The sequence below is a fragment of the Cupressus sempervirens genome, chromosome 11, assembly GCF_028749045.1.
Source record: "Cupressus sempervirens isolate cs-2001-9-10 chromosome 11, ASM2874904v1, whole genome shotgun sequence".
Lineage (NCBI taxonomy): Eukaryota > Viridiplantae > Streptophyta > Pinopsida > Cupressales > Cupressaceae > Cupressus > Cupressus sempervirens.
Genome location: NC_143128.1, coordinates 405,504,910 through 405,649,088, shown reverse-complemented (window position 1 = coordinate 405,649,088; position 144,179 = coordinate 405,504,910).

The following is a 144,179-nucleotide window of genomic DNA, read 5'->3' as shown; positions in this document are numbered from 1 at the left end:
AGCTAGTGCTAAATCGTTCATGCAATTCATAAACAAATTTTCTAGAATGACGTGGATTGTCTACTTAAAAGAAAAGTCTGAGGTATTCTACATGTTCAAGGTGTTCATGTCTAAAGTGAAAGCGAGATAGAAAAATCTTTGAAATTCTTGAAATTAGATATCACTTCACAAGAATTCATAAGCTATTATGAAGAGAATGACATCAAAAGGTATATGTCTTCTCCCATAACATTGTAACAGAATGGTGTTGTTGAGATAAGAAATCAAACAAGCGTAGAATTTGCTAAAAATCTCATGATATAGAAGAGTATTGCACAAATACACTTGAGAGAAGCGAAAAGGACAATAGTATATAATTTAAACAAGACACATGTAAAGAAAGGCACATAGAAAAATCCCTATGAACTATGGTTTGGAAACTCACCATCAGTGAGTTACTTTAAAGCTTTGGGAAGAAAATGGTGCATCAAAAGGGACGAGTACCAAGGAAAGTTTGAACCTAAGAGTGATGAGGGAATCTTCTTAGGATACTCCACAAAGAGAAAAAATTACCATTGCTTGAAAATAACAACAAAAAAATTAGTAGTCTACAAATGTAAAAGTAGATGAGTTCTCATAACAAAATGATGAAGGAAGAAGCAAAGAACTAGAAGATTATGATCAGTTTGTGTAGACACCACTAATTGCACCTATAACAAAAGAACTTGTTGAAACTACATAGGAACAAGAATATGTAGAAGTAGTTCAGTCTAAAGAGCTAGTGAATGAAACACCAAGAGAAGAATCAGTGCTAGAAAAATACGTAAGGAGATACCACTCAGTTGATCAAATCATTGGAGATAAAGATGCTAAAGTGATGATGAGGAAAAGGGAAGATAAAGTACCGTTATACTCTCACAAGTTGATCCCAAAGGCACAAGAGAAGCATTGAAGGATGAAGATTGGACTGATGGCCATGGAGGAAGAAATTGAGTAGATATAGAAAAATGAGACATGGACATTAGTTCCTTCACCAAAGGACAAAAATGTCATTGACACAAAAAAAGAAGAAGAATGGGGAAGTGATAAAGAATAAGGCCAAACTTGTCGCAAGGGATATGGACATGAAGAATGAATTGATTATGGAGAAATCTTTGCACTAGTAGCCAGTCTGGAAGGAGTCATGATACTTCTAGCATTTTCAACATACAAGAAATTCAAAGTCTATCAAGTGGATGTAAAGTCTTTGTTCTTGAATGGAGTTCTAGAACAATAATTATACATAGATCAACTCAGGGGGTTTGTATTAGAAGATAGAGAAGAAAAAATATGTAAGTTGAGGATAGCCCTATAAGGACTAAAACATGCACCCTATCCATGGTATGAAAAAATTCACTTATATCTAGTTAAAATTATGTGTGTGAGAATGAGTGACAACAACAACATCTATCTAAAAGAAGAAACATGAGTTGGGATTCTAATATTATAAATATATGTAGATAATATCATCTTTGGAGGTGATGATAAAAGAAGCAAGGAGTTTTCTGAGGAGATGAAGAAAGAATTTGAGATGCCATTATTGGAGAGATAAAATTCTACATTGGACTACAAGTTTCTCAATTAAAAGATGGGATCTTGATAAGTAAAACAAAGCATGTAAGGGGGATTGTGAAGACCTTTGGGTTAGAGGAGTTCGAATTGGTGGGAAGCCTAATGTTGACTAGTTGCAAACTATCAAAGGAAGATGAGAGCCCAGAAGTGAATGAAACACTTTAGTGATCCATGATCAATGAAATATAGTATGAGGTGCATAATGGACCAAACATTACACCAGATGTAGGGATAGTGGTAAGATTATATTACAATCCTAAAGAATCATGCATGGTTTAAAGAGAATCTTTAGATACTTGAAGGGCACTAAAGAATATGGTTAATGGTATCCTACTAAGGAACCTTTAAACTTAGTGTTTGAACACATATGTTGTTTGAGCATAAAATGTAGATGCCAAAAAGAGCATGAATAGTGGTACATTCTTTTTTGGAGGGAGGCTAGTAGCATGGGCCAAGAAGAAAACAAAATTGTATTTCTTAATCGATAATGAAAGATGAATATGCAGATCAATAGTAAACTATACACACTATTATGGATCAAATAACTATTGGAAGGTATTCATGAAAGGGTAATGGAACTAGTGGTAATAAAATGCAACATAAAAAATCCATCAACATATCACTGAATGTGATAATGCATTCAAAGACAAAACATGTTGCCATTAAGTATCACTTCTTGAGAGAGGAAGTACAAGGGAAAGAGGTTAGGTTGGAATATGTTCCAATTAAATAACAACCAAAATACATATTTACAAAACCTCTTCAAATGAATACATTTGAGTATCTTAGAGGGAACTTAGGGGTCATACTCCTATCATGCCTAAAGTAGAGCAGAAAGATCAGACATCAATCCATGATCTTCCAAGATTAAAACTTATACTAGATTGATGATCAAATTGAGACTACTTATAAGGGAAGTAGTCACTTTTTAATCCCTTTTTAAACCCATTTTTTCTCATTTTCTGTTATCTCAGATTGGTTTTAACATATGAGTGACAATATACTTAAGTCATTTACTTAGTTCATGTTGAACAAGTAATACATGCCAAGCATAAGTTGCCAGATAGTATATGCCAAGTGAGAGATATACAGTATTAAAGATATAAGATAGTTACAAATGATCTATCCTTATATAAGGAGATCAAAACTCGAAAAGGGTAATTTAAAAGGTAAATGCTATTTAATAATACTAATTAATTATTCAATGAGAATGCAAAAGTGCATAAAGTGAAATCTTAAGAAGGAAGAAAAGGTAATATAATAAATGAAATAAAATTAACCTTTTTCTTTAATACCCCCTTTAAGATGAGCAACAATACAGCTACAAACAATGCAGAAAGAGCAAAGAAACTACAAATCAATATAGATAGAAAACTTGGGTCCCAACAAGAAGGCTTGATGAGGAACCCAATCACAATCAATTCTCTATGAAATAGAGAAATAGAGAAAACCTAGTGGGAAAAACTCTACTATGAAAAGAGATAGAAAATAATACACAAATGAAACATCTCAAGAGAATCTCTCAAGCCCATAAGTATAATGAAAGACTCCATGATAGAATCTTGAGACTCCATAGCCCCTCCAGAATGGCAGAACTCATGTGTTGATGAACATACCAATGTGACTCCAATCTGAAGGAAATAAAGGCAGTGGACAAGGATGATAAAACCCAAGGTGTAGTTGGAAGTCCTAGCTGATGCTCAAAAGAGAAAGCATGAGAATCCTAAAATGGAATCTCCAATGGAGGTGGAATATCAGGTGTGCTAAATCTGTCATCTGAGAGATGTGTGTCCTCTAATATATCCTCAACAACTATAGTAGGTGGCTTGATGAATGAAGCTACAATAGTAGGTAATTCTGAAGAGTAATCCTGTGTAAGAGATGGAATTTGAACAGGAGGTGGAGGTGTAGAAGTCACAACACTAGTCTCAAGAACAATACATAAGTTCAAGCGACTTGACTTAACCTTAGTAGACTCTCATGAAAAAAGAGAGCGAGTCACCGATAGTGGAGATGGTGGACCAAAATGTGAGAATTAATATAGGTAGGAAGCACGATCAACAGTTCTTGTAGTAATAATATTGCTTGTATCACTATCTTTGATGTGCACTAAATCTTGTGCAAACTCAACTGTCTTTCCTATCCCACTATGTGTAATCTAATAAATAGAGAGAAGGCTAGAGGACAAAGATGGAGCAAAAGGTACATCATGGAATGTACCATAATCAATGTCAATAGAACCTTTTTCACATATAGTCATAACAATGTTGCTCCCCATCAAAATGTGTGGAGTAGGAGAAGCCTCAAAAGAAGAGAACAAATATTGAGAAGATGACAGATGGTGTGAAGCACCTGAATTCAGTAACCATCTAGAAGAATGAGGAAGAGTAGTTGCACATAGTGTATGACCCTTTCCTATATCTCTACCATCTGACTGAAATGATGATGACAAAGGTCTATGAGAAGCATAAGGAATATCAATGTTACTCTTCTGAAGGAGGGCTATCAAATTTGAAACCTATTTGGCATAGCCATCTAAATTCTTCTCATAGCAATGTGACTTATCATGATTAGGCTTATTACAATAAGCACATTTTAGTCTTTTTGGCTTTGATTTACCCTCCTTAGGAGTAGGTGGTTTTGATGAAATGTGAGTGCTGGAATCAATCTGAGACTCTGTACAATGAGAATTCTAAGTCTTCTCCATCATTTTTGAAGATGGTTGAGCTACCAATGCATGAGTTTGTGAGCCTGAGAGAGAATCCAACTGAGAGAGCTTAGCTTTCTCTCAAGTCAAATGACCACAAAAAACCTTAAAGGATGGCATGGAGAATCTATTACCCAAAGCATCTTTGGTGGAATAGAAGGTAGAAAAAAAAATTTGAATGTTTCCACGAAGCTTAAAAAGAATCAAGTATATACACTCAGTGATAGTTGTTGTCTTTCCAAAACCCTGCAATAAAGATCTTTGCTAATTAAACTTCATCAAGAAGTCCTCAATAGAAAGAAAAGAATCTGGTATAAGAGAGGCAAGCTCTACCTCAATTTGAAGTGCCCCAAACTCATCCACTATACCAAACAAGCCTTCAAGCTTGGTCCACATAGCTAGAGGGGTATTGCACCCATCAAGATGAAATTGTAGATTGTTGGAGACCTATAAGGAAATCAATGCTATTGCATCATCCATCTTGTTCTTATGCTACATGACCTCAAAAGGCCTCTATAAAACTGGCTACACTGCATCTAAATAAGACCACAACTCTTTTGATTAGAGAAGCCGTGTCATCAAGGTCTTCCATGTATGATCGTTATGAGGGGTCGGAAGTTCTAGACAAGAAGAGGTCTCCACCATTTTTTTAGAAGGTGTTGAATTTTTTTTTGAATGTAGTTATGGTTTACACAAGTAAATAACATAAACAATATGATAAAACACCCCCACAATGCAAAAAAATGAACCCTAGCTACTCGAAGGAATGCATAAATGAGAGAAGAGCAAAAAAAATTCAGATATGAATCACAAATACCTATTTTTTGTAGGCCAAACAATGACCAAATGCTGAAAGTACCATGTCCACTCAATATTACTTTCAACTGATACCAGATCTAGAAAGAAGACAAGAAATCATGCACTTAAAAAAATAACACTTGAATATGTGTCCATATGAGCTCGAATAAAGCCTTTGAAGTTGCAAAAATCAAGGTTTATGATTTTCATAAAAAAATAGAAATAGAGATCACAAACAACCTGAACCAATGTGTAAATTACAAAATTCTACCCCAAAACAAAAATAATTTCTTGGAAAAAGGAGTCCGTTTGAGTGAGATATCGTTGTTTGAAAATCACCTCAATAAATTTTTTTTCCTAAATCGCTGCCATCGCACCTCCAAAAATAAAATAAAAATATCTAAAAAATGCCAAATCTCTTATGTCAAACTCTCTTTCTTCTTTTTCTCGAAATACTGAACAAGCTACAATCGATCTGGCTCTAATACCATAAAGGATTTGAGAAATACACAATACAAATCCACAAAGTCCGAAGAATACCTGCATGTAAAATCCTTTCACAAAGAAGAAAAAAACAAGAGGCAAGGGTTTGCTTTGAAAATATGCAAATTGTATTCTTAGAAATGAAAAAGATATAACTATCCTTATAGAAGGAGATCAAAACTTGAAAAGGGTAACCTAAAAGGTAAATGCTATTTAATAATTACTAATTAATTATTAAATGAGAATGCAAAAGTACATAAAGTGAAATCTTAAGAAGGGAGAAAAGGTAATTTAATAAATGAAATGAAATTAACCTTTTTCTCTAACATCTTGTGAGCCTTTAACAGGGCAGACCTTTCACAGGGTAGATCATGTTTCATAATCAAACATTGTAGCCTTCATTGGATACACTTTATTACTGCAATAGTGGAAATTTGTGGGTGTCATCCCTACCCTAGTTTTACCTTCTCATTAGAGGGTTTCTGGGTAACCAAATATCTTGTGTCATACATGTGTTGAATGTTTATTTACTTCCAAGTTATGGATGTATAAGCTTAATTTGATATTTCAGTTTACATGTATAGATTGTGAGATGGATATGTGGTGAATGATTTTAAGTTTGAAGTTTTAAGTGTTGATTCACCCCTCCTCTTAGAGTTTACTTTTTCCATTGTATTTCTAATAATTTCCTTCTAGAAAAAAATGAGCTCATTTTTTACAGGCATACTGACCCCCTCAACTTATTTTTTTGATTATTTTTATTCTTCGTTAATTACTTTTATTATAAGTATTTATAATCTCCTTTCATTTACTTTTATTTTTTTCTAGAAATCATTAACTTTTAAAGTAGAAAAAACATTAACAAAAATGTAAATATAGGTACAATACTTGGAAACATAAACTATAGGTACAATACAAAAATGTAAATTATAGGTAGGAAACAAAAAAATTAACATTAGGTAAAATAATAAAAAGTCTCATTGGGAAAAAAGGCTAAATTGTAAATCCTAAACTTAGAAAGCCTAAAAATATTGAAGTTCTCGTTCCTCTCCTCTCATCCTCTCGTCCTCTCTCCTCTCATCCTCTATCTTACCTTTTTCCCTCCTTTTGTCCCCTTTCTCTTTCTCTCTCCTCCCTTTCTCTCTTATCTCTTTCGCTCTCTTGCCTCCCTCCCTCGCTCCCTCCCGCCCTCTCTCTCTTTCTCTCTCTCTCTCTCCCTCCCTCTCTCCCTCCCCCTCTCTCCTCTCTTCCTCTTTTATCACTCTCTCTTTCTCTTTCCTCCATTCCTCTTTCTCTCTATTCTTTTACTCTCTCATCTCTTTCTCTCTCTCTCTCTCCCTCTTTTTCAATGTTTAGATGTTTATTTAAATTTTTGTTTTGTAGATGTTTATTTAAATTGATGTTTAGATGTTTATTTAAATTGATGTTTTAGATGTTTGGATGTATTTAATTTATATGCCACATAATTATAGTTAAGTGATGCATGATTAGATGCATTAGATGTTTAGATTGTTTAAAGATGTAGTTGCATCAATTTTTTAAATTTATTTTGACAAAATACTAATTATAAATTTTCATGTTGTACATATTAAAAATATTAACCAAAGTTTAGGGTTTGAATTTATTTAAACCCTATACTTGAACCTACATTTTACACTTATGTTTAAATAAAATGTTTGTCTAACCATAATATATTAAATCATTACCCTAATTCTAGTCTTAATTCATCTGCAATCTAAACCCTAGGTATAAATTCACCCTAGAATTTAATAATCAAACTCTAACCATAATCTTGAACTATAACTATAATTCATTTGTTGACCCTAACTCTAACTAAAATATTTCCCTCTTCTTGAACCCTGACCCTATTCTATCCTTAGGTCAACCATAAGAATAATTGAACTATATAACGCTATCCTAGTTTGAACCCTAACCCTAACCATAATCCAATCCTAACTAGTGCCAAAGTAACCATAACCCTAATATATACTCTCTAATTGAACCCCAACTAATGCACAATCCCAAACCATCACCCTAATCCTAAAACTAACTCTAAACCTTATATGCCTAACTATAATAGGTTAAATTTCAAACCTTATTCCTAATCACACTTCTAATACTTATCCTAATCTTGACCATAACCTAAAAATAATTTGAATCATAATCCACACCCTAACCCTAATCTTAAGTCTAACCATAGTTTTAACCGTAACCACAACCGTACTAATGTAAATCATAACCTTAACAATAAGCCATTCCACAACCCTGAAGATGTAATTATATTTATGTTAAATTAGATTTAAATATGAATTATATAACTCTATTCTAGTTTGAATGCTAACCCTAACCCAGTCCTAACTAGAGCCATAGTAACCCGAACCCTAATATGTACACCCTAATTGAACCCTAACTATTGTATACTCCCAAAGCCTTACACTAATCATAAACCTAACCATGAACCTTAAAAAATAGATAATAAGTTAAATTTCAAACCTTATTTCTAACCCTATCATAGATGCTAAATTTTAAATGTAAATGTAAACCATGATGTAAACCCATATCCATACCCTAACACTGATCCTAACCAAATTTCATGTCCATACCCTAAAATTATTTTTAAAACCTCAACCATAACCCTAATCCTTAATCCTTAACCAATAAAATGCATTTTTTTAATCCTTCAAATGTTTTAAAACCCAGAACGTTAATAATAAGCAATTTCATAATTTTAATCTCTCTCTTTCCCTTTTTGATACATTTGTAGTTATAGATGTATTATATTTATATGTTTTTAAAGATGTAATTATATTTATGTTTTAGATATTTTTTAATTAAACAACAATTTATATTATATATATATATTATTGTAATATACATATATACATACATACACACACACATATATACATATATATACATACATACATATATATATATATATATATACACACACATATATATATATATATACACATATACATATATATATATACATACACACACACACACACACACAAACACACACACACACACACACACACACACACACACACACACACACACACACACATTTATATACAAATTATATTCATGGATGACGTCTTTGGTCAAGACCTTCCCCTGCCCCCTCCATCTCAATCTCCACCCCCACCTCCACCTTTACACCATCCATCTCCACCCCAACTCCACAATGGCCTACTCCTCCTCAACCATCTATACTCGAGGATCTCAGACAGAGCATGGGGCGTGTTGCCAACTTTTAGTTTCTCCCTTGTCAAGTTATAGTTGTTGGTATTTATTGAGTCTTTGTTAAAATTACATGTCTAAGTATGGTCTAGGTGACTTCTCATCCATTCCCAAGGCTCTCACTTTATACCTTTTATGGGTCTCCTTTGCCTTGCCTCTACCTATTATTCCATGCAGGTTTCTTGATATTCAAATGTGTTTAGGGTCTAGGTAATTTAGGTTGGGATGAGATGTGTTTCAAGCATCTTCCCGATGAGAAGTAAGTTATTCTTGTTTTTGTATTTTCTATCTCTCTCTAGCACACCCATTTCTTTCAAATTATGAAGAATCCAGTTGATCTTCCCCTTGGACAAAATTCATCAAGGATGTATTCGAGGAAAAAAGCCTTGGTAATGATTAACAAGCTGTGCACATGATTATATCATAACAAAAAGATCCACGAAGGTGCAACTCAAAGCCAGGAAAATCTCAAGCTAAGTTTCTAAGGTAGAGATCTACTGTTATGAAGAAAGGCATATCTACAAATTTCCTGTTGCTCACTAATGGAAATGTAGTTATCTATTCTACTTCCAAAGCCATCTTGGCTGATGCCCAATTCCAAGTCTTCAAATATCAACATGATGAGCATAATGTTACGAGGAATTAATTTGAGCCCATAATGAATGATCCATGCTTAAGACCTCACCTTGTACTCATCAAGCTAAGATCAAAGTGAAGATGTTGCAAATTTTTCTCTCTCCAGAAAATGTTTCTCTTAAATGGGTTTTCCATTCCTTGGTAACAAAAAAGGCCACTTCTTTGAAGGTTTTGAAAATAGAAAGTCAAGTCATTTTAATAGTAGAATATTCTTTGGAGATGCTCAAAAGATGCTTACAGAAAAGTCAGCTAGGAAGGTGCAACCCCAATGGGCTTACAAAAAATTTGACTTGCTCTCTCTCCCTTGCACATGTGAAGTTGTCAAGCATTCCTTCATTTTGGATTATGAAGGGAAACAAGGCACTTTTCGCTAAATTGAAGTCCTTGTTTCGGTAAGTGGTTTTTAATGATAAAACTTTACTTTAAGTAAAGGCTTTCAAGGTTATGAGTTTTTATGTGCATGAAAACATAAATTTTAAATAGCCATTAGTTATGAAATTTAATGCAAATCCTACCATTATAATTGCTGGCTAAACTTAATTTCGTTCGTGTGGCATCAACATTTGGATTTCTACATCTATTTCATTGAAATTGCCTGAAATTTGTTTCCTCAAGTATTTTAAAATGACTATTTATCAAGAACTACATCCTATGAAATCATAGAAAATGACAATCAGAGCTGTAGGTTATGAAAAGGTTATAGGCTTGGAGAGTGAGTTGAAGGATTTAATAGATAAATCATTTAAGTTTTATGATTTAGGTGATCTCCATAGAGGACTAAACTCTTAGTCTATTCACCCACTCACTCAAAAGCTAAAAGAAAGTGGATTAGTAGAAGTGGCTAGATTTCCAATGGAAGTACAAGCTCCAGAGCTAATAAGGGAGTGCATAGAGAAATACAATCTAGAAACAAAGCAAATTGTATTTCTTGATCAATCCATCCTCCTCTCAATCAAACAAGATTTAATGTAGTTTGAGTTTGGTATCCCCATGAAGGAGGAGTATTGTGACATCAACTTTAGCTCCTCTACATCCATGTTCAATGAGAAAAAGACCCTTAGAAGGGAGAATATGCAAAAGAACTTGTTTCAAATGCCTCACTCGAAGAAGAGCAAGAAACCCAAGACCCTTTTTGGGAATAATCTGAAAAGCGAAGTCATAGATATCCTTGGCTTGTTGCTCAAACTAAAGAGAAAGGAGCAAATTCTAGAGTTTATTGAGTACCATGTCTTCCTAGTGCAAGCTATCTTTGTCAAAGGTCTACAAATTGATTGGGCTGAGATCATTTGTGAATGAATTTGGCCAAAGGATTCAAACATTTCTACATGTAATCTTACATAATCTATGCCTTGGCTAGACATCACCTATGGCCTGACCTTCCCAAAATTAAAAATTATGATGAACGTAAAAAGGTGTATGAGTTCTACCCGCACCTACATCTGCAAAGAAGTTTTGAGGAATATGTGGCAATGGACGATGCCTTTACAATGCAATTATGTAGGGAATTACAAGGCTGCCCTGAGAAAAGATTTTCACCATAAGCCATTTTAGCTATTAGTCAATTTGGATACTCATTCATCCAATATATGAGCTTCTCCTACCTACGGATAGGTGCTTTTGATGGCTTTCCCAAAATACTTCTTAGGTAACTAAAGGAAAATTTCATTCTTGTCAAATTGTTTCGACAATTCTTGAAGTGAACACCTTGTGTTCAAATGTGAAGATAGCTAGGATTTCCTTCCCCATAGTGGTTGGACCCTAATTTTTTGCCTCTAGATCCAATGCTCAAATCTAGTGAAGAATTTTGAAAGAAAAACCAAATTGATTGATTATGAGATACTCAAGCCTTAGTATGACCTAGTGAACTTTGTGAGAGATCATTTAAAGCTGGGATACAACTACAAATACATTTTAGATATTGAAGATTACTAGGCTGAATGTCTTAATGAGAACCAAACATGGGAGAAGTTTTGATCCTGACTAAGTATTGATGAAACTAAATTGTATAATGATTCTATTGATGTTTTTGACCTTGCAGATGATGGATCCTACATCCATCCCTCATCCTACAAGTAGAACAAAGGCACTCCCATTGTGTCTACCCCACTTGCAAGTCCAGTCATCGACACCATGGAGGTCCTGATGCACATAATCATCAAGAGGATAGAAAAATGAGTAGAGTGGACCCGAGAAAGGAAGAAGAGAATGAAAAGTACTGGTTCTACTATTAGAGTATCTTCTGGATCTTCTCAATCAACTACAAAAACTACCACCATGACTTCAACTTCACCATCTACAGGCCAAACTCAGTATATTGGCCAAGGTGGAGACTAGCTTATAGACAACAATGTGCCAATCAATCCTACTTGTAGAGTTGGCTCTCTTCCAAACACCAAAAAATTTGGGGAAAAGGAAGGGGACAAGGACAAGGAGAAGGAAAAAGAGAAAGAGAAATTAGTGGCTAAGTCAGTCTTCCCTATTCATGTCATCAATTTGGATGGAGATTTTAACCTGATAGATGGAAAAGATGCATCATAACAAGGAGATAATTTAGCACTCTCAGTAACCAAAGTCGCTACCTTCCCCACTGCTTCTCAGAGCAAGAAAATTCCCCTAGTCCCTAGGAAGCTATTTTATCCTACTACCCTGCAATCTTCAATCAATGTCCTCTCAACTGAGTCATGGTTGGATGAAACTATTTATTGAAAGAAGCAAAGGTATGAAGAAGTTGCCTCATTAAAGGATCTTATCACAAAACTACTTCTTCTCTACCACCCTCCAAGAAGACAAAGAAGCAGAAATTGATCGCAACATTGGTTACTAATCCTTCTACTAGCTGCATGATAGTGGAGATAGAAGAGACACAAAAAGAAGGGAAGTTCATGGGATTAGCATGAATGACTTCTAGATAAGAATAGTGGATCTTGGGATCCCCATTCATGAATCTAAGGTAAACATAAATAAGTCTACTAATGAGAAGATTGAGTATAGGCTAGAAGAGATGCAAGTGGCAAAAGAGGTCCTCAAGGACTCAAATAAAGAATTGATGGAGTATATTAGGTTTACACTTGGGATTACCTCAATAAGACAATTTGACTTGAATGTAGAGAAGAACAAGAATTTACTTATGAAGCTACAACAAGAAAGGAAATTTGGGCAAATTTGTTGAACATGGGTGGATCAGATGAAGGCTCAAGGTCCCCCATTATTTGAAAATTTGGGACATCTTCTATTGGACACTAACAAGTTTAGGGAAGCCACTTCCATCCATCAAATCACCATGTAGAAGGCAAAAAATAACTTGATAGAGCAAATGGCCCTATTGCAAGAGGTCATCGATATGAAGACCAATATTGTCATCTCTCACATGATCTTCAAAGTGAGCAAAGAGCCATTGTTTCATTAGAAAAAATCTTTGGAATTCATAGTGGAAAGCTCTACAAGGTTTGAAAATGAGCTAAAGTACATACATGACCTAGTACAAAAGGTCATAGAAAAGTTATTTGAATATTTGAAAGTGGTGCATACAGAGTCCTATGTTTCTGCCAATGGAAAACTAGTAGATATTGAGAGGATGAAGTCAAAGTTCCTAGCATTTATTGATGATGATACTAATCCACTCAATTTCTATATGTCAAATATTTAAGAGATCTCATTAGTAGAATCGATTGTAAGAAGGAAATCAGAGAAGTTCCAGTCAAAGGTTGCTAGAGTGGATGAATTGACAGAGATGAATGAATACTGGATGATTAAGCTGACAATATCATCATCCTAGGTGTCGAGGAGATAGATAGAGTAACAGATGCAATGAAGGCTTATAGGCTAAAAAAATTTCTCCTAAGAAGGCATGATACTTTGACATTCTTCCAGACATATGTCATTCCCTTCTCTCTCTCTCTCTCTCTCTCTCTCTCTCTCTCTCTCTCTCTCTTTTTGTAGCCTATTATGGTATTCTATCAAGTAGATTAGTCTTTGTAACAAACAATGATTCAATCATGTCCTATTTTTCATTTATTCCATTCAGAGATGCTCTGCATTGCAATCATCTAATGTAAATGGCCATTTTGAAAAGGCCTATATATGTAACTTTTTGAGAAATTAATAGGATAAAAAAAATTACTTGTGGTGAACCCCTATAGCTGGGACTGTACACTCGAAAGTGTCCCACTCTAAACCCTTCTATCCAAACGATTCCATGAGTTGGAATGCTTGGATGTCGGCTTAGAGCTCCCTATCCACGGAGTGCAAGAGAGTGTATTTCAAGTTCAAGGGCTCTCAGTTGAGCCTTAGGAATACTCTTCTTGCTAGTAAACCATGCAATGGGAGGTTCCAAAGACAAGATGCAAGAATGCAAATGTCTCAAGGAGTTCCTCAAGAATGAAATGCAAATGAAGATTAAGCTAGAATGAATATGAAAAATACAGCTATTCTAAGCATGGATGAGAGTGTTACAATCCAAATATTAAGCTATGTGAGATAGATTATTGCAAAATAGAAGCTAAACTAATATGCAACATGAATCTAAACTAAAATGCTATGGTATGAGAGAATGTAGACAAGAAATAGAAGTTCTCCACAAAGCTCCAAAGAAACCTGTTAGGAAACCTGCAGCATAACAATATTCAAAAGATGGATGGATTGAAGGGGAAAGCTCTCTCCCTTTTAAAGATGTATGGACGGTAGAGATCAAGATGAAGATGGTGGATGATCAACGGTGGAATTTGAAAAGAGGAGTGATCCATGTGCACACATAAATCAACCAATAGAATATAAGTTGACTTGTCATATAAGACAAAAGTCACAAAGCCTTTTCTTTTAATTGCAAAATAGAAAAAAGGCTTTATGTGTGCACTTTAAGTGGGTTAGAAGAATGGGGTCTTTTATTTAATTAAAAGGGGACATGTTCTTTTAATCAAATAATGAACTTAGGATAGCATAGTCAAACTATAGGTTATAATCAAATAAATTGATTATTAGCAATTTGGCTTAGGTAAGTGATTAAATTAATTTAGCCAAAATGTTGAGAAAGGGGCTAATAGTCTAGATGACCATTTTTAGGTGATTACATTTGCCCCTCTTTGACTAATGCGTGATCGATCTGGGAACACATTATGTCAAAGAAAATAGAAAGCCAAGTAGGCGATGATAGATATAGATGTCTAATTCCGAAGAGTGAAATGCAGAAATAGATAGCAAGTCCTGAATGCACAGCCTGATAGCAGTAGTACTGAACACTAGGAAGAGATGATGTTAGAATTCAAGAAGAATGCTAACACTTAGCAAAGTAGATAGATTGAGAACAAGTGAGAAGATCAAACAAATGCTCCTAAGCAGTGATAGAGTATTTCTGCCCCCTCGGGATCGAAATTGAAATGAGGTAAGGGGATGCAAAAATTGGCTAGAAATGAGAAAAATAGAATATAGCAATGTCCAAGATGACAGATAGATGATTAGAACCCAAGAATGACTATAAGAAACTGATAAAATGCCCCAGTTTGACTAGAGTTGACCTTGAAGGATATAGCATAAAATCAGGTCAAATCTAGTAGAAAGATGATTTAGATGTGAAACAGTGAATTGAAGTAGATATGAAGTATGGAAATGATGAAGACATGAAGAAATGAAGATGCCCCAGTGATGATTCAGAGATTAGACCTCAAAAGGTCAGCTAACTGCTTAGAAGAAAGTAGAATTTTAAAAGACAATTTTGACCATCAAGATGAACTCGAATTTGGATTTCGATCCCGAAAATGAATCTAGGACGTCAAAATTATTTAAGAGGTAAAAACTTTATATAATGTGATGATAAGATAGAAAAGAGATGAAGCGAAAGATTAAGAAGGTGAAAAGACATGAACAAGAAGAAAGTAAAGAAATATATGAAAGGAGTTAGCTGATATGTCCACAGAAAGATGAAGAGAGAGCTCTCCTCATATGCAAGAATGCAAGACTAAGCTAGAAAATGAACCTAAAATGCAAGCTAATATGAAAAGTGGTTTACCAGCAAGAAGTGCATAACATTTAGACTCTTAATTTCATCATTGAGCATTTATTAGGGACATCATGAGATCATACAACCATCACCAGTATAACTATGAGGATATGAATATGATCGATATTAGATAGGTATGTGGAAATCCAATCTAAGCATCAGAGACATGTAAGTCAAGATAACTACACGATTAGATTCCCTAAGTTTAATTTAGCAAGATTACACCTGTATCAAGGCATAAGCGCCAGGATAAACCCTGAGTGCGATCTTGCAAAAACAATCAAGGATGATACATTTATAAGTCAAAGTGTTGAATAGGACAAGCATGAATGCTTACAACACTATAGACAAACAAAAGTATACCCACAAGCAGAAATCAAGAAAATATGTCCCATGCCCCCAGTCTTCTAGTCAATGACATCCTTGAAAGACTATTAGGGAGGGAACACCTGGCAAAGAAATCATGATAGACAGCACACAAAGTAGATAAAGATCAGCATAGCTCAGTCGTTTAAGTGTTAAAGTGCGTGTGTGTAAGTCACTTGGCCATTTCTTCCAGACTTGATTCTGATAGTGAGATATCGCGACATCGGAGACCGTAGGTAAACTATCTGTAAAGTGTTAAAAAAACACTTGATGTCAAAGTGGGGGAAGTGTTGAGAAACACTATTTTGTGAGTTGTCAAAGAAACCCTAATCCACAAGAATACCTCAATAGGCTAAGTAGCTATGCCCCCAAGATGAGGACAAGAAACAATTCCAAGCTAGGAAATGTGTAGCAAAGTGGATGATTGAGATTGATAGACATAGGTGCAAGGGTTTCAAGTAGCGCCTGTTTCCAGGTTTTCACCACTTTGACAGATTTTTTTTTTTTTTTTTTTTTTTTTTTTGGTGATACATCAAAGTGAGGTTTTCACTAAGATGATCATTTTTTGATTTTTAAGATTTTTTCAGACTCATAGATGTATACAAGATAGCTGAGCAGCAAGCCTCTAAGTATAGAACTTCTTCAAGTGTAGGATGTTGATAGGTTCTGCAAGTTCTTCACCCTCTGAAGTAGACAACTGGTAAGCACCAGACCCAAATGATGTTGTGATAATGTAAGGACCTAACCAGTTAGGTTCAAATTTCCCTTTTTGTTCTCGATTTTGCTGATTTTTGGGATTCTCTCTAAGCACGAGTTCACCAACTTGGAACTCACGGGGGTGAACCTTTTTGTTATATTGTGCAGACATGCGCTTCTGATAAGCTCTCATGTGATCAAAAGCAGCCTTGCGCCGTTCATCCAGAGTCTCTAATTCCTGTACTCTCATAGCTCTATGGTCTTCATCGGTTATTAACCCATGTAAGGAGATGCGCAAAGAAGGTATTTTGACTTCTAATGGGAGAACAGCCTCAGAGCCATAGACTAGAGAAAAGGGTGTAGCCCCTGTAGGAGTACGAATAGAGGTTCTATAGGCCCAAAGTGCCGGATTTATTTGCAAGTGCCAATCTTTCCCAGACTTGTGAACTGTGCGGTGTAGGATTTTCAGCAGCGTTTTATTAGAGGCCTCAGCTTGGCCATTCCCTTGGGGATAGTAAATGGAAGACCAGTGTTGCTTAATTCCAAACTTTTTGCACAGCTGTTTTAAGTCTTTATTTTTGAATTGTCCTCCATTATCTGTAACAATAGAGGATGGGATACCATATCGACAAATGATGTGATTTAGTATAAACAGGGCAACATGTTTGCCTGTAGCAGCAGATAATGGTACAGCTTCAACCCATTTAGTGAAATACTCCGTTGCTGTGATGATAAATTTATGACCGCTGGATGAGCTTGGATGGATCTTTCCTACCAAGTCAAAGGCCCATTGTTGAAATGGCCAATATGTCACAGAAGGGATTAACTCTCGCCCAGGAGCATGTATCAAGTTACCATGGAGCTGACATTTCTGACAGGTCTTTGCATAGCGCACAGCATCAGCTTGCATGGTGGGCCAGTAATAACCCGTCCTAAGCAATTTTCGGGCAAGTGCAAGGCCATTAGAATGCGCCCCACAAATGCCATCGTGGACTTCAGCAAGTGCCTTCTCGGACTCTTCTAGTTCTAAACACCTAAGCAACGTTCCGTCTAGACCCCTCCTATACAAGTCACCAGAGACCAAAGTGTAGTGTGAGGCATTACGAAGGAGTTGGCATTTTTGGTTGCGTGTGAGGGTTTCCGGAATAACCTGATCACGTAGGTAGGAGAAAATAGCCGCATAGCGGGAGGAATCATGACCTACAACAGTGTAGATCACCTGGTTATCTGAAGAATCATAGGCTGGATGACACAATTCTTCCACCAGGAACTCAAATCGTGATTCATGTTCTTGTAATTGGAGGATAGATGCTAAAGTGGCCATAGCATCAGCAGCCTTGTTTTCTGCTCTAGGAATTTGTTGGAATGTTACAAAGGTAAAATAGTTCCTTAGAGCATCTATCAACTTTTTATAAGGGATCAATTTATCATCCTTGGTTTGATATTCATTATTCACTTGGTTCACAACCAGTTGAGAATCCCCATAGATGTGTAGCTCAGTTATTCGCCATTCAAGGGCCATTTTGATCCCATTTGTTAATGCTTCATACTCTGCAATATTGTTTGTACATGGGAACAATAATTTGTAGGATTTTGGGATCGTATAACCATGAGGGGAAACAAACAACACCCCTGCTCCTGCTCCATTCTGTGTATGGGATCCATCAAAAAACATTTTCCATGTTCTGTCAGTAATGTTCATGATTGAGGCATCTGGAAACTCAATTTGTAGAGGTGCTACATCTTCAAGTGGGAAGTCAGCCAACTGGTCAGCTATGGCCTGTCCTTTGATTGCCTTACGTTCAACATACTGAATGTCAAATTCGGAAAGAATCATCATCCATTTAGCAAGGCGACCAGTAAGTGCAGCTTTACTTAATAAATATTTCAAAGGGTCTATCTTGGCAATCAAGTGAACTGTGTGGGCCAACATATAATGTCGAAGTTTTTGGGAGGAAAAAACTACAGCAAGGCATGCCTTCTCTATACTTGTATAATTTAGTTCATAAGCCACCAAAGTTCGACTAATATAGTATATGGCTCTTTCTTTACCCGTCTCATCACTTTGGGCTAAGAGTGCTCCTAGAGAAGAATTCGTAGCTGAAATGTACAGAATCAAAGGTTTTCCCAGAATGGGTGGCATCAAAACTGGCGGTTTTGCCAAGTAGCCTTTGATTTGGTCTAAGCTTTGTTGACAGTCACTGTTCCAAATATGGGTAGATCCTTTATGCAGATTTTTATTGAAAGGTTGAGCCTTATCAGCTAATTGAGAGATAAATCTTCTTATGGATTGTAGCCGTCCTTGCAGACCTCTAAGTTGACTGATAGTCTTTGGTGGAGGCATATCCATGATAGCTTGGACCTTTTCAGGGTCAACCTCAATGCCTTTTGCTGAGATGATATAACCTAGCAATTTTCCAGAAGTGACACCAAAGGCACATTTTTTTGGATTCAACCTAAGTTGGAATTGTTCCATACGGTCCAATATCAAACTAAGGTCTTTGAGATGTGTGTCTCGTTTCTTTGATTTCACCAGTGTGTCATCAACATAGTCTTCCATGTTTTTATGCATCATATCATGAAAGATGGTTGTCATTGCTCTTTGATATGTAGCGCCAGCATTTTTGAGCCCAAAAGGCATGACATTCCAACAAAAGGTACCCCATGCACATGTAAAGGCTGTCTTTTCTTGGTCTGCTGGAGCTATCTTTATTTGGTTGTACCCAGAAAATCCATCCATGAGCGAGTACATCTCATAACCTGCAGTCATGTCCACTATCATATCGATGTTTGGTAGTGGAAAGTCATCCTTGGGGCATGCTTTATTGAGGTCTCTAAAATCAGTACAGACTCGTATGGATTTGTCATGCTTGGAGACAGGTACAATGTTGGAAATCCACTCAGCATAATCAATGGCCCTAATGAAGTTTGCATTCAATAGTTTTTCTAACTCTGTCTTGACCAGTAGAGCCACATGTGGATGCATTTTTCTTAACTTCTGTTTGACAGGCTTGACATCTGGTGAGATTGATAAGTGATGCATGATGAGATCTGTATCAAGCCCTGGCATGTCAGAGTATGTCCATGCGAAGTTGACCTTCTTGTCTTGAAAGAACTGAGCAAACTGTGTCTTTTCTTTGTTTGACAAAGATTGAGCTACATGGATAATCTGAGGACATTCTTCTGTTCCCAAGTTGATAGGCTGTGTAGGTTCGACTAGAACCGAAGATCTATCCTGGAAATAGCTTGGCAGACTACCAAGTACCTCATCCGCAGGTGCCTCAGAGAGGTTTTCACCATTAGATACGTCTTTATTTTTACTTTTTTGAGGGTCAGACACCGCCACAATGTGGTTTTCGCCATCTGATCGCTTATTTTTTCTTTTAATTTTTTGACTGAGGTACTTGATATCTGATTCTGTCATGTTAACCGCGGGTTCGCTGGTGGAAGAAATGACAGGTTCAATTGCGTTGAGATAACAAGTGATCTCATAGTCATTTTGGAAAGACCGTATTTCAGGTTTTTGATTTTGGATAGACCAATCTATGAGTTCTGGGTAAATTAGTGAGAGTGAGAGAGAAGTTTTAATGTGATTGATATGGAAGGAGTCATCTCTGGTGACCTGTGAAGTTGAGCCTATAGAAAATGTCGCAAAAGAGTTCAGCTCAGGAATAGTCCTAGAGGAACTAGCGTGATCCATTAAGACATGTTGTGAGTCAAACTCATCTGACCTCATACTAGACCATTCGACTACATTGGGTTGGGTTTCATAGGCATGAATGACATCCACCCCCAGCTCACAAGATGCATCAGAGAGGCTTTCCCATTCATACTCATGAGAATCTGTACTTTGACCCCTATTTATGAGATGAGCAATATTCTGCCTAATTCGTCCTCTATTTATGTCCTCAGAAGTAGACCCTTCTTGTTCCTGTTGTTGGGAGGTAGAAGCTTCTTCATTATTAGCAATAACTATGTCTTCTCCCCAAAGGAGGGAAGTGAGAGGAACAAAGTCTTCGTCTTGTGTAGTAGTAGCAATTATGGGAGAGTCATCATCCTCCGATTCACTAGACATGAGTAATATTTGACTACAGTTTGGTGTATTATTGTCTAGCCCAAAGCCTAGACCAGCGGTGTCTTGAGCATCATGACCTTGAGTGTGACTTAAAGGTTCAACTAGAGCATTCTTACAACCAGTTAAGGACCCGTGGCCCTGGTAGCCCATTTTTGTCAAAAATTTATAGCCTTTTCCATATTTTTTGGGAGAAATAGGGGTAGTCATTGTAACCTCCTCGTCTTCCTCTTCTCTGTAGATCCAGTCCCTAATGGCTTGTTCTTCCTTCTCTGCTTCCAGTGGTATGGAAGATTGCACAAAAGTGCCAAAAAGTGTCATAGCAGAAGCAGAAGACTTCTTTGCAATAATTGGTTTCCCATAAGACCGAGGGGAAATTGGTAAGGCAGCAATAGAGTCCAAAGTGTACTCGCCCATACCAAGGCTCATCATTTTCAGTTTTTGTTCACATTCTGTGAAAGATGGTGCTAGCTCATGAGAAGAGCGATTGTGCGGGACTAGCGTTTCAGCAGTAGATAATGTGTTGATAGACATGGAGTTGTCGCCGGGGACAACCACTTCAGTACCATTAAAAGGGAACTTAATGCACTGATGGTATGTAGAGGGTACTGCTTGCATATCATGAATCCATGGTCGTCCCAACAACAAGTTGTATGCAAGTGGTATGTCTAAGACTTGGAAAATGACATTCTTCTCAACTGGACCAACTCTGATTGGAAGTACAATTAGACCTTTAGAAGGCCTTTCAACCTCATCATAGGCCTTTATAGTGATCTTGCGCTTAGGATCGATGGCAAATTCAGACATGCCCAATTGTTGGATTACATTGAACGAAATGATATTTAACCCTGCACCATTGTCTATCAAGACTCGACGAACACGGGTACGAAAGATTTGAACTTCGACATGAAGAGCAAGGTTATGGGGATGACTAAGAGCTCGGTCATCTTCTTCAGAAAAGGTGAGATAGTGGGGCGAGGAGATGTGGTTCACCATAGCTTGGAATTGTTCCGCATCAATATCTGTGGGAACATTGGCAGAACGTAAAGCTTTCTCAAGGATATCCCTGTGCAAAGGAGATAACTCTAGTAACTCAAAAATGGAGATTTGTGCTTGTGTGCATTGCAGTTGGCTAACAAGATCATAGTTGGAGATCTTGGAAGTAATTGGTTTCTTAGATGATGAAGCATTTTTAGGATCATTAGCAACTTTTAGGACAACCTTAGATTGCCCCCTAGTGACAACGTTAAGTGGTTCACCCTGAGAAGATGAAGACTTAGCCACTTGGAGTACCACCTTGGGTCTAGTATCAGTATGATCTTGAGGAGTGGATCGTGTCCTTAAGACCACTCTTGGTCGTTCATCTTTAGCGTCATAATTTGGCCAGTTGTCATTGTTGGAGCTTGCCATACATATGTATTCAACAGGCTCAAGCATGCTTATAACATTATCAGTGTTAGTGTAAGCATAACTAATTTTGGCGTCATGATTCTTTTTGGCAGCTACCCTTGAGGTCTCACCCTTTTCGTATTCAGGTAATGGTTTTTGGAAAGCCTTATGATCAGTATTCTTAACAAGGCCATCTGTAACAACTTTTCCAGCTTCGATGAGGTCTTGAATTACATCTTTGAGTTTGAAGCAATTCTCTGTGTTATGTCCTTTACTTTGGTGATAGCTACAAGTATGATCTTCTCTCCACCATGGGGGTCTAACAGGTGGATCGTAAGGACGTGAGTTGTCTGGTAAGGTAACCAATTTGTTTGCAATTAAGGTTTTTAAAACCACTTCATAAGGTTCGACCATAGGTGTGTAAACACGTCGCTTCTTCACAAATTTAGAGCCTTTGTCAAAGGGTTGTGGTTTTGAACCTTCTTGTTGCTTTGCTGCATAGATGGCATTGGAAAGGTTAAACGCAGGCTCCTTAGTCTTAGGAGTGTCCACTACTCCATCATTGACAACATACTTGTTTTTGTTCCAAGGTTTGCCTTTGTCTTTATTGTTCCCATTGTTAATTCTATCCTTGTTTATGGTAATATCACCTTTTTTGATAGCAACATCCTCAATGCGATATGCACTTTCTACCATGGCGTTGAAGGATGTGAATAACTGTTTTCTTAGATCAAAGTATAATTCGGGTACAAGCGTGTTGACAAAGATGTCAATTTTTTCAGCCTCGGGCACTTGCCGAGGATACCGAGAGTATAAAGATCTCCATCGTTGAAGGTATATTGCAAAAGACTCTCCTGGTCTTTGTTTGATGTTGCATAAGTCTAGCACTGTCACAGGATGTTGAATGTTGTACGAATATTGCTGGATGAAACGTTGTGCAAGTTCATCAAATGTTTTAAGAGGAGGACTCAATTTTGTGAACCACTCCATAGCTTGTCCTCTTAGACTTCTAGGGAACAAACGCATAAGAAAGGTGTCTTCATGCATAAAGTCCATGCTAATAGCATAGAAATGTCTCACATGGTCATGAGGGTCACCATTTCCATCGTATTTGTCATACTTAGGAACCTCTATATCCTTAGGAAATGGTAGCATGTATAGACCCCTATCAAATGGAAGAGCGCAAATTGATTCAACAAATGATGTCTTAGGTGGCTCTTTTGAAGTTTGCAGTTGTGTAAATTGTTTTCTTAGTTCTTGTATTTCTTCCCTTAAGATTTCAGCCTCAGTGGGCTCTCGTTTTGGGATAATATGTTCAACATTAAAACCTTTAGGGAGTTTCCATCCCCTAGCTGCCATGTATCGGAAGTATTGGTCTCCATTTTCCTCTAAAGCTCTGAGCATTAGTTTTTGGGCGAAGCCATCTTGTTGAAATTTGATCACATCTTCGCTAGTTACTTCTTCATCACTATCATGATGAGATGGTTTAGGTGAAGGACATGCACTAGTGGCAACTGTAGGAGTCCTTGGAGGTGTGTGATTACCATCATTATTTTCAAAGGGATTTCGAGGACAAGTTCCTTTATATCCTTCGTAGCGTGCTTGATTGTCAGTTTCAGCTTGTTGATTTTCTCTCTCTGTAGCGTATATAGCCTCCAAAGTCTTTTGGGTTTCACGTGCTTGTTCTTCTAAGCGACGTTTAATTTCATCAGGATGCACCATTGTGACTATACCACTCGTACCCTCGGGTGTCTCAAAGGGTGTGCCAAAGGGATTTTCAAAACTATAAAGTGGGTTGTGTCGAACGTTAGCTGTTTGTGTTTGATCAAATTTGAGGTTCTTATCACAAGGTTGTTTGCGAGGACGTTTGGGTGGTGTTTCCAATTGTTTGAAAATGAAAGGCGTGTGGCTACCGTTACCACTTTGATATCTAGTTGTGACCGGCATGTAAAGAGTTGTCTTTGTTTAGTAGGACAAGAAGAGCGAGCCAAATTTGAAGCTTTTACGATCAGGACTAGTCACTTGTCAAAATGTGATTAGATGGCTTGTCAAACAGTGCTCAAGATCTTACAGCACGGGTGACTCGAGCCGAGCGGACGAGCGAGAAGCTCAATAGTGGATAGCTAGAAAAATAATAGCTGAATTTTGACAAGTGATTTATCAAGACGTTTCAAGACTTACATTCGACGGACTAAACCCATCTTTTCAACTTAGGATGAATTCTTCACACACTGATACGTGGCCAGGATCAATTTTTTGGCTTGGAGTTCGTTTCAATTTTGTCAATCAGATAGTTGTTTTAATCAGACAGCATTTCGTCTCAACTTGTATCAGTAAACAGCAAGGTTTGCAAACAGTAAGTGTTGTAACATGTCTTCAAAACAATTGATCAAGGGTAAAAACAACCTTGTCAATACGCACTTGGGATATCAGAACAGCCTTCCTAACAAATCTTTATCGGAATGTTTATGTTGCAAGAACGTTAACACTGGTCAAAACATCAAAAACAATAGCCAAGCAATCTACCTTAGAGTCATGGTTCATTACTCAACAACTTAGCCCACGCTTGATGCTCCTTCGCCTCACACCAAGTGGTTGCCCACAAGAGATATTGGCTTTGTCATGGAAATGCCATAAGCATAACCAAGGGAACACATATGGTGAGTGTAAATCTTGGGGTGATCCGGGTAGTCCACTAGGATCGATCCTTGCACCAAGAAGTTGAGCGGCTAAAAAAAGGGTAGTTACTAACTTAGAGTGTTTAGATAGGGCTTCCGTTCATAGTGTTCCTCTTGCTCCCAATTACGGGACACCTCACCTTGCGATGAGTAACCGATCTCGCGATCACAAGAGTACCTTAAGCATTCTTGCCTAGTGATCTCCCTATGGTCGAAATCCCATAAGCGATCACACTAGACGAAGATAAACACTACGTCTACCAAGGTTTTGTGTCCTTGATAGCCTTGAGTTTATAGTGGGTTGGAAGAGCCAGGTAATCGGCTTGTTCCCACTTGGGTCGTTCCTCTCAGGTTGTCCGAGAGCAGGCCCTCTAAAGGATTCTAACTACACAAAGTGGATCAAATTTTGGAAGTCAAGATTTCTGGTTCACCACAAGGGTGAAGAGCATACTCTCCTATTCTAATCATTTTCTCCCAAACACGCCAAGAAGATTCATTTACCCCTTGCTTTTGAAACCAAATGGCAAGTCAAGATTTCTGATTCACCACAAGGGTGAAGAGCATACTCTCCTATTACCAAAAGACTCCAATCACAAGTTTTATGTGCCTATGAAAAATGAACAATTATTCAATGCCACACATGAAAACAAAAAAGCAAGAAATTTGGGTTTTTATGCTTTGGGCAGCCCTGCAAACAATCGTTAGTAGCCCTTGTGCATTTGAAGCTTTGACATGCGTTCTTTTTATGCAATGTTTCAATTTTTTTTCACAAGGATGGCAACCTGAAATCACAACTTGTTAGCAACAAAAGTTAGTGTGAAATAACATAAAAATATGCAATAAAAAGTGGTGAGTTGCTTCAAAAATCTAATTTATCCTCCAACCAAGTACATGCAAAGAAAGTGCAAGTTAATCACAAATGCTTTCATTTTTACTCTTTGGTTTTGACCTAGTCAACAAGATTGAACTTTTTTTCTATGATTTCGTATCCAAAAATGAAAATGAAAAAAAGAGACCCCTGTTAAAAATCAGAGAGCTTTCCAAAAATGCAAGAAATTTTAAAAAATCTCTTCATTTGCTCCCTAGAGATTGATTTTGTCAAAACAGGCCAAATTTATCAAATCGAATTTTTTATTCTTAATACGATCTCAAAATTAAAAACACAAAGAAAGAACCCCCATTAGAATTCGAAAAGCTTTCTGAAAATGTAAGTTTTTTCAAAAAATGCGCTGATTTGCGATCAAAAATGGCTTTTTATGGAAAATAAAGAAAATATCATAACTTCCGAAAATCATGTCAAAATGCTCTGAAAATTGGACTGAAACATTTTGAGCATATACGCAACTTGCAAACAAAATTTCAGAACCAAATTCTAAGCGGTTTAAAAGATATGATCAAATCTTTAAACCAACTAAGTTTTTGGCCTTCAAACCAATTTACTTATGGCTTGGCCTTAAAACCAAAGTGAAAATTCTACAAAAGCATTTGATTAGACCCAATATGCTGCTGTAAAAAAACCAGAGATAAGAAATGAAAGCAAATGGAGCTGAAAATTTGATTCAAGCCCCACGGTGGGCGCCAAAAATGTACACTCGAAAGTGTCCCACTCTAAACCCTTCTATCCAAACGATTCCATGAGTTGGAATGCTTGGATGCCGGCTTAGAGCTCCCTATCCACGGAGTGCAAGAGAGTGTATTTCAAGTTCAAGGGCTCTCAGTTGAGCCTTAGGAATACTCTTCTTGCTAGTAAACCATGCAATGGGAGGTTCCAAAGACAAGATGCAAGAATGCAAATGTCTCAAGGAGTTCCTCAAGAATGAAATGCAAATGAAGATTAAGCTAGAATGAATATGAAAAATACAGCTATTCTAAGCATGGATGAGAGTGTTACAATCCAAATATTAAGCTATGTGAGATAGATTATTGCAAAATAGAAGCTAAACTAATATGCAACATGAATCTAAACTAAAATGCTATGGTATGAGAGAATGTAGACAAGAAATAGAAGTTCTCCACAAAGCTCCAAAGAAACCTGTTAGGAAACCTGCAGCATAACAATATTCAAAAGATGGATGGATTGAAGGGGAAAGCTCTCTCCCTTTTAAAGATGTATGGACGGTAGAGATCAAGATGAAGATGGTGGATGATCAACGGTGGAATTTGAAAAGAGGAGTGATCCATGTGCACACATAAATCAACCAATAGAATATAAGTTGACTTGTCATATAAGACAAAAGTCACAAAGCCTTTTCTTTTAATTGCAAAATAGAAAAAAGGCTTTATGTGTGCACTTTAAGTGGGTTAGAAGAATGGGGTCTTTTATTTAATTAAAAGGGGACATGTTCTTTTAATCAAATAATGAACTTAGGATAGCATAGTCAAACTATAGGTTATAATCAAATAAATTGATTATTAGCAATTTGGCTTAGGTAAGTGATTAAATTAATTTAGCCAAAATGTTGAGAAAGGGGCTAATAGTCTAGATGACCATTTTTAGGTGATTACAGGGACTACTGTGTATGACTCTGATTCTACTTATAATTTTGTTGTTCATTTATTTATAGTATAGTATTTAGAATAAGTATATTATCATTGAAAATTGAATGAATGCAAGTGAATTTGGTTTTATTTCCTTCATTCAATGGATTGCAAGCTTTACTTTCTTCAACATAAGCATTATTCTATTCTTTGTGCTATACTTTGTAGTTAATATGTGTTTTAGTTTATTGTATGAGAGGACCAAAAATTGATTAATGGAGTAGCTAGAAAGTAGACAATTTGGGTATTGTCAAATATCAGTTAACTCAACAATCTGAGAATTTCCCGTTCTATTATCCTTCCAACTCTCTTGCTATCATAGGCTGGATGTGGATAAAGCCAAGGACAACACAATGGAGCAGGATTTGACGAACGCCCAGGATCATAAGGCAGAAGAGCAACAAGAGTGCGCCGAAGCTGCCCAGACCATGCTCGAGATGGAGAAGTAGTCTGCTAGGTTGGGTCTCTGTCCTTTGGTTTTTGTTTCTCTTGGCTTTGGCTTTTCGTCTAGTCTCTATTTTTCTGGTTGGTTCTCTGGCCTTTTTAGTGGGCAGTTGTTTCGGGCTGGGCCTTTGGGCTTATTTTCAGCCGTAAGACTTATGTTTTGGCTGGGCATTTTTTCGCTTATTTTCAGCCTTTCTTGTTGTTAAACTTATGGGTTTCAGGACCCCTTAAAACCTATTTACCTTATCAAAAACAATCTGAGAATTTCCCATTCTATTATCCTTCCAACTCTCTTGCTATCATAGCTAATCTTGCATGTGTCCATCTTTGTAATTAAGATTAGAATATATTGCATTTGAGGAGTTAGTCCTTACTTTCGAATTGCCTAAGTTGTTTAAGGTGTTGAAAAATTTGGTCTTTTCCTCTTCTGATCTTTGGTTAAGAGCATACCCCCAAGACCCAAAAAAAAAATTAATTGCAAATATTGCATCCAAAATAGAGTTGTACCTTTCAATTTAGGGATCTTTGATAGATTATTGTTTTGATCCATTTTGTTGATTGACTGCTTTTTCCTCCATTAGCCATTGGGTATATTCAAGAGTCAAGGTATAATCCAAAGAATTAAGGGAGAAAATATATTAACCAATAATTTTTGGTGACTCTATTGGGGAACAAAATCATATGTCCTAAGTTTTCTTAGTAAGTCTATCTATGGCTTTACTAGATAACTTAAAATTTATCTTTGTGGCACTCAATTTGTTGAGTCTGTTGGAAATATGATGATAGGCTAAGTTGCTAAGAGAAGGGGGGGGGGGGGTGTGAATTAGTAACCAATAAAACTTAATCCTTAATTGGCAATTAATCCTTCATGTGAATTTTGATCTAATTCTATACATGAGAAACTAAAACATTAAAGCATTCGTAACATTTATGACACATAATTTTGGTGACCCAGAAACCTTCCAAATAGAAAGTAAAAATGGGGTAGGGATGATACCCACAAGCTTTAGTACTGCAATATATAGTTGGCCTATTAAGGCTTACAATGATCACTTCTGATGATCTGCCCTATTAGAAGCAATAAGGATTGCTAGGTCCACCTTGGAAAAAGATTTTCAAACATACAATGAAGTATGCACTTAGTAAAGAGATTTACACAAGACTGTTAGGTCTACCTTGTTAAAGGATTTAACTGATCCACCTATTAGGATGAAGCAATAGCTGATCTTTGATCTACAACTTGGTTTGTTGAAGGAGATTTCTCTGAGTGTACAAATCACCTTCCTATGATAGATAAATATTTGGTGTTCCTTATACTACTGTAGCCTTTATAATTCACTCTTCTTTCTTCTCTGCTTGTTACATTCTTCCACATCATTATTACTTTGGATGTGATAGAATACATTATGTATATACCAATCCAATTACAAAATTACAAAGTCGGCCACATTACAAGTTTACACAAATATTACAAAGTCGACCAAAGTGTAGAAACTCTGGTTTTGAAGATTGACTTGGTGAGGTTCTAATACTCGACATGCACTGTCAGTGCTCGACATCATCATGCACTTGGTAGATGTAGAAGCTCACTCCATACTAATCACTTCCAAGTAGTCTTGAACTCAGTCTGCACTAGTGACTTGGCAAATGCTGTGAAACTCAGCATATAAACTAAATCACTCAATTCACTATGAGCTCAATATAAACTAATTCACTTGGTTAACACTGAGTAGCTCAGTTAAAACTAGACTTGCATCACATCAAATGCAAACTCGGTAAGCATTGTACAACTTGATTTACACTGGTAAACTCGACATTGAGATACTTGGTTTACACTACTGATCATCACCATAGTAGTAACTGCTTGACGCAAACCAAAATCTATCCAAAGGACTTGGTAGCAACTATAGAACTTGGTAACAACTGAAATGCTTGGTTAACACTATTAACTATACAATATACTCAGTCTATACTCACAATTTGAGTAAGTGTATGTCACTAATAATAAACATGACTAGAATGTCAAAAATCTCCCCCTTTGGCATTAGTGAGAAAAATATTTATTAGTCAAAACTAAATTCAAGAATGTCCAAGAACATCTTTATCCATCACCTTATGTCTCCAACTCGATAGAGTATACCGTTTTTGAGATTTTTCAAATTTTTTTTTTTTGTAAGATATATATGGTAATGCTCCCCCATACATAATATACAGTATACGATACATCTTTTCACAATACATCTTCTCCCCTTTATACAATATACATTTTCTTTACAATCTACAATTTTATCTTTTTCTCCTTACATCTTCTCCAATCTCAATCTTTTCACAATCTTCTACTCTTTTCTCCTTACATCTTCTCCCCCTTTTAAACATTAATGTCAAAGATTTATACAATATATATTTTATACAATAATGCCAAAATGTGACAAGAAATCTAAATGCACCTTCAAAATAAGTGCTAAAGTCTTGTCCCAATTCTCCTATAACACCTTGGATGTGTGCAATGCAACCCGCATTTCTGCTGCCAATTCAATCATATAGTCTGCAATGGAGAAGTTATTATCATGGAAGAACATTTTTCAATGTGCAATGTGCTTCTGCAGTGCACCCATGTTTGGGAGAATCATGTTCTTAATATCTATCAATGTTGATCTTATTCTTGCCTCTTCTTTTTACAATTTTTCCTACATATCTGTTAGAAATCTAATCTTATTGAAGTGGGCAAAGCTTGAACTTGGGTCAAGTTGCAATTTTTGTGCACTTTTTTTTAGATCCTCATCAAATTTTGATAATTTATCTCTTATTTCCTTTGTGAAAATCGATGTATCACATAGTTTTCCAAAAAGTAAAGATACATTGATGTAGGAGGTCTCTAGAGAGCCTAAAATAGTAGATAGTTCTACTTGATGAATGGAAATTTGTTGAGCAATAAGTTCTAAAACTTTATTCTCAAACTTTTTCTTAGCTTTTTGCAATAATTTATCCTGTCCATCCAAATCTTCATTGTATTTATGGGCTGCCTCTGGTAACTAATATAAAATTGGTTGAGAAGTTCCAACCTCTATGCCTAGAGCCTCTACTAGAGTATTCTTAACATCCTTGATTATTTTGAATTCCTTGTCTCTTTCCTCTCTAAGCCTTTATTTCTTGGCTTTCTTTTGAAGAAGTTCTCCAAAAGTTTGCATCTGATCAGGATTTAGATTTGAGATGTTCCATTTAGGAATGGCAATCTCCTCATCAAGATCTATATCTTCTTCCTTTTCTTTGCCTTTTCCAAAAATTTTTGTGCTCGATTGAGGCTTGGTCTCAACTAGTCTTGCACTTATTACTTTCATACTAGGAATGAAAATAATTGTAGATATGGTAGAACTTGCTAAAAAAGTTGATACTGCACTCATTGTAGAAATACCTAATGTAGCCAAAATTGATGTAGAAGGAAGAGCTTGTTGCTTGGTAGATGAAGTGATTGGCACTCCTATAAATGAAGTATTGAGCTGGATTGGTGCAAAGATTGATTGATTGCTTGTGCTTTCAGTGTTGGTCACAATCAATCCTATTGAAGCTATATCTAGGCTTGTTTTTAATTATTTTTGGGAGAATGAGGAAGTGAGGCTATGACTAGTGTAACAATCTTTACTGGGTCGGTCTCCTCAATATCTTGTGCATCTTCATCAGTAGCTTCCTGTCTCTGTTCCTCTTCATCATCTTCATTATCAAAATGATTCACCTCTTCATCATATTTCTCTTCATCATCATCCTTATCACTTACACTAACTACAAAATCACTCATTTTGTGAAGAAGATAGACATTCTTCCATGTGTTTGGAGCATTCCTCACAACATGCTCAATATCTTTCAATAACACAAGACAAGTGTTGAATCTCAAAGTTCACTTTTCTTCATTTTTCTTCAAAGATTCCTTCACCTCCTTGTCATCCAAATTTGGCATGAATTTCCTTAGGGTCTACTCATATATATCTTTTGTAGTTTCCATGGAATGCTCCCATCTTGGCTTAATCTTGTTCATCAAAGAATTAGGAATCTGCTAAGTAAGTTGATTAGGTAAGTACTTCCACTTACCCATCTTGGATATTAACATATATTCTATTTTCTTCTGCTCCTCTACAGTCCTAATTTCATATTTCAATACCTTGAAATTTGTAATGCCAGATCCTGATTCTAACTATTTCATTCTTTCCTCAAAGGTGGGTGGAGACCTGTTGAAAATTATGTCTCCTCCTTTGTCTACTTTCTTTCTAGATGATCTCTGTGTGAACACAATAGTAGATTCTTTGGTAGGTTTGGTAATGATTATCTTACCTTTCTTTTTTAGTGGCTTTTCTTCCTCTAACTTTTCTTTATATTCTACTTCTTCATCCTCTCCTTTTCCTTTAGTTAATAGAAGAGTGGAACTGGTTTTCAGTTTGGCAATCCTCTTCTTTCCCTTTTTAACTGCCTAAGCGAGTTTGATTTCTAGTTCTATCCTAGCCTTTTCCTTAGCAAAGCTACCAAATAAGCTACGTTAGGGTCAACAAGATCATTTATCAATGCCTCAATTATATCTTTGGTTTCATCAATGTTCACCTCATATCCAAGAGGTTTTACCCCTACTATTCTTGGCCTAACTGCTTGAATGTACACCTTGTCACTATCAACCATGAAACAAACATCATCTTTATAATCCTCAACTAACTTCTTTGGAATCCTAAATCTATTATTCATCTTTTATTTAAATGTATCAAAGTAGTTGTCCATAATACTTGCATAATTCTCTCCCATTTCAACAATATACTCATGAATCTGATAAAGGACTGGTACATCTTTTCTCCAAACCATAGTACCTTTTGATGGGAAGAATTTCTAAACATAGAAAAATAAAAAAGTAAAGAGTGAAATGAACTTACATGGATTGTTTTTGGAAGTTCTGATGCTCTCCATGTTTTTGTTGAACTGGTTCAATAGTAACTTGGCAAGGTCAAGTGATAGGTTATTTTTGACCACCTTGTATGCCAAATCAACCGCTTCATAAGATACATTGTTCAATCTACTCAAACTATAGATTTTGTGGGTGATGACATGTATCCTGAACTTCAATTCCATGTTAGTGACATAGCTTATCTTCATTCCCCTTCCATCCCACTTAGCAAGGGTTTTCTTCTCCAGTTCAACCTAACCTAGGGTTTTAGTCATTTTCACCTTTGACAATATGGGAAGATCAATGATCCTGTGGATCATCTTCTTGGTTATCAATATTGTTTGATCTAACCATAGCTGACCATTGTGCGCATGATTGAGGATAAACCTTATCCATTGTACTTGGAAATCCTATGGCTAATGAGGAATGTGAGTTAAACCTTTTGTCTCAAGATGTTGATGTTTAGGTTTCAACAAACCATCAACACATAACTCCTTCAAACATTCATCAATCTCTAATGTACCAATATCTTGGATAGCATATTTGAAATGTCAATGGATATCATTAACTAACAATACCTTTGGAGGAATTTATGACTACGCTCAACTTGGATCTAGGGTTTTTACAACTACAAGAGTCAACTTGAAATTTAGTGCTTTCCATTCCACACCTTGAACCAACATGTTTGAACATCCTTTTTCTTTGCTGCTAGTGGATGCCATCTTCACTTGGTAGGGTTTGAGACAATATGAAAAATTTCGGTAACAATTCACTCAAATTTATTGAATGCTCTAAAGATCACTTTGCACAAATAGCTCTAAATAATTCATGGTGAGAAATGACTTTGATTTCACATTTTTAATCAAATTTTTCCATAAATGCTTAGTATGATTTTTTTCTTAAATGACAGAGTGTCATCCACTTCACTTGCATTGAATACTCAATAGTCTTCTATGAATCGATAACCACATAAGACTTAGTTACTCCAGACCTTGCTCGATAGAATCTGCAACCCAACCTCACTTGGTAAGGATAGTAACTTCATAGTGACTGCCATCTCTTACTCGGTGATCCCTTTGCATCTTGAATGCTAATATGGATCTTTTGTATTTGTCAACTAGAACTAATGTTAGATGCCTTCTTTAATATCCTAGTTCTAGTTCTCCTTTGAGAAATCAAGTGGAAGTGGTGGAGTCACCCAATTCTTGAGTGACTTGATCATCATTTCTCAAACTTGCATTTTCATAAGATTTTGGAACCTATTGCTGTCTCATCTTCTTTTTGATGTTATCAACTTTTGCCTTCTTTTCACCTTCAATTCTTCTAATATTCATATAGTTCTTGGCAAGATGACCAAGTTCTGTACAAATAAAACATCTTTTGGTAGTATCTCTTTTGCTTAAGTGATATTTCACACAATTCATTCCAATGTGTCCAAATTCTCCACAATATTGATATTTGCACCAAGTGTTGTAGTCCCAACCAAATATAACTTTTACAATCTATTATATTGGATTCAATATCTTTGTTTTGCATTCTAATGACTTGTGCCCATGCTTCTTACATTTGTGACATTTACCTTCAAATTTTGGTTTCTCTTTGCATTCATTTGCTCTATGACCATGCTGATTACAATTGTAGCATTTTTCATTGATTTTTTTTCCCATTGCTCCAACATTTGTTTGATGTATGACCTATCTTACCATAGTGACTGCAACTAGGTTTTTGATTCTTTTGAGCTCCTTGCTTGGATGATTCACCTTCTTCTATATATTCAATTCTTACTTTTCCTTTTTGTCTGTAATGACTTTGCTCATTCAATTGATTCATGTCTACATGAGATTTCATCATCCTTTCATTGGTTTGCCTTTTAGAGTTTAGATCATTTTTCAATATTTCATTTTATCATCTTAGATTCATGATTTCTTCATTTTCATTGGTGAGTTGATCAATCAAGTTTGTTTGCTGAAGGGATAGGTGCTAGATTCTATTTTGCTTTCCTTTTATCTCTTCTCTTATTTTGTTTTTATCTTCAATGACTTCACACAATCTTACTAACTAAATTTCTTGCTTTCTTCTTAGTATTCTTACTTCTTCTTGAAGAGTACTATTCTTTTCCAATAGTTCTTTGATTGCTTCATCAACTTCATCTAAATTTCTTGAATGGATGTCTTCAATTCTTTCTTCAATGTAGAGTGGATCATTCATTTGGATTGCAAGATCTTTTCTTCTTTTTAGGGATTGAAAGAGTTTCTCTTTTTCTTTCTTGAGTTGTCCAATAACTAATTCAAAATATAGCTTCTCATTCTCAATAGCCTTGTCAAGTTTGAATACCTCCATTGCCTTTGATCTTTGCTCAAGCTGTTAAACTTTTCTTTGAGAACCACAAAGCCCTGATACAAATTGTTGGAAATATTATGATAGGCTAAGTTATTGAGAGGGGAGGGGTGAATCAGTAACCAATAAAACTTAATCCTTAATTAGAAATTAATCCTTCATGTGAATTTTGATCTAATTGCATGCATGAAAAATTGAAAATATTAAAGCGTACATAACACTTATGACACAAAATTTTGGTGACCCAGAAACCTTCCAAATAGAAAGTATAACTAGGGTAGGGATGATACCCATAAGCTTTAGTACTATAGTATAAAGTTGGCCTGTTAAGGCTTACAATTATCACTTCAAATGATCTGCCCTCTTAGCAAGAATAAGGACTGCTAGGTCCACCTTGCAAAAGGATTTGCAAACATACAATGAAGTATGCACTCGGTAAAGATATTTACACAAGATTGTTAGGTCTACCTTGTTAAAAGATTTGATTGATCCACCTATTAGAATGAATTAGTAGCTGATCTCTAATTACAAATAGGTTTGTTGAATGAGATTTCTCTAAGTGTACAAATCACCTTGCTATGATAGATAAATCTTTGCTACTCCTTATACTACTGTAGCCTTTGTAATTTGCTCTTCTTTCTTCTCAACTTGTTACATTACTTCCATATCATTGTTACTTTGGATGTGATACAATAAATTATGTATATACCAATCCAATTACAAAATTACAAAGTCAACCACAATACAAGTTTACACAAATATTACAAAGCCAACCAAAGTATAGAAACTCAGGTTGTGAAGATTGACTCAGTGAGGTTATGATACTTGACTTCCACTATCAATGCTTAGCATCATCATGCACTCAGTATATGTTGAAGCTTAATCCATATTGATCACTTCCAAGTCATCTTGAACTCAGTGTATACTGATGACTTGGTGAATGCTGTGAAACTCAACATATAAATTGAATCCCTCAATTCACACTACATAGATTAGTCAATGCTATCACTACAAGATCAGTATAAACTGGCTCATTTGGTTAACATTGAGTAGCTTAGTTAACACTAGACTCACATCACATCAACTATGACTTTGGTAAACACTACATAACTTAGTTTGCATTGGTAAACTTGACATACATTGAGATGCTTGGTTTACACTGCTAATCATCACCATAGTAGTAACTGCTTGATGCAAACTAAAATTTGTCCAATGAACTAGGTAGCAACTATAGACCTTAGTAACAACTGAATTGCTTGGTTAACACTATTAACTATACAATATGCTTAGTCTATACTTATAATTTGAATAAGTGTATGTCACTAATAACAAACATGACTAGATTTTCAATAGAGTCATGCATATTAGCTCGTAAGGAGAAATGGTATTGCCTCACAAGAGAAAAATCTTGATAGTACAACCCAACCTTAGCTTCTAGGATGAGAAAGAAGACAAAATAAATCAACTAAATACTCTTGACTAGAAAAGTTGAAAGTCCCTTGACCAATAATGAAGAGTCAACTTTATGCTTGAAAGAGAAGAGGCTAATATTAAATATTGGGTCGAAAGAGTATTACAGGAAAGAAGATTGAGAGAAGCATGCCTATTGTTAACCAAGAAAGTTCATCCTACATCCTAAATATACCCAAAGTGTTCGTGGCAAAGGGAAAGTTGACCCAGTGTTCAAAGAATTGCAGAAATCTAAATTTCCAATATTGGAAGATCCTCTAAGAAGAGGAAGAGCCTGCTCACAAGATCCAATGTTTCAAAGTATCTATGGAGCTCTTTTTCCACCACCTCATCCTATTTCCCAAATACACAATAATTCATCTTTACCTCCAATTTTTCGTACTCAAATCCCATCATTGTGTAATGCTCTCAGTCTTCATAGAGTAGTTGCCCCTACTACTATCACCTTTCAACCCATACAAGTAATCCTTCCTACCTCAATGGCTATGCCCTGGGGTAATGCTATTGGCCCTCTTCAACTTGCAACTAATAATGGTCTACCTAGAGCTTCATGAAAGAACTTTCCCAAATTCAATTGTGATGGAAAAGTCTCTAATGGTGAACACATTGTGGCCTTCTTTTCTATGTGTAGTATCATTTGCACTCAACATGAAAATGTAGTAGTAAGGATGTTTGTGGAAACCTTTGTTGAGAACATAGCTAACTAGTTTTAACACCTTCTAGTAGGATTTATTACAAGCTAGAATGATATGCATAATCAATTCAAAGTACACTACAAGAGAACAGAAGATGAACTCACTCTATTGACTCAACTCACCCAAATAAAGAAGGAACCCAATGTTTCTATGAGGGACTTTATTGCAAAGTTCAAAAAGTTAGTCAATCGGATTATTGTTGTGAGTAGACCTAAAACATTTTAATCAAAAAATGTATTTCATTAGCTCCATTCCCCTTGATATCAGTTTTCAAATCATATGAGCACATGTGGCTAATATTTAGGTTGCTCAAACCTTGGCAATAGAATTGGAGGATGATCTAATACCAATCAAGAAATACAAAAGAGAGATTCAAAGTGGAGTTTTGATAAGCTTTCCTGCTAGTACAACTAATAATACTAAAGTAATGCTTTAGAATCTATCAAACAAGATGATTTCCATCAAAAGGAAAATGGGGAAGACTGTTCCCTCATTCCAACAACCTTATCAAGACATTTTCAAAGGCAACATGAAGGAAAACCATTACAATTACCATATGCTCAGCAAAAGATTTCCATTGAGGTAGCTCCCAAAAAGAAAAAAAATGTGTATAATTCACCTAAAAGTGGATGACAATGGTGATTCTTGCCCATAGATGAATAGATGCAAACAACTCACTACTAGTAATGAGATAATAATTTAATATCATGAAAGAGAAGATGATTTTTCTCCCCTAGCAATTCTGGAACATTTTTCTTGGAGTATGATTCAAATTTAGATGTTGGAGGTGATTTCTTCACCACTTTGGATGGAATACAAATGACCATGGCAACAAGAAGCTAGATAGAGAAAACTCGGTGAACTTTGTTCCTGCTTGGAACACAACTACTGGTTCTTCACTAGTTATAGCTAGAGCATCTACTTCCTCATCCTAGAGGAAAGAGTAGACAAGATTCAAACCAAATGGAAAGTATCATTCTTCATTTGATATAATTCAATACTATAAAGAAGTTTGTATTTAGATGTCTCCCCTTGATTATATGAAAACCCACCCTGCTAAATTAAAAAAGCTAGTAGACTATTGTACTATTGTAAAGGTGAGGCTAAAACTCAACCTCATGTTAATACTACTATTAGCAACGACCAACCCCAATTGAATAGTGGGACACTAAATAATGAAGAACTCATCTTACCTTTTCACTTTAAAGAAGAAGAAGTGTCAGTCTTGGCTACCTCTCCTAGTTAGAAACCTAATCCATTTTATGTGTCCTTATACATAAATGGTCATAAATTGAGTAACTATATAATTGATTCTAGAGCCTCTCATAATTTTGTGCCTTACTCTATTTCTCAATCTTTAGGCTTAACCTTGACCAGAACATTTGGACATTGATAATCCATGGAAACAAAACAAGTCCCCCTTTTAGGACAAGTAAAAGATGCACAAGTAGCATTATCCGCACACCCTGCAAAAAGAATGAAATTGACCATCCTAGTTGCTAATATTTTGGCTAGCTATGACATGCTTTTATGTATAAGATTTTGAAAAGATATGGGAGGGGAAATAAAAATGGATTGGTCTCATGCCATAATTCCTATTGGTAACAAGAAGATCAAGTTGAAACTTGAGGAAAAGGCTAAATTCATAGTGTTGAAGTTTAATGATCCTAAGGCCCAAATCCTATACCAAGAGATTGAATTTGGAAATCCCTTATTTTTCTTTGACTTCAATCATTCAGAAGAACAATTAGATCCTCCTAGTGATCAAGAGATTTGGACCTTGGATTTTGATGGCAGTTGTGCTACTGCTGGATCTGGAGCTAGCATGGTGCTTGTTTCCTTTGATGGAGATATAATGTAGCTTTCATACAAGCTATAATTTAAGAATACCAATAATACAATAGAATATGAAGAATTTCTATTGAGTATCATTTCTATGAAGAAAAGAGGAGTAAAGATCCTAGGAGCCCAAGGAGATGTAGAGCTTATAGTGAAGCAAGTCTGAGCTCCGTATACTATGAAAAATGCAAGGCTTTGAAGCTACAAAAATAGGGTTTGGGATGAGATTAAGGACATGGATGCCTTCTCAATACAAGATGTTCCAAGGGAGAAGAATGTAAGGGAATATTTTTTAGTTGCCTCATCTTTGCTTCTACTTCCACATCCAAAGTTCATAGATAACCAATACAAGGTTGGAGTTTTGTTTAGACCCAATGTTCTTGAAAATGCTGAATCATGGCAAATTTTCAATGATGACAAGAAAATTCAATGTTTTCTAGAAGGATCTAAATGATTCAATGACCAATACTTTAAAGGAAGTGAGAATTCCTATCGAGAATTTTCCCCTGATAGCAAGAAAGAGTTGGAGCTTAGTGTTGAACAACATAAAGGTAATAAGATTCCTAGACACCTCATTTCCCTTGAAAAAATATTTGATAGGCATAATGCATTTATTAGAAGGAAAAGGGGAAGAAAAGGGGGAACTTCTAGAGAATTTGAAGGAATAAATATTGGCACTAAATATAAACCTAAGATGGTTAATATTGGTATTAGCTACTCAAATAAAGAAAGCACTAGGGCTAAAAGGATGCTTTCTGAATACCAAGATGTATTTTCTTGGGGATGAAAACCTAAAGACCTTTAGAAATGGTGAGTTCAAGCACAAGATTCCCTTGAAGCCTAAAGCCACTCCTTTCAGACCAAAGAAGCATAATTACAACCTAATGGTATCAAATGCCATTTTTAAGGAGGTTCACAAGATGCTAGAAGCAAGAATCATATACCCCATACACCATTCAACATGAATAGCTAACATTGTCCCTATCTAGAAAAAAAGAACGGGGAGATCAAAATTTGTGTTGATTTCAAAAATTTGAATCAAGCTTCCCTGAAGTATAACTACACCTTTTCGAACATGGATCATGTATGCAAAAAATGGCTGGCTCAGAGAGATGTTAATGTTAGATGACTTTTTGGGTTTCAATAAGATAGAGGTAGACCCAGAAGATCAATTCAAGATAGTTTTCCCTTGAGGAATGTTTTCTTATAACAGAATGCCCTTTGGGCTCATTAATGCTAGAGCCACCTTTCAAAGGGCCACGAATTCATGCTTTGCTAACCTTAAGCATAAAATTATCATCATATACTTAGATGATCTGATAGTCTTCTCCAAGAAAAGAGAAAATAACTTGAAGGACCTAAAGAAAGTGCTAAGAATATGTAGGGAGCATGGGATTTCACTCAATCCCAAGAAGTCCATTTCCTATATTACTAAAGGAAGATTTCTAGGTCATATAGTCTCCCAAGAAGGCATCAAGATCGATCATGAGCATGTTAGAACCAACCAACAATTGAATTTTCTAGCAAGTAAATATAGAGTCAAGTCATTCTTTGGATAGGTGAACTTTCTGAGATGCTTCATCCTTGATTTTTATGAAATTACCAAATGCATAATTGGCATGATGAAGGGTAGCCAAAGATTGAAGTGGAATGACTCTGAGAGAAAAGATTTTGATGAAATCAAGGATGCCATAGCCAAAGCTCCCATGATGGTTCACTCAGATTACACCAAGGAATTCATACTATATTTCTATAACTCATCTCACACATTTTCCATAATACTCATGTAGGAAAACAAAGAAGGCATTCAAGCAACAATTGCTTTCATGAGTACTCCTCTCAAGGAGCATGAGTTGAGATACTCTTAAATGGAAAAAAATTCCCATGCAATGGTAAGAGCTCTCAAAAATTTTAGATTTGACATCTTACACTCACATTGTGTTGTATATGTGCCTAATTTGATAGTTGAGAATATTAACCCAACAAGAAATAGGGTGTAACATTAGAGGTGCATGGATAGCCAAATTCCAAGATTATGATATTAAGTTGAAGCCAAGAAAATTGGTGTGAGGAAATAACATATGCAAAGTGATTGTAGAAAACCAAGACTCAAGTCAAGAAGAAGAATCCTCAAGAACATTAATAGTTAGTCTCCAAGACCCTTGGTTCTCAAATATTTCCTATTTTCTCACTTACAAAGATTGCCCTGATGGACTGACATACATGCAGAAAATAGACCTCAAGACAATATCAACTAAGTCAATCATAAATGATGACCATTGTACAAAAGAGAAATCAATGGAACCTTCTTAAGATGTATGGATAAGCTTCAACAAGAAAGATTACTTCACACATTCCACAGTGAGGTTCGTGGTGGACATTTCTTGTCTACAGTTACAACATGCAAGATTCTGAGGTAGTGCTACTATTTGCCTAGTATGTTTAAAGATGCTTATAAGTGGGTGGCCAAATGTGATAAATGTAGGATGTTTTCTAGCAAGTCTCAACTAGCTACCCTGCCATTGAAGCTAGTTGTAATAGAAGGCTCCTTTCAACAATAGGGAATTAACTGTATTGCACCAATTAATCCTCCTTCTGCTAGTCATGTATACATTATCACTAATAGAAAATATTTTACCAAGTGGGTAGAAGAAAAACCCACCAAGAGAACTACTTCTAAAGTTGTCTATGAGTATATCAAAGAGAACATCCTAGTAAGATTTGGGGTGCTGCTAATGTAGTACCTACCCCTAGTTCGCATTTTTGTTATCATTGTCAAGCTCTTTTGGGGCTAGTCTCATGTTGATGGTTAGCAACACTATTTTGAGACTATCAAATATTGTGCTATGGATTTAGTTGATATGTGATGAGATTACTTAGACACAACATTTCATATATGCATGATGATTATTTTCAGTGTTTGCAGTTATTAATGATGATCAGTAAGATAGTTTACTATCACATGTGTTTTCTTATGGATACTTACCCCATACTTGCATGTGTATGGTGTGCGTGTTTGCTCTTATGTATGGCATTTCTGATGTGGTTAAGGAAGGGAGTTGTAGTCACCTGCTAGTTAGGATCTACACGATGCACCACTTCTTGCCATTGCCTGTTGAGTTTAGTATATATTGTGCTTGTACATGCATAGTTTTTATGCAGGTTGTAGGTACCGGGTATCGACTTTCCTGAAATGCCAAGATGAGCATACCCTATCACATCATCTCAATGATAAGAGAGGGGAGATAAATTCTCAAGTCCAAATCCCAACCCTTTAAGCCATTTGTCCTAATTGAAAATTAGGCCAAGTATTTGAATTGAGTATCCTCTGAATACGTTGAATAACGTAATTCATGATATAAACCCTTGGTCTGATTTTGTATGTATTTTGGCGATGATGGATTTTTGTATTTTACCTTGTGAGTCTTTGATGTATTTTCTATTAATTAGGCCTAATTAAAAGATTTAATTAATGGTTTAATTTAATGGAAAATTATTATGATATTTTAATATTTATTTTATTTAATTACTTGGTAAATTAATTAAATAAAATAATTAAATTTGAAAATAAAAGTTATAAGAAATGTGACAATATTTATTTTAATAATAATATATTTGGAGTTCATTTTTAAATAAATGACTAAATAATAATATTATTAAAGCTAATAAATATTTTAGCAATTAAGTTTTGAAAATGAATTTAAAAGTGGAAAATATATTTAAAATTATTAAAATATTCTAGATTTCATGTGATTAAAATATAAATATATTAAGATTGAAAAGTGGAATTATTAAAGTTAGTGCATGAGATTTAATAAATGAATAAATTAAATTGGAAAGAGTAAAGTAAATATTATATTAATTATTGTGCATTATTTTAATATTTGCTCACATAAGAGTTTGCAAATTCTTGAGAGTTGTCATGTAGACAACATAGGAGTTTGCACTCTAAGAATGCACAAGTTGTCTACACTTAGGAGTTAGCATTTTATTTGAGCACATGGTGTCTAAAACCTTATGACTCATCTAGAAGGTTGGAGTAGACTCATGCTTAGTTGTAATGCTTATCTTCTAGTTTTTTCTAGACACATTCTAGATGCATCTTAGAGGCCTTTAAATATAGGCTCTCCTAGTGTGTTTGGACAAGCTAAAAATGGAAGCTTCAAAGTTTACATGCATTTGAGAAGCTCATATGCTTCTACATGCTCATATATTTCTATATGCTCATACATTTCTACATGCTCATATGATTCTCCATGCTCATATGTTTCTACATGCTCATATGCTTCTACATGCTCATATGTTTCTATATGCTTCTAATATTTTTTCTAGCACTTCTACTCACTTGGAGATTTTCGATTGGCTTGGATCTTGGAGGAATTGCGAATGACGGAGAAGGAAGGGCTTTTCTATGGACTTCTGAGGCATGGAAAATTAGCATCAATGTCTAGGTGCACTCGTGATATTCGCATATTCTCTTTGCACTATCTTTCTTCCTATCTTCATCGTGTCTGTTATATGTGTCTAAATACACTCCATGAATGAATCCTTAATCTTGAAATTGGAATCAAGATATGTGTCTATTTGGTTGCAAAGAAAAAAACAGAAAACCTTAGTTCCAAATGAGAAAGAATTAGATCTAAATCAAGTTTGGGTTCGAATTAGAATCAAATTGATAAATAGATTTGAAAAGGGTTTCTAAATCTACAGTCAAACCTATTAGAGAAATTAATGGATAAAATTAGAGAACAATTACCATCCTTAATTCATTGAAATGAAAGCCCTTCTGGTGTAAAAGTAAATATATGTTCTCTTTGAAAATACTAATTTGCATAAATGTATATATATACATATATATGTGAATGTTTATAATTCTGTATGCTATCCTCCTGTCGCCACTAGACTTCCTGTTGTGATGCGATTCTAGATTTATAGTTCTGTATGCTATCCTCCTGTCACCACTAGACTTCCTGTCATGATGCGATTCTAGATTTATAGTTCTATATGCTATCCTCCTATCGCCACTAGACTTCTTGTCGTGATGCGATTCTAGATTTATAGTTCTGTATGCTATCGCCGCTAGACTTCCTATCCCAATGCGATTCTAGATTTATAGTACTGTATGCTATCCTCCTGTCGCCGCTAGACTTCCTATCGTGATGCAATTTTGGATTTATAGTTCTATATGCTATCCTCCTATCGTCGCTAGACTTCTTGTCGCGATGTGATTCTAGATTTATAGTTCTGTATGCTATCCTCCTGTCGCCACTAGACTTCCTGTCGCGATGCGATTCTGGATTTATAGTTCTGTATGCTATCCTCCTGTTGCCGCTAGACTTCCTGTCGTGATGCGATTCTGGATTTATAGTTCTGTATGCTATCCTCTTGTTGTCGCTAGACTTCCTGTCGCGATGAAATTTTGGATTTATAGCTTTGTATGCTATCCTCCTGTCGTCACTAGACTTCCTGTTGTGATGCAATTCTGGATTTATAGTTCTGTATGTTATCTTACTGTCGCCGCTAGACTTCTTGTCGCATAAGCTTTCTGTTCAGCCACTGCAGCAGGTTTGAATAGAATCTTATTACTATGCATTAGTTTTATATGATTTATTAACTAATCCAATAAAATTAAATTTAATTAAGATTAGTTAATAGTAGAAGAAGTGTAATTAATTATTAGGCAATCAAATTTCAAATAAGTGATATAGTTAGAATTTTATTAGAATGAGTTAAATATTTAAGTCATCAATTATTTTTGGGGCTTTTGAAATTATAAATCAAAGTTTTGAATTATGCAATCATTGTTTTGATAATATTGGGTTCATTAGAATTGCTATTTGATTATTGGAATTGATAGGGGTCTTTTTCAAACACCGTTTATACAAACAAAATATTATTAGAACAATTAGAAAATTGAGTCTAATGGTTGACTTTTAATATTAATTATTTAATGTATATTAAATATTATTTAATGTATATTAAATATTATTTAATATATATTAAATTATTAAGAGACGGTAATATATATTATGTAAAGATGTTCAACGATGATTATTTAAATTTAGAGAATGTAATGATATGGGATCTAAGATCTAATTGACAAGGAGTCATTGTTGCATTACAACACCATTGCTACGATTTGAATTCGTTATGTATTATTAAATAAATTATTGATATTCCTTAATGGTGTTAAGAGTTAGTTAAATATTAACTAAGGAAGTTTATGGAAGGTTCTCTAGATCGATTAATAATAGTTTTGATAAGTTTATTATTTATTAATGTTTGTTGGGTCTAAAAAACTATTAATAAATCATAATATAAATGGTTTAAATAGTTACCAAATAATCCGATTAGAGTTAATCTAGTAGAGATTATTTAATGATTGAAGTTTTGTAAAAGATATTAATTTTTGGATTTGGAGTATAGTTGAGTTTTAATGGATATTCATTGAATTGATATTATAACTATGATATTAATAATTAAGTTGTGGGATAGAGTCTTATTTGAAATGATTATCGATAATACGAATTTGTTAAGGGAATATTAGTATTCATTCAAGAAAGATGAATGTGGTCATTATAGTTTTATTAATAAGATTTCCAATATAACTTGTTATTAAATATTAACAAGTTATTATTATTGAACTATGAATATGAATATTTGTGTATCAGATTATGGTTGACCTTTAACTTACACATTATGGCTAGTTATTCATTGGGTCATTGATATGGTTATGTAATTATTAATTAAATTAATTAATTAGAGTTAATTAGATTTAATTAATAATTAAGTTATGTATAGAATTTTAATTAATATATCGATTCTTTTAGTAAAGTTGTAAAGTATTTACATCAAAGTTGACAAGTCATACCCTCATAATGACCTAAGATATTTTTAATGGTGAAGACTTAGTAATATCTAGTTGAGAACTATTAGAATGTAAAAAAGTCATGGATTGTGTACCTATGTTAATTGATTGATTTAATTTATCATTTTAATAAAGTTATAATCTTCTTATTTGAAGATTGATAATTGGCTCTCTTATAATGTAACGAATAATGATCCTTGAAAAGTTGAAGAGTTAATCAATTAGAATATGGATCATAGTTAAATAAAGAGAACACGTTAATTAAGGATCAATGATGATCAGTTTAATGAGTAAAGTATTTACCTTTAAGCTATTCTTAGAATATTGTTTTAAAATAATGGAAGAATAATGCTATCGGAGAAAAACGGGTTGACTTGTAGGTCAAATGATTAAACTTAGACACTTGAAGTATACTTGAAAAGAAAACTGAAGCTCTACACTTAATTCAACTATGTGATTTTAGTAAACCAAAACATGTGTTTGCATTGTGTATTCTATATGCTTTTTTGTTTTGAGTTTTGGGTTGACTAGATTGTTGACCAGTCTTAGGTTGTTACGAGAGGCTCGGGGGTTATGCAAATGTGATGGCATGTTGATCTTATTTGGTCTCGATCTTTATAAACCCAACCATGGTAATGTGATCATATGCTCTATGAAATGTTTGTATTTACTGATTGTTATTGTTCATCAGTCTTCATGTGTGAAGCTGAGTTATTTGTATCTGAGACACTTGAGCTAATCATTTTTGAGTCATCAATCAGTTATCCTTGGATTATTTTCTAGTCACCATGATGGGACTGAAATGTTGATTTATCTCTTGCTGATGTCATGTTGTGACATGTTTGACTCAACCATTTTGGAGTCTTCGATTAGTATGATTTTGAGATATTCTTGGTTGCTTGTTGAGAACCAATGGATATTGTGATCTATTTTGAGATATATTTTGGTTATTAAGAACTAAAGGATACTTATGATTATCAGTGACACCTTTAGTTTCCAATAGAGAACTGTTGTGGTCATGATTTTCTATGGATACTTTTCAGATGCTCATGGAGATTTGATGATTCTTATCATGGAGATTTGATGATTCTTATTGTGGATATTTGATGCTTCTATCATGGATATTTGATGATTCTTTTTATGGATTATCTTTTGGATTTTCTTTACAGTTGCTTGTATAGGACTGTGGTGATTTATGATTCATGAGCTTAGGGTAAGTTATCTACTTGTAATGTCGGGAAGTGGCTTGCAATGGGGGCCGAGGCCCTAAGTGGCTGCCAGGGTAACTCATTGTAAGTTTGGTTAATAAGTGATAACATTTACACACTAAATGGGGATTAAATGAGAATAAAAATATAATTGTTTTGGTTCTCACCCATGCCTTGAGTGCTTGTACAGACTAGGATGGAAATAGAGAGAACGCATGGTTGCGACCTTGCATTCCGTAGTATGCCTCATCAGTATGAGAGGATACTAGTGGCTGCATGAGATTAGTATGGACCTGTGGAGTTTAGCTAATTGCTAGGGTAACTTGTACGTGATAAATGCGATGACACTTTCCCGCTTACAGAGTAGGTTTCCTACATGTCTTTATGTGCCTCTGGGAATTAGATGTCAGTTTTGTGATTGGAACCTTTGAGTTAGTATACTTTTAGGATTCCTGGACTTATAGAGATTTATTCTTTGTGGTTTTGATAACCTATTTGGGACTTGAGATTATCTCCTCAGCACGGTGGGAGTGGACCACTTAGGTTCCACGCGATCGGGTGGTAGTGTATTTCCACTCTTATCATTTGAGATCCGTCCGAGACACTGTGGCTGGAGCATTCTTGGTTGGTATTTATCTTCATTCTGATCTTGGATCATTATGATAGATGATATACCCTATGATGGATGTATTTACTGGTATGTTTCTTACATTGATGGTTTGCATATGTTAGATGATGATTTATTATGCTTTACTTTGCATGTTAGATTACTTTTTGTATTTGATGTAGGATGTTTTAGGAGTGACATTCCTACTATGTTAGTACCGATTATCTCTTCGGTGCTTTGGAATGTTACGCATGGAGGGATGGCTAGGATCCACGATGGTCTAATGATGTTATTTACAGTTGGGAGGAACTGTGCACTTAGTTAGTTATGTTTGTGATATATGGTTATCTTTTATGATGGATATTTATATCTTCTATGATGATGTATCATGTATGGTTTGTGATTTCATTTAATTTAATTGCATCATGGATTAATATTGGATGATGATGTAGTTTATTTACATAGATGTATATTCTTTTAAGCCTTTCATACCTTGTAACATGTACAATGGATGATTGAGCAATCTAAAATGTAATTACAAAAAAGGACACTTGTAATATTGTTTAAGAACATTGGATGTAACATTGCTAAGGATGTGATATTAGATGGATAGTTATGATTAGATGTAATTCAACGTTAAGGGATCTTTAAAAAATTTAACTATTATGTATGTTATGTTTACTTTCATTTGAATTGTTGCTATTACTTATGCTATCATGTGGATGGTTTATCTTTCATGTTAAAAAATAAAAATGTTTGGAAAACTTAGTGAAATTCTTTGGATCCCTTGGTGGGGCATTATAGCTAAAGCTTGTCATGGATAATGTTATGTATTTTTCTTCTACAGAGATTGTAGAGTTCTACTTTGACAACAACATATACCTCACTCATTCATTCGATTATTTCCCTCAAGGGAATAGTAAAGCATAATCAAGAAATAAAAACTTGATCAATATCATGGAGAAGTAAGTCTCTAAGAATCAAAAGCACTGGCACAAAAGACTACATGAAGCTCTTTGGGAAGATAGGGTGACACCCAAGAAGGCCATCCAAATTTCTCCATTTGAGCTAGTATATAGAGCTGGAGCTAGCCTTCCACTCCTACTAGAACTATCCATCTATAAACTAAAACAAGTGATCAAGGATCTAGTATTCCATAATGGGTTGGAGAAGTGCATAATGCACCTAACTAAGCTGAAAGAAGAATGTGAGAAACTAGTTGATTACATTATAGAGCATCAGAGACATGTGAAGACCTTTTTTGAAAAGAAGGCTAGACCAAGGAAGTTCATGGAGGAAAATTTGGTCCTATTATTAGACAAGAGGCATAAGCCCAATGGTATGCACCATAAGTTTGACTCCATTTGGAAAGGCCCTTTCAAAGTCATGCAAGCAAATCGGAATAACTCTTTCATTTTGGCCTATCCCACTAGAGAGATTTTGTCATTATCCTATAATGGCTAGAATCTAAAGATTAATCAAGTTCATAATTGAAAGTCGGTAACACGTGAAATTAGTGTTAGTATAGGTAGGCTTTTTCTTTTATCTTTCCTTGCTTTGTTTTCCTTCTTTCCTAGGTTAGTTTTTCCTTTCTATTGTGTTGGTAGTTTAGTTTTTCCCATTCTATTTTGTCATTCTAGCTATGTTAAACTAGAGATTCTGGGCCCCTTCTCAGACATTTTCAATGCCTAAGTCCCTAGTCAAAGCCAACTATTGCTAACTTTTACTTTCTCCCTTGTCAAGTTAGAGTTGTTGGTATTTATTGAGTCTCTATTCAAATTGCATGTCTAAGTAGCCTCTAAGTGAATTACTTCTCATCCATTCCCAAGGCTCTCACTTTGTACATTTTCTAGGTTTCCTTTTCCTTTCATTTACCTATTCTTCCACATGCATTTCTTTCTATTCAAATGTGTTCAGGGTCTAGGTAATTTAGGCTGGGATATTGGGATGTGTTTCGAGCATCTTCCCAATGAGGAGCAAGTTATTCTTGTTTTTGTATCTTCTATCTCACTCCAACATTCCCATTTCTTTCAAATTTGAAGAATCAAGTTTATCTTACCCCTGGGTGAAGTTCATTAAGCATGTATCTGAGGAATGAATTTGTGGTAATGATTAACAAGTTGTGCACATGATTATATCATAATGGAAAGATCCATAAAGGTATAACTCAAAGCTAGGAATATCTCAAGTTAAGTTTCTAAAGTAAAAATATACTATTATGAAGAAAGATAGATCTACGAGTTCCTAGTTTCTCACTAATGGAAACATAGTTATTATGTTATGCTTCTGAAGCCATCTTGGTTGATGCCCAATCCCTAGTCTTTATGTATGAACAAGATGAGCATAATGTTAAGAGGAACTATTTTGAGCCCATAATGAATGATCCATGCTCAATACCTCACCTTGTTGCCATCAGGTTGAGATCAAAGTGAAGATGTCACCAAATTTTTCTCTCTGGAAAATGTTTCACTTAGATGGGTTGTTCGTCCCTAGGTAATGATAAAGAAACTTCTCTAAAGATTTTGAAAATATAAAGTCAAGTCATTTTAATAGGAAAATATTCTACGGAGATGCTCAAAAGATGCTTTAGGCAAAGTCATCTACAAAGGTGCAACCCTGACATAAAGAAAATTAGATGTTAAGTGCTTAGGGAGGAAAATGAAATAATGAAGTGCACAATCTATTAAAAGATCATTCCTCCCACTATGATTCTAAATCAAAGAAAACTAGGCTTACAAAAAATTTGACTTGCTCTTTCCCCCTTGCCGCACATGTGAAGTTGTCAAGCATTCCTTCATTATGGATTATGAAGTGAAAAAAGGCACTTCTCGCTAAACTAAAGTCCTTATTTTGATAAGTGGCTTTTAATGATAAGATGTTACTTTAAGTAAAGTAATAAGGCTTTCAAGGTTATGAGTTTTTATGTGCATGAAAATATAAAGTTTAAATAGCCATTGGTTATGAAATTTAATACAAATCTTGCCAATATAATCATTGGCTAAACTTAATTTCATTCATGTGGTGTCAATATTTAGATTTCTACAACTATTTCATTAGAATTGCTTGAAATTTGTTTCCTCAAGTATTTTAAAATGGTTATTTATCAAGAACAACATCTTGTGCAATCATAGAAAATGACAATCAGATTTGTAGGTTATTATAAGCTTATAGGCCTAGAGAGTGAGTTGAAGGATTTAACAAATACTTCATTTAATTTTTATGATTTAGGCAATATTTATAGAAGACTAAACTCAGTCTATTCACAAGATCACTCAAAAGCTAAAAGAAAGTGGATTGGTAAAAGTGACTAGATTTCCCATGGCAGTACAAGCTCTAAAGCTGGTAAGGGAATGTATAGAGAGATACAATCTAGAAATGAAGAAAATTCTATTTCCCAATCAGTCCATCTTCCTCTCAATCAATAAACCTTTAATGCAACCTATTTTCAACATCCCCGTGAAGGAGGAGTATTTTGACATCAACTTTGGCTCCTCTATATCCATGTTCAACAAGAAGAAGACCCTTAGAAGGGAGGATGTGTAGAGGAATTGGTTTTAAACACCTTGCTCGAAGAAGAGCAAGATGCTCAAGACCCTTTTTAGGACTAATCTAAAAAGGGAGTCATAGATATCCTTGCCTTGTTGCTCAAACTAAAGGGAATGGAGGAAATTTTGGAGTTTATTGAGCAACATTTCTTCTTGATGCAAGCTATTTGTGCTAATGATCTACAAATCAACTAGGCCCAGATCATCTATGATGAGCTTGCCTCATGGATGAATTCAGCCAAAGGATTCAAACATTTCTACATGTCCTCTTACCTATTCTATGCCTTGGCTATAAATCACCTATGGCATGGCCTTCCAAACATTAAAAATTATGCTGAATGTACAAAGGTTGTGAGTTATGCCATTACCTACAGCTGCAAAGGAGTTTTGAGGAATATGTGGTAGTGAAAGATGCCTTTATAATGTGATTATGTTGGGAATTACAAGGCTAACCTAAGAAGATATTCTCACCAAAAGCCATTTATGCTATTAGCCAATTTGGATGCTCATTCATCCAATTTTCTCCTACCTATAGATAGGTTCTTTTGATGGCTTTCCCAAAAGACTTCCTAGGTATTTAGAGGACAAGGTCATTCTTCTCAAATTGTGTTGAAAAATTCTCAAATTGAAGATATTGTGTTCAAATGTGAAGAAGATAGCCAAGATTTCCTTCCCCATAGTGCTTGGACCGTATTCCTATGCCTCTAGATTTGATGCTTGGAATCTAGTGAAGAATTTTGAAAGAAAAATCAAATTGATTGATTATGAGGTACTCATGCCTTAGTATGATCTAGTGAACTTTTTGAGAGATCATTTGAAGTTGGGATACACCTAGATACACATTCTAGATATTGAATATTAGTGGCTCAGATGTCTCAATGAGCACCAAACCCAAGAGAAGTTTTGGTCCCAACTGACTATTGATGAAATTAAATTGTAGAACGATTCTATTAATATTTTAAACCTTACAGATGATGACTAAAGGCTTGGAAAATATGTCAGCAATTTGTTCCTTTGTATGGACATATTCCAATCTAATCCTAGCTCCTTATCTTGCACCAATTCTCAGACAAAGTGATATTTTATTGCAATGTGCTTGGTTTTTGAATGCATCACTGGATTTTTAGATATGTTGATTGCACTTGTATTGTTACAAAATATAACAAGAGGTTCTTTGATTTCCACCTTCATGCCTTCCAATAATTATTTAAACCAAAAAATATTAGAATATTTTACTACTACTAAAACATACTCTTCTTCTGCTATAGATTGGGATCTACAATTTTTCTTTTTACTTGTCCAAGAAACCAACCTCTTTCCAAGAAAGAATGCACCTCCACTTGTACTTTTTCTTTCATCAATGTTTCATGCCCAATCTGCATTAGTAAACACTTTCAAATCCAATTTGCCTCCAAATTTGTACCATTATCCATAATCTTCAGTGCCTTTCAAGTATCTCATGATCCTTTTGATTGTCATCATGTGATTTTATCTTGGTTTTGCTAAAAATCTTGATACAATACCAACTGCAAGGGCAATATCTAACCTTGTATGAACTACATATTGTAATTTTCCAATCATAGATCTATACAATGTTTGATCTACCTCAATTGATTCATCATCCTTAGTAAGCTTTAGACCAGTGCACATAAGAGTTCCAAATAGTTCATAGTCTTCCATACCAAACTTTTTCAGTATCTCTTTGATGTATTTTGATTGAGTAATGTAGATACCATTCTTACTCTGCTAAATTTGAAGACCAACAAAGAATTTGATCTCACCAAACATAGACATCTCAACTTCCTTGTTCATTTGCTCTAAAAATTCTTTGCATAGGTCATCATTTCCCATAAATAAAGTGTCATCCACAAATATCTCTTACAAAAAAATCTTGTTATTTAGTCCTTCCTTGATATATAAGCTATTGTTATCATTAGTTCTCTAAAAACCAATCTAAATAAGATAGTTATGAAATATTTCATACCATGCTCTAGGGGTTTATTTTAGACCATACAGTGCTTTATGTAATTGCAGACCATGTCTTTCTTGTCTGGATCAAAAAAATATTTAGGTTGTTCAATGTAGACTTCTTCATCCAGTATACCATTGAGAAATGCTAACTTGACATCCATCTAATAAATGTTAAATCCTTTGTATTTAGTAAATGAAACTAGGGTCCTGACACCTTCCAATCTTGCAATAGGAGCAAAAGTCTCCCCATACTCTATTCCTTCTTCTTGAGAGTATCCTTTACATACCAATCTAGCTTTGTTCCTTGACACCTTACCATCTTCATTCAACTTATTTCTAAATACCTGCTTAGTTCCAATCACATTTTTATCTTTAGGCTTGGGTACAAGAGTCCATGTTTTGTTCTTCTCTATCTAATCTATCTCTTCATTCATAGCCTCAATCCAAATTTCATTTTCTAATGCATCTTTGACACTTCTAGGTTCAAAATCAGTAAGTAAACAAGTACCTTTTAGCTTACAGTTGATGCAGAATAATCATGAGAACATTGCATATGAATCAGTACATAGGGTACATTGTTCTTCATTTGGTTTGTGTTGTCAAAGAGGAAGAGTATATTGTCATATCTTTCTGAAATTTGAATTTGTTTGTGAAGAGTTTGATGTTTGAAAAGAAGCTATGTAATTCCTTCACAAAGGGGGATTACTGTACTTGAGAAGTTTGTGGAATGAAATCCAAGAGGGAGAAACATTCTATCAGAAAAAGACTTGTTCTCAAATTTTATTCTGCTATGACATGTTGTGCTTCCATCATTGCCAAAGACGAAGACTGTTGGATACAATTGATCAACTGTGTGTTGTCTTTGATATTACACAATTGTCATATCAGTTAATAGATAGAGTCTACTGAGTTCAAAAAGTTAGCAAAGTGAATTATAGAGTCTACCAAGCATTTCAAGAAGTTACACTATGAAGACAATTTCTACTGAGCTCACTTAGGCATCGAAGGATTCTGTGACAGAAGTTATTTTCTATCGAGCTCACAAGGTCATCAAAGGAAAATTAGTTCTTATCAAGTTCACTCAGTCTCCAAAGGATTTTATAGAGTTTGCAATTTTTATCGAGCTTCACTTGGTTAACACTGGAAATCATTTCTAGAGCAGTGTTTATCGGGTAGGGTCGACCAATGAAGGATTTCATTATTTTGGGAAATAATGTTTAATTGTTTCATGTAATGACTATAGCTAATTGATGTATTGTTTATTGGTAAATGTAACTTCTAAATGAGCCAACTTGACAATTTTCAAGGTATAAATAAAAAGTCAAGTTGTGAATTCTAAAGCATGAATGAATGGATGTATAAATGAGTGAGTATGCAAGTGATTTGATTGTGTGAAGAAGAAGGTGTGAGACAATTTTGGATTAGATATCCTTGAGGAGTAGCAAAGGTGTATTCGATCAGTAAGGATCTAGTGAAGTAGAACAAAGATTTGTATAAGCAAAGATTAGTTGCATCTCATTCAGGTCACTCATTGTTACTTTCTCACAATTGCAGCAATGAATTTTAAATCTCTTAATAGAGTTGGTTTAGCAGCCATTTTTGTAAATCCTCTAACAAGGTCACACCTAACAGTGTGTTTTGTAACCTTTAATAGGGATGGCTCCTAACAGGGCTCACTTTAGAAGAGTGAAAATTTGTAGCTAGTTACTTGGTGGTTTTTCCCATATTGGGATTCCACATTAAATGTAGTGTCTCTTGTGTTCATGTTATTTCTTTTTTCATGCATGTTAATAATTGTGAATGCTTAAAGATCAGTAATAAGTTAATACACAGTTCATCTACCAAGTTACAAGATTTTCTGTGTAGCTACTAAGTGAGAGCAGTAACTAAGTTTTAAGACATCTAAGGGATCTATGGATTTTTTTTTGTGGTAACTAATTCACCCCCCCTCTCAGTTACTCCATCTATATTTCCAACAAGATGATCTCAACAAAGGTGTGCAGAAGGTTTCTACACCTTAGGAGCCTAAATGAAAAATTATAATTAGATCAAAGATAGCCCAACCCCCAACTGTCAAATCAAAATGAAGTCAAGCAAAGAGGAAACATGTTAGTGCACCCAAGAAAAATATTCCTAAGAGGGCAAAGAGAAAATTACTTGTAGCAAAGGAGAAAGAATATCGCAAAGAGACTGAGTTTGATGATCTGAGAAAATTGTAGATTGTACCAAGAAATCCTCCTACAATTGTAGATAAGGTATGCCAAGAAATTATTGAACAAGCAAGTTTGATAGGATTCAAAGACACCAATTTTGATTCCTTAAATAAAGAAGATAAGGAAAAACTTGAAAAATATTTGATAGGAATGATGATACAATTTAAGACTAGACCTATAAAGATGGGAAAGGAAATTCTATAAAAATTATATAATAAGGTTGATGTTAAGTGTAAGTGGCCATTTTCTATTGAGATATAGGTCAGGGAGATCATCTTAGCATAGACAATACCAGATTTAGGGAAGACACACATGTTTAGTGCCCTAAAATATTTTGTGTAGAACTTCATGCCAAAAGAAAGGGAATATGAAATTTTGATGGAAAAATCTCATGAAGTTTAGAAGGAGAGTATTGATATATGGAGAGAAGCATTTGAATTTCTTAATATATCAGTCATCAAAGGAGATGAAGAGGTAGAGAAAGAAGGTGGAGAAGTCAATAGAGGAGAAGAGGATGATGTAGCAGAAGTTTTAAAACTCTTTGAGGAAATAAGATGACTTATAGAAGGGTGTGAATAACATGATGTTATCACCATTGAAGATATTTTTTATTCATCATCGCATGATTAGAATGTGTTAACAGAAGAAGAAATGCAAAATGTTGAACCTGGTACATCTCTATCTAGCATCAATCCAATAGTGCTCCAAATCATAGATTATCCAAGGATTGAAAGTGAAAAGACTGATAATGTTGAAGTTACATTAGTTACTAAGACTAGAAGTTCCAAGAAAAAAGGCAAGGCTATAATTATAGTTCCACAATTTACTTGTATGACTATACTTTAGAAAGAGATGAAGATTACAGAGGTCAAGAAAATAGAGTCAATAGAAGAGAATGAGAAATCCAAAAAGGGAGAAGATACATAAGCTCTTATACAGTTTTTGATTGAAAAATAATCATAACCATTGACTAGAACAATTAAACAATAGGTGACACCTACTCAATAGGAGTAGCAATATGTATCTAGATCAATTAATAAGGGTAAACAATTGTAGTTTTCACTACCAAGTGATACAACCCCATGATCTTAGATCATGACTTAATTAGAAGAGTTGACATATGAGTCATTAAGTCTAGATGAGGTAATCACTTTACCCATGTAGGACTTAAACAATTTGACATTGGAGAAAATGTGGGAATTGCAAACTTTGTTGAGTCATAGGGAAAAGCAAGAAAAACTAAGGAGAGAGAACAAAAAGAAACAAGTACTACATACTATTAAAGATTGTTTGTAGATGCATTTGGAATAATTGAGTTGAACAATCAACATCAAAATTTGGATCATTTAATGTATATAATTGACAAGGTTCGATCATACAATATTGAGACTAATGAAAAACTAATGTAATGGTTTGAGAGAAAATTTGAGCACAAAGTTGTGGAAAAATTCTCTAGATAACTTGTACATAGATTAATAGAGACTTCTAATTTAGTCACATAATTAGAAGCAATTTTAAAGACTATTCATACTTTTTATACTGAGCTTTATGATATTGAGTTCTTTACATTGGAGAATCAATTATCTATTGATATAATACACATTGACATGAGGGCATGTATAGTTTCATTAGGCAAGAATACAAGTTCAAGCTCACCCTCATACAATAAGTTAACATTTGGACAATAGAGGTTAGTCTAGCTAATAACTCAAGTTAGTGGCATGAGGTGCAAATTTATATTAATTCAATTCTAGTTGCTATTGCATTTGGAGATTACTCAGAAGGAAGTGTCCACAACATAAAACATCATGAAGAAAGACACACATTTCTCAAATATTGAAGCCCTAATTAATCTAGTTTCCAAGCTAGAAATTCAAATTCAAGCTTTAGAGAAAGTAAAAGAACAATGGAACAAAGGCTTTGCATGAATTTTGACAAATCATGAGAAATTCTTTAAGAAATATAAGATAGACCCAACAGACCCCAATCCATAAGTGAAAAAAAAAAGGGGGAAATAAGTCAATATCAAAAGGGAAATAACAGAAAATAAGAGTATTAGCAAGAAATAAGGGGAAATATCATAAATCATAGGCAAATTCATCAGATAGAGTAGTATCAACAAATTTATATTATAGATCCAAACTATAGTCTCGAGGGAGTAATTGTATGGAATAATAATTCATGACAAAGTGCTTTTTGGAACTAATGTGAAAGGAGGAGATTGTTGATCTCTACACCTAAGTTTCCTATTAGTGTCCAAATACTTAATCATTTATTAGGAGAGGTTGCACAATCATCACTACAACTAAGTCATCTACTAAAGGTTGAGGAATTTTTTATTTTTCATTACATGCCAAGCATGTTAGCTATAGTCAAGCATCTTAGTTGAAACTAAGTAGATATATAAGCCGAGTTTATACAATTTTTTTGAGTAAAGAAGAAAGATAAAGCATGTAGAAGATGAGTGCCACCATGAATGTTATTAAAGACTGAGCATCAGAACATTCAGATGCCAAGAAAATTGGTTTTTTCATATGAGTTTGTAATTGCATAGATACTTATGTAAATTATTTTTGGCTGACTTCTATTCAATATTTAATGATTGTAGAGATACTTAAGATGGAGTTTATGTGTCTTTATTGATGGTAGTGGTCTTGAGGAAATAAAATCAACCAATTATAAAATCAAAGGGGAAATGACAAAAGAGATAAATTATGAACCGTTGATTATGATCAAGAACATTTGAAGATTGTCTATTTAAAAAGGATTCTAACACTAGGATCATATGTAGAAGAAGATCGTGTGTGCGTGAATGAATGAGTGAATGTGAAAGCGAAGGAGTGACTAAGGAAAGAATGGAGAAGGAAAGGCTAAGTCTAAGAGGAGATTAAATAGAGAAATCTAAGTAGTGAAGAATATAATGGAGATATCAAATTGAGACATTAAACAAAAGAGATTTAAAATCAAATTTTAGAGAAAATTAAGGGTCTAGTACTAAATTAGTTTTAATAGATTGAGTTAGGGTAAATCTCTTAACTCAGTAATCCTAACAAATCTATGTCATATTTTAACAGAGTCTTTACTTGATTTTAAGTGTAAATTCTTTTAACACAGTATGGCCTAATAGTCTTAAAGCTTTTAATGGGTTAGTTCATAGGTTAGAACATCTATAATGATGAAACATTGTAACCGTAATAGGTTAACTTTATTGTTTCAATAGTGAAGATTTTTGGATTTCATCCCCACCCCAATTTTACCTTCACATCAAAGTGTTTATGGGTAACCAAATCATTTGTGTTATGTGTTGAATCTTTTCATGGATGTGATATTTTAATTTTTAGCATTACAGTCTTGATGATAGATATGAAATGAATTGGGTTTGAAATTACTAATTTGTTTCATAAATAAAAGTTTAAGATCCTAATTCACTACCTCCCCTCTCTCAATATCATGTTTCCCATTAAATCACTCCAACAATATCCATCTTTGTGTTTAACATTGGGGTGCACAATTGATCTTTGTGAAGAAGAAGGATGGGTCACTTAGGTTGTGTATTGATTATCGACAGATAAACAATGTGACTATTAAGGATTGATACCTACTTCCTAGGATTGATGACCTATTTGATCAGTTATAGGGTGCTCGAGTATTCTCAGAGATAGATATAAAGTTGAGTTATCATTAGTTAAGGGTTTTAGAGAGTGACATCTACAAGACCACCTTTTGAACAAGGTATGGTCACTATAAGTTCACTATAGTACTATTTGGCCTCATGAATTTTCTAGTTGTATTTAGGAGTCTCATGAATGGGGACATGTTAAATTAGACTGTTAGCAAGAAACATCTAATTTGAAACTAAACCAAATAGGACGCCTAAGTTAAATTCATGTATATATTAATGTTGTTTGAAGTTCCATTTAGATGAATTTTGAATTCATATTTTTAGGGAGACTTTAGAGGAATTAAAAATCATCCTAGAGTACTCTTTTAGTGAAATTAACTTACCTATATAATAATACCATTAGGTAGGAATTTATTTTTGATCTTCTTAATTCTTAAATCACTTTTATTACCCTTGAAATATTCCACTTTCCAAAAGTTGCAAAAATAGAAATGGTCATAACCAATTTTCCCTCATATGTGCACACTTAGTTTAATTTGCATTCATGAGGGGAGACTAAGGTGGAAGAAAGATTATCTTAGTTATTCCTAAAATTTATGTTGAGTAGTGGAGTAGGAATTTAGAGGCTTTTTAGAGGATTTTTTAGACTTGGTTGTTGTTCACCAGCTCTCTAATTTTAGAGACACCTAGGGTTTTGAATATTTCACAAGCTAAGGAAAGGAAAAGGGGCTCTTCTCAAACCTTATTTGCCATTTTCTTTGGATAAAGGTTAGTGCTCTTGCCATGAAGGAGACTTGTGAATGATTTTATTTCTTTTTGTTATTATAGAACAAAATTATAGTAGATGCATATTTTTAATGTAAACTATTCTTGATTTAGTATTGGGTACAAAAGGTTATCATTTCTTTCTTCTTCTTTTTGATTTGGTGGCTTATTATTACCAAGTCAAAAAAGACATCACTTCCCCTTGGGAGGTGTGAGGACTTTTCCCGACCCATCGTAGCATAGTGATAGATTATTATTTTGATACTCATGACTTGATATGTCAAGACACTATCAGATACACTGAACATATTATGATTGGAGTGAATATCTAATTTTGTCTTCATATTATGATTGGTTGTCTCCTGGTCAGTTTTAATTGTCTCCATGATCACCATGATGTATTGTAGAATTTGTAGTGGATCCCTTGTTAAGGGCCAAGAAAGAAATTTGAATTGGTATTGAAATTTAGTTATGTTGGGATATTTCTCCTCGGGATTGAAATCCTGTGTAAAATGTATTTTAAACTTATTGTTGAAGTGGCAATGATATCGAGTTTTCTTACTGGTTCTTTCCATGTGGAGCCTTTAAATTAGGTGGTTTAATAGAAAAGAGATTGAGTAATATTCTTGCAAGTGGGTCATTTAGTATTTCAGTTTATGCATGTGTGTATTGAAAAAAAAAATAGTTAAAAGGGTGAGATGCAATTTATGCAAATTTGAGTTCAATTATGTTAAGGAAAAAAAAAACTTATATGGTTGGAACTTCAATTCAATTTTGTGCTTAGTAGGAGAAGAAATAATCTTGCATTATTGCTTGAAAAAATATTTAACTCAATGATTATAATTAACATTAGGAAGAAAATCAATAATATTGCCTTGTTTTAAATAGATGCAGTTTGCTTATATCTAGTTAGAAGAGAAAATATTTACCTTCTTGTCATAAAAATAAATTGCATTGAAAAAAAACTAACACTTAGATAAAAATAACACTTAGAAAAAAATATTGCAATCTAGAGAAAAAAGCTCACTGGCTTTTGTATGGGAAAGAATTAAATCTTCTTTTGGAACAGAGCATCTTAAAAAGATTCTCTAAAATATCCCTCTTTCAAAGTAAAGAAAAGAAGAAAAGAATAAATATAAATATAAATACACAGATATAAATATCTTTTTCAAAAAATAATCCTATCCTAAACTATCAAAGTTGAAATTGCCAACTTTTCTTTAAAACATAACTTCCTCCATCTTCCCTAGGTGTAGGCCTATTTGACTTGGCTTGTATTAAATGTTTTTTAAAATTTTGAATTTGTGAGGGGTCGGTTCATGTAAATTGTACCTGCATATGAGGAAGGAAATTTTAAAGGTTTTAAAGTCACATTGACTTTGCTCAACATAATATTTATTTAAACTTTTATTAAACAAAAGCAACCCCAACTTCTCCCATACGTTCCTTCCTCAAGGAAACCTTGGGCAACATGTGGTAGACATGGGCCAGTGTGCCCTATCCTAGGTCTGTGTGAGAGGAATTTCACATTGTGTGGGTAGCTGGGGAGTTGGGATTATAAGTTCCCAAAATATCATATGTATTAAGGTGACTTTGGGCACCTTTTAAACCAAGCAGCACCCACCACATTAATCACTCCTTGGAAGGTGCCAGGATGTCATGTCAAGGGTTAGCACTTGGAGTTTGGGAAGATGCCACGTGGGTTGGCTAGTGGAGTAGTATGGGGGTAGTTGGTTGTTAGTGTAGGTTAGTTTATATTTTAAATTAGGTTTTAAATTTGTAGATAATTATGTTATGAAATTTTCTAAAATGTAGTAGATGTTAGTATTTTTTATGCTTTGGGGTAGATAATATTGTTTTAAGATGTTAATATTTTGATTAGTTAGGGTAGTAATTAAATTTTAGTTTTTTTTTTTTAAAAATGTTTTTAGATTAGCGGATGATAGATTTTTAAATAGAGTTAGTTAAAAAGTTAATTTATTATAACTCAGTTTTAGTTTAAGTGTTTTTTTTTGTAATCTTTTAAAATTAGATTTTAGTAATTTTTAAATTAGTTAATATTATTGCATTAAAGTAAATAATGGTTTAGATTTATTTTTTAAAGTTAGTATGTTCATAGTTAAGTTAAGTAGTCAGGTTATAGGAATGTCATTTAATTTTATTTAATTTTAATTATATAATTATTATTAGAAATGTTTAATTATAAATTTAAATATAATTGTTGAGAGTAAAATTTGAATAAAGTTTAGTTATTGTTTTTCAAAAATGAAGAATAATATATTGTTTTAGCATTAATGTAATAACGAAATAATTTTGTCGAACTTGAATTGATAATGAAAGCTTAAATCTAACAATCCATCCCTTCGCATTGATTTTAAGTCTAAGTGAAATGTTAGGAAATTTCATTTAGGAGAACCTGTTATGTCTTGCTAGGTACCTATGCTTTAACTTCCATAAACAAACTTATCAAAACTTGTGGTGGGATTAAACTTTAAAAAATAAAAATGTACGTGTATTTTTGCCCTTGTTTTGTTTTGTTTTGGGCTTGACATTTTGGTATCAAAGCTTGTGTTTCAACACTAGGAACCTAAAACCATTATGCTTCTAAACTTAAACTAAACTTTAAATTGTGCAGGATGCCTCCTATTACACGAAGCAATCTGCGAGGGATAGGTCGTAGGGTGAGACAAGGTAGAGCGGGACAAGAGGATGGACCACCACCACCTCCACCACCACCACCACCATCAAACCCAATCAAGATATTTTGGATGCCCTATAGACACTAATTGGTGTAGTCTAGCAAAGGATAGCACCTGTAGTACAACTAGGGCAATAGATTCCTGAAGGGGAAGTAGAGGGACCCGGAGGAGGCAGGGCCGATGGTAGAGAAAAGAGTAGCAGTCCCCCACCAAGGAAGGTAGAGGGATAGGGCAAGCATGAGGGTGAGTTGATACATTAGAGAGAACCACCACTTGATAGAACTTTGAGACATATAGGATATGATATCAAGGAGTTGATATGACTCGGGCCACCACTCTTTATGGTTATAGAGTCTACAGTAGTGCTTTGGATTACATCCTTATGGGAGTAATCTAAAGGCATGTCTAGCAATCCATCAACTCAGAGGAGATGCCTCCAATTGGTGACATTAGGAGGAGACTATAAGAGGAGTGAGGATGGATAGCCTCACATGGGAGTCATTCTTGTGGATATTTGGGGAGAGGTACCTATTTGAGCACTTCAAATAGAAGCAGATAGAGGAATTTCATTCTTTGTATCAAAGGGGTCTCATAGTAGCTTAGTATGAGAGCAAGTTTCTCGAGCTCCTTCCATATGTTGAATACATGAAGGACGAGAAACTCTATCAAGGTCTAGTCCATTTGGCATTCCCTACCACCTTTAGATAGGTAGTGGAGATAGCATTAGTTGTTGAGGATACTCGAGGTAGACAAGATTCATGAGATCAATCTAGAATAGAAACTCTACCCAGTAGAAACCCCCTTGGAAAGGGAATCAGAACTACACAGTAGGGTCCTCTAAGGGCTAATAGCCTTAGTAGTCTTCCAGGGGTGGATATAGTGGATCTAGCAAGTTAGGAGTCCTAAAAAAATCTAGATCACAGGGTGTATGGTCTTATAATTAAGGACCATGTTACACTTGTGGTGGCATGGGTCATATAGCTAGAGAGTGTCTGCAAAGACAGTCATCTGGTGGTCAGAGAGGGGCTTCTTCAGAGCTGACAATTGGAGATATGGGTAGATCCCATAGAGATTTTGTAGTAGTTGACAACTACCAGGCTGAGCATTAGGCCATAGTTATCGAGCCTACATGTATTATATAGGGCCATATGGTTGTAGTTTTATTTGATTTTGGAGCTATTGAATCTTTTATATCTCAATATATAGTGGAGCATTACAGGCTAGTGGCAATTATGCAGGATGTTAGTTGGGAATTAGAGTTAGCCTCAGGAGCTAGAGTGTCAATTATTTCCATGGTACATAATTTCCCGATTCAAATTGGAGACATGCCCATGATTTTTGATCTATGCATTACCCCTCTAGGTTCTTATGATGTTGTTCTTGGCATGGATTGGCTTTATGCCCATAGAGCCAAGATGGATTGTCAACAGAAGAGGGTGGAATGTGTGGGTGAAGATGGTATCTCTAGAGAGATCTTCTGAATAAAGAGATTGGTATCCCTTCGTATGATTTTTGCTATGTAGCTTAGATAGTGCATCCAAAATAGATGTTAGTTGTTCACTATCACCATTAGTGATAGAGAGGAAGATTCAGAGGGAAATCCATCCCTCAACAATTTTCCAATCTTGTAAGAGTTTGCAGATGTGTTTCCTTTAGAGCTCCTTGGTATGCCTCCACCTAGAGTAGTGGACTTTCATATAGATCTCATGCTAGGAGATGAGCCTGTATCAAGAGCACCATACAAGATGACTACTCATGAGCTCAGTGAACCAAGGACTTACTTGGAGGAACTCTTAGAGAAGGGACATATTTGACCTAGTGTGTCACCTTGGGGTGCACCAGTGGTCTTCGTAAAGAAGAAAGATAGATCACTAAGGTTGTGTATTGATTATTGACAATTGAACAAAGTAACCATCAAGAACCAATGTCCTCTTCCTAGAATTGATGATCTCTTTGATCAGTTGCAGGGTGCTCGAGTATTTTCAAAGATTGATCTAAAGTCAAGTTATCATCAATTAAGGATTGTGGATAGTGATATCCTCAAAACTACATTCCATATGAGGTATGGTCACTACGAGTTCACCGTGGTACCATTTGGCCTCACAAATGCTCTAGCTATATTCATGAGCCTCATGAATGGAGTATTATCTACTTTTTTGGATAAGTTTGTGGTTGTTTTCCTTGATGATATTCTCATATATTCTCATGATGAGAAGGAGCATGAAGAGCATTTGAGATAGGTATTGCAAAAGTTGAGAGAGAACCATTTGTTTGGTAGCTTGTCAAAGTGTGCATTCTATAGACCTGAGATACATTATTTGAATCATGTCATATCAGGAAATGGTGTCTCAGTAGACCCATCAAAGATTAGGTCCATCATGGATTGGCTAGCACACACCAGTGTCACTAAAGTGAGGATCTTTATGGGACTAGCAGGATATTACTATCGCTTCATTACAGGACTCTCTAGATTGGTACACCCAATCACATCTCTTTAGAAGAAAGGAAAGAAGTATGAGTAGATAGAGAAGTGTGATAGAGCTTTTTAAGAGCTCAAGAGAGCCCTCATGAGTGCACTAATTCTTGTAGTACCAAATCTTTCTGTGGATTTTGTGGTGTGCATCGATACATTTTTGGATGGTATAGGGGTAGTCCTTATGCAAGATGGATGACCTATTTCCTTTGAGTCTAGAAAGTTGAAGACTCATGAACTCAATTACCCTACTCACAATAGTGGTTCATGCTTTAGTGAGGTGGTGAAACTTCTTTCTAGGTCATAGATTCATGCTTCATTTTGATCACCAAAGCTTGCAGTACATATTTATTCAATTGAACCTTAATGCTAGGCAAAGAAGGTGGATGGAGTTCCTTTGCAAGTATAATTTTGATGTTCATTACATCAAGGAAAAGGAGAATTTGGTTGTAGATGCCTTAAGTAGAAGGCACCATGAGCTTTCATTTGTGACTACTTGCACTAATTTGAGAGAGAGAATCCTAAAACACTTACAAGTAGATGAGCTTTATGCAAAATTTAGTCAGATAGTGCATTCTTAGAGACCCTTGGAAGGGAAGTATTCAAAGTATACCTTAGAGTCCAATGAAATTTTGCATCATAGAGGATGTATGTATGTACCTTGCATTGGGGTTTTGCATGAGCTCATTATACTTGAAGCTCATAAAGCACCTTATGTAGCGCAAATTGCTAGTATAGTTTTGTGATGTCTCGAGTGTCAGAGGGTGAAGGCAAAGCACCGTCATCCTAGTGGGCTTCTTCAGCCTCATGAGATTGTAGAGTGGAAGTGGGATACTATATCTATGGATTTTATTATTGGTTTCCCCATGTCATCTTGTTGCCATGATGCCATTTTGGTGATAGTTGACACATTGACCAAGGTTTCCCATTTATCACCCGTGTATACTACATACACAGCACAAGACATAGCTCAAGTTTTTTTGCAGGACATTGTTAGAATTCATGGAATTCCCTATAAGATCATGTTTGATAGAGAATCACTGTTCACTTCATCTTTTTCGAGAGAGTTGTAGGTAGCATTGGGCACTAGGCTCAATTCTAGTATAGTGTACCATCCTCAGATCGATGGTCAAACCAAGCAAGTGAATTAGGTTTTGGAGGACATGTTTCACATGTATGTGATGGACCATTAGGTGAAATGGGAGAAATACCTACATCTTGTCAAGTTTTTCTATAACAATGGGCACCATTTCTCCATAGGTATGACACCTTATGAGGCTTTTCATGGAAGACCATGTAGAACACCCTTGAGTTGGGATAGGATTGAGGATCAAGCATCTATTGGTCCTTAGTTAGTCAAGGAGATGGAGCAACAGGTGACCCTAATTAGACAATGCCTGAGGAGGCATAGGATAGGTAGAAGAAGTATGCTAATGCGAAGAGGATAGATTGAGAGTATCAAGTTGGAGATAGAGTTTTCTTGAGGGTGCAACTACTGATGCAAAGAGGGTAGATCGAGAGTATCAGGTTGGAGATAGAGTTTTCTTGAGGGTGCAACCACACAAGAGTCTGATTCAATTCAAAAAGGGCTCTAAGTTGGCACCCTAGTTCATTGGACCATTTGAGATCCTAGAGAGGATTAGACTAGTTGCATACCATTTAGCTCTATCGCCTAGCCTATCATGCATCCATGATGTGTTTCACACTTTAGTACTTAGAGGATACATTTATGATGAGTCTCATATTATAGATTGAGACAATTTGCAGGTGGAGTTAGATGGGAAGTTAGCACTATATCCTATATGTATTATTTCCCAATAGACCCTAACTCTTCGAGGTCGAGAGTTGGACTAGGTTAGGGTCCAGTGGGTTTTTTATGATGAGGTCACGACTTCATGAGAGGATGCAACATAGATGCAATCTCAGTACCCTTATCTTTTTTATGAACTCTAGGAGGAAGTTCATGCCTAGTGGGGGAGGATGTGAGGCCTCACCCCAACCCATCGTAGCATAGTGATACATTATTATTTTGATACTTATGACTCGATATGTCAAGACACTATTGGATATACTGAACATATTATGTTATTTTATGTTGTGTGATGTTTTACATTCAGATATTTGATTTTGTCATTTAATGCTTTATGAACATGTATACAAATGAAGTAAGTGAATGTAAAATCAACACTTTGATTATGAAATTTTGATGACTGAGAATATGAGTAGAATGAGATAAACAATTGACTATTTGAAGATGGATGTTTTAATTTATGTGATTTCCCTAATACATTATATACATATATCCATGTGATTTTCTTGAGCTACTGATGTGTGCAATGAGTGTGCAAGATATTTTAGCTGAGAAATCTAATAGAGAAATAAAATTGAACTCTATGTACCATTTGTGGAAATTAGGGTTAAATCTAATGAAAGATGCAAACCCCATTGTTCATATTTTATTTGTATCATGGTTTGAATGAATGTATCATTTTCTAATCATTAAATGTTAATGTTTCATAACAATGTTTTTATAGTGTCACTTGACACTCGTGAATTGTATATGCATTCCAACATGATAGTTAGGGTTAACCAAATAACCTAAAGATCTAAGTCAAACTAAGTTAGTGACCTTTTGCTTCTTTATTTATAATTAAGATTAATCACCCCTAATCCAAATTAGTGTTTAATCTGTATTTTGAAGATTGTTAGAAGTTCTAAAATTTCCTAGCTTTTGATAGGTCCCTAGTTAATCCTAAAGGCCTAAAATCATGAAATCTAAGTACTCAAAGGGTATGGGTATGGGTTGGGGGCATTTTCCACCCCCCTAGCCCCTTTTGTTGACTTTTATGGTCACTCAAAAACCCCATTTTCACTTTATTGCGAAAATTGATAGTTTTTATCATGTGTTGGATGACTTTAACTCCACCTTGAGTTTAGCCTTAGGTCTAGTTGTGTTAGAAGCCTCTATAACTTTTGGACAAGTGGGGGAGTTATTTCTTTTATAGGTGGTTGAGTTTAGGATATTATTTAGGGGCTATTTTGATAGGGTTTTGAGTGTTCACCCAACCTCTAATTTTAGAGGGGAATTTAGAATTGAAGGAGAAGGAGAGGAAAGCAAGCTCATCTCATATTTGTGCATTTTTCATAACCCAATTTTTAAAGGTAGGAATACTTCACCTCATTTTGTTCATATTGTGCTTCATGTTTCAGTTTTATTTCTTATGTATGTTTGTGTATGTATTGAGTATGTTGGGAGGGATTGGAATTTTTTTTCTTAAATGTCTTTCCTTTGTGTTTTACTTTGAATTTTGAAGGGATTTTATGGGTGTGTTAGCATTACTCACCCTCAAATAGGGCAGAAGTGGCCATGGATGGAGGAAGGTCTTTAGTTGGACTTCAAAAATGTAGAGTCTCTTCTCACGACAAGAAGAGGGAGAGAGGGTAGGGTGTTATGGGCCCCCCTTGTCGACACAAACCATATATGAGTTTTGGTATGTAAGAATGGAAGAACAAAAGTTCTTGACTTATAGCCCCAAAAGGGCACCTATTTTGGTTTTGTGTCTGAAATCTCTTGTTGGAAAAATCCACCTTCTCCATGTCTGGTTCAATGTTGAACTTGTTGTGTAAATGCTGAGATGAGAGTGAATGTTTGATTTTGTCTTCATGTTATGATTGGTTGTCTCCTGGTCAATTTCATTCTCTTTTTGATCATCATGATGTATTGCAGAATTCATAATGGATCCCTTGGAAATTTGAATTGTTATTGAAATTTAGTTATGTTGGGAGATTTATCCTTGGGATTGAAATCCTATGTAAAATGTATTTTAAGCTTATTGTTGAAGTGACAATGATGTCAGGTTTTCTTACTGGTTCTTTCCCGTCAAAGCCTTTGAATCAAGTGGTTTAATGGAAAAGATATTGATTAATATTCTTGCAATTGGGTCATTTAGTATTTCAGTTTATGCATGTGTGTATTGAAAAAAAAAGTACATAAAAATGTGACATGTAATTTATGTATTTTTTAGTTCAATTACGTTAAGGAAAAAAAAAACCGATATGGTTGGAACTTCAATTCAATTTCATGCTTATTAGGAGAATAAATAATCTTGCATTATTGGTTGAACAAATATTTAACTCAATGATTATAATTAACGTTAGGAAGAAAATCAATAATATTGCATTGTTTTAAATAGATGTGGTTTGCTTATATCCAATTAGAAGAGAAAATATTTACCTTCTTGTCATAAAAATAAATTACATTAAAAAAAAACCAACACTTAGATAAAAATAACACTTATAAAAAAAATTTGCATTCTAGAGCAAAAAGCTCACTGGTTTTTGTATGGGAAAGAGTTAAATCTTCTTTTGGAATAGAGCATCTTAAAAAGATTCTCTAAAATATCCCTCTTTCAAATTAAAGAAAAGAAGAAAAGAATAAATATAAATATAAATATACATATATAAATATCTTTTTCTAAAAGGAATCCTATCCTAAACTATCAAAGTTGAAATTACCAACTTTGCTTTAAAACATAACTTCCTCCATCTTCCCTAGGTGCAGGCCTTTTTGAATTCACTTGTATTAAATGTTTATTTTTAATTTTGAATTTGGGAGGGGTGGTTCATGTCAATTGTACCTGTGTATGAGGAGGGAAAGTTCAAAGGTTTTAAAGTCACATTGACTTTGCTCAACATAATATTTATTTAAACTTTTATTAAACAAAAGTAACCCCAACTTCTGCCATGCATTCCTTCCTCAAGGAAACCTTGAGCAGCACGTGGTAGACATGGGCCAGCATGCCCTATCCTAGGTCTATGTGAGAGGAATATTGCATTGTGTGGACAGTTGGGGAGGTGGGATTATAAGTTCCCAAAAGATCATATATATTAAGGTGACTTTGGGCACCTTTTAAGCCAAGTAGCACCCACCACATTAATCACTCCTTGGTAGGTGCTAGGATGTCATGTCAAGGGTTAGTGCTTGGAGTTTGGGAAGATGCCATGTGGGTTGGCTAGTGGAGTAGAATGGGGGTAGTTGGTTGTTAGTATAGGTTAGTTTATATTTTAAATTAAGTTTTAAATTTTTAGATAATTATGTTATGAAATTTATTTAAATGTAGTAGATGTTAGTATTTTGTATGATTTGGTGTAGATAATATTGTTTTAAGATGTTAATATTTTGATTAGTTAGGGTAGTAATTAAATTCTAGTTTTTTTTTATTAAATATTTTTAGTATTAGTGGTTAATATATTTTTAAATAGAGTTATTTAAAAATTTAAGTCATTAAACTCAATTTTAGTTTAAGTGTTTAATTTGTAATGTCTTAAAATTAGATTTTAGTAATTTTTAAATTAGTTAATATTATTGCATTAAAGTAAATAACGGTTTAGATTTTTTTTAAAATTTAGTATGTTCATAGTTAAGTTAAGTAGTCAAGTTAAAGGAATGTCATTTAATTTTATGTAATTTGTATTATATAGTTATTATTAGAAATGTTTAATTGTAAATTTAAATATAATTGTTGAGAGTAAGGTTTGAATAAAGTTTAGTTTTTTTTTTTTTGATAAATGAAGAGTAATATATTGTTTTAACATTACTGTAATAACAAAACAATGTCGTTGAACTCGAATTGACAACAAAATCTTAAATCTAACAATCCATCCCTTCAAAAAACTAGCTGGAGATGGGAAATCATCTTTTCATTCAATGTGCTTACTCTAGGGAGGTTTGGGAGTTCCTAACCCAGGATTTTGAGATTAGCTGGTGTATGTCAAAAAATCTCTAGATTTTTTCAATCAATGGAAAAGTCTATTTAATTCTTCTATTTTGCAAGAATTAACCACCTAGATTCTGCCTCACTTTTGCTGCAGTATCTAGAAGGAAAGGGATAAGAAAATTTTTAGGGATAGAGAGGAGCCGACTCTTGTTCTTGGGAGGAAGTTTAATAAAAACATTAAGGACAACTATCAAGTTAAGAAGGGAGGAGATTTTGAAGTTGGTGGTAGCAAGACATATGAGGAAAAAGATAGGAAGATTAAAAGACAGGAAGCCAGATGGCTTCTTCCTCCAGAGGGATGGCATAAAGACAATTTTGACAGCACCTCAAAAGAAAATCTTGGTCCCTTAGGAAGTGGTGGAATAGTAAGAAATAATTTTGGAGAGGGAGTTGTGGCTTTTTCTCTTAAGTTGGGAATCCAAACTAATCATTTTGTAGAAGCCAGAGCATCATGCCAAGTTGTTAATATGGCTTTTGAAGTCAAAATAACTAAGCTTTGTTTAGAAGGGGATTCAAATAACATAATTAATTATATTAATAGAAAATCTCATCCTTCTTGGTCAATTTCCAATCTAATTGAAGAGACACGTGACACCCTTGCTAAATTTGAGACTGTCCACATCACACATGTGTTCAGAGAAGCAAATCCTATTACAGATTGGTTTGCCAATAAAGGTGTGCAATCTGACAAGTTGATTACATGGCAATTGGGAATAGATATTCTAGTAGAAGCCAAGAACCTTATTGACCTAGAAAAAATCCAGGGGTGTACGGTGGAGATCTAATGGTAATAATGAATATTAAAGGTATATTGGATATGAGTATGAGTCATAAAGGCCTTTTTGGCTTACTCAAGCAGTTGAGGCTTTATTTGTCTTTTTGACACATTTTGTGCATCAAAAATTTCATTTACTACTTGTGTTTAAGTAAGGGGAATTATCTTGGTGCATATCAGAGATACTATGCCAAAATCTTGCCTGCAAAGGATTTGCAGAGACTAGAATTTATGAGAATTGTTGGAGCAAATACTGAAGAGATGGTGGGAGAATGCTATAGAAAGGAACCAGTGGGTGAGCTATAGAAATGGAGAAAAAGGGGAAAATTTTAGAAAATTTTGAAAAAGGGAGGGGTTACTAGTTACGTTTCCAAACTTCATGGTTTTGATCCTGAGGTCACCGATAGTATGGTGAATTCGTGAAAAGATGGCAAGGTGAAAGTGAATGGTGTCTCCTTTGTGATCACTAAGGAGGTTGTCACTATGGTCACAGAGATTCCTATGGAGGGTTTCAAGTTTTATAGGGACAAGAAACTCTCTACCAATGTTGTGAAGGATTTTGTTGAAAGTACTGAGGAAATGAATGATCTGATCAAGAGCAAGACATTTTATGTGATAGAATACATCAAAAATATTTGGAGGTATGTGTTGCATGCTATCATTGAATATGTAACTCAAGACCCTAGGTTTGATCAAGTAAGAACTCACCATTTTTTTCTTCTTAATCATTTCTGCCATGATAAGAAAATTTCTTTCCCTTTCTACTTATTTAATTCCATGAGCAAGCTGTCACTAGCTTTAAGAAGAAACCCATTGTCAACCTGGCTCTGCATGAGGGATTGTTTCTTCTAATCCATGAGTACTTCAAAGCTCAGATGATTAGCAACAATCCTTCATTGGATGCGGATGAGGACAATGGTAGCTCTAGCTATTCTTCTAATTCTAATGAAATTTAGAGCATAAGCTTGAAGGAGGGGAATGTTTCTTCTAGAAACAAAATTAAGGGTCATATTAAGAAGCAATCCTCTAATGTTACCCCTAGGAGAAAGAGCCCTAGGGACCATGGCCAAACCTCTGGCAAAGAGGATATGGATTATAATGCGGATGAGGAGGACATGGACTTTGAGGATGAAGACAAGGAGATGAAAGAGGACCATGCCGGGGAAAATTGGAAGAGGGATAATGTAGATATAGTGAGGGTTTTGAATCAAGAACTGGATGTTTTGATTCTCCCCCTTTCCCCTATTCATCCCCACCTTCAATCTCATTCCAAGGAAAGGGAAAAGGATAATATCAGTGCTAAAGAGGGGGAAGTGCTTATCAAAAATGTGATGAACCTGTATTAATATGTTTTTATATTATGTATTTAGTTCAAGGATTTACAAAATTAATATAATCAATTTGCTTCTTTAAATGAAATTATTTTTTTGGATTACTTTGATTAAATGTCATTCAAGTGGTAATAAAATAATAGATCCATAATGTCCGAATTCCATATGAACATTCATAATATAAATATTATTATATTGTAAAACTTTACATTAATATATTAACATTATTGTTACAAGTATTATCTATGTTAAATCATTTAATTATTATAAACACTTTGAAAGAAACCATAATCAAATAATTATTATTAAATCTTACAACTTACACATGATTAATAAAATGCTTTATTTACAATGCATTGAATTATACAAATGAGAGAAGTTAAAAACAAACTTGAGACATGACTGTACCTACATGACTATTCAACAACATATATATATATATAATATTACTTTAGGGTTAGGTTATGAAGGCATAGGATATAGAAGTCTAGCAAAATGGAAGGAAGGAGTTGGAAATAAATAAAACAATAGAAATCACTTTTCCTCCATGAAGGGACTACATTAATATTGAGTACAGCCTTTTCACAGCCAAGTGTACAACAATACATACGAGTGACGTCAGGTACGTAGCTCCTGCACAGAATTGTTGTCGGGTACCTCCCTCATACGCTGGCTAATAAAATTGTTGGTATGAATATTATAAACCCAATTTCAATAAGTAGTCAAATGAAAGTAATCAATTTTAGATAAGGTGATTAATATTCAAATTGATATTAATTTTCAATTAAGGAATACAAGATTAATAATTGAATTGGCATTTTGTTAAAAGCAAATATTGGTATCATATATATATATATATATAGATATATATAAAATTATGAATGGCCTCAAGCATTACGAATTCAAGATTTACGTATCACATTATTATAAGTTTTTCCTTTCATAATATCAACCCTAATCAATATGCATAGCATGAAATTAGGTTAATACAAACATTTAAATGTACGTCACTATATATATATATATTTGTGTATTTGGATGCATATTTTTATGTACACAATGATGAACATTCCATATAATAATAATGTGTGAATAACAAATATTACTTCATTATATTCAACATTAATTCGAAAGATTACATTAAAAAATGTATTTCAAACTATAGCCCAGGAAACTTTGTTCTCATCTGAGCTATGACAGATAGGGAGTGGGTGGAGGGAGAGGTGGAGTAAATTTGAGCACTTGACGGTATCCTCCAAGGGGCCGCTTGGAGCTTGTTTCATGCGCCCTTTGCACTGTCAATCTACCATCTCCAGACAATCATAGCCAAAGAGAACAATTTTCCTGGTGCTATAGAGTGAAACTTTCTATAAATCAATTAAACTAATCAAATTATATTTCTCAATCCCTCCATTTTGAATATTAATAAGGATCTAAGGCGTGTTGAATAGAATGAATTCCTAAAATTTATTAAACTTTGAATAGCAGGTCAAAGAATTAAAAGGGGTCATTACAATTGGTATTAGAGCTTGATCCTGCCATCCTAAGAATATAGTAAATGACAAGAGGAGAAAAATGAGTGAGAAATTGTCCAATGAAATAAGGAATGTTATGGAATAGACAAACCAAACCTTAGCAGAGAAAATAGAAAGATCAAATCAAGCACTTCTTCAAGCACTGCAAAACATGGGAAATTCCATAAACAATCTTAAAAATAATAATTCTAATGGAAGGAACATAAGTTCAAATCATTCAAAAAATAATGGAGCTACACCATCTCAAGTACCCAAACCTCCTTTCTTACCCAAGGAAGGCCCCTCAATGGAAGAAGAAGGTCAAACACCCAATACTGCTATTGAAAATGCTAGAGCTTATGCCAATCTTGAACTAGAAATCAGGGAGTTAATAACATTCAGGGAATTTTGTGAAGCTGATAGGCAAGAAAGTCATAGGAAAGAAAAAAGACATCAGAATCAAGATTTTAGAAGTAAGGTAAATAAAGTGACACTTCCAAATTTTGACAGATCAGAAAAACTCACGGCATGTGCATGGCTACAAAAATTGAACACCTATCTCACCCTAAGTCTAATGATAGAAGAAGATGTGCTTCAATTCACAATCCTTCACTTAGAAGGCACAACTCATGATTGGTGGCATCGTGGCCTTGTCACCCAAGGACACCAAAATATTACTTCCTATGAAGAATTTTCTCAAAAACTCATTGAGAGATTTGATAGGAAGCATCCTCAAGAAAACTTTAAGAAATTAACTCAATTAAGGCAACAAGGAATAGTAGAAGATTATATTAAAGAATTCCAAAGGATCTCTGTCCAAGTCACAGGAGTAGATGATGAATGCTTTACCTACTTGTTCATAGAAGGGTTGAAAGATTCACTAAAAGGTCTAGTAAGTGCCTTAAAACCTTCATCCTTAGATGACACTTTGGAAATGGCATTAAGGTTGGAAGTCTCAAACACGAGCAACAAATCATGGAATAAGCCCACTATTAAAAATCACAAAAAAGATAAATCCTACAGAAAGTTCATTCCAACTAAGGAACAAGAGGAATTAAATAAAAAGAATTTATGCTTTAAATGCCAAGAATCATGGGAGCCAGACCATAGTTGCAAAAAGAACACTTGTAGAAATTGTGGAATAGACTGGGTGCCCGAACACAGATGTGGGAAAAAAGGCTGCATCCAAAGAATAGAAGAGGATGATGAGGAAGAAAGGGTGAGAAAAAGGGAAAAATTTGACAAAGGCAATCAAGAAGAAGCAGAGGGGGAAGAATACAGAGTAATAGCCACTATGACTCAACCCTCCAAAAATAGGGTCTTAAGAATTAGATGCACCCTTAATGGACAGAAAGTCATTGCATTGGTGGATAGTGGAGCATCCCATAACTACATTAATGAAGGACTGGTTAACAAAATGAAATTAAAAATAGAAAAGTTTAAAGGCTTTACAGCTGTTCAAGCCACATGATCATTGGTACATTGCACAAAGGTAATTCCACAACAAGAAATCACTTTAGGAAGAAAGCACACCATCAGAGAAGACCTACATGTGGTTGCACTAGACTTAGATATAATTTTGGGTAGTCCAGATGTTTTAGGTTCAACCTTCCAAACCTAAAAATCCATTTTGAGCACAATGGGGAAGAAATAACATTGGAAGGAATACCTGATGATTCCGCAAAATTGGTTCTTGCAAAAGAATAGAAAGAATACTATGACATGATCAGGGAGAATGGATTGCACAATGTTTAGCATTAAATAAATCAACTCCACAAGAATCTGTCATCCATATTGACATTGAACCTATCATTAAAAAACATCAAAGAGTATTTGAAGAGATTCCCCCAGGATTACCTCCCAAAAGAGGATTTGAACACATTATAGAATTGGAAAAAGATGCTAAACCAGTGATCACCACCCCTTACCAACATCCTCAAAAGTATAAGGATGAAATTGAAAAGGCATTCAAGAACTCTTAGCAATGGGACACATTCAACCCAACTCTAGTCCTTTTGCATCACCAGTAGTACTTCTAAAAAAGAAAGATGGGACAATGAGGATGTGTATTGATTATCGAGCCCTAAATAAGAAGACTATAAAAAATTGCTATCCCATTCCTAGGGTGGATGAACTCATAGATGAACTTCATGGAGTAGTATATTTCTCTAAAATTGATTTATGTTTAGGATACCATTAAATAAGAATGAGGAAGGAGGATGTGCCCAAGATGGCATTTAGATGTCATTACGAGCATTTTGAGTTTCTCATGCTACCCTTTGGCCTAACTAACGCTCCAGCCACTTTCCAATCATGTATGAATCATATATTCCAAAAACAACTTAGGAAATTCCTTCTTATTTTCTTTGATGACCTCCTTATCTATAGAAAAACATGGGCAGAACATCTCCAACACATTGACAAAGTCCTAAGTATATTGGACTCAGAATCCCTATTTGGAAAAGCATCAAAGTGCAAAATTGGATTAAAAGAAATTTTATATCTCGGTCATAAAATTAGTGCCAAAGGTGTAAGTGTGGATGAGGAAAAGATTAAAGCAATAAGAGAATGGTCAAAACCCAAAACTCTAACTCAACTTAGAGGGTTCTTGGGCCTATGTAGCTACTATAGATGGTTTGTGAAGAATTTTTCAAAATTAGCATCTCCTTTAACAGACCTGACCAAGAAAGAAAACTTCAAATGGAATGAAGCAGCACATGAAGCTTTTGAAATTAGGTTAATACTTAGGGTTGGGTTAATATTACTTTAGGGTTAGGTTATAAAGGGAAATGAAGCAAAAGTTTAGCAAAATGGAAAGAAGGAGTTGGAAATAAATAAAACAATAGAAATCCCTTTTCCTCCATGAAGGGACTGCTTTAATATTGACTACAGCCTCTACATAGCCGAGTGTACAACACTGCATGTGGGTGATGTTAGGTACGTAGCTCCTGCACAGAATTGTTGTCGGGTACCTCCCTCGTACGCTGGCTAATAACATTGTTGGTATGAATATTATAAACCCAATTTCAATACGTAGTCAAATGAAAGTAATCAGTTTTAGATAAGGTGATTAATATTCAAATTGATATTAATTTTCAATTAAGGAATACAAGATTAATAATTGAATTGGCATTTTGTTGAAAGAAAACATTGGTATCATATATATATATATATATTATTATGAATGGCCTCAAGCATTACGAATTCGAGATTTACGTATCACATTATTATAAGTTTTTCCTTTCATAATATCAACCCTAATCAATATGCATAGCATGAAATTAGGTTAATACAAACATTTAAATGTACGTCACTATATATATTTGTGTATATGGATGCATATTTTTATGTACACAATGATGAACATTCCATATAATAATACTTTGTGAATAACAAATATTACTACATTATATTCAACATTAATTTGAAAGATTACATTAAAAAATGTATTTCAAACTATAGCCTAGGAAACTTTGTTCTCATATGAGCTATGACATCTCCAGATAGGGAGTGGGTGGAGTAAATTTGAGCACTTGACGATATCCTCCAGGGAGCCACTTGGAGCTTGTTTCACGCGCCCTTTGCTCCATCAATCTATCGTCTCCAGACAGTCATAGCCGAAGAGAGAAATTTGCCTGGTGCTATAGAGTGAAACTTTCTATAAATCAATTAAACTAATCAAATTATATTGCTCAATCCCTCCATTTTAAATATTAATAAGGATCTAAGGCATTTTGACTAGAATGACTTCCTAAAATTTACTAAACTTTGAATAATAGGTCTAAGAATTAAAAGGGGTCATTACAAAAAATAGGAGAAAAGCTTGGAGGAATTTCAATGTTAGGACTTTGAAATTGGGAATTTATAGAGAAGCTATGAACCCTCATATTCTGGTGGAGAATCAGGAAGAGCCTAGGCTTGAAGAGCTCATTGATCCAACTATTATGGTCATCTTTGATAATGCAAGGGATATATGAATGAACCTTCTAAACAATGCTCATAACAACATGATTGATAATTTTAGATCAATTAAGTGGCTATGCCATAAGCTAGAAGAGGTTAGATAGAAGGTGTGTTAGTTGGAGGCCAACAATAGGAAGACTAAAAATGAGAACCAAGAGAATCAGAGTGATAGAGCTAGTCTAGTAGAGAGAAGAATAAAGAATCTTGAAAACTACAATCACAATTTGGCTAGTCAGATGATCTCTCTCCTCAATTTGATCAATGACAATATGCTCTCTTTAACCAGTGTGATCAAAGATAGAGGCTTGTTGGTACGTGAGGAAGGAAAGGATAGAGGAAGAGCTAGATTTGAGGATGATATGGCTATTGACATCTCCTTTTCTAGTTTGGACAAGGAAACAGAGAAAGTCTAGGAGTAGAAGGCCGAGGAGCACCAGAATATTTATGAAGCTACCCAGACCATGCAAGATTTTGAGAAGAAGAATAAAGATTAGTCCTTTGGTTCTGTCTTTTGTGTTTTTGTTGTTCTACTGCATTTTCATTTTTTCTTTTGCTTAGTTCTGCTAAAGACTGTCTTTTCTAGCCTTTTTGTTGGCCTTTTTTGTTGGTTGGGCTTCATTCTTATTTTCAGCCTTTAGACTCATTTTATCTGGCTGGGCTTTATTGCTTATTATCAGCCTTGGTTTGTAGCTACTTTTGGGTTTCAGGGTCCCTATAAAACCTATTTATCTTATAAAAAATAATCCATCCCTTCACATTGATTTCAAGTCTAAATGAAATGTCAGGACATTTCATTTAGGAGAACTTGTTATGTCTTGCTAGGTACCTATGCTTTAACTTTCAAAAAAAAACTTATCAAAATTTGTTGTGGGATTAACCTTTAAAAAATAAATAAATTACATGTGTTTTTTCCCTTTTTTTGTTTTGGGCATGACGTGAGGGAAGCATTGGCCTTGGCTAAAGGGTTTAGTTGGCTCAAAATTTGAGTGTAGAGTCTCTTCCTTAGAAGAAAGAGGGATAATGTGTGGAGTATGGGCTCCATATGCTAAATTTGTATTCTACACTTGGGGTGATAAGAGGAGAAATTTTGAGAAGAATGATATATTTATTGTGATCTTTGTGAAGGCATGGTTCTGGTATTGATTTTTTAGCCTTTTGAAGGCATATTATTCATTGTATTTGTCTTCTCCTCTTAGGTTTGGCACACCTTCACCCTCTTTTATTAGTTGCTTTAGTGACCCACTATGATGCTTAAAATAATGGGAGTTTATTATTGTATATGTGATGTTATGCATTATGAGTTTTTGTATATTTGTAACCTATTTAGTCTTGGTTCTCCAATCTTGGTGGTGGTCTCGTAGAGACCTAGGTTGGGAGGCAATCTCTCCATGGTTTTTCATTATTTTTTAGGTTTTATATGGATTAAAGTTGTGGGAAAAGCTTTAGAGTTATTTACCATATTGGTGTTATTGTGACGAAAGATTTATGATGTATTGTAAAATTTCATTGTAAAGAAGGAATCTCTATTTTGTTCATTCTCCTTATATTGCTATGTTACAAAGTTTTTAATGGAAGAAATGTATCCAATTTCTTTTGTAATGGGTTGTTGTTGTATCCAAAATGCAAATCCATTTTCAACGAGAATGAAATTTTTGAGCTCATTGTGAAAATTGATTTGCAATGAAATAAAGTATTATTTTAAATATTGTTCCAATCCATTTTAAATGGTTAATGAAATGTATAAGAATGTTTTTAATTTCATTATAAAATCTGGAATTATAAATGATATGCTTGAATTCAATTTTTACTTATATTAGTGAAAGGAAAAATAATTGACTGAAATCAACTTGAAATGTGCACAAAGGTAGATTTCATTTGAGAGAAAATGAATAGATTGTTAAATGTAAATCTTTGTTAATTTTGGAAAAATGAAGTTTAGGAAAATAGCCATATAAGTTTTAGTATGTTTCATTTCTAATTTTAAACTAAGAAATGCATTAGATTCAATTAAATAAATAAATTTATATAGTTGCATTTGATGTTATTATAAGATAGCATTATATTGATATTACTTTAGAAACAATAACCACAAGTTAGATAATTAAAAGAGTTCTAAAAAAATTATTGAAAAAAACAAGAGAATAACCCTGAAAAAAGTGCAAATAGAGACCTACATGTCTCTAAAAAATGTATAGGAAAGAAATAAATTCAACTAGGTAAAAGATTTATACAAAGGATTAATTAATTTCCTATTAAATCTACTAATAATATCTTAGTAAAAAGAAAAGGCCATCACATGTCAAAACAATAGATAAAAAAGGAGGAGGTTGAAAAAATTGGGAACTTGAAAGAAATTCCTCTACTCAATTCTTAAAATAGAAATTAATAAATTATTTTAAATATTAAAAACATTACTCCTACTATATTATAGGGTTCAGGGGTTAAGTTATTTAATTTAGAAATATAAACATTGTTACAAATTAATTTATTTAAAATAAAACTATGTTAAAAATATATTTTTATATAGGGGGAAGGTGGGTATCTGAGTGGGCCACACACACTTGTGTGACGATTGCCCATTCACATGTGAGTGAATCAAGATAACATATTAAACAAAATCTATTTTTAAATAATCATTTTGTGAGGAGGGGACAAGTCTCCCCCTCCCCCAAGGTGGGCCCCATGATAGCCTTGCCTGTCATGCAAACTCGGCCTATAGCAGAAGTCACACCCATTGTGTCCTAACTATGTTATATTATCTAATTTTTTCTATTGATTACTCACTCCTATAAAAGCCACATCACATTTAAGGAACATGATAACAATTATTTTAAATGCTTGAGCTTGAATTCTTTGTTGTCTAAAGCTCCCAACTAAGCAATTTTGTAATAGTCAAACTTTGTAGTCTACATTTTGATCATTTGGCTCTATTATTCAGTTTTGAGAAATGGTCCTACAAGTTTCCCTACTCTTCAAATCAACCCAATGATCATGGAAAATGTTTAAAATTAAAAAGAAATGTTTAGTGGACATTGGAGGTGCAAAAATAAAAGATAGAGGTTGGAAAACCAAATTAATTTTGGTCTTCAATTAGAGGAAATTTTCTTGGGATTATAAATCCATTAAGCAACCACTATAATATATTTCATGTCTTTGCCAAGTCAATGCTCCCTCCTTTGTGCAAACAATTTCATCTATGAATTTCAAGAGAGCATAAGTTTTTGTTTGAACAATGCTTAGATAATATACATATTTTGATCAAACAAGCCAATTAAAAATTCAGCAGTGAACTCTATGGTTTGCAATTATTTCACCCAAAAAGTAGGCCTGTCAACTTTGCTAAATTATAAAAGGAAGATTTTGGAGTTAAACATACAAAAAATTCATTTCTATAAAACTAAATATGCAATATCACTAAATAATTTATTCTATGCCCTAATGAATGCAATCTTAGAAAAAATAAAATTGGAATTAATAGCCTTCATAATTGATCCAAAACAAGATTTAGTGGTGACAAAGGAGTGGATCAAAGTTAGAATTTGTTCAAAAAAAGACATCTTTGTGGCTCAACCATAATCAATAGAAGAAGCAAAACAAAGATGATTGTTAGGCCTATCATAAACAAACCAAGGAAAAAAGAGAAAAGGTCATGATCATAAGAAATTATTTCATAGAAACTCAATGGTTTTAATGTAAATCTATAGGATTTTTTTAGTTTGAAATAACCCAAATCCAACAAAATACACATTGACAAAATGGTTGAAGGTAGGCTGCAAGGGTTAGGTAAGTATTCTATTTCTCTCTAATTTTTTAGTATACTTCCATTGTAATAATATTAAAAATTCAAAGATGTATTAATATATTCTCCATATTTTCTTAAAAGATATAGCGTAATTTTTTAAATTGGTCTCCCAATGTTGATCAAACTCATATTAGTAAAATGAATAAACCTACTTAGATTATAATAAAAAATCTATTAGTAGATTTAGTGCCTCTCCCATTTGACTTCTGTAAGTCATCCTGACGGATGCAACCTTGTTGATCCTTTGTTGTGATGGATCCTGATTATGACCTTGAATGGTTTACACTGTTGAGGTGATTGGATTTTTGTTCCTGTATCAGTTTCTCTCTTTATGCTTTTGTCTGATTATGAGATTATGATGTGATTTATGGTTCATTAAGGTTTGTGCCAGTAGTTACTAGGATCGATGTGGTATCATGAGGTTGTTCTATGATTATCCTAAGATGTGTGCAGAGATTGCACTGTGTACTATTACTATGCTACACTGGACTAGGTTCTTGTAGTAGTGGGTAGTCATGTTTATGACTGTGTTCGCTTATATCTTTTAAGTGCCTTTAAATGTTGTTTAAAAAATCATTAATAAATGCTTAATTAATTAGAAATGGATTGTTCATGTTGGATTATTTGGCTATGTGTTGCGGACATTTACCTTGTTATATTTTGATCTGAGAGATATTTTATTACTTATGTTATGTTTTACATTTGAGATGATCTAAGGGTCAAATATTATACCTTGATTTCAATATCATAGATTTTAGACTACTATGCTATACAGTTGATCATATTGCATGATGATGCCATTTTGAGATGACAGTATATTTTATGATGATATCTGGTTATCTAGTATTTGGACATATCTTTGATTATGTTATGTGATGGATTTAATGCTATGGTTATTTACTCCATTCTTGCATTGTTATGCTTTATGAGAATGTGAGTGATGTAAATAGATTATTTTAATATTATTAAATAAATGGTTAAATTAGGTGATTTAATGCATTTATTGTTTCAGCTATGTTATTATATGCAATTGCACTTGATCATGTTGTTTAGTGTGCAGGATTTATATCCCTAGCAATGGCACATGGAGTTAATGATTTAGCTATTCATATTTTACCAATGTCATCCTTGTTTGGTCGACGCATCCTTATTTTAATTTTTTAATTAAACCTTTCAGTGATTATTAAATCTGAACTCATTTACATTATGTGATTAGACTAGTGAGCTTGTCTATGAATTTAGAGGTTCGCATTGTCACAAAAGTTGTTAAGAAAAATTATGTGTTTTTGGGATTTCAAGCTTTTTAATTGATTTAATTTAATTTCTAGTAGCTTTTCCATAGATGAATTCCTATTTTTAGGAATAGCCTAATTTTGTTTGGGTCGATTCAGGGTTTAACTAGGTTGGCTAGTTATTTGCCCTAATTGATTATTCACTTGAAAAGTGAATAAATATCCTAAAAGAAATTTAATTCCTCACTTCTCACTTTTGAATTAGAAATTTGGAGAGTAAAACCCAAAATCCTCTTCATGAGGATTTACTATTTTGTTCATTATGGGAGCTACAGGCATGGGATCATCGCAAGGTTGAGCTTGTTGGATCTAGCTCAGGGAAACCTTGGATTGCCGCAATTTTTAGCTACTTCTATGAGCTATTTATTTTATGGTTCAGATTCCCATTTTTCCCTTTTGGCTGTGAGGTAGGGCTTTCTTGTTTTATTGTGTCTACTTTGTTTCTACTTCTATTTTTGGTAGCCATTTGTTTGGAGGATGAGAACTAGTGTTCCCCTCTATTTTTGTATGCTAGTTCTACCTAGTTGGGCAGGTACAAACATTTCCCTATTTTTTGAGATGAGGGTTTGGGGTTTTGTGCCTTTATGCTGGCCATTTTTGCATATGGTGTTTGAATTTTTTTTTTGGATTTTTGGGGTTTTTGTACCCAAAGGCCAAATGGATTTTAATTTCAAAGTTTTCCAAATTTTTGGGGTTTTTACGTCGTTTTGCATGCTACCCTATTTTCTCGAGTTTTCTTGGCATGACTTGGGTCATGGACCTGGATCACCCATTTGGATGTTACTTAGACCTTTATTGTACTTTTATATTTGCATTGGGATGCATATCACATTCATTTTCCTAATGTTGTGTTCGGTTGAGTGATTTTATACCTATTGTTTTGGTTTATTTGAACCTTTGTTATTGTTTCATGGGCACTAGAATTTATGTAGAATCCATACTCCCAGATTGAGGCCAATTGAGTGAGTTCATGATGTCTGTCTTGTTGCATCATTGGGATTCATGTAGAATCCATACTCCCAGATTGAGGCCGGTTGTATGATTTCATGATGTGTGGTTTTATTGTCTTTGGGATTTGTAGAGAATCCATCCTCCTGAGTTGTTTTTAGCTAAGTGATCTTTTGCATTGTGTTCTCATCTAGTCCTTGTGTTATGATCTTCATGATGGTGGTGTGCCACACATGAGTACATGCATGTACATTTTTCGGGTGACTTGCGAGGACTAATCTTCTATGGATTTGCTAGAAGTTATGATCATTGGGGTTGAGTTGGGAATATGCATGCCCATGGGCACTTGTCATAAGATGAGCATGGGTAGGGTAGGGTAGCATATGGAGGGGGCTTCTATCATTCATTCTAGTTTCCATTTCTTATTTGACTAAAGAAGTTTTTAAATAAGTGATAACTAAATAAAATGTGTGAGTGGTAATAAAACTTAAGATAATAAAATGTTGTGCTGAGCCATTCTATTGAGGGATGCTAAATCTGCATGATCCGAGTTTGGGCTTTTCAATGCCAAGTGACTCTGCATGATGTTAGCCCCTACTTAATAGCCTGTTGAGTGTCTGACCAGGACCTATACTTCTTGCATTATCTTAGGTTCTTGGTTATAGCCATCATACTATCTAGTGTGAGTGTTAGCCATGAATGTTATTTTGTGTGTTTGTGGTTGGATCATTATCTCCATCGGCACAATGGGTGTGGACTTATAGGTGCCATGTGGTTGGGAGGCATAGCTACCTTCACCACTGCTAGGGACCGGTGTACAAAGATGGTCTTTTCCCTACTGCAACTGTTGCTGGATATTCTCACTTGTTACTTTGGGTTCTAGAGTATGCTTTCTTATGATTTATGCTTTCACTGGAATGCTCATATATCATGTTTAGATGATGTTAGTTTCTTTGATGCATTCCCATATTATAATTTTTAGCATATGACTAGATGATGTGAATTACTATATTGGACTATCTATTGCTAATTGGTTTAGCATGTTAGATTTTTGTATTATGATGATTAGCATGTGATAGGAGATGTTACCTACTGGTAGGATTATCTTATGCTTTACCACTAGAATGTTAGATTTCCTTATGCTTATATTGTAGCATGTTTTAGTAGTGACATCCCTATTACAATAGTACCAACGATCTGATCAGTGGCTTGGGATGTTACACATGGGGGATGGCTAGGATCCATGATGGTCTTGTGATGCCATTGATAGTTGGGAGGAACTGTGTAATTAGTATGGTTGTTTAGTTATTGTGATGTTGCTTATGTTCACTACAATGTTACTTTTAGTACATTCTTTACTACTTGGTTTAGATGGATAGATGTTCCTCTTTCTTGTTCCTTGGCATATTGTTGATTATGCACTCAAGTGTTCGCTCCTCGATCTATGTGGATCCGATACTCCTTGGTGTGGAGGTTTTTTTTCCCATTTCATTCCTCATTTTGACCCTTAAAGTAGTTTTCTTTATTTCTTGGGCAACCATGTGTCAACATGGTGTAATACAATAAAGTGTCGCACACCTATTGGAGTTCTGTCATGCATCCCCTAATTCTATCACATGCCTCTTGGAGAAATATTGTGCGATACTTTCCAGTATCACACCACCTTGTAAGAACTATCGTACGATACCCTTAAAGTATCACACACCTTTGAGAGAAGTATCACCCAGTCCCTGAAAGTGTCACCCTCCTTCCTTAGGAATGTTGCGTGATACTTTCCAGGGCTGTATTAAAGTATCACTAGATTTTTGCAAAGACCCGTGTAGGCGAGTAGCGGGAACTTTTAGGTTTGATCTAAATTTTTTTGGGAGTTTCTTGGGGTAACCTCTTAGGAATTCTTTAGTCCTTTGGTGTTGCATTTTGAATTTAGAATGTGTTTGATTCAAATTCAATCTTTTGTTCTTTGTCTTTAGTCATTTTGGTCAGTAGTGGCATTTGGAGATTCGTTGGTTGTTGGGATGGTGGTTAAGTCTTCCATTGTGATCTTTGTGATCCATGTATGTTGCTATCATGTGCACTTACACTTATCAAAACAAAAAAAAATCTGGCTTGTATTTCATCCTTTTTTCCAAGGATCTCTGAGCAGGGCACTATAGTAGAACTTAATCATATTTAGATACTTAAGAGAATTGTTAATTTTGTAAGAATTTACCTAAGGAAAAGAATCAAAATTATAAGATCAAGAAGCTCAATTGATAGCACAAGAGAGATAAATGATATGATCAAATTAATAATTCAATATTGATCAAATGATAATGGGTAATCAATAATCAGATACAATGCATGTAGAAGTGTCTAAATACATAGGTAATGGATGTCAACTAGGAGTTATGCAAGTGATAAGAATAATAACTAAGTGCATGTCCACTAGAAGTGGATTATCCTCACTTGTGCATGAAATTATGCACATAAATGAGAGGATGAGAAGACAAAGGTGTATTACCTAAAGAGAGCCATGAGACAACAAGTGCTCAAATAGAGTGCTAACTCCTAGGTGTCAACACAATCACTACTATGAAAAAGGATTATGCTAAGTAAACTTAAGTAAAGTGTAATTACAAATGTTTAATTAAACTAGCAACCCCCCTTAATTACAAATTATATGAATGTACTTAAGATTAAAAAAGATAGATGATGGCTCTCAACTAGTAGGACATGTTAGGTACCCATTTATAATATACAAGTATAAAAGATATGCAATGCAATCCCTCATAAAGTATAAAAAACCCCTCCAAAAAGAGTGATAATTACAATATGATATTATGAGAGAGAAGAAAACCTCAAGCAAGGAAAATATATAAGAGAGAAGTGGAAGAGAGACTGAGTAACCCCACTCAATCTAGAATATACACCCGTGGTAGATGATTTAGGATCATTGTAGAAACTATGCCATGAGTGTAGAAAAACATACACCCCCTTATTAAGAATAGAAAAAAAGGTGTACCAATGATGCCTCCCCCTTATATAGGAAGAAACCTCAAAATGTATGAAATCTCTGAAACCTATGTAGGTGTCCCCACGTCAATTCCAAAAGGTTCCTCCTCCAAATCATGTGCACTATGCCATGCTACTGAAAAATACAAATTATGATCAATTGAGGATGAATTAAGAACATGTCAAAGAATACAATGTCTCTGCTAAAGATAAAGTGACCTCCTCATAATGTTATATCAAAGGATCTACCATTATGTCAACCTCAAAAGGTTGATCAAGGAGAGAATGAAGATGAAAGTCAACATGTTCCCTTACAACAACTAAAGAAGGATCATCTTCACCAAAGAGAATAGGAATGTAATCAAAAGTGTCTCCCAAATCTGAAATATAAGATTCCACAAACAAACCTACAATGTTTGTCAAGTCATCATCCCATAGAACTAAGCCTAGAAGAAAATGAATATCTAGTTGTATTGAATCACTAGAATACTTGGTTGTGTGAATGCAAGTATCATTAGGAAAAATAGTAAATGAAATCTCAATAGGAGGAGAAGAAATAAATAGCTCAAGAGCTTGATCACACCAACTAACTCTATATTTGAATTTCAAGGACTGGAATCTAGTTTTACAAAATACAACGATATCAAAATCCTAGTAGTATGAAAGCTAGAATTTAGGTACAAGAGGCACTTGTTTACTAGGTTTTCATCATGGTACTTGTACAAGGTGCCACAAGAAGTGGTTTTCACCACAGGATGGATTTATTTATCTTTACTTTTGTTACCAAGGCACCTATTTCCAAGTTTTCACCAAGGCACTGTTTATTTTATTTTATTTCTTTTTTTCTTCTTTTTTGGATTTTTAGAGTTTTTGGAAAGAATTCAAGCATTTCTCAAGTTAGATAGCATGCCTATAAGAAAGATAAGTTATGATAAGCCAAGGCCATAGCAAGGTACACTCAAAGATGCTTCAAGGTAATGGAAGAGAGATAGTAGAAAAGATATATGGAGGACAAGGTTTAGGCTATGGATGAGATAAATGGGATGGAAGGATAAATGGTGGAGGATAGAAGGTAGAGTGGATAGGGTATTGAAAGGGATGTTCAAGGGTAGAAGAAAAAGTGGGCAAGATCAATCATTGACACACACCTTGAAGGGTAGTGGAATGATGGAGGAAATATGGATGAAATACTATGAGGTTTAGATGTATGAGGTGGTGGAATAATTTTGGAGGAAGGTCGAGTATAAGGTTTTGAAACCTTTTTAGGAAGATTTTGGGAAGAAGATGGAGTGGAAGCCTTTGGAAGCTTAAATGTCAACTTTGATTTATTTTCAATATTCAAGTCCTTCAAAAGAAATTTGGGAATCCATATATCTTTTGATTTTTCATTAGATGCTTTGGAATGCATTTCTTCAATAATAGATTTAAGAACCCATACTTTTTTGGTTGAGCTCTTTGAATAGTGGACCTTTGCGGTCTCCTTTTTGTTTTTTCCTTCTTGACATTCACATGTCGATTAGAGGAGACATAGTGAACTTTTGAGGATGGATTCATGCACTTGTGTTTGAGTTGATCATCCAAATTGCTTCCAAAGGACTTGGGATTTATGGATGAATGAGGCCGATATGACTGATCTAGATGAAAAGGTGGATGTGAAGAGTTCAAGTATGTGCATCTTTGTTGATCTTGGGGTAGGGTAGGAGGAACGTGGAATGAGATAAGAGTAGAAGCAGGAGATGGAGGAACATAAGGTCTAAAAATAGACGGAAGGTTTGAAGGCTTTAGCTTAGATGGATAAGGATCAAGAATAGATTTAGGAGATGTGAACGGACCATGTGTATGGATATCAACATCTTTAGAGTGAGCATTATGACCAAAGCCATCAATAGATTTATGAGTAACTATTATAGGAGCAATACCTTTGACATGAGTATTTAAAGCTTGAGAATAGTTTTGAAGTGGATGTGAAGAAGTAGAATAAGATGAGATACTTTGATTTTGACAAGGATTTTTAGATGGCATAGGAAAAGTATTTTTCTCATGATCTTCAGTAATCTTATTAGGGATGGTGGAAGGAATATCATGATCTTGCCTACTAGAGGGGTATGATATGGGAGATGGAGGACTACATGGTTCTTGAGATGGAGGGATGACATCTTGAGGGATATGAGAGGGTTCTTGATCTTGATCTTTAGACTTTTTTAAATCCTCTTGACATGGATCCACTTCTAAGGACAAGGTAGGATGCAGAGTTTGCATGATAGGCTCTTGAAGAGATAGTGAAGTGCTAGTTGGAGTGGGAATAATGGGAGTAGCAATGAATGAAGGTTTTGGATCTTTAGTTTGAGTATTATGGGAGAGGCTTGTAGCCAAATAAAGATTAGCTTGGGTTTCTTTTAGAGGCAACCCTTGAGGGTACACATAGTCAATAGCAAAAGAATTAGGTGCTTTTTTTGGTAGAGGTATGTTGAAAATCTTAGACGCTTTAGAAGGTGATGGCATGCTGGAAAAAGTATAAGTTGCATTTGAACCATTGCTAGACATGGTTTCATGATGTTGATCCTTCTTGAGAGTAGACTCTTTAGTAGCTGAGAGCTTAGATTTTTGAATTATGCCATTGTCAAAGAGATCTTGAATTTTATTTTTCAACTCCATGCAATGTGGAGTTTCATGTAGATTATGTCTATGATATGCACAATAATTACTCATAAAGAAGACTCTAGCCAAAGTGACTTTAGGCAAAATAATGAGTTTCTTTTGAAGAAGTTCTTCCAAAGTTGATTCATAAGATCTTCCCAAAGGGGTGAAATAACACTTTGGTTTAGGTTCCCAAGGTTTTTCTTCAAAAATATTTCTAGATTTCTTGGGTATTTGTAGAATGTTTTGAGATGGCTTGGAATCAACATTATAGGAAGGTAAATAATCTTGCAAGGAGAATTTGTTTGATGATGTGTCATCTTCCTCCTTTAGTCTTTGAAGTTGAGTGCTCATTGATTGGATTTGTTTCTTCATGTTTGCAATAATTATCTCTTCTTCCTCACTAGGCATATTAGATTTAAAGCATTTGTTTTTAGCCATGTCCTAGGTTTAAGTGAACAACCACACATAAAAGGTTTGATAGGTTAGACTAAGACCATACCTAAATTGTCATCTCTATGTAGATTTTGGACTTTGAGTACTCAAGCACACCAAACACATCAATAATTCGATCAAGGCTTTCAACTAGGATATACAAAGATCAACTATAAGGTGTCCTCAATATACACAAGGTACATGAGGCCCAAATCTGTAGATGAAAGAAAATAATGCCACACAACTGGGAGGAGACAGTAACCCAAATCTCCACCTTCACTTCCCAAAGGTATAAAGTTCTTTGGAGGTCTCCAAGAGTGACAAGATTATACTTCCAAGAGAGGTGTCTTTTGATTCACCTCTCGATATTTATTATCCACCAAAACATAAGAGTTGAGATCATCCCAAGGGGTGATGAAATCCCTAAGCAGGCCTCCTAAAAAAGTAAAACAAGTCCACTTATTTCTTGTGCACTCAAGATCACTCAAAGGTGTGAGAGGAGTGAATACATAAGTGGCCTTGGGGTTTAAAAGACACTTTTTCTTTCTCAATGAATCTTTAGATTTTGTATTCTACTCTTGAAGAGACTCATGTTTAGCATGCAAGGTTCTTTCCAACTTACAGCGTCGCCAATGTAATAAATCAAGAGTTCATCAACAAAAGCCAATTAAACTTGTGAAAGTGCTATTTTTCTTGATATTTTCTCATTTACTTTCATCTAAAACTTCTTTTCTGACCATTCTAATAATTTGACATTAGTTTCTAGGTCCTCATTCTATACCTGGTCCACAATGTTGGGTAGTTGCTCCATGATGGGCTGGGTTTTGTTAGGTACTTACAAGTTGAATGCATCAAGAAATATGTCCTTGATTTCCACCAGTGCTTGCTTTTGCCTAAACTCATTTCTAAGTATTTCTTATTTCTTCCTCCTCTCTAGTACCTCTTGTACTTCATTTATCTATTGTAGATTCATGGTTCTTGAGTCATAATTAGGTATGACTATTTCTTCATCAAGTGCAGGGTCTCCATAGTGGAGTACCCTTGCAACCTTGGTAGAGCTTTAGCTTGGTGCTAAAGTCTACAATTGTCTTACATCAGTGCTAGGCTTCTTATTAGGAGTCCTCGAGGTAGGCAAGTTCACCAATGTTTGTATTGCCTCCTACTCCTTAGGGGTTTTCACTTCTTCTTTCTCCTCTTCTCTACTATCTTGATCAATGATGATAATTTGTGGATGTGAAACTTTAATTTGTGTGGTAGGAACATCTTTCCCTATTTGTTCCTTTGCTTGCTCCTTTGCAATTTTTGCCACTTTTAATGTAGAATCAACCTTAGCAATTTTGTCTTGTTCTTCTTGCTCTTTGGGTTGACCCATTGTAGCTGTGGGAGGTTTTGAAGATTGCTCTCATGCGCTTTCTTTCTCCCTAGTTATCTCTATGATAGCTTTATGCAGCTCATCAACACTCACCAAAATTAGATTTGTACAAAGTTGTGCTTGCAATGTAGATTGGTGAAGGATCTTTTTGAGATCCTCTACAATTAAAGGATTGATGTTCTAACCTGAGGTGTCAGGAACATCCTTTATAGTTACTATTTCTATAGGTGTTGTGTGTGGAGGACTTGGTGGTGGTAGTTGGGTGTCTTGGACACTCTATTCTTTCTACTTCTCTTCAATTGTTTCCCTTTCACCATGTGTCTCCTCCACTATCTCCTTTTCCATCTCTTTCTCTCCTTCATCTTTTTCTTTCTCTCTTTCTTCCTCTTTCTCATTCTCTTCTTCTTCTTCATCATTTCTACCCTCAAATGTGTCCTCCTACTCTTCTATCATAGTTGTCAAACCATATATTAGTTTTCACATTTTTGTGGACTTTTCGACAACATCTTCTATTTGATTCTACAAAGTTTTGAAGGCTTTGTATTTGGGTGCAAATTTTCTCCAATGCTTCTTACTAGCCTTTATTATTTGGCCTTTAGTAACATCTAGCATTACATGAGCCAATGTATACTCTCTTATTTCCTTCTCCATTTTAAAGTAGCAATACCATTTATTCTCAACTAATGAGCTTAGCTCCTCAGGCATTGAATTATCTAGTTCAAGTGGGGTGGTCTTGAACTTAGCCATCATAGTGTAGATGGACTCTTCCACTATGTTTTGTTGTTCCTTTGAAAACTTATTAAAATCTATGGTCTTTAGACTAGTTAAATCTACATTATCTCTAATGTTATTGAAAATATCTTCCGATTTAGATGTGGTAGAATATCTTACCAGTCTAAATTATTCTTCATTAGTCTTTGTTCTCTCTTCATCTGATTCAGGAGGTACAACATATTTTCTTCTCTTTTTTATCTCTATAGGTCCTCCTTGTTCTATTGCCTTCTATTTTTCTTGCTCTTTTACCCCTTGAGTTGTAGCCCTAGTGTCAGCCCTTATAGTTGGCTCAATTGGGCTTAGCTTTGTAGCCTTCTTCTTTCCTTTGGGTTGTGCAGTTGGTTGATTTTGAGCTTTTCTCTTCTTTGACTCAGCCTTTGGTGCTTCTTTCTCAACACCTTCCTCCTTATCTACATCTTCTCCCATACCTTGGGTTAGGGCAAGTTGGCCTTAATCTTGTTCTTCTTCATCACCCTCAACATCTTCATCATCTTCCTCTACTTCTTCTGCAGTGCCTTCCCCAAATTTAGCTTTCAGCTTTTTAACAAGCTTGTCTTTCTTTTTCAAAGTGGAAGTAGTCTTCAACTCCATATCCACTTTTGATCTCACCACATTATAAGTTCCAAAATATGGTGCATCCTTGTCAATTCTCTCTACTAATAATGTAGTTATTACTTCTAATGCTTCATCTATGCTTACTTCATACCCAAGAGGTCTTAACCATCTTACTCTTGGTATGGCTACTTGTATGTATGTATATACATTATTTACATGTTTCTCTACTATGGAAACTAGAATTCTGAACTTTTGCTTCATTGTCTTCTTAAAGTCCTCAAAATAACTTGTCATCAAGGTCTCAAAATTAGCTCCCATCTACTCTATGTATTTGTTGACCTGAGCTATGATTGACCTATCAGTTTTCCATGCCACTTTTCCAAAAGAAGGAAATTCATTCTAAACATAAAATAAAATACATATCAAAATGGCACCAAATTTGCATTGGGCTCCCTTTGTTCTCCTAATTGCTACTAGATTTTCATTGATCTGTTGTAGTTGCAGCTCTACAAGATCATATGTATGATCCTTCTTCAGTAGTCTGTATCCTACATCTATTGCAATGCAAGGCACATTGTTGAGGTTGTTGGATTGGTAGAATTTTTGTGCAATGACCCTAACTACAAAGTCAACTAGAGGGTATTGGATAATGTCAATTTTCATCCCTCTCTCATTCCATTTTGCACCTGTATTTTTCTCAATTGCCTCCCTAGAATCATTTCTAAGGGTCTTTTCCTGATCTAGGGTTGGGTACCCTGTCACTCTATGTATAATTCTCTTTGTGATTTTTATAGGGCCATCCTCCAACCATAAGCTACCATCATGCATTTTGCTCAACACTAATCTAATCCATTCTATCTTGAACACTATAGGGAATTCTAGGGCTCATGTTAGACCCTTCCTCTCAACAATTTTGTACTCTTCCTTCAATACTCCATTATCACACAATTTTTCATATGCCTCCCTCATTTCCATGTCACCTATAGCTCATATTTTGCAATTATAACATTTCCTTACATCTTGAACCATTACAACCTTAGGGGGTATGATGGATAGGGTTCCAGCTAGGTCATTCTTGTATACAAATTCTAGTATTGGATGGAAATTGGGTTGTCTAACCTCTTTGGACACTAATTGGACTTCAAATGATTCCTTCTCCTAAGTTTTTCTAAAGCTAGAAGCCATTTTATACAATCTAGGGTTTTAATACAAAGAAAACATAAAACTGCATAGCTCGGCATAGTCGTAAATACCTTAAAATAAATGGAATCATTCTTGGAATGCTATTGAAATCTTCTTATTCACTAGTTTCTCTACTTTGGATTCACTCTGCACTCTTTCTTGTCTTTTCTCTTTGTTCTTGATGAGGAAAAAATGATTAAAAATAAGATAATATACCCTATTTTCATCACATTTAATGCTTAGTGTGTTTACAACTATCCACTCAACTTCTAAAGGATTCTACATTACTCAGCTTCCACATGAATATTACTTACTTGGCTTTAACTTGAGATTTCATCTTCACTTAGCTTCCTCTACCAGCTCAGCTCCTAGTAATCATTCGGCTCCTATAGTCTTGACAATCAACTCGGCTTGTACTAGATTTGTACTCAACATCTAAGGAAAACTCGGTAACACTTGTGAAATCTTGAATTTTTAACTTTGCATCTTTGTTCATGTTGATCTATTATTTTTTAGTGCTCTCTTGTATAGGAACTAATGTATGATAAAACTTTGTAAATAAGTCCCTTATGCCTTTTCTTGCTTAGTTTGATGAACTATGACCACTTGACCTATTAGGTGAAGTGATCCCTTCATTGGATGTGCTACTCCCATTTTCCTTCTTCCATGTTTTGTTTATTTCTCCTCTAATCTATTCAACATCTACCTTCTCTTTACTTTTCTCATTCTTTGAGTTGGGTGCCTTTGACTTTGTTGGGCAATTCTTACTGATATGACCAATCTTCAAGCAATTAAAACATGTGGTTTGGCTCAAACATCTACTATAGTTCCCTCTATAATGTGTCCTTATGAAATTTTTAGGAATGTGTCCATATTCCTAATAATAATGATAGCTATACTTGGTGTTGTAGTTCCAATTGTAGTGATGATCATGGTTACCTTCCCTTGCTACCTAATTTGGTGTCCACATAGGTTTTGATCTACACTCAAAAGATCTATGTCCATACTTCTTGAAATTGTGGTAGTGATCTTCAAATTTTGGTGTTCTGATAGTCCTAGTCCTATAGTTATGTGCTTGATGTCCTTTCTTTTTACACTTATGACAATACCTTGCATTCTTAGGCTTGTCATGCTGATGGGTATTTTTGCTCCTGCATATATTAGAGGTATGTCCTTTTTTATCATATAAATGACAAGTAGGTTTAGTGTTCTTACCTAAGTTACTCCTTTCTTCTATAGTTTTGGATGACTCTCCTTGTTCAATGTTGATGTAACCTAGTCTTGAAGTGTCATTGCTAGCCCTTGGTGATTTTAGTAGCTACTCAAAGTACTTGATGGCCTCAATGGGTTTTTTGAAGCTTTTTGCAATCTCCTTCTCTCTTTTCAGATCATTTTTTAGTTGTTCATTTTGCATCTTTAGTGTAGAGATCTCAATGTCCTTGACATTTAGTTCATGATATGCATTCATCATTTGACTCAGGGTGTCTATCTAGATGTTTGAAATTCTTGCAAGCTCAATTGACTTTTCTTCTAGTCTATTGGAAAAGTTTCTCTTGTCTTCTTCTAGGATAGCCTTGTCTGCAATGGTTCTTTTCTTCTATTTAGTTACCTCACAAAGCATCATGGCTTGTGATTCTTGTTCAAGCTTGAGTGTTTTGAATTCTTCTACTTTAGCTCTATTCTTTTCCATTAGATCTGCTATTGCTACATCAAATTCTTTAGAATCTCCATTTGAAAATATATTTTAGGTGTCAATCTCCTTGTACTATGTGTCATTCTCAACTATGGCAATCTCTTTTCTTCTTTTTAAAGATTTCTTCAGTTCTCCTCTTGCTTCTTCCAAAGCATGTAAAGCAAGTTATATGTTAATTGCCTAATTCTCTATGATCTTCTCAAGTTTGTAGACTTCCATTTTTAGATCTTTTCTCCAAGGCTCCTTCTTGTGAGAAATGAGCTCTGATACCAATTGTTGGAATTAACAAGTGGGAAGATTTACTTCTAAGGGGGGGGGGGTGGGGGGTGGGGGTGAATCAGAAGTAACTAGCTTTAACCTTTTCAAATAATTTTAACTAAAACCATTAACATGCATCTAATTTATCTAATAAACATAAAAGTGAAGACATGCATGAAAATAGACAACACATAAATTTGGTAACCTAAAAACCCTCCAAAATGAGAAGGTAAAACTAGGGTGGGGATGACACCCACAAAATATCATTGCAACAATGTGTAACAGTTCAAGGTTACAAAGTTTGACCACTTCTAATGGTCTGCCCTGTGAAAGGCCTATCCTGTTAAAGACTTTACACTCTATTAAAAGTGACCTGGTTAAATGATTTCACTACCTTGCTAAAAGTAGGCCTAGTTAAAGGATTTTTGTACATTCACTTGGAATGCCACCCTATCAAAGGATTTACAAATGGCTGCTAGGCCAACCCAAGTCCATAAGATTTCCATATCTAATACAATTGTTAGAACGTATTAGAAAGTCTTTGACTTGATAGCTTTGCAATCTTCAATTTCTAATTTTAGATCCTTATTCTACTCTTATTGATCTAGTCCTTTCTTGATTTGATATGTCACTCTATGAGGTCTTGATACTCTGTTCTTCAATAACTAGATTCTGCAATGTTGCTTTGTTCTTCACTAAGTCTTTTACCCTTTTGTACTTCACTATGACTCACCCATACACTTCTATCTTGCATATCCTCTCTCTCTTGCATAATGAGGCTTTTTTCTCCTTTTAAAGATTTTGAAGAGTTAGGATTAGGTACGAATCTATAGGAACATACTAGTTGCTAATGCTTGGAACATATAGGAAAACTAGCTCACTCGACTCCTATAGCAATTCTATTTCACTTGGAAACTATAGTGACTTAACATCTATACTTTTCTTGGCACCTAAAGATTGCTCGACACTTGAAGTTCACTCGACACCTATTGAATTTTTTGGCTCTACATACATTGTAGCTCAACTTCTATATTAGACTTGGTATTAACTGATGAATTAGTTAAGTGTGTTGACACTCAAATGTCAAAACCAATATGAGCCCAACACAGTTTTGTCTATATGACAACTAATATGAATATGCAAACTCCTAGGTGTCTACAAGACAACTGATATGAAAATCAATTAAGCTAAGTAAACTTAAATAAAGTGTAAATAGTAAATACTTATTTACACCAACACCCCCCTCCCCCCCAAAATGTACTTAAGCTCACAAAAGTAAGATAATAATGCAAGATGGGTCTCAACTACTAGACCATGTTAGGTACCCATTTAAAAAGTGAAAGTGTAAAAAAAAAAAAGATGCAATGTAATCTCTCATAAAGTAGAGAAAGAGGAAAAACCACATGGGAAAATCCACCTCCAAAAAGAGAGATAAGTAAAATAATAGAAAATAAGAAAGAAGACCTCATGTGAGGAAAATATCCCTCCCATAAGAATGAAGAGATAAGTCAAGTGGCCCCCCACTAAAATATCACCCACCCCCAAGAGATCTCACAAATGGATGTACTTGACCTCAGTGAAGGGTTTGGTAAATATGTCTACAACCTACTCTATTGTAGGACAATACCTCAACTTAATGACCTGCTCTTGTATAATCTCTCTGATCTAGTGCATATGAACCTCAATGTGTTTGGTCTACTGATGTTGAACTGGATATTTTGAGATCTCAATAGCATTCTAATTATCACAATGAATTAATAGAGACTATGAAATGTTGAACCCAAACTCCTTTAGGACATGTCATAGCCATATAGCCTCTATAGATGTAGTAATAGCCTCTCAATACTCAACCTTAGTTGAAGAAAAAAAAATAGTGTTTTTGCTTCTTACTCTGCCAACAAATGGGGTTAGAACCAAGATGAAATATGTAACCTAAAGTAGACCTGTAGGAATCAAGATCTCCTACATAATCTAAGTTGTGTATCCAACGAACTAATGTCTAGTACCTAATGCATAGTGTATCCCATGTGTATGTGTAGCTTGTATGTAGTGCAAGATGTGTTTAACACCCTTCCAATGAAGCTCATGTGGCTCTTGCATGAAGAAATAAACCATGTCAACTACAAAACCTATATCAAGGTGTGTATGTGTCAAGTAGATGAGACTCCCAACCAACTACTTATACAATGTAGTATCAATAAGTGGAGTGGAACACTTGGCTTGTAACTTAACACCTAAAAGAAAGGGAGTAGGTGTAGGCTTGCAAATCACTCATGTGAAACTAGGAAAGTAAATCAAAAGCATACTTGGGTTGAGAAAGTGTAATCTCAGCTGAAGACTATGTGATCTCAATACCAAGGAAATAATGAAGAAAACTAAACTCTATCACAACAAATATGTCCTAAAAAGAAGTATTGATGCCAAAAATGATGGATGAAGTGCTACTTATAATGATCAAGTCACCTACATAGAGCACAAGTATCAAGTGTGATTCATCACTCTAAATAATGTAGACATTTGAATTTGAATGACACCTAGTGAATCCTGCTTAGAGTAGTCAGGAATCTATCTTAGCATACCAAGCCCTAGGAGCCTACTTAAGGCCATAGATAGACTTCCTCAACCTACAAACCATAGCAGAATCCTATATGAGGGTAAAAGCATAGATCTATGTCACCGATTTTGGTCAAATCTCATTTCTCTATCAAAATTCAATTTTTTTCAAAAACTAAAAATACCCTTTTATAGATCTCAAATTCAATATCATCATTATATACATTTTTGAATGTTTTGAAAGTTATAATATGTTATAATCTCAAAATGTTATAAGCTGATATTTCAACATTTCAGAATATGCTCCCTCAAAAAAGGAAAAAAATAGTTTATCATATCAAAAAAATTTCAAAAATATATTTATCTCTAGAGGAGAGAATCCTCTTCATGAATATGTAATTATTTTTTAAGAAGGTAGAGATTTGATAGGGAAGTTTTGATGGGAGGAAAAAACTGTTGGATTCTGATAAGGTCAAAGTTGAGTACTAATAACAAATAAAATATACATAAAAAATAATTATTTCTTTTTTTTTCACTAGCTATACATGTCATCTATAAGATATTTTCAAATCAGAACATAAAAAGATGATTTGCATATACTTGTTTGATGGGAACTAAACCCTATCTTTTTTATAGTTAAAAAAGGGACTTCAAAATAAAATAAAATAAATAAATTCTTACTCAAAAAAATTATAAAAATTATAGGCATAAAATTCATCAAATTCTACACATTTCATTAGTTTACATCATCTTCATATTTTAAACACAAATACCATATTTTTGTCATTTATGTTGAATTCTCACATTTTGATATCCCATTTCTTTATCAAAGGTGACATGGGTTTGTGCTTTTACCCATGAACCCCTATGGCTACTCCATATAAATATCTTCAAGAAGATCCTCATTGAGGAAAAAACTATTTACATCCATCTAATGTATAACCCAGACATAAGCTGCAATAATAGCTAGTGTCAAATGAATGGAGTTCATCTTAACCACTAGTATAAAGGTCTCAGTATAGTCAATACTAGGAACTTGTGAGAAACCTTTGGTAACAAGTCTATCCTTATACTTATCCACACTTCCATCCACTATAAACTTGGTCCAATAGATCCACTTACACTTAACCAACTTTCTTCCCTTAGGAAGAGGAACTAAGTCCCAAGTGTTGTTTTTCCATCAAGGAGTTATACTCTTCTTTCATAGCCTTGTCCCATTTAGGAACCCTTGATGATTCCTTAAAAGGATTGTGGATCTAAAGAAATGACTATATATTCTTGTGGAAATGATTTGTGTTGTGTCCTTGTCCTCCAAGTATATGAAGGATTCCCCACCAATGGACCTACCAAATCAAGTGTTTGTTGTACCTAATGAGGTCTAGTGGAAGAAGAAGCAGGAATATCCTCAAGTTCTTGTGGACCCTATGAAGGTGGTGTCCTAGGATTAAAATTTGAAGGAATATCATCTTCCAACTCAATATTATCACTATCGTCACTTTCCATGAAGGAGGAAAGAGGAGTTGAAGGAGCCAAACTTGGACAAGTCTCTTCAAAGTGAATACTCCTCTCAAAGAAAATTTTATGTGTTTCAAGATCCATGAGTTTGTATGCCTTAAGATGGTTAGGATGTCCAACAAATATACAAGGTTTATTTTATGGTTCCAATGCCTTATGCTTTTGTGGAGGTATCCTTTCCCATGTCGGACAACCAAAAACTTTAAATTGTTTTACACTTGGTTTTCTTCCACACCAAGCCTCCAAAGGTGTAATTCCATCCAAGACCTTATGGAATTTTTTTTTTGGATGTAATTGGCACAACACATGGCTTCTACCCAAAAAAATTGATCTAGAGACTTATGTTGTAGCATACAAGTGGTCATCTCCTTAAGGGTTCTATTATTCCTTTTAGAAACACCATTTTGTTGTAGAGTGTATGCAACTAAATGTTGAAGATCAATACCCTCATGAGTACAAAATTCAATAAGCCTTGAGTTCACATACTCCCTTCCATTATCTGTTTGAAGAATCTTGATGGCTTTCCCTAATTTCTTCTCAACTCGAGCTTTGAAGGTGATAAACTTTTCAAGCACTTCACTCTTATGAGTAAGAAAGAAGACCCAAGTGTAGCATGAAAAGTTACCAATAAAGGTGAAAACATAGTGAGCCTTTCTAAATGAAGACACTGGAAATGGGCCAACTACATCACTATGAACCAAATCAAGAACAATAGTAGCTCTCCAAGACTTCCCCTTGTCAAACTTCCCTTTGGGATGCTTTCCTACTTTACAATCTATACATGCACCCTCTAAATACTTGTCTTGAGGTGGACCTATGACCATGTTCTTGTTGCTAAGTTGTTGAAGGTAGCAGTAATTAACATGTCCAAACCTCTCATGCCATAGTCACTTTGTGAATTGGAGTGGTTCAAAAAGGCAAGGGAGGTGGACTTAGTCACAAAATGAGAAAAAGAATAAAGCCTTGAATCATGATTATCCTTTTCAATTGCCACCAGAGAATGATCCTTAAGATTTTTCACCACAAATAAATCAAGAAGGAACTCCACTTTGTTTCAACATCCATAGTGAGTAATTTGGTAGATTGAAAGGAGGCTGGTGCTAAGGTTGGGGACATGAAGAACATCCTTGAAAACTCCATTGTCTAACTCAACATCCCCTTTTCCTTAAACTTCCACTTGTGTGTTATCTCCCACATAGATGTAAGGTATATGAGATGATTTTAAAGAGGAAAAATGCTCCTTCAAAGCACCCATATGATTGTAGCTTCTGAATCAAGAACCCATTCCTTAGAATTATTTGTACTTTCTACTAAATCTTGTCCCTTACATTTTGAAGTGGATGAGGATCCCTAATCCTTACAAGCATCTGGTAGATCAGTTTTATGTTTCCTCATTATGTTTAGCAACTCATCAATTTTCTTATCCTTATACTCATGTTCATCATGACCATTCTTCTTACAATAGGTACAAGTTTTTTCTCCCTTTTGTTGAAGTTTCCCCCCTTCTGATTATTGTTGAAAAAAGACTTTCCTTATGATGAGGAAGACTATTGTGTGGAGGAAGATTTATGTGAGGAGGAAGATTTTTGTGTGTCATATTGTGGCTTAGCCTTCCACTATTTTTGCTTCTTGTTGGATGTCTTTACCACCTTGATTCCCTTAATTCCCCTTATTAGCTACCAAGGCTTTGGACTTGGAAGACTAGAGAATTCCCATACTCACTAACTTTTCATGTTCTAAGACCAACGTTCCTAAAAATGATTCAAATGAAGGCTTAGAAAAGACACTTCCCATTGCTAACTTGTGAGTATTATGACTTGAAACAAAAGTCACATATTTAGGAGGAAGATGAGTCATTACATGTTTGATCAACATTCCACCCTTGATGGTTTCACCACAATCCTTAATTTTTGTCCTATACATTTGTACTTGGGTAAGATAATCTTTTATGGTGTCAAAATTCCTAGGATCCAGTTTGAGAAGATTGTCCTCAATGGTGTAGGTCATATCTTCATCTACTATCCCATACAATGCTTCAATTTTATCCCAAACTTCTATTGGATTAGTAATGTTTTTGATGTGATATTTAACAAGATCTAAGATATTCTTTAGCAAGGTTCTTAAGTCCATTTCTTGCTTTGATTCTCAATCTTCTTTACAAGACTCATCAGCATCATCATCAGGTTTCTTTGCAACACTACTTACATAACATAGTAAACCTTTTTCAACTAATTGTTCCTTTACCTTTTCTTTCCAAGTACCATAATTATGTGGTGTTATTTAGAAAAAGAACCCATAATGGAAAAGGAAGATAACAATATCAAAGAAACTAAAGAAAACAAGACACACCCCTCCTTTTCACTCAATCAAATAATCCCCACTCCAAAAGAGATAATTTGGCACTTTATATTCACTGTGGGTACAATAGTCACTTGCCAATTTTGGGTCAAAGTGGTACTCTAATTTTTGATGTTTACAACTACCCTTTTGAGGCAAATTTAGACACTCAACAAGATAGCTCAAATGAAAATAAATCTCGAGCTTTACAATGATTATACAATGCAAAAAAAAGGCCTATTTCTAAAAGTGATCTTTCTACCCAAACAAAGCTACTATATTATTACAAATCTGGATGGTAGACAAAAATACATACACTTTCAAAAAAATAGAACCTAGAAATGTGTCTGGATGAGCTCAAATGGAGCCTTTGAAGTTGTAAAAATGAGGACTACCCAACTTCAGTTGCTAAAATCTACCAATTCTACATAATACACTCACTAAAACCAAAGAATAGCTACACCAATATGAAATTTAGGAAATATAGGCCAAAAAAATTGATCTTGATTTGCAGTCCGAATGAGTGAGTTATGGGCATTTGAAAATGTCCCCCCAAATTGAAATTGAATATGGTGAGGAGTTTGGTATTTAAGCACTAATTAATGTCAGCAAATATCTAAACCTAAATTTGATGGTTTGGGTCCTGACATGGAAAAAAGCATACCCCATGACATTTGTACACCATTCAAATTTTTCTTTACAAAAATTGATGAAAATGCAATTTTTTTAATAAATTACCAATTTTAGAAAATGCCAACATGTCTTTGCAATGTAGCAAGAAGTCCTTGTAAAATGTGTCCACTCAATTGGAGGGATAGAGATCAAAGTTCATTATAGGTGTAAAGCATCTACTAGTTGGGGCTGGGAATGATCACATGTATTTCTTGATCTCCACAATAGCTTTTGGATTGTAATGTGACCTCCACTTTGGGTTAAACTCTTTAGACCTATGTTTAGCTTAGCTTACTAAATGAGAAAGACCTATTAGATCTCATGGATGATTTGGACACCTATGTTGAGTTTGAATTAGATCCACATCTATAATACATGCAATGTTGGATGTGTGATAGAGATCAATGGCAAAACAACTATAACCTCAGACTGTGATCTTCACCAAATATATATATGATTGTAGCAAATCCAACCTACAATGATCACTGGAAAAGGCAATATAGGGGTCATAAAAAGTGTCTTTGTGTAATTTCCCCAAACAATATTGTCAAGTATAATGGTCAAAGAAGATTAGAGGCTTGTAATGCTAGAGATAAGCAGTGGACATGCTTAGGTATGCTTGAGTTGCAATGAATGTGTTGTCTTGAGTAGTAAATAAGTAGTTGTCCCAACCTACACCCTAAGTATTTCATGTTGGCTTGTCAATATGTGTGGATGAATGTGATCTCATAGATAAGAAGACTACCACGATAAGAGGGCTTTGCAACTCACTCTCAATGTCTTCACTTGTTCTTGGATGTGCTTAGATCGGGTCCAATGAAGATTGAATGAATCTTATTAGTAGATAAGAGGGGAGTGCCAATTTCAATCTATGCCATGTTTATAGAATCTATAACTCTATTCACTCTAGATTAAACTTGGTAATTGATATTAATCTTTGAGCTTAGACAAACACCAGTGGCCCAAAATATTTATGAGAACAATAATATGCCCCCAAAATGATAAAACTATAGAAATAAATTTCAATTTTTGAAATTTATTTCCAAATTACAGATTGGGTGAGTTACCGTACCAAGCCTCTAAATTGGTAAATTGGCTTTCCAAGTCCAATTTGCAAAAATAATTGCCTCATATTTGACTTTTTCCTAACATAGCAAAATTTATAGTCAAAATTCATTGTAATGACACCCAAATGCAATGGTAAGGTCTACTTTGGCTCTAGACTCTCTCAATTGAATGTTGATCCCAGATGTGAATCATGGCCCTCCCAAAGGTAAAAAAGTGATGCTCTTTAACAACTAGCAAATGTATGCTCCTATGACTATGATACCATGTAAGAATTTGGTATAGTTTTGATACTATGTAAGAATTTTCCTAAGGAAATGATGCAACACCAAGATCTAGAAGCACAAGAGAGACAAGTGATGATCAAATGAGAATCTCAATAATGATGAAATTAATAATGGATGAATACATCATAATAGTAATTGTATATAAAAGTTGTTAGAAATAAGGATTGCTGGGGGGGGGGGGGGGCTAAATTAGTATCTACAAACTTTAGTCACCAACTAGATATTATTTCTTACTTTAAACCATACATTACAAAGTAGTGAAGTAATGTTGAATAGTAATAGTAATCATGCACCAAGATAGCTCATAACACCATATTTTGTTAACTAGGGAAACCTTGGCCAAGGGAGAACCCTGATGGGGATGATACCCACTAGATAATATATTGATATATAAGTTTCTTGTTAGAGGATTGACCTTGGTAGGAGTCAATGAGAAAATTCAGTATAAGGAGTCCCTGTTAAGAGACTTTGATCCTCGTTAGGAGTTGTATTACAGTAGATGCAAGATGAGCCCATTGCCCAAACATGCACTTCCAGTTACAAGAAGAGCTCACTACCAAAATAAGTAATAAATTTTTTTGAATATAAGTATTGTAACTTCTTCCTTGATTGATCTCTAATCTTTAGCTTGATCTTGGATCACAAAATAGCTTATACAAAACTTTGCATATATCACTTTCATAAAAGTTTGCATACAATTAATCAACATAACTTCTTCAAGATAGCACAATAGCACACTTGATTTTTCAAGACATCCTTTGCATAATTACCATGCCTTTACACAAATTTTTTCTAGGTCAACTAAGACCATACTATACTTTTTCAACTTAGAGTAAACATCTAGGATGCTGGCCCTAATTGGACAAGTAATTATTTTGTAAACAAAATAATTCTTTCCTTCAATTATGTTGTCATGTTTCATTAAAACACAAATATATTTGTTCCATATAGTCCATACTAACTTCCAAGGTTATACACATCATCATCAACATGTATACAATCTCCATCTAACTTTTCTAGTCATAATATGACATCAACAACAAGTTATAAACAAAATACTACACTGTTGTATACCAAATTCATACTTAGACAATTTTTTGAGTACTAAAAGCTAAGCATCTTTATTTCTAAGGTTTCCTACAAGCACGCAAATCATGTGTTTCCATAAATGAAAATAATTACATATCTCCATTATCCAATTAAAATAGTCATCTAGGACTCTTGTTGGATGCTTTTTTTGAACAGTGTCTTTGGACACCTGAGCTAGTAAGAATGAGTTGTGGAGTTTGATGCAGTGAAGTTAGTTGCTAAAACCTTTAACATTGATGTCAATGGGGGAGATGTTTGGCATGAAAAATAGCATGTACAACATTATAGTTGGAAAATTTCAATACTCCCACATACAAGAAGCATTAGCATTTAGTCTAGACAACAATGGTGCTTTGATACCAATTGTTAGAAACAATATATTCTTTAAATAAAATTAACCATTCAATCAAAGTAAACAACAACCATAATAAGATGCACATAGACAATTAAACTAGGTATTTTAACTAGGGAAACCCTTGATCAAATGGAAAAAGCTAGTGAGAATGATGGCCACAAGATGATGTACTAATATAAATATTACTTATTAGAGGATGGACCCTATTAGGAATCTATTACAAAATTTAGTACATAGAGTCCCTATTAAGAGACTTTGAATCCCTGTTAGGAGATTCAAACCCTGTTAGGAGTTGTCCCAACCTTGTTAGGAGTTGTAGTACAATGTATGTGAGAAGAGCCCACTGCCCAAACATAATATTTTAATTACAAGAAGAGCTCACTGCTCAAACAAGTAATCTACTATTTTATTCTTCTTTTCTTTGTTCTATCAATAGAACCAATTACTATGAGACCTTGTAGACCAGGTCATAAACTTTGTATCTAAATATCAAACCTTGGATCACTTAACAAAACCTTGGTAATGAAGTTTTCTTCACTTTTGTACAACTCTGTTCAACTTTCCATTTCACTCTTACTATTACTTATCATCAATCAAAAACCATGCTATATGATAAAAGGAAATGTCCTTCCTTTATGTTGAGTCCATAATACAATTTCCTAAGTCAGCTATTAGACCTTCTTAATTAATCATTATAGGACTACATTAAGAACACATTATAATTAGTGATAACATTAATCTTCCACCTTGCAACTTGAATAACTTTCTGTGCACACAATATTATGATGAGTGATCTTAGATATGTATTCTTCATATCCTTAACCTTGATTCTCAAGATAAAAACTCTGCTAAGAGATATGACAAGTTTACTAGAACATGCCTCTTTAAACTCTATCTCAGAATAGACATCACAAAAACTTACATAACTTCTTCTAGACTCATTAGTTCTTCTTCTAATGTTAACTACATATACTATATACTTAGAATTATCTCGCACAACATTGGATAGTTATAATACTCAACTAACCATTCATACCAACTTGATCTTTCTGCTATTCTTCTATTAGATACCACAAAAAACTACTATGTTGACATCAATGACAAACTCAGTCATGAATATAACATATCATCATAGTAACATATCTACAATACTCCACCATAGGAATATCATCAACATTCATGCTTCCAATAATCTTGCAACAATCCCCCCCTTTGGCATTGATGGCAACATAGGTGAAAAACATCTAGTTCCAAGAATACCAACAAAAGATTGTTCATCTTAATTTTCAAATCCTCTTCATCAATTATTCTCCCTCATTGATATGCCTGAATGTGCTTTCTATTAAACTTTTATTCCATGTTGTGCTTCTCTCATACATACTATAATCATGCAAAACTTTTCCAATTTTCATGTTGTACATGTAATTTTTCCATGTTGTTTTTCATGCCAAACTTTTCCCCCATTGACATCAATCTCAAAGTTTTCAGCAACCAACATCACTGGATCAAACTCTACAACAACTAATTCTTCCTAGCTCAAGTTCCTAAAGAAACTATTCAAAAACAACATCCAACATGAGTCCTAGATGACTTTGTCCATAGAAAATACTCCCCCATATAGGAAGCATCAACATTCAGTCCAGATAACAATGGTGCTTTGTTATGCTGGATTGATGCACTCTTGCATCTTCTACTCATATGTATGAAGGGGCATAATCCAAAGCATACCTCAAAAATACTCAAAAATCTCTTTGAGAAGAGGCTTAGTGAATATATCTGCAATCTACCCTTTAATGCTTACATACTCCAATCTAATTTCCTTATCTATAACTTTCTCTCTCAACATGTGATACTTAATAGAAACGTGCTTAGTCTTTGAATGCAATACTAGGTTCTTAGACATATTTACCATGCTTGTGTTGTCATAATGTAGGACAATAAGTTCATTGATTTATATCCTTATATCCTTCAACATCTGCTTCATCCAAACAACTTGATTGCAATTTTTTGTTGCTGCAACATATTTTTCTTCCATTATACTTTGTGATGTACAATCCTACTTCTTTCTTAACCACAAAATCAATCTTCCTCCAAGAAAGAAGGCTCCTTTACTGGTGCTCTTTCTATCATTCATATTGCCTACCCAATCAATGCTAGTATAAGCACTTAGAGTAAAAATCATTAGATCTGTCATACCACAATCTGAGTACAAGAGATAGCACAAGAGAGACAAGTGATGATCAAATGAGAATCTCAACAATGATCAAATTAATAATGGATGAATACATCATAGTAGTGCTTGTATATAATTGAAACTAATATTACTAGGAGTCATACAAGAGATAAGCATAACAACTAAGAACATGTTCACCAAGAGTGGATTATCCTCCATTATGCATGACTGTACATGCAACAATGAGAGGATAAGAATACAAAGTTGTATCTCATAAAGGGATATAGAAGACAACATGTTCTCAATTGGAGTGCAAACTATAGTGTTTTCTACATGACAACTCATATAAATATGCAAAATCCTAGGTGTCTACAAGACAATTGATATGAAAATGCATTAAGCTAAGTAAACTTAAGTAAAGTGTAAATAGTAAATACTTATTCACACCAACACTATCAACTATTGTAAGAGTTTGTTAGCCAAGTCAAAACATCAAGTGCAAACATATTCTTGTGTTTCTTGCTAAGGAGAGCCACATCATTTGGCTTTTTCTTTTCAATATCTCTGATGCTTGAACATGCTTAAACTGACTCTTTGGTCTTAGTGCTCTTGGTCTTTCTATCTTCATGGTCTATATCCACTTACTAGTTATCTTTTTTTTGAAATGGTTACCTTGATTTTTTGACTACACACTGGGTTGAGAAATTTGTTCACTTGTCACCCCACTTGCTCTATCTATTTGGTTATTTGGATTCTTTCCAAGCTCTTGACATGAGTTAATAGTGTCATAAGTTCCTTAGACACCTTACTTGACAAGTCACTTTACTCTATCTTTACTATTTTGGCAAGTGAACACTCTACCTCTCTAGTTTGGACATCAATTTATCTTACGTCACCTTATTAGCTTCTTAGTCTCCTTCATGCTTGATTTTCTATCTACCACTATGGGCTTCAAACCTTGTACTACTAGAACTCAATTAAATCTAGATGATCATGATATTATCCATGCCATTAAAGAGTTTCAAGATTTATATGTTCAATACAAAGAACTGGAAGAGGCAAATGATCTTTCTTACCTTTATCTCTCTAAGTGCATAATAGCAATGAAGTCTAAACTTGAGAAAAGGTTAGAGGAGATGATTTCATTCTTAAATAAATATCCCTTAAGACCTTTATATACACATGAGTCATCTTCTTCAAGATCTACATATTTTACTTCAAGAGATCAAATGTCTTAATCTTATAAATCTAAATACCCTTTAGAGAGCAAGCAAGTGATACCTCCTTCGAGCCTATGTCAAGCTTTCATGATGAACCTATCTTTGACCAAGACAATGTTGAAGACATGGATGCATGCTATGCACTTGAGAATCAACAAAAATATCCTAGACATACTTTTAAGATGAGTTTTACTCCCTTGGAAGATTCTTATGAAATTATCTTGAGAATGCTCCTTGTTAATGAGCTCATCACATTGCCTAAGACTAGCTCATATGGAAGTCCATTCTTGGATATTTATTGTTCTTATCATCAACATAATGAGAATATTACTTTAGATTGCATTGAGCTGAACCATAAAATCCAATGTCTTATTGATGATGGGATTGTTGATACCTCTAATGACTCATGTAAAGAGAATACTTCTCTTGAGAAAGATCATGTTGATGTGCCTATGCCTAGTGATGGTCTTTGTGACACCCTTAGTTCTTTCAATACTCATGAACCTCTTAAAAATTCAAATCTTTCATAACATTCCTCCATCAAATAAAGAACCTAATGCTTTTCAGATAGACTATGCCTATCCTCAAGGGCTACCTCTAAAAGAAACTAAAGATAATCTTCACTTGGCTACAAATATTTTCCATGTTACTAATCCGAAAGATCTTCAACTTTCATGTGACGTTATGCTTACTATGCCCACTTCTAGCTAACCTCCCATTACCTCTTCAATAATATATCATTCAAACCTCATAGTTTCCCATGTCCTTAGAAGTGGCCCTATCTTAAGAGGATTCTAAAAAAGATAAAGCTATAAATGTCAACAAAGATCAAGATCAAGAACCCTTTCATCTCTTTCAAGAGGTCATTCTTCCATGTCTTATGTTTGATCCACCTTGTAAGTATGATGAAGACATCACTTCCACTATTTCCATTGGGATTACTAAAAATTATGAGAAAATTTCTCTTCATATGCTATCCAAAGCTACTTGTCAAGATCAAAGTGTCCTCTCATGCTCTAATTCTCCATGTCCACCTCAAAACTATGCTCAACCTTCAAATTCTCCTATCAAAGGAATTTCTCCTATTAAAGCTACTTATGAGCTGATTGATGGCCTTAGTCACATTTCTCACTCTAAACATGTTGACATCCCTACTCTCTATCCTTTGGCATCTCCTAAATCTATCATTGATCCTTTTCCAACTAAGATAGAACCTTCAAACATTCTTTATATATTGGCCTCATATGTTACTTCATCTCCTAAATTTTCCACTCCTAGCTCTTCTATCATACCTCAAGATCAAAAAAGACACTCATCATTGAGAATTTTTCATTCATCTATCCATCTAAACTAGTCACATCAACCTTATTCATCCATAAATCACAAGTCTTTTGGAAGTGAGAATAAACATAAGAATGCATTAAAAAATGAAGATCACTATTTCCTATCTAATTGACATGTGAATGCTGGGAAAAACATTCAAGAGACCACAAAGGTCCACTATTCAAAAAGTGAAACCAAAGAAAATATGGGTTCCTAAATCCATCATTGAAGATCTACATTCTAAAGTATCCAAAGGACAATCTCAAGCTATATGGATTTCCAAGTCTCTCTTGGATGACTTGAATATTGAAAATAAATCCAAGTTGACATTCAAGCTTTTAAAGGCCTCCACTCTATCTTCTTCTAGACGTCTTCCTAAAAATCTTCCAAAGCCTTCCACTCCATCTTCTTCCAAAATTGCTCTAGTACTTCATACATCTAAACCTCAAGATATTTCATCCATAATTCCTCCATCATTCCAATACCCTTCAAGGTGTGTGCCAATGTTGATCTTTCCCAATATTTCACCTACACTTGTGAAATTCTCTGAAAGTTACATTTACTTGCTATCCATGCTCATCTAGTTCTTCCAAGACATAAACTCTTATCCTTCATATACTCCTCCTTCTACCATCTCCCTTCCATTACCCTATCAACATCTTTGAGCATACTTATCTATGGTCTTGGCTTATCATGACTTATCTTTCTTATAGGAGCGAGGCTAATTATTGCCTCTATTTTATGATAGTTTTAAAAACTTTGTTGAACACTCTATTTTATTTTCATCAGGGCATTTGTGAACTTATGTTTACCTAAACCATTGATCAACCTATAGGTAGATAATATGTCATCTTTTTCCAATATTATATATATGATGCAATATTTCATATAATCATCAGAATGTGTGTTCTTATTTTTGAATTTTATTTGATAATGCTTATTTGCAAATATCTCTGCATTATAACTAACCTATTAGCAATGAAGCTGAAGGTGATTGGAAGAATTCAATGGTGAACGTTGAAGACAAACAATAGCATTCAAGGAGAAAAGGACATTGAGGTTTACCCATGATAGAGAAAAATCATAATGGTACCAAAGGACATGGCTATGAGTATGAAGGAGCTATGAAGACTTACTACATTCTCTAAATTTATTATTATGTCAAGCAGTTGTTTAGAATTTATTATTCCTGCCTTGAGCCATTATCTTTTCTTCCTGCCTTGAGTTGTTATATTTCTTTCTTTTTTTCTTGCAGATTTATAGCTAATTTGTTTGCTCTTCTATTTTAGAATAAGTGTTGATCTTCTATATATAGGGATTAAACCAATTGTGTTAGAGGTTAGAAGAGGAAAGTTTATGAAAACAAGTTGTTAACTTTTTCATTGAGTTGTTTTTACAGTTCTATGTATTGTTCCCATGTAATGAAATAGTTTTTGGTTTCTATCCTATGTTAGTAGATTAGAAAAATCCAACCAAGGGGGTCCACTTGGGAGGTGGATTAGATTAGAGTAGTATAGATTTATTTTCAAGCATTTCTACTATTGAAAGTAGAAGTTGTAAGTTCCTTCTTGTAGCATCATACTTTGTGAATATTCTTGCGACATCTATGAGAATAATTATAGTAGATGAAATGAGTTAGAATATATGTTAGCATTTCATTGCATTTTTAGTATTCATTTCAGTAAAGAGTTAAGCATGTTAGTTTCCTATAGCAATAGTGTAGATTCTTTTCCTTGCATTTTACTTTCCTACATCATAAGCATAATGACTCATTAAGAGACCTAGTGCACATACTGTGCCAATCATTTCGAGTATACATCCATGGGTTGACAAGATTAAATGCACCTCATAGTGGGAAAAATAATCCTTAGATTGAATACACTATTCCTAAGCATGGTCTTGAGAATGATTATTATACACATATTGTGAGGCAGACCAACCTATTTCTATAAGAAATAGAAAAAAAAAGAAAAAAAATGTGCCTTGGTGAAAACCACTTCTTGTGGCACCCTAGTAGCAAAAGTAAAAACTAATAAATGTGTGCTATGGTGAAAAATAATTTTTGTTGTCCCTTGGATAAGTACCATGATGGAAACCAAGTAAATAGGCATCATGCATAATTCTTTTGTCATCCATCTATTCCCTCTTCCTCTTTGATCTTGACAATGTTGAGCTATCCTTGTCTATTGGCTATCTTATCCATGAGATTCTCTATTGTGCTTTCCCATTCATTCATATCCTTCATATCTAGCTTCATTCTTATTGTTCTATCTCATTGCTATCCTATCTAATTGACCCCTTGGTCTTGACCACAATAAAGAAAGATATGCTTCTTAAGCCTCTTGACATATCTACTCTCTTGGATTACATGCTTTCATGCTATATCTCTTATTGCCTTACACTACTTATTCCATATGTTATCTCACTTGTTGGCTTCACTGCTCATCCTACATGCTATCTTTGTTATTTCTTTTGCTTATCCAAAACCTACTTCATATGGATATCTTTCCCTAGCTTGGGTACTCTTGAGGAGTCAGTCATTGAGGATCACTTTTACTTGCTTCATATCCCTTTCTTCTCCATCTCTATTTATCCACAAGCTTGTTGCTCCATATTCTACACCTTGCTAGACATTGGGACAATTTATGTTATCTTTGTTTATAACTAGTAATCTATAAATCAGTCTACAAATCCAAAAAAATCATATATGATGCTGAAAAATTCTTAAAAATAGAAAAAATCCTAAAAAAAAAATCATCTTAGTGAAAACCTAGTAATAGGTGCTTTGATGTGTCATAAAAAAAAATTTAAAAATTCAAAAATACAAAAAAATTGAAAAAAGTTCTAAAAACATTTTACCAAGTGGTGAAAACCTTGAAATAGACACTATTTGAGACCCTTGAACATATGCCTATTAGTCTCACTCATTCACTCTACAACATATTTCCTTGCTTGGAATTGTCTTGTGTCCCCGTCTCAGGGGTACAATTTCTTAGCCTATTGGGGTCTCCTTATGTATTAGGGTCTCTTTGGAAACTCATCTAAAATAGTATTGGTCAACACTCTCCCCTTGACATCAAATGTTTCTCAACACTTTTTCTGATAGTTTATCTACAGTCTTAGATGTTGTGATATTTCTCACTATCAAAGTCAAGTCTCTAAGAAATGGTTAGTTGGTTAGCTAAATACCTTAGTAATAAAGGATTGGACATACTTCTAAATTGATTCCATGAATAGAAAGAATCATGTATTTTTCTTAAGAAAAACATAGTAAATTTTTATTTGTAAAATTGGGAGTGTAAACTTGAGAGGGTGACTAAAAAGTATATGCTCTGATGCCTATTTAAGTCATTACAACTTACAATAGGAAAAAATGATGAAGGAAACTAAGCTAGGAATTGAAACAACATCCACCTTAAGGTTTAGAGTAATGCTATAAATAGTAAATCTATTTAAAAACCTATGTTGTAGGAATAGTTCAATGATTCTATTACTAAGGAAGGAAACCTATTGTAACAAAGTAGTTCACTCACCAAGTGGGCCTCCTTGGATAAGTGAATACAAAACAATCAAGTCTAAAGGTGAAAACTTGAACTCTATTTTCTATTCATTCATAATAAGGAATTACATTTGAAAACAAGATTCTACTCTATTTCATTCTAGTCAATACTAGGAAAAGATCAAAATCAATAATCAATAATCAATCCCCTTTTCAAGGTTACAATGGAAAATATTTAAAGGAAAACTTTAATAACTTCCTACTCCTACAATAACTCCATCAACAAGGATCAATTACTAATTATAAAGTCTACAAAAAAAAAAATTAATTTTATCTTGACTCCCAAGAATATAGCAAGTTGAGGAAGCTATCTTCATGTGTCACCATAACAAAATTTTCACCATGATTTGCTTATGTAATGGTTCATTAATAATCTAGTCAAGTTTGACTCAGCACTAAAATTCTATCTTCAATATGTGAAGCAACAAACAACTGCAAATCATTAAATGAAATAACTTCCACACACATGCATTCATTTCATCATTAATGTTAGAAATTGTATAATGTCAAAATTATCACTCATGCAAATCCTATGGCTATAGGAAGTAACCTACCCTAACATAGCATGGATGAGGAAATATTTATCAGCATGTAATATCCTTCATTAAACCATAAAAAACCATAGATTCAAGCAAACATAGCATAACTAATAAATCTATACTTCCATCTCCATGTCTTAACATATAAATAGTATATTTATAAAAAATAAGTTCTTTTTCTCAAACCATAAAGTCTTAAACTCTTTCTTGCAAGATAATTGCTAAAAACAAAATAAAAAGTAATCAAAAAAATGTCCTTTTAGAGGCTCATCATTCCCCTCAACTAAACTATTATTGGACCCTAACAATCATGAAGTTCAAGATCCTAGCCCACACACTCCAGTCACTTGGTGTCCTTTCTCTTGCCTCATTCTTCACATATTCAAAGTAACCATAATTTTCCTTGAGCCTCTTCTAGCACCAAAATTTAGTAGTCATGTCATGATCTTCTGCATTGTCATTTACTACTGGTAGTGGTTGTAGGATAATTGGAGGTTGGCACCTTAATGATAACTAATGTTTGCACTAATTTCTCCCAAGTCAATATACCAAAGAATCCTTATTGTAGCAAGAGTCAAATTTTGTGGAGAGTGGGATTCTTTTATTTTTAAATCATGTGAAATCCTCACCCATCATTATCTTGAGGCAACAATTTCTATTTCAACATTTTGAGATAAATATTTTTACCAATCTATAAAATCCCTTTCTCTAACTTCACTCACCTTACCAAGCATTCCAAGATTGCTGAAAATAGAAATCCAATCTAGATATGTTTGTCAAGAATATTGGACTTCTTGGCTCATGAGCAAAGGTGTTATAATCTCACTTTCCCTGTAGGGCGCGGCTTGATTTTCTCCACTTATTTTATTTTTTATCCATGAATTTTCTGCCCCTAACTACACATCCCCTATATATAAGACTAGTTTCCATTTAGTATCATTAGGCACAACCAAATTATGAAGATACAATTCACACAGTAAATCTTTCAAGGCCATAGGAATAGATCAAAATGCATCATAAAATTCATGTGGGGTAGAGATAGAGTTAAGTGCTTCTAAAATTCTAGTTAACTTATAATTGGAAAATTGTTATTTAAGAAACAAAGCATATACTAGTGATGGTCACCTACATTCTATTAACTTAGGAATCAATCTTGTAATTTGTTCAATTTTTCTCTTCAGAACTTCATTATGATCTGAAATTTGTTTCAACTGGAAGCTTTGCTCATTAATAACATGCTTCAACTTCTTTCTCTCTAAGTTCTATTGAGTTGTTTCCCATAATATTTGTTAAAACAAATTAATTCCCATAAACAAAGGTGTAGATAAGTCTGGTAGTAGCAATGGCTTGTGATGAAAGAGGTCTATCCATTCAGGTGCCAATTGATGAGTTTTGTTAGTATTATATTGTGTGAAGCACCCACTATTCCTTGTGACAATAATTATTTCCTATTTTTCCTCCTTACTAGATTTTGTGGCTGCTACAGCTAATGTATCCAACCCTTCTTGATCCAATTTTTCCAATACTTCTTTAACAATTTTAGGTATAAATTCTGGATAATTCTCTAAAGGGAGTTCTATAGAATTCTAAATAATGTCTTACATAGCAAGGTTTTCTTCAAATTCCTTAGACATTTTAATCTCATTAGATTCCTTATCACTATTTATAAGCACATAATTAATACTACACTCTACTTTAGGTGGCAGATTCTATGTTTTAATCTCATTTTCACTAGTTTCATTTTGTGGTAGTTTTTCCCTTGGAGAGGGATCCTTTTCACTTTTAGAGACTTCTAGTGTAATTATGGGAAAAAAGGCTTCTATAACCCTGCTCTTAGAGAGTTTTTCACTTCACCTCATGGGTGGTATTGATAGGCATGGGGAACTCTTTCATTCCTGCTTGCTTATAGGTGTCTCTACCACAGGTGCTTCAAGAGGTTTTTGTAGGTCTTCCTCCTCTTGAGAATGCAAGGGTTCATTAGGATTACTCTCCTCATTTGATTGTTCTATCCTTTCTTCTTCAGGTTCTAAAATATTTCTTTTGTTCTTCTTAGTAGAAGACCTAGTTTTAACAGATGATGGGGCTTTAGGAACATTAGTAGTTTCTATCTCTTTACTTTTATTCTTGCTAACCATGGAGGGTTTGGCCTTATAAATCCATTTCTTAGTTGGCTTAAGACTAGAAGGAGAGGCTTCAAGAGCATTTTTAGCTCTAGGGACAATTTTATAGAATCTTGTAGATGTTCTTTCCCTATGTCCTACACCTTGGCCTCTAGGGCCAACCAACCTAGGTTCCACTTCTTTTAACTACAAGAATTCCTCACATGAACCAATTACTTGTTTATTTAACTCTCTTTCTACAATCAACTTTATTAGACTATGATGAGAGACCAAGTAGTCACTACTTGACTGTACTAGAGCAGATTTTTTCTTAATAATATTAAACAAGAAGTTGTGAATGTTTACCTATTTATAATCATGTCATAGGTGAGCCAATAGGTTGAAATGCAAGGCATGGAGATATTTCTAATGTCCCTCACATGTGAAATATCAAATGATAAATATAGAAAGTTGAATAAAATCCTTTGGCAAGGATAGCCTCAAAGTTCCTTGTTTCTTATCAATGTACAATGTTTGGTCCTAGTGTATGCTAAATTGTGCCCTAGTCATCTTCAACTCAAACTCTTTCTCCTAGTTTTTGCCCTCCTAGGGCAACCCACTGACTTTGGCTATTACTTCCTCTAAGAACTCAATTCTTAGACCTTTAACCACTACAACTCTATCTATTAAGGTGGTCATAAATTGGAGAGCTACTTCTTCATTAGATCTATTCAACTTAAGGCAATAATCCAGGCATCCCCTTCTCTGAAACATTTCATAGCTGGTTGCATCTCCCAAAAGAACTTGACAATCAATAGGCTTATTCATCTACATAAATCTGCCCATGGTCAATTATAGATAAATTGTAGAAAAAAAATGATATTCAAAGCTTAGCAAATCAAGGCTTACAATGATGGCTCTATTTTTTTAGAAAAATGGCATGTACTTGAAAATTTAAATGCACCATAACACATAATATCCTTTTCCATCAAATTTCATGATTTTTGCACATGTACAAGTTCATCACCCAAACAAATTGAAAACCATCATTAAAAGTTAAATTAACACTTTCAATGTCCTTATTTTCATAATGACACAATCATAGGACAAGTCACTAGCATGTGATATTAATTATGCACTTATTTCAAGTCATCTCAATGTACTTTGAAGGTACATGAAATTTTTGAAAAATGCATTTTAAAACAAATAATGAAACATCCATTTAAATATTTTCCTCCCTCCAACTAAATGAAGGCATGTGTCCCACTAGGCTAGGATAGAAAGAATGAATAAATATAGACAATACCAAATCATAACAAAGCATGAATAAAATAAAATGCATGAAAAGTTATGCAGAAGGTGCCTAGTAACTATTGCAAGAAACATGCTTTGAAATGATCATCAAAATTGACAGAATTATGGGATGGAATATTAAGATGGAAGAGAGAAAATTGGAAGTGGAGTGGATGTAAAGAAAGTACTTCAAAAAGAAGTTTTTATTATGAAGGTCTTGATTAGAGTCAAAAACTAGTAGGAGTCAAGGTAGAAGATCCAGACTCAGTGGCTATAGGAATGATGATATCCTCATTGCACTAGAATTGTTGTAGGAAATCTTCATGACTAGTTTTTTATGGTAAATCTTGAGGTGGTTCATATTTACAAGTAGTTTGAAGTTAATGGGATTAATGGTAGATAACTAAACTACACCATTTGGAAATACAACGACAATCTCATAGGGTCCTAACTAGTGTGTTTAGAACTTTCCTAGATTATGCTAGTATCTTGAGTCATAAATAAGTGCCTAATTGTCTACAACAAACATTTTCCCCTTGATAGACTTATCATGTCACTATTTCCTTTATTGTTGAATGAGCTCAGTATTGTTCGTAACATATTTCCTCCTTTCATGAAGATTATTTAAACTCAGGATTATGTCCTATTGGATAATATTGAGTTCTATGTCAAGCTCCAAGGAATTCTTCAATGTTTTATATTTTAACTCAATAGGCATCATGGTTGACTTATAATAAACAAGCTCAAACATAGTAAAACTAGTTTTGGATTTCTAGGTGGTTTTGTAAGCCTAGAGAGCTTCAAGAAGGCTTGTTGCCCAATCTTTCCTATAAAGTTCTACAGCCTTGGTGAGAATAGATTCTAGCTCTATATTAGTAAATTCAACTTTACCATTAGCCTAGGGATGATAAGATGATGATTTATCATGCCTAATGGTATACTCCTTCATAAGAGTAGTTATCAAATTTGATGTAAATTGAGCTCCTTGATCAGATGTCAATTGTCTACGAATACCAAATCATATAAAAATGGATTCATATATATACATTTCCACATTGATATCCCTTGGGTGTTTCATAGGTTTAGTTTCTACCCATTTGGTGACATAGTCATTACACACCAAAATGTAGTATTTTCTTTGTGAAGTAGGCTCAATAGGTCCTACAAAGTCAATTCCCATTTGTCAAAGGGTGTGACAACTACTTGAGGTTGTTGAGAGGCATTTCATCTAAGTTAGTGGGTCATCCCATTTGTTGACACTTGTCATATTTCTTTGCATATATGGTTACATTATTTGTGCATGCTTGGCCAATAATATCTAGTTAAGATTTTGAAGGCTATTCTTTTGGCTACAAAGTGACCTTCATAGGGTTCATCATGAAAGGCCTTCAAGACATCATATGTTTGATCTTCTCTTATACATCTATGCATGACTTGATTAGGACTAGTATAAAACATAAATCTAGCAATCCATGAATAGTTAAAGCTCTTCTTAGCTAGGAGATTTTTGGCCTAAGTAGAGAAGTATACTATCTTTCTTCCTATGGTGAGGTAGTTAGCAATATTGACATACCAAGGGTTTTGTGTAGACAAAAAAAATAGGTGTTCATCTGGAAAACTATCCTTAATGGTTGCAAGATCATTAGGGAGATGTAACAAAGAGAGAAAGTCAGATACCACATTGGCCTTTCCAAGTTTATCAACTATGGTGATGTCAAATTCTTGCATGAGCAATATCCATCAAGCTAATCTCCCTAAAATTGTAGGTTCTTTTACCAAATATTTGATAGCACAATGGTTAGTATCAACAAATATCTCATATCCAATGATTTAATGCCTAAATTTATTGAGAGCATAAATGACTGCAAGCAATTCCTTTTCAATGACTATGTTATTGAATTCTACACCTTGCAAATTCTTACTAATGAAATAAATAACATGTTCAATAGAGTCTATATTTTGTCCTAGTACAACATCGATAGCATAGTCTGAGGCATCCATACAAATGTGAAAAGGTAAGTGTGAGGCCTCACCCTGACCCATCTTAGCATCGATGATACATTATTATTTTGACACTCATGTCTCGATATGTCAAAACATTATTTGATGCACTGAACATTATTATGCTATTTATGATGTGTGATGCTTTACTTTTAGATATTTGTTTCATCATTGAATGCTTTATAAACATGTATGATGATGAAGTGAATGAATGCAGAACTAACGCCTTGATTTTTCCAATTTTATTGAATAGAATGAGATGAAAAATTGAATTGTAGAAAATGAATGTTTTAATTTACATGATTCTCTTGATAAGTATTTTTACATATATACATGTATTTCTTGAACTACTAATGTGTGCAATGAGTGTGTAGGAAATTTAGCCAAGAAAACTCAAAGGAAGGATGGAACTAAACCCCTTGTTAAATTGTACTATCTTTGTATTGTAATTTGGCCTTACTATTTCTCCTAACTTTTAATTGTTACTATTAAGTCTTTAAGGCCTAAAAACATTAAATTTAAGCACCCTAGGGGTAAGGGTATTGGTGGGGAGTACTTTCCACCCCTTTAGCCTCCTTGGTTGACTTTTAGGGTCACTCAAAAACCCTACTTTTGGTTGATTACGAAAATGGATTGTCTCTTTACTTGAGTTAGTGACTCAAACCCCATCTTGAGTTTACTTGAAATCTAGTTGAGTTAAGGATCGTACTTAGAGGCATTTTTGGAGTAGTTTTGGTTTTGTCACCCAATCTCTAGTTTTAGAGAAAGTTTGAAGATTGAAGGAAGAAAAGGGAAAAGCTCTTCTCAACTTTCCATTTTACCATAACTCTTGTGAAGGTAGGAGTTCTTTACTCTTTGATTTTGTTTCTCCATGTTGTTCATGCTTGAATCATGCATAAGTTGTTGTGTTGTTCTTTGTTTTTCTTGCTTGTGTGTTGGGATTGATTTGGAGGGATCTTAACTTGTTCTTGATGTTCTTCTTATGCTTGTTTTGAGGGGATTTCATGGGGATTGTTTTGGCATTACTCACCCTTGGATAGGGAAGAAGTGGCCATGTATGGGGGAAGGGCCTTAGTTCAACCTCAATGGTGTAGAGTCTCCTCTCATGGAGAGAGGAGGGAAAGAGGGTAGGGTGTATGGGCCCCTACTTGTCATTACATACCTTGGTTGATATTGTGAATTCTTGAATACGAAAAGCAACAAAAATCCTTGTGGAAATAGCCTCGAAAGGGCCTTGTAAAAGAATGGAAATTCTTGAATTTTTAGCCCTGAAAGGGCTATGTTTTGGTATGGTGATTGATGTCCCTCATTGGGAAAATCCACCTCCCCCCTAGTCAAGTTCTATGTTTGAACCTATTGCACAAAACTGGGTTAGGGTGCATGCTTGAATTGTTCTTGATGTTGTGATGATTCACCTAGGTCAACTCTCATCTTCTCCTTGTGTTTCCTTGAAGTTTTGAAGGTACTAGAAGAAAGCACTTGTGAAGGATTTTGTAGAGATTTCATTTGAATTGTAATATAATGTAAAATGTATTGGAGTTTGATGTATTGGCAAAGACATCAGGTTTTCGTACTGGTTCTTTCCTGATGGAGCCTTGAACCAGGATGAATAATAGACAAAGAATAAGATTATGAAAACCTCCTTGTACTGCTCTCATTTGATTCTCAAATTTTGCATATGAATGTGAGAAAATAGAATGATAGATAATGTCTTTGAATTATGAATTTTCAAGTTTTTCAATTATGTTAATGAAAAGAAATTTGATATGTTGAGGTTTCCAATTCAATGTTTAAGTGTTAAGATGAAATAAAAATCATACATTGTGATCAAAAATTTGTCTCTCTCCTTGTTAAATTTCATAATTGACACAATCAAATTTGAATAGGAATTATGTATCACCTTGAATCTTGAAATAAAGGAACATACAACTTGTATATGATGATTGATAATACATAAATTATAGGGGAAAGAAAGAATAATCCTATTCACATCCTTGCATTTGTATACTTGTTCAAAGGAAATCTATGTTGTCCTCAGATAGAATTCACTCTTAAGTTTTTTTTTAAAATAATAAATAAATTTATATCTATATATGGCAAAAAACATAATATCACCACTTAGAAATTGGCTTCAAAAAATGTATCTCCAGGAGTGAAAACACTCTCTGGAATTTGTATGGAGAAATTTTAATCTCCTTCTTAGAATATAGAGAATCATAAAAAGATTCTCTCAACATCCTCCTAACTCATTAAATGTTCTAATCTAAAATACATAAATAAAAGAAAATATTAAAAGAGGAGAGAGGGCGTATATGTTGAAAACGTATATATATATATTTACCTAAGTTAACCCTTCACCTAATAAAATTTATAAAGTTAATGCACCACTCCCCTATTCTGGCATGGTCAAGACTTCCTCCACTCCTCAAGCCATCCTCGTGTCAAAAGAACCTGCACATGATGAGTTGGGTGTGTTGGGATATGGTTGTCCTTTTTGCAATTTATGGCCACCAAGTCAGCGAGCCATTATGAAATAGGGAAGCTTGATCTTGTTTCAATACATATTAAACTAACCATGCACATGCAAAAATTCCTTCCCCACCAACCAACTTGGATCACGTGCCATGGTCAGGTCTTCAGGATGGTACTGTCAATGCTTGGAAAGGGTGTGGGAATTGTTTTGAAAAGGAAACTATGGTGAATGGACTAATAATTACTCTTGTCTTTATGATACCTTTAGACCTAGCACTCCAACCTTTCATAATCCCCTTTGTAACCTGCACTTTTAACTGCCTTGGGTAGCATCAAATGTGGTCTTGGGAGGCACTTAGTGCTGAGGAGGTGTGACGTGACATGTGTCACATGGTATGGGACTAGCCTAGGGAGGTATAGGATAAGATAAGATTAAGATGTAAAGGTTGTTAAGTTTAAGTTAGTGGTGGGTTTAGGGTAGTCTTAAGTTTTAGATTAAGTTAGTTTAGATGTTTCACTTATGCTTTTAAATTAGGTTAGTTAAATTGAATGTAGCATCGAAATTAATTTGGATGCTAGTTAAGTTTGAAGTGTGATTAATTTAGGTTATGTTTACCCTATCATTTTCATTAGTTAGTTTTAGATTGTTAATATGTTATATTAAGAGTGGCATTAATCTTTAATTAGAATAGGAGTCTTTGGTAATTTTAGGAAGTAGTGTGATATTGTAAGTTAGTCTAGATGTTAGTATAAAATAGTGTCTTAGCTGTTAGAATATTAAATTTTTTCTAATTTAAAAGTTTTCATTCAAAATTTGGATATTTTCTATTAAAATAATTTCAATGTTTTATTAATTAGTTTTTATATTTTTATGAGTTGGTTAGATTAATCATAATATTGACATTTTAATGTTTGACTTAAAGTTATAATAGTTTTGAATCAAGCTTATTTTAACATATAGATTTATTTGAATTAATTCTTGTCACAACTTTAATTGTAAATAATGGATTAATATAAATTAGATCATTATGAGAACGTAGGAATAAATTTGAAAATCACAATGTAGAGAGTATAATTGATGATAATGTTTATCTCTATGGTACGTACATTAAAGGCTAGTTAGATTTTTTTTGAATTAAAGTTTAAAGCGTAATTAGCATGTGTGTACTAGTTGGATTTTAAATTAATCTTATAAGTATCAAATTATCTTAATGTTAAATGTTTAAAATCGTAATGACATTTAAGTTATCAAGTAAATTGATGGATTAGGAGCTTAGTAAAAAGGGCTAGTCATTTAATTTAATTAATTGAATTGCTAAAAACTTTCAGTTCACCCCAATAATATCTTTTACGAAATGATCAAACTGATTCATAACCCTGTATTTATCAATGGTGATCTTGCATCTAGCTTCATAGTACCCATGGCTATCTGAATCTTAAACTACTCAAACAATTGGTTCCTTCATAGATCAACATCTAAACCTTTGTCAACCACATTATCTTATTTAATAGTAGTTTTAAAAAAAAAGAAAAATTGTGTGTGTTTTGCCCCTTTTATTTTTGGGCATGATAGTAAGCACCAATTGGGTCCATTAAAAATAGGTGTTATGGTAAGAACTTCCTTAAGCTCTAGGAAGGATGTTGCACAGTCAGAACCCCAAACAAATTCAAAATCTATTTTGAGTAGGTTGTAGAGAGGTGTTTTAGGTTGACTTAAGTTTTTAATAAATCTTTTGTATTATCTAGCATATCCCAAAAAACTTTGTACATCCTTCTTCTTCTCTAGTGTTGGCAAGGTACTAATAACTTTAATCTTTGTTGGATCTACTTGGATGCCCTTTGATGAAATAAAATAGCCTAGGACTACTCCTTCATCCATCATCATAAAACATTTCTCACTATTTAAAGATAGGTTATAGTCCTAACATCTTTTAAGTATTGTTTCTAAATTTTCTTTTGCTTCTTCAAAAGTAACACCATAAATAGTGAAATCATCCATATAGATTTCCAAATAGTTAGTAGATATATTTGAAAAAATATTGATGATAGCTCATTGAAATGGGGCTAGGGAATTACACAAGCCAAAAGGTAATAATAAATAGGAAAAAATTCCCCATGGATAGGTAAAATTTGTTTTCTCTTGATCCTCTAGGGTTATTTGAATTTAACTATAACCATTGAAACCATCCAGAAAAGAAAAATACTTTTTACTAGCTAAGTTGTCAAGTACTTGGTCTATAAATGGTAATAGAAAATGACCCTTCTTAGTAACTAAATTAAGCTCCTTGAAGTCTACACAAACTCTCCATTTTCCTCCCTTCTTGGATACTATGACCAACATTGAGACCAACTAACTATTAGAGATGGGGTATATAAAACCAACATATAATAATTTTTTCAATTCATTATTAGCAATATCTTTAAAGATAGGATTAACTCTCCTCTAAGGCTATCTAATAGGTTTGAAATTAGGGATGATATAAATCTTGTGAGTGCAGAGCATAGGATCTGATCCAGGTTTCATGTCCATGTAATCTCAAACAAATGCATTCTAATTTTCCTGTGGTAACTACGACATTTCTTCTTGTTGGAGTGTGATAGGGCATCGTTTACATTTAGTTCCTTATCTACCATAAATAATTGAGAAATATGAGAAGAATCCATCTCATGAGGTAATAATGAATGGAAAAACTATGAAGCTTTTGAATAATATAGTGAATTCAAAGATGGTACAATAGTTTTTAGGATACAATCAGCATGAGGACATATTGGAAATTGTGTTCCTTATTCATTTAGAATAATGGATGAAATGATTTCATCTTCTTCCTAAGTAGCTATGAATGATTCTCTTCTTATCATCATCAACTAATGGATAGAATTGGCTTTTGGATCATCATCATCCAAGTCTAGCCAAACTACTTGGTCATCTAGTAATAATGCTTGATTAGTGGAGTAGAAAGTTAGGTTCTTGGTATAAACTCCATTAGATATTGTCATCATCCTAGATTGGCAAGCTATAAAAGCATCGATTGTGGCTAACCATGGCCTCCCTAATATTAAAGGATATCCTCCCATACTAGCTTTTTGAGGGAGAATAACAAAATCAACTAGATACTCATAGAAGTTTAGGGTGATTATAACATCTTCTATCATCCTATCTGATTTAATGGTAGAGCTATCAACAAGTTAAAGGATGGTGGGCGCCTCTCTAAGGTTGACAATATGTAATTGAGACAATACCTCCTTTTTAATGACATTAATAGATACTCCTAGGTCAACCAAAGCATTTTGAACTTAGATGCCATGCATAGTAATTGTTACTACAAGACTCCTAGGGTCAGAGTATTTAGGTACAACTAATTTCTCTAGCATAAGGTTAGACAAATTTCCTATGACATGAATGGTTTTTGGATCTTTCATTTTTCTTCTTGGCTACCTATTGCATGCTTCCTTAATAGAATTAGTATATGTAGGGACTTCTTTAATAGCATTTAACAATGGTATTTGTACTGTCATCTATTTCAAGTGATTAACAAAATCAATGACTGCATGATTCTCCTTGGACTAGCCTTGTTCTATCAACCTATGGGGAAATGGAGGTTCTTTAGCTATAGAAGAAGTATTCTGATTTGATTCCTCTGTATGTTTAGTTGTAGGATCCTTAATTTCAATTATTATAGGTTTTTGGGGTGCAGGAAGAGTGGTGCCTATTCTTAAGTGAATATCATTCAATGAGATGGCATGGCTTTTATATTAAGGCTATTATTTAGTATTTTTTGGATTTAGGTTAGGTTGAATTGTAGTTGGGTTTGCTTAGAAGAAGTATTACTGGCTACAAGAGGAGGCATTAGACCTTGCTATTGAGTTGGTGGCAATATGGTTGGCTGGCTAGATTGGGGACTCTAAATTTGAGGTTTGTGCCAGCCCTACTGAGGTTGTTTCCAACTTTGCTAGGGTTGTTGCCAACCCTACTAGGGTTGCTTCCAACACTACTGGGGTTGTTTCCAACTATGATTTCCACTAAAACCAATATTTTGAAAATTTTGTCATTAATTATTATTATGATAACTTTGAAGAGGATTTTGTGGCATACCTTGTCTTTGAGCCCATTTCCTTCTTTGAGCAACATAGAGTACCTCTCCATTTTCATTAATGGTTTTGAACTTAGTTGGCATTGGTTGTATATCCATGCTTGCAACAAAATTACATCTACAATACTTTTTCTTTTCTCTACAACATGGACAAAATTTAGTAAACATGGCATCGACTTCATCTTTCTTTCTTTAGGCTTGCATGGTGTCTAGCTGGGTAGTTACATCATTAATAATATTTTTCTTGAAGTCTAATAACAAATTAGATAACTCCATCTTGAATACTTTTGAAAAGCCATTGGACTTATGTTGTAGGTCTCTATGTCCCCTACCTTTCTTCACAGTAGATCTGGAATAGTTTAGGCATATGATTTGTATCTCAATCAAAGTCTTTTGAGTAATGTCTCCCCCTACCATATGATCTAGAGCTTCAATGCTTCCTTCATTTACACCTCTCAGAAAAAGATGTTTCTTTGACTTGTCATTCAATTGATGTTGTACATTCCATTACAGACTAAACATGAACCAAGAAACATAGTCTTCCAATATTTCATCATCCTTTTGGGGCATTTTGAAAATGTCATCCCCTTTAAATTCTGACCCCTATAGTATTCGTTATAATTTTTGAAAAAAATTTTGCTCATTGTAGACCAATCTACTATAGTATTGACACCCAACCCCATGAACCATCTCAGAGTAGCTTCTTTGAGAGTAGAAGGAAACAACTTCAATTTATGAGCATCAGTTGTATAGTCATAGCTTCTATATAGTATGTCAAACTCAAAGAGAAAGGTTTCAGGGTCTTCAGTGATCAAGCTATAAAACTTGGAAGTGTAGTAGCAGGTATATTTTTCAAATTTTGGTTACCTTGCTAAGGAGGGATAGGAAAAGGAAATGTTGGTTGAGTCTGAGCCATTCCTAGAGGAGGTACTACTAATGGTGCTTGATATATGACAAGAGCAAGTGGATAATCTTAGTATTCAAGTTCAATGAAAATATCATTTAGATGCAAGGATTCATCAAAGGATGGGGGTATTCATTCTTAAATAGTAGAGAATAGATTTTCAAAAGGTTCTTCTTCATTCTCATTATGTGCTTCTTTAGGTTGAGGATTAAAAATGTCTTCCTAAATATTATGGGGAAGAAATCTCCCGAAGGGGTCTCTTCTTCTATGCATGCAAAATCTAATCTAATATAATGAATTCAAAGTTGAATTAGATTGACACCTCCCTGACAATGGCTTCAATAAATGGTCGATCAGCTAAATACCATAGTAATACAGGATTGGAAATCCTTCTACAATGACTCCATGATTGGACAAAATCATGTATTTTTCCTAAGAATAACATACTGATTTTAGTTTTATTTGTCAACCTAGGAGTGTAAGATTGAGAGAGTGGCTGCAAAGTATATGGTTTGATTCCTCTTTATGTCATTACAACTTGATCAAAAAGAAAGAAAACCTAAAGGAAACTAAGCTAGGAATTGAAACAACATCCACCTTAATGTTTACATTAATGATGTAAAAAATAAATTTTTTTAAACACCTATGCTACAAGAGTAGTTCAATGATTCTGTTACCAATGGTTGCAGGAATAGAAGAAGTCTACTTTACAAGGAAACAAACTAAGAAATGAAATCCATTCTAACAAAGCAATTTACTCACCAAGTGGGCTATCTTGGATGAGGGAACAAAAAAAACCAAGTCTAAAGGTGGAAACTTGAACTATGTATTCTATTCATTCATAATAAGGAATTACATTTGAAAACAAGATTCTATTATATTGCCTTCTAGTCAATACCAGGAAGAGATCAAAATCAATAATCAATCATCAATCCCCTTTTCAAGGTTACAACAAAAATTATTTAAAGGAAAAATTTAACAACTTCCTGCTCCTATGATCACTCCATCAATGAGGATCAATTATAGATTATAAGGTCTACAACAAAAATACTATTAACTGCATCTTGACTCTCCCAAGAATATAGCAGGTTGATGAAGTTATCTTTATGCACCACCATAACAAAATCTGCACCATGATCTGCTTATGTGATGGTTCATTAATCATCTATTTGGCTTTGACTTATCATTGAAATGTTGTCTTCAATATGCATGACAAAAAACACCTAAAAAGAATTAAATACAAAAACTTCCACATACATGTATTCATTTCATCATTAATGTTAGAAATGGTATAATGTTCAGGTTATCACTCTTGCAAATCCTACAGCTATAGGAAGGAACCTAATCAAACACAGCATGGATGAGGAAATATTTATCAGCATGTAATATCCTTCATTAAACCATAAAAAAACCATAGATTCAGGAAAATATAGCATAATTGATCAATCTGTACTTCAATCTCCATGTCTTAACATATAGATAGTATATTCATAAAGCATAAGTTCTTTTTCTTAAACCACTTAAACTATTTCTTGCAAGACAACTGCTAAAAACAAGATAAAATGTCATCAAAATAATCGCCTTTTAGAGGCTCATCATTGGTCATGTGACATACACACTTAATGTTAGAGTAAATAATTAATTTACTAATTATTTATTCTATTACTTAAGCTTACTTAGGTAAATACATTTATTTATTAGTTGTAGTATAGAAGTTAGTTATAAGTTGTAGACAATACGGGAGTTTGTTCTCTCCTAAGTCATACTTATCTGCTCACCTTGTTCGAGGACTTTCCACCTTATGTGGATGTATGCTTAGTTGTCACACTTATCTCCTAGCATATTTTAGCTTGTTCTAGGAGATTCCTTGAGCTCTTTATATTCGGGCTCCCTCATTGTATTTTAAAAACCACTTCTTTCATATTATAAATACATATTTTCTTGTGTTTGCATATTTTCTCTCTCATGTCTACTTAGGGATTTTCCCTTGCTCCATGTTCTCCCTTCCTTGGATTCTCTTTGATAGGTTTTCACATGTAGGTCATCTTGGGCATCTTAGGAGTTAGATTTCATCAACTCCAACACTTAAAACATTAAACTTACTAAGATATGTTGAACTTTATCTTCTTTGTGTGTTGTCTATGACAATTTATTTGCTATGTGTTCCCTCCCTAATAGTCTTTTGAGGATGTCATAGACTAGAAGACTAGGGGCATGGGGCATGTTTTACTTTCTTTCTTCCTATGGGTATACTTTGTTAGTTTAAGGTGTTTAGGGCATTCATGCTTGTCCTAGTTGACACTTTGGACCTATAATTTATTATCCTTGACTATTTTTTGCAAGACCACACTGAGGGATTATCTTGGCATGCATGCCTTGATTCAAGTCTAATCTTGCTATACTAAACTTATAGAATCTAACTACATTACTCATCTTGCCATATATGTCTTTGATGCATAGGTTGGATTCCCAGATTTCTATTTTATATAGATCATATTCATATCCTCATAGTCATACTAATGATTATTGTATGATCTTCTAATGTCCCTAATAAGGCTCGATGATAAAAACTAGGACCTACTTATGTAACCCTTGCAATTGCACCTTTTCATACTAGCTTGAATTCTAGGGTTAATTCTAGCTTAACTTTGTAATTTGCATGTTTAGAGAGTTCTCTTCTTTATCTTTCATGGACTTGTTAGCTAACTGCATTCATCCTTCTCTTGCCTCTTCTTGATCTTATCTTATCTCTTCTTTCCTATTTCTCAATTATTTTCTATCTCACCATCTTATCTATACTTTTGACCTATCTTTTTTTAATCTCAACATCCTAGATCATTTTTTCTAATTGAAATCCAAAGTTGGGTTCATCTTGCTAATCCAAATTTCTTCCTTCTTCTATGTAGTTGGTTGATATACTAAGGCTTAATCTTTGAATCTTGTTGGGGAAATAATCATTTCTTTATTTCTTCATCATTTCTACTCTCTTCCACTCTGTGCTTTCATTTCTATTTCATCTCATTTCATCCTTCTTCTTTCTTTGGTCTAATTCTTATGCTTAACCTTTCTTGGTCCAACTTATTCAAACTAGAGCATATCATCATTTCTTGGTGGTCACTATTTGGTCTTAATCTCTTATTTATCATCATGAACTTTTCTTTGTTCTAATTTGATCAAATCTAGCTTACTTCTACATCTCCTCTATCTCATTTTGATTTCAATCCCGAGGGGGCAGTAATATTTTATCATTGTTGGAAATTTCGTTTTGCTACAACTATCTATTTCCTCTTGATCTATCTATTTTCTTTTCTCAACATACCTATGCTCATCTTGGGTAATAATATTGTCTCATGTATCTTGAAATGTTTAATATTGCTACTAAATTGACTATGCATTTAGGATCTTCTATCTCTCTATGCTTCATTCTTCAAAGTTGGATCTCTCTATTATCTTGGTTTCTTTATTCTTTGATGTAATGTGTTCCTATACCAATCACACATTAGTCAAAGAGAGAAAAATCTAATCACCCAAGAATAGTCATCTAGACTATGAACCCCCTTTCTAACATCTTCAATAATTTATCTAATGCTTATCCTTGATCAAATCTCCAAAAATTCATTTATTTGATTTTATCCTATAGTTTGACCACTTCATTCTAAGTTCATATTTAATTAAAAGAACATGTTCCCATTTTAATTAAATAAAATTCCTCACTCATCTCTGATCCTAAGTTGCACACACATAAAACATTATTCTATTTTAAATATAAAAGAAAAGGCATTTTTGTCTACACATGAATGTACAATTTTCTAGGTGGGAGGAATCCTCTATTTTAAAAATAACTTTAATTCTCCTTCACACATTTGAAACCTTCTCAAAATTCAACTCTTCATCATGATTGGTGGAAATGATTGTACACATGGATCACTCAAGATGCATTACCCTCCCTTGATGATGCCTCTTTTGCCTCTTAATCTTTACCATTCATTTTTCTTTAAAAGGGAGGGCTCTCTCCCCATTCAAGAATCTTAGTCTCTCATGCTATTGTTATGCTACATGTTTTGTTGGTGATTTTGGAGACTTGGAACATTTTTTTTATTTTATCTTATCTCTCATTCTACTTACATTATGGTGAATTTTTTATCTTAGCTTCCTTTATGCTTTAGCTTAGTTGTCTTTGTTATCTTGCATTTCATTTAGAATAGACTGCATTTGCATTGCATTTTATTCCAAACTCTTTGATGCTAGCATTCTTGCTCCCATCTTTGAATCTCTCATTCTATGGTGCACCTTGCAAGGGGTGCATATTTTAATTCATTTGAGAGCCAAAATCTCATAACCTTTGCATATCATAGATAGAGAGCTATAAGTCACCTCTTAAGATACCCTCTTTCATGGGTATTCTCAAGAATAATGGTTTATAGAAGTGTTTCCACATTTTGTACACACATTTTGATCTATAATATAGATATAATGATTATACTTTTTACTCAATTGTGAAACCAATATAAGACTTGAGAAAACTATTCTCAATGGTAAAAGAAAAAGAACTAGGGGTTATTTGTAAAAATTTAAGGGAAGATGGATATTAAATTCTAGGAGATCCAGAGTGTACTGCTAAATATCTAGTAAGCATGATCCAATCTCTAGAACTAGATATTGAAGAAAGAGAGATAGTGGAGGAGGATGTAACCCTAAGCCCTAAAATTAATCTAGATCATTATTATTCAATAACGAGCAAACAAGAAGAGGATTACTTACAAGAGAGAAGGATAAAAGGAAACTATCAATATAGTAAAATATGCGGTTTAATAGAGAAGAAGAAGGATAGAATGGAGAATGAAATATTTTTCCAAGATAACTCATCCATAGTAGATAAGTGTATGATGCTAGAACAATGTAAAAAATGTATTAAAAAAATCTATTTATTGAATACATAAGAGAAAACATCAGATTACATAGAAATTTTATGAAGGACATAATGACATTTATGATCAACTTATTCTATGGGAAAAATATCATAACCTCCACAAAAACATAAAGGATAAACTTTTGGAAAATGATATGAGGTTAAATCTAGATCATTTCCATTGGGGGTTATAATTGACGAAATTCAAAAAATAGGTGATGATCAATTAGAGATAAATATAATTTCAAGGAGAGATAATCATATTCTACTTTCTATTAACTAGATGTATTGAGAGAATCTAATAGAGCCTTTGAGATACAATTGTATAATAGTACTAAAACTAATTTTGAGCCACAACTGGACAAGGCTCTACCTTTAAATTTACTAGAATAAGAGGAATGTATTAATAGAGATATCAAATAAAACAAGCATTTGGAAGCCCAAGAAGGCACAAAAGAAAACAATTTAAATGGGGGTTAAATCATAAACTCATAAAAAATAGAGATGATAAGAGGGGAAATAATAAGACACAAAAGGCCAAAAATAAGAAAACAACCTAGTGCATTAGAATAGGAGATCAATATAGAAGATATCAATTCAATGTTAGAAAAAGTAGAAGTAAAGAATACAGGAAAGGAAACTCAAGAAAAAGAAAGGCAATAAGATAATGAGGCTAATAATATGAAAAAGGAAAAATGAAAAAGGAATCAAAAGTTATATAAGTTCTGGAAAATGGCAATGAGGGGAAAAAATTTCCTAGAAGAATAAAATATGATTAGTATAAATCAAAGAAAATAAGGAAAAAAGGAGCTAAAGTTTACTTCTAATCTTGAAAAGAGTGAAATTAGAACAAAAGATGTTCAAAATCATTTAATAGAAGTTGAGGAAACAACATTGAGCAAAGTAAATATAGAGGATCAACTTGAATCCCCCATTCCTTAGGATGGAGTTGTCTTAGATGAAGAAGACTTCCATGAGGATCTCAATGCTAAAGAAGAAGATGAAGAAGGAGAAGAAGCAATGAAGGAAAAAAGATGTTTAGTAGAAAGAATCATGGAAATGGATAAGGAAGAATTTGAAGATTACGATTTAGAGAATAATATATCAAAACACAATTTAACATCTATAACAAGGGAAATAGTGAATCAATATCAGAAAAAATAAATCTTTGGAACTTCAGTAGGAATAGGGCAAGGCATAAAATAAAATAAAATAATAATAAAAGAGTATAATATTGTAAAATAAAAAGAAATGAAATCTAATTCAGCTTCCCAAGAAAATGTAGAGAAAAGAGAAGGCGATTGTCGATATATTTCTATTAAGGTGGAGATATTTTTAAGAGAATTCAAATTGGTAAATCAAGAAGATATACAAAATAAATAGGGCTTCGATAATATAGATAAGAAAAAACTGGAAAGATTCCAAAATTGAGAGGAGCAGAATCTACGAATTAGAAGAATTTCAGAAAGATATAGATAAAAAAATGGAGAAAATAGTCAAATTGAAAAAATAATAGGAAAATAAATAGACAAGGATGATAGAATATTTAGTGACAAAATTATGAAATTTCAATAGAAAAAGAACATTCAAATAAAATGGAAGATGAATCTATTGCTAAAAGTGTGCAAAATTTTGGTAAAAATATAGATAATCTCAGTATCTTGGTAAAATTACAAGGTTTAGAACATCCAATATTTGGAAAAGAAAGTATAAAAAGAGGAAGGAAATCTTTAACTAATGATGGGGACACAACCCAAGAACAGAATGGACACAACAGAAAAGGGAATTTATATTAACTGAGAAAATAAACTAGTACAAATAGTACAGAGAAAATAAACTCTAGAACAGGCCCTAAGGGCTTACAATAGCATAAATCTGGAGATAATTTCTCCTTTCAGTACCTCCTCTGAAACTCCACTCTGAACTACCTTTTACAATGCCATAAATCTCCTTAAATAGACCCCGAAGGGTTAAGGACTAGGAGTACATTCTAGAAAGTGCTAGTAGGCATCCACCGACCAAATAGAAGGTTCCAAAAGCTACGTTAGAAGTCGATGCAAATCTAGAAGAATCCAAAAATGGTAACCGAACTTTCGAAAGGCATAACTTTTGAACTTTAGCTCTGATTGACGAACCGTTTACATTTTTGGAAAGCTCTCGAAGTGCTGTATAGCCCTATGGACCAGCTTTGCTCGTCCCCCATTTTTTGTCCCTTTTCAAGGTCATTTAATGCCCCTAACCTGACTTTGAAGCATTCTTAGGAGGTCTCCAAAACCTAAAAAATTGCAATAACTTTCAAACTGTGGGGCCTTTTGACCTGATTCTTTTTCTGGAATGCTCTAAATCACAATTACGTTCATCTAGCCAATTCACACCTTCTAGGTCACCAAAATGATGGCTAAATTGCATGCTCCTATTTTTTTAGGATTTTCTAGCACACTGATAGTTGAACTGTGAGAGTTGGAACCTTTATTTGACCAAAATGGGTATCCAAAAATGAAAAGACATGAAACAGAAACTAAGTCTAAGTACATTTTTTTGGGTGACACAGGATTGCTCTTATACCTCTGGATGCTCCTGCATCAGACACCTAGGGTAGATTGAAAAGTGACCCTGTCACTTTATGGATGGTAGAGGAAATCCCAAATGGGAAACCTCAACTGCTGAAATCCAAGTTGAGTCCTCAATCGGTCATTCTTTCCATTTGACCAAATACTCTTCATACTGCCTATTTCTGGTACACCTACCCACACGATGATCTAGAATGTCTTCTATCTCCTCTTTCTTAGAAGTAGGAATTGAACATGGCTCTAACACCAGCTCATCATCTGCACCATCATCATGATACTCTGTTAAATCTGCAATGTTGAAAATGGGAGAAATGTGAATACCATCTGGCAGCTCCACCTCATATGCATTTCCTGAGTCATGTTTCTTCAAAATTTTGCAGGGGCCAAATTTCTTCATTTTCAGCTTGTTGTAAGTACCGGCTGGAAATCTTTCTTTTTGTAAGTGCACCATGACTAGGTCCCCTACTTAGAATTCCTTATGTCTTCTCCTTTGATCAGCCCTAGCTTTATACTCTTGATTCATCTTTTTAATATGTGCTTGAACCTCCTCATGTAGACGCTTGATATGTTCAGCAAAATCCTTAGCTTTAGCACTTGTCCTCTCCCCTTGTTCTATCTTCCTCAATTCTGGTGTAGTCCTTGGGCTATTCCCATATACAATTTGGAATGGTGATTTTCCAGTACTCCTATTTATAGAGTTATTATAAGCAAACTCTGCCTGTGGTAGAATCAAATCCCATCCCTTGGGCTTATCCCCAACTAAACATCTTAGCAAATTGCCCAGACTTCTGTTTACCACTTCTGTTTGGCCATTAGTCTGTGAGTGATGCATGGAACTAAATTTTAGGTCTGTTCTCAACTTCTTCCACAATTTCCTCTAGAAATACCCCACAAATTTAGTATCTCTGTTAGAAACTATGCTCCTTGGAAAACCATGTAGTCTTACCACCTCTTTGAAAAATAAGTCTGCAATATGGACAACATCATGAGTTTTGTGGCATGGAATGAAATGTGCCATTTTGGAGAACCTATCAACCACCATGAATACTAAGTCATTACCCCTTTGTGTCCTCAACAATCCAAGAACAAAATCCATACTTATGTCCTCCCATGGCTTTGATGGAATAGGCAGTGGCTGATATAGGCCAGTATTGTGACTAAACCCCTTGGCAACTTGACAAACCTGGCAACTCTGTAAGAACTTCTTCACATCCTGTGAAATTTGAGGCCAAAAATAATGTTCTCTAAGAATGGAAATGGTCTTATCTCGAACAAAATGTCCTACCATCCCTCCACTGTGTTTCTCCTTAATCAGATTTTCCGTCATGGAACTCCTTGGAATGCACAATTGACTACCCTTGAACAACATGCCATCCTGAATCAAATAGTCTAACCACTTGGTTCTATCTACAACAATAGGTTCTTTACAAGCTTTCCATTCTTCAAAAAATTTAGGATTCTCAGGGTACAAATTCTTGAGTTCATCAAACCCAAATACTTCAACCTACATTACTGTAAGCAACAACTGTCTCCTACTTAGTGCATCTGCAACCCTGTTAGATTTTCCACTTCTATGCTTCAACACAAATGTATAACTCTGCAAGAATTCTACCCACTTCATATGCCTCTGATTCAATTTACCTTGGCTATTTAGGTACTATAATGCTAGATTATTAGTATACAAAACAAATTCCTTTGGCAATAAATAATGCCTCCATTTCTTTAAGGCCTGAACTATTGCATAGAACTCTTGATCATAAACATAATACTTCTTTGCATCATTCATTTTTTCACTAAAATATGCAATATGCTTACCTTCTTGGCTTAATACAGCCCCAATAGTGCTACCACTAGCATCATAATCCACCTGGAACACTTTTCTAAAATCTGGAAGTGCCAACACAGGCTGTTCTGTCACCTTCTTCTTCAGCAATTCAAAACTTCTCGTAGCTGCTGCAGTCCATTTGAACTCTTTTCTATCCCCTCTTATTGTATCAGTTAGGGGTGCACATATGCCACTGAAATTCTTAATAAACTTCCTGTAGAAACTAACCAGACCATGAAATGATCTTACCTCAGTAGTAGACCTTGGAGTAGGCCATTCCAAGATGGCTTTTACCTTCTCTAGATCCATTTTAAGACCTTCAGGTGATATAACAAACCCCAAATAGACTAACTCCCTTTTTGCAAAGATATACTTCTTTAGAGTAATTAACAGTTTCTCTTCCCTTAGCCTTTCAAGGACACTACGAATATGTAGTAAATGTCCTTCCAAAGTCTTGCTGAAAATTAAAATATCATCCAAATAGACAATAACAAATTTTCTCAAGAACTTCTTAAGTACCTCATTCATGAGCCGCATGAAGGTGCTTGGGGCGTTCGTCAATCCAAAGGGCATGACTAACCACTCATAAAGACCCTCCTTAGTCTTGAAGGCTATTTTCCACTCATCTCCTTCTTGAATCCATATCTAATGATAGCCACTCTTCAGATCTATCTTTGTGAAGTACTGAGCTCCACTCAAGCAGTCCATAAGATCATCCATCCTTGGCAAAGGAAATCGGTACTTGATGGTTATCCTATTTATATCTCAGGAATTTGTACACATCCTCCACTCTCCATCCTTCTTTGGTGCAAGTACTATAGGTACTACACATGGACTTAGGCTCTCTTGAATCAAGCCCTTCCTCAATAGCTCCTGAAACTGTCTATTTAGCTCCTTTGTTTCAGTAGGAGTCATCCTGTGAGTAGCCTTGTTAGGAAAACTAGCTCCTGGAATCAGATCTATTTGATGACTGATTTTCCTTACTAGTGGCAATCAATCTGAAACATTATCAGATATAATATCTCCAAATTCCCCTAGTAAATCTGAAACTTCAAGTGGTATTTCACTACTACCTTCTTTATCTTTCCTAGGAATCAAAGCATAGCACATATGCTGATGTTTCATGCCATCTAAAAACTTCCTTCCATCAACAAGACAAATCCTAGCACTGCTACATACCTTTTCACCTTCCTTTTTCATGGGCTTCAATTTGTGGCAAACTCCATCCTTTGTCAGAGAGTATGTGTTTGCATGTCTGTCATGTACTGCATGTCTATCAAACTGCCATGGTCTACCCAACAATAGATGGCAAACATCCATTGAAATAACATTACAGAGAACTTCATCATGGTAACTCCCAATTTTGAATTTTACTAAACATTGTTCACTTACTAGGACCTTATGATCATCTTTTACCCAAGAAATCTGATAGGGCTAGGGATGTTTCTCCCTCTTCAGCTTCAGCTTAGAGACCATCTCTTCTGATACCAGGTTATCAGTGCTACCACCATCAATGATCACGTCACAACATTTATCCTCACACTTGCATCTGGTATGGAACAAACTCCTCCATTTTTCTAGTTCATTCTCACCACTTAGTAGGACTCTTTCATTTACCAAGGTCTCTCCTCTTTCTACATCCTTTGAATGTGATGATTTTGCATCCTCATCCACATGAGAAACCCTAGCTTGGCCCCCAGCTCTCCTATCTTTCCATTGAGGGCATTCAAAGACACGATGACCTTCTTCATTGCAATGGAAACAGGTATCATGGAAGCCTCCTCTTCCTTGTCCACATCCTCTACCTCTTCCTCTCTAATTTCCAAAGTCTTGATCATGGGAGCGGTTGAAACCCTCATTCCTCTGGTTCCTGCTAGTACCCACATCTTCATTTTTCTTTTATGTTTCATTGCAGCCTCCAGATGATCTACCGCTTTCCCCTCCTCCTTGACCGCACCCTCTTTGTCTTCCTTCAAACCTTTTATTCAGCTTCTCTTCAACTCATAGGGAAAATTGGTATGCCTCTTCAACACTGGTCATTCTTACCAGACTTAATTCCTCCTGGATGCTAGGTCGCAACCCACTAATATAATGAGCAACCTTCTCCTTATTTGCTTCTGCATGTCTCGCTCTAATCAAGAGTCAGTAAAACTCCTCTGTATATTCTTGGACTAATCTTCTTGCTTGCTTTAACGCATGCATCTTCTTAATCAGATCCAGTTCATAGTCCACAAGAATGAACTGCTTCTTCAATTTGTCCACCATGCGATCTCATCTTGTGATCTTCTCCTTTGCTCTTCTGTTTCTTTCCAATTGAACCTCTTGCCACTAGATTTTGGCATGGCCTTTTAGTTTGACCTTTGCAAACTTAACCCTATCTGGGTCCCTGATATCCTCATACTCAAAGTATTCTTCTAGTTCATTGATCCAATCGATCAACTCATCTGGTTTCAGATTTCCTGAAAATACACCCACTTCAATTGTGGGTCTTTTCCCAAACTTAGTAATGGCTCTAAAAAGCCTTTCTTCTACATGATTCAGAACTTCTCCATCAAATTCCCCTTCTGGTTCCATAACTTCTTCTTCATTTTCATCCTCACTGTCATCACCAGCGACAACATTTTCTCCTCTACGGAGCTCCTCTTGCAATGCCTACACCTGCCTTTGGAGGGCTCTAACCTCCTCAAGATTAATAGCTCTAGCCCTTCTACCATGCTCTCTTCATGAAGGCATCTTCTAACTTGATCCCATAACCACACAGTCCTGGTGCAAACTGCCTCATAGTCGGCTCTCTGTCTACACACTTAGGAAAACCAGCTCTAATACCACTTGATGGGGACACAACACAAGAACAGAATGGACACAATAGAAAAGGGAAATTATATTAACTGAGAAAATAAGCTAGTACAAATAGTACAGAGAAAATAAACTTCAGAACAGGCCCTAAGGGCTTACAATAGCATAAATCTGGAGATAATTTCTCCTTTCACTACCTCCTCTGAAACTCCACTCTGAACTGCCTTTTACAATGCCGAAAATCTCCTTAAATAGACCCCGAAGGGTTAAGATCTAGGAGTGCATTCTAGAAAGTGCTAGTAGGCATCCACCGACCAAATAGAAGGTTCTAGAAGCTACGTTAGAAGTCAGTGCAAATCTAGAAGAATCCAAAAATGGTAACCGAACTTTCGGAAGGCATAACTTTTGAACTGTAGCTCCGATTGATGAACCATTTACATTTTCGAAAAGCTCTTGAAGTGCTGTATAGCCCTATGGAGGAGCTTCACTCGTCCCCCATTTTTTGGCCCTTTTCAAGGTCATTTAATGCCCCTAACCTGACTTTGAAGCATTCTTAGGAGGTCTCCAAAACCTGAAAAATTGCAATAACTTTCAAACCGTGGGGCCTTTTGACTTGATTCTTTTTCTGGAATGCTCTAAATCACAATTAAGTTCATCTGGCCAATTCACACCTTCTAGGTCACCAAAATGATGGCTAAATTGCATGCTCCTATTTTTTTGGGATTTTCTAGCACACTGATAGTTGAACTGTGAGAGTTGGAACCTTTATTTGACCCAAATGGGTATCCAAAAATGAAAAGACATGAAACAAAAACTAAGTCTAAGTACATTTTTTTGGGTGATACAGGATTTCCCTTATACCTCTGGATGCTCCTGCATTAGCTAAACTTAGAGTAGCTACATGACTGGCTAGTAGCTAGAAAATGATTAACATTCTTATGAATGTAGGGAAGAGGAAGTTCCTTCCTAGAGAGCCATGAAGCTAACAACATAGAATGTTAGAGGCCTAAATGTCCCAAGGATAAATTTTTTTAATCAAGCACAAGTTAACATTATTTGAATCAAATATAGTATTAATACAAGAATCAAAACTTAACAATAAAAAAGGAGAAAAAACTAGAAGAAAACTAGGTTCTTGGAAAATGGAACTAGTTGATTTAGTAGGGGTCTCAGGTAGGATAAATATTATATGGGACCCAAGGAGGGTAGATTTTATTCAACTTGTATCAAATAATAATTGGATGGGGGGAGAATAAAATTCTTCAAAAATAAAAATTCAATTCCTACTTATTAATGTGTATGGGTCAATACCAACAATGAATAAGAAAGAAATTTGGAATGAGATTAGTAATTATTTAGAGTAAATCTACAAGAAAATATTTTCATTGGGGGATATTTTAATACAATTTAGATCCAAGAGAAAAATAAGGTGGATCCAAGACCATTAATCAGGTCATGTTAGATTTCAAAGAATGGTTTGCAAAAGACAACTTTATTGACATTCCAACAACTAACAGGGTTTTTACATGGAATAATAGATTAGTTAGCTTTTCTAATATAGCAGAAAGATTTGGAAAATATAAATTTAAAGAAAATTTAATATCTTTTAGTCATCCTTTAAATACAACCACTCTACCTAATGTAGGATCTGATCACTATCCAGTTAGACTAGAAATAACTAACTAGAGGGGATGAAAATGACTCTAAGGTATGCAAAATGACAATTAGGATTATGTTTTGGACTTGGTGAGGATGCCAAAGGTTGATGTATACAAGATATATCATGAAAAGAAGGATGTTCTAGGGTTCATAATGATGTTTAGGATATGCAAAATGAGGGTAAATGCTCAAGAAGGCAATTTGGTTGATGGACAATTTGATAGGGTTTGGTAATGAAAATGGTGCTAGGATTTTGATCAATGCAAGATGAAGGGATATACCACTAGGGTAAGTGAAAATGACATTTAGGAATATGATTATGCTAATGATAGAGGTGTATGAAATATTTTGAACTTAGGTAAAACCTTTAGAAAGTATTTTGTCTAGGAGCTTAACCTTGTGATAAAGGACTTTGGATCTTGACCAAAAAGTGATAAAAGATGAAAAGATCAAATTGATAAAAGATGACAAGGTCAAATCTATCAAGACATAAAAAAATTTTGACCAAAGAAAGTGATAAGGAAAGATAAAAAGACTAGTCAAGATCCATTATCCGTCAACACTAGGAGATACTTTAAGACTCATACTTTGTCTAGATTTTTGAGTAAATTCAAAGGTTTTGATGGTTCAAAATGATGTTCTGGGGACTCAAAATGGTGGTGATGCTGAGAATATGTGTGATATGGACAATTACTATGCTGAAAAAGGGAATTTTGGGTGCAAGATGTGGTTTTGGGTCAAGTGCAGAATGGGGATGTGTAGAGGCTTCTAGATGTAGTTGTGGGGTCCTAAAGTGCAGTTCGAAGGCCCAAAATGGTCATGTAGGTACCAAAGTGTGCCCTAATAGTGCCAAGTGAACCCTAATAGTACCAGTTGCATCATTAACATAGTTGGGGCTAGTTTGGGCACAGTTGGTAGTTTTTGGGTGTAGTTGGTAAGCTAGGAAGAATGTTTGTTGATTTTGAAAGGTATGGTTACCAAACTAATATGCTAGGAAGCTAAGATGATGGGTTTGATGTTAGGATGGGTTGGGAGATGTATAATAGAAGTTATTACCTTAGGAATGATTTCCTAAGTGAAGGTAATGAAGACAAGGTGATGCAGAATGCAGATCTAGGCAAGCTAATGCATGGGGAGCTAACCAAGTACCTAAGGACACTGTTGAAGCCCTAAAATGCTATCTAGAATCCAAAACTAGGTCTAAAGACCACCAAGTGTGCCAAGATAGTGCCAAATAAATAAATGATGTAGTTGTTAGTTTTATGATGTAATTAGTAGTTTCAGGGCACAGTTGGTAAATTGGGCTAAAACTGAGGCAATTCTGGGAGCTATGATTTCAGGATTGATGTCACAGAGAGGTAAATAGTAGGGGACAATGTTAAGACTAGTATGAATTCTAAAAATGATGGTTAGGACACCTAGAATGATGGATAAAGTGGTCAAGATGATGAATAGGTATGCAAAGTGCTGATTTTAAGATGGGAATGCAAAAGACTAAGGGAGGTAAGCTAAACTTAAATGGATGCAATATGAAAAGTAATAGATACTAAGTGAGGACTAAAAGGTGCAATATGAAGTCTATATGATGCATGAATGAGGCCTATACTAGGGTTAATGTAAATGAAGTCTATGCAAGTGTGAGATCTACATTTTTCCAAGCACGTTTAGGAGCACAAGTCACCATGTTTTCCAAGGTTTGAGTGTGTTGAACCAAAGTTTGCAAAGTTTGATAAAGGTTGTAAAGTATTGACAATGTGTAATGTTTGGAGAAGGTTCAAGGTGTAAATTTGAATGTTGGCTATTATCTTGATTATCTTTTACACACATGCAAGACACATTAAGACAAGAATAGTTGTTATTAAAGTTAACAAACACACCACAACCTAGGCTTTTAGAACTATATCCACTGAATTCCTACTTGAACCAAAGTTTAGCAACACTTATCTAGAGTGGACAACCTAGGATATTGGAACCACAGGCTCCCCCTTACAGAACACTCACTTCTCGGGATTACTAAGATCTACTTCCCAAGGGGCATGACTTCCCAAGGGACTGTTGCCTCTACTAAGGACCACGAGAATGTAGGATGTCTTCATGGGCATGGGTGACCCTTTGAGCCAGTGGATAGAAAGGATTTTGGCCACTAAAACATTATTTTATTAAGGGCATTCCGTTCTACAAGTGAATGATAAACTTTCACAGAAGGTCTCCCAGTCCTGAGAACTGGGGTTTGAAGTACCACAAGGGTACTAGAGGAGAGTTATCATGTAGCAATACCACCGGCACAAATTTCACCATAATCAAATTTTATATAGTGGCTAGAACATTTACCTAGCTTTTGGCCTATTACCACTCTGAGGTCTTCCCCTGGCATAGCCAATATTGAGTATCTTGGTCCAAGGAAGGCCTCCTATAGAAGTTACATGAATTTCTCTTACACCCAAGATCCACGAATGGCGAGGGGATTCTAGGTTGATTTGGGGTGATTCTGATTTGATTTGAAATGGTTTTGGGTTGATTTGATATGATTCTGAGTTGATATGAAATTGATGTGAAAGGGGATACAAATGATGAAATATGGTCAATTTGGCCAAAATATCAAAGTTAGTAGAATGAAAAAATGGGACAAATTAGCATGAAGAAGTGATGAAACAATAGATGCAAACCATTTTTGAGCATCTACAGTTCTAACACTTGATCAGCACTAGA